The 144,179-nt window shown below is 49.0% G+C and overlaps 3 protein-coding genes across 3 annotated transcripts in view; 2 read left to right on the forward strand and 1 right to left on the reverse strand.

Annotated features, from left to right (window-relative positions):
* grhl3 (grainyhead-like transcription factor 3) overlaps positions 1-5,356 on the forward strand; it is a 9,104-nt gene extending 3,748 nt beyond the window's left edge. The window contains exons 6-15 of the mRNA XM_072458057.1: positions 1-28; positions 99-193; positions 733-891; positions 959-1,031; positions 1,166-1,284; positions 2,822-2,847; positions 2,939-3,024; positions 3,108-3,193; positions 3,334-3,398; positions 4,579-5,356. The exon at positions 1-28 is cut by the window's left edge and continues 84 nt beyond it. Of these exons, the coding sequence (XP_072314158.1) occupies positions 1-28; positions 99-193; positions 733-891; positions 959-1,031; positions 1,166-1,284; positions 2,822-2,847; positions 2,939-3,024; positions 3,108-3,193; positions 3,334-3,398; positions 4,579-4,693 (852 nt within the window). The 3' untranslated portion in view covers positions 4,694-5,356. The remainder of the gene's footprint in view (positions 29-98; positions 194-732; positions 892-958; positions 1,032-1,165; positions 1,285-2,821; positions 2,848-2,938; positions 3,025-3,107; positions 3,194-3,333; positions 3,399-4,578) is intronic.
* Positions 5,357-18,761: 13,405 nt separating this feature from the next.
* Positions 18,762-19,680, forward strand: cldn23l (claudin 23-like). Its single transcript, XM_072457755.1, has one exon. It carries the CDS (start codon positions 18,805-18,807, stop codon positions 19,528-19,530), a length of 726 nt encoding a protein of 241 aa, XP_072313856.1. The 5' UTR covers positions 18,762-18,804; the 3' UTR covers positions 19,531-19,680.
* A 1,002-nt stretch (positions 19,681-20,682) lies between these two features.
* Positions 20,683-102,197, reverse strand: cnksr1 (connector enhancer of kinase suppressor of Ras 1). Its single transcript, XM_072457868.1, has 21 exons — positions 102,123-102,197; positions 98,840-98,997; positions 95,981-96,183; positions 94,792-94,876; positions 86,884-86,925; positions 84,925-85,044; positions 83,916-83,975; positions 81,025-81,093; positions 80,073-80,207; positions 71,023-71,126; positions 62,846-63,057; positions 59,676-59,779; positions 59,453-59,486; positions 47,903-48,078; positions 39,766-39,839; positions 39,356-39,427; positions 34,116-34,186; positions 33,436-33,497; positions 33,261-33,351; positions 26,990-27,171; positions 20,683-21,155 (listed from the first exon to the last, which is right to left on the reverse strand). Exons 1-21 carry the CDS (start codon positions 102,172-102,174, stop codon positions 20,715-20,717), a joined length of 2,547 nt encoding a protein of 848 aa, XP_072313969.1. The 5' UTR covers positions 102,175-102,197; the 3' UTR covers positions 20,683-20,714.
* Between the last annotated feature and the right edge of the window lie 41,982 nt (positions 102,198-144,179).

Raw genomic sequence — 144,179 nt, forward strand, 5'->3', positions numbered from 1 at the left:
ACCATCAGACAAAGGGTCATTGACATAGGTAAGCAACTCAGTCAAATACAGAAAAAAAAGAAAACTTTTCAAACTATTTTTGTTTTTCTCATTAACAGCTGATTACAAAGAAGTTTTCAGCAGCATTAGCAATGTTGAAGAGGTGGCCTTCAATGCTCTCTCCTTTGTTTGGAACCCCAGTGAAGAAGCCAAGGTAAACTCGTTGTGCGTGTTTGTGAAGCCTTTTTGGGAAGTGCATGGCATGTAGGGAAGGTGTAAGAGAGGAGTGCCCAGAGACAAAGGGAGCGGAGGAATGCCAGATATGTATTAGGCCTTGGGGTTCCTGTCAACGCACCAGGCAATTGCTACAATAACAGGCCAGAGGTAATGCTGGCCAACGGCAATGCAAGGTGGAGCACACAAGCCAACAGGTGATGCATATCTTTGTGCTGGTGCCAAAGATAATAATGGTCATCACAGAATAAGAACTTAAACGCTGAAAAATACTTGAAGAACTGCAAGAACGGGAGATTAAATGGGATACAATTCCTTGAAAAAAGTGAATTTATCTTGATTTGAGTTAATTTTGCCTTGTCAAAGAGCTACGTTTCTGCCGGACCTGTTCAGTGGGTAAAAAAAAAAAAGATGAGAGAATTGAATATTAAATTAATCGAAAGTTGAGTAGCTATTCCTTGTTTGTAAAAGTACACTATTCATGTGCAGCCAGTCTCATTTCAAACATCTTTTCTGCAGGTGTACATAGGCATCAACTCCCTGAGCACTGACTTCTCCTCCCAGAAGGGTGTCAAAGGTCAGCCACTGAACCTGCAGATCGACACTTATGACTTCAGCTCAGGGACCAACCGCCTGATTCACCGAGCGGCCTGCCAAGTCAAAATCTTCTGTGACAAGGTAGGTGACCGATTAGGTCCCATTACCAAGCAGAGTGTTGTCTTATTCCAAAGATGGCTTTTTATAGGGTGCAGAAAGAAAGATGAGAGATGAGGAGCGCAAGAGGTCCAAAAGGAGGGGCAAAAGTGCTGATGCAAATGGTGAGTAGTATTCTGTAACTGTTTAGACTTTGGACAAACAGTGTCCAGATGAAAACGCCTGAAACTTTTTCATATAAACATATACATTTTCTATCATTTAATGTACACTCTCCAAATGGATGCATTCTTTACAGCAAACAAGACCCTAAGGAGCAGCTCTTCTACCGGCACCTTTCTCCAGAACGTTGAGGATCATGTCACGGTTCCAGTCCTCTTCATCCCAGAGACCCACCTCTCCAGCATGCGTGTATCAGTAAGTCTTTGACCTTTGCCCTGACCTGGGAGGGAGGCAGGGGCTGTGAGTCACTGATTTGGTGCATAGATGATGTATATTGGCTTTAATATCCCATGATCATTGTGATATTAAAACAGAATCTCACATTTGCATGTCAAAGGGGGTTCGGGGTCTCCCCAAGAGAAAAATAATGAGCTATTATTTCAGAATGACACAGTGGCGCAGTGGTTAGTACTCTTTCTTTACAGCAAGAGTGTCCTAGGGCCCTCTCAGGTCTCTGAAAGAGACATTCTAAATCTCATTGGGACTTTAGTAGTTAAATAAGGTTGAGGAAAAAAACTATTTATTTGAAAACTACAGACATCAGGACAAAAGCAGCACTTTAGCTCTAGGGCGGCGGTCGGGGGCGGCGCTCGCGGTCGGGGCGGCGCTCCCAGTAATTGGCCAAATACATCCTTGTTTTGAGCTACACACAAAGACGTGATGGTCCTTCTCAGCGGGGAAACATGCTGCCTTCATTTTCTTTGGATGCATTTTGCTGCCTCAATAAAACCCTCTGTTCAGTTACACATTTAAAACAGAAAAATACAAAATAATTAAAAACCTTAAAATAAATTCAAACTCAAACGGATCAGAAGATCTCATATTCTCATGAAGACAATATCTGTCTAAAACAGAAGTTTAGACATTTTAAGCGATAGACTTTTTCACTAGGCAGGACTTCGATCCGGCAGATCGTTTTTTTTTTTTTTTTCCAAACAAATATTTGAGGCAACTACTGTTGTGATTTTGGGCGTTACAAAAATACATTCAATTGATATTTAAGCTCCTATCTGCCTCCATTATGAGGCTGAGTTTGTTCTAATAAAAACTGAAGGCTGAGTTACTCTGGACTGGCGCTCGCTGCATGAAAGGGACAACTGATAATACACTTCTAACACACATTTATAGATACATGGGCACAGGTAAGGCAAACACACACAAAAGATAGAAAAGGGCACTTCACTTTCTCCCAATTACACATGCCTGCAAGTCAGGAAAAGTGAGTGTGGGAAAGTATGTGGGGAAAAGGGGAGACTCCAAGTCGAAACTGGGCACATGGAGTACAAGCCGCTACAGCTCCATGTGCTGGAGTTGTAGGGGCTTATAAAAGCACCTGCCACTCTCCCTGAGACTTTAGTGCTTAATGCTTGTGCAAACAGTTATGTTGAGGCAGGTCAGTTTTCCCACGATAGTCACAGTGGATGGACAAAACCGAGTGGATAGTTTTCCTTTGCTCTGCTGAAATCCATTTGGAATCATTCAATAATGCCAACTAACTTTATTTTTGAAACTTATCTGAAAGAACAGTGGGGCAATATCGCTAAATCGGATGTCCAAAATGGTAGACAAATGTGATAGGGGAGCATCATTCAACTATCCTTACGCTGTTGGCAGTAGTTCTGGGAAATGCACAAGAAGTCATGATAACATTGACAACAACCAGTGTTCTGATAATGCTGTTGCACAATGCTCTTGTTCCAGCTCTAATCTCACTTCTCATCTGTGTTTCCAGGCCGCTCCTTTGGATGAAAGTGAAAGGTAAGCATTGGAACTCTAGTACGTACACACACACACACAACAAATCCTCAAGAATGCCTTTGACCTAAAAGAACTTTCTGTCAAAATGTAGGGGAACTGTGAAGAGGCTGTATCCAGAGAGGGAAGAGTGCCCCTCTCCTCCAAGTAAGCTTGCCAGGCCGGATGACCCTCAACCAGGTGCAGTATTTTGAAGTCGAGATGATATAATTGCAGCCATTAAAACTATTCTCATAAAATCCTACCCAATTCTTTCACAATAGTTCTTCTCTACGTAAGAACAAGCTCTGAAGAAATCTTTGACGCGCTCATGTTGAGTACTCCAACCCTTGCTGGGCTCAAAGAAGCTGTAAGTACTGTTAAAAAAAGAAATATATATATATATATATATATAATATAATTTTTTAGCTCCACTTTACTTAACACACTTTATACATTGACTGTGTGTTTATAATGTTGCCTACATATCCATTTTGTCTTCCGTTTCAGCTTTCTCAGAAGTATGGCATGCAAGCAGACACCATTGGGAAAATCTTCAAGAAGTGCAAGCGGGGGTAAGTGTCTGGAGTACATCAGATCCTTCAGATTGTGGCGATAGCGTGCCAGCAGGTTTCTGCCTCTTTTAATCTTGCCTTAAGGAAACACAACTTGACAAACCGGGTTGATGGGTCCTCCTTCTACCCGCAGGAATGTGTTAATTGCAGTTTTATAACTGTAGACTAGATCGTGAAAAGATTTGTTTTATCTATTTGTTTAACTACTCATAGCTTATGTCAGGTTTAAAGTGTTGTTTGGAACTGGTGACGGGACAAAAGGAAGTTTGATCAGTGTTGCAAGGATGAGACGGGATGAAGGAACATTGAATAATTGAGACTCATTGTTTAGAAATGAGCAACGTACAAGGTAATTTTGGTTTGCCATGCTAGTTAAATATAAGCACCTAAAGTGTGGTTCTTTGTAAGAAACAAGTGTCCAATCACCTGACTTGTTCACACCATGACAGGGCTGAAAGGGCTCTTGGTGATTCTCCTTCTTGCCTGTAGCATGGAAGCTTAGTAAACAGGTTGGGCTACATTCTCTCCAGTTTGCTTGGTTTCCTCCCTGCGCCTCTGCTTAGCTCTTCAATCAAGCATGTCCCTGCAGGCGTTCAGTCATGAAAGGTTAAAACATCCAGGTCGGGGTGGGGAGGCGGAACAAATAGCCTGATTTATAACCAACGGCAGAAGCGTCTTTGCTTTTTTAACTGCCACATGTTTTGTGGTAAGTGTTCAGAATTCTTGGTGACATGTCTTTTAGGTCAGCTACATACTTAAGTATATGTCAGAATTTGATTTTAAAATGTATAGTTTATTCTGAAAAGGTAAGTCGGCCAGTAGAATATATGTGGTGGTTTAGTTTATTGCATATTTTTTATGTACGAAATGAATTGTTTCAGAAAGTATAAAGAAAATTCCACTTCCAAAAACACTCATTTTCAACCTTTTCAATGAATGAATGAATGCTCTCCGTAAGATCGCTTTAAGATTAATGCATTTAAAAAAAACAAAATCCCACCATTTCGAGCTTACTGCTCGAGTGGTCATTGAACAACTATTGCACACTAAAGTATTGCCAGTTTATAATGCATACATCATTCTGTGTTAATTACCATCTATTCAGAAAAACATGCTTTGACCTGTGACTAACGTCCATGAATCCTCTTGAGATTAAAATCTTTTCATCTGTTTGTTTCAGGATCTTTGTCAACATGGACAACACCATTGTTGAACACTACACCAACCAGTCGGCTTTCCTCATTGAAATGTCAGAAGCTGCTGGGAAGATCCAGATGACTCTAGTGGAAGTCTGAAAAGAATCCCTGCTTTCCCATTGGTTGCTGTGAAGAACCAACCAATCACTGCTTCCATGTGTAATAGCACTGTCCAATCAAAGACTCTCGACGCTGTGACCAGCTGGATACACATGATGGACTGAACAGCATGAGCAGTGTCACAATTTCTATTTTGGAGATTTTGTAAATACTCCCAAATTGTGTCTTGTGTATTTATGTAAATAGATTTAATATGAAAGTGTTATATGAGAATTCCTTAACCAACCATTCGCATTGTATGTATTTCAATATTTTTTTTTAACCATTTTTATTGTGTGTGTGCGCGCCGTATACACATTTTTAGGCTATTATTGTAATTGCTCCAATAAGATCCAGCGGTGTCTTTCAGCCCAAACAATGGTCCAATGTCAACATGGTCTTCTTCTGGTTCCTGGTAGTTTCATGAATAAATACACTTGTCACACATTTCTCTTCAAATCACCAAATCAGACATTTCTTCACCATGAGTAGAAACCACAACTTGGAAAAATAGGTCAGCTACAAACTTTCATCAGAATGTACCCATGTGTGCTCCAAATAATTGTATTGTTCTATGTATCATTTCAAAGCATATCCCTGTTATTTCACTCTAGGTTAGTTGTGTAAGTCATATCTTGCCTCTTTTGTAAGAAAATAAAAAAAATTGCATATATGATTGTATTTCTTTTATATATTACTCCTGATTGTAGTAATCTGGAACAAGCTAACTATGCTAACAATGCTAGTACATCTCCAGAGGGGCCGCTCAGCCAAGTCCAGTCTCAAGCGGGGATCCCCAGGGCCCGCACAAGATGGACAGGTGGTCCAATGTGGCCACAAAGCTTGATCATTATGTTTCTGAACCCTTGTGAGAAGGAGCGCATCACTGAAGGCTGCAAAGGTTAAAGGAGACCACCAGTACAAAGGAAAGGTTTTATTGCACAATCTGCAAGAAGTGAAAGCCGAGGTGGTTAAACTCCGGGTGGAGAGCAAAAATATAAAGACCAAGTTTCTGGTTTTGGAGTCCAGGTCCTGCAGGAATAATATCAGACTTGTGGGGGTCCCAAAAGACGAGGAAGGAGATGAGACAGAGGGTTTGTGCCAGAAGATAATTCCGGAGCTTATATCCAGTGCAGTTCCTTCCATCACTCTAGAAAGAGCAACAACAAGCAAAATTTCACCACGTCTGTGAGGAACAGTGGAAGAGAAAATTGAGATATGGCTTCTTACATCCAGCAACAATTATTGTGACTTTTGAAGGTAAAAATGGATGCTCCAAACACCAGAGGCAGAAAGTTACAAAACACAGTGAACTGGACAGCAACAAGAGATGGATCCATCAACATTATTGTGACTATTATTATTATCAGTAATTCCTCCTCTTATATTTTTGGAGGCTATAGCTATAATTTGTCCTCTCAAGACTGCTTTGGAAGCATCTCAAAGGAGGCGGAGACATTTCCCCAGTGTAATTTTATCCCAGATAAGTCTTAATGTTGTTGGACATTTTGTCCTTAAACAAAGGGTCATTAAGCAGCTGCATTGAACCTCCAGTGTGTTCTTTTGTCTTTCCTCCAAATTTACAGAAATGTAGAGCATGATCACTTAGGTCTATTGTGTCTATATCTTCTTCAGTCTTTTTACATCTGTCTTTATTGAGAACAAAAAAGTAATCTTTTCTGGAATAGATTGTTTGCGGATTCGGCATTTTTTTATACTAGTGTGCCCTAAGGTTCATTTCCCTCCATATGTCAATCAATCCTTTATTCTTCAATAAGATACAGAACTTCTTATTTCTTGTTCCTCCAGAGCTTCTTGAGCTCCACACGTCTAATGTAGCTGAATGTGAAGATTCTAAACACCACCACAGACGAGGGTTCCCTCAGAGTTGTTCACAATCAGTTCCATGACAGAAGGGAAGGAGCGACTGGACTGTGCCTCATTGAGACTATTTCTATTCTGAATGTGGACTATCGTTTATTCACCTCAATTATGTCCAAAAGAACGGAACAAATCCTCCCAAACTGAATCCACAAAGATCAGACAGGATTCATGACAAATGACAAACACAAGACAACATAAGACGATCTTTACACACAATGAGACAAACACAAACACAACTAAACCAAGATGTAATAAATAGTTTAGACCAGGGGTTTCAAACTCATTTTAGGTCACGGGACGTAAAAAAATACAACAATAACAAATGTGCAGCAGGTGAAAGACTGAGTCCATATGCATGCATCAGCAGGAACAGGAACATGGACTTGAGATATTATTTCTGATGTGAAATGAATATATCACAGACCTGTTGCTGCACACTCAAAAACTCTCTATTTTTATAGTTTAAGCTTATTTTAGTGACAAATGTTTCATGTAGTGAATTAAATGAGAGCTCATAGCAGCTTCACTCTGTCATGTTCAGACTTTATTACACTCTGACCTGGGTTTTTACCTGTGGCTCCTGATCTCTCCAGGTTTTGCACTGATTTGGATGTTTTCCTCACAGAGCATCATCACACAAAAAGATTCAGTTATATTCATCTCGACTCTTGAGTGTTGGATCTTACACAAACGACACGAGGCACAGCACAGAAAGAGCGAGGAATGCCAAATCAAGAAGTTTAACATTCTTTTGAACAAGAACAATTCCGGTAAGGACCAGCAGGGCAGAAGGACAGAGACAGACCTCATTGGATCACAGAAGTTAGTTTTCTTGTTGTTAGCTCCACATTAGCGCTGCTTTTAGCACAGCTCTAACAACCACAAAACTGTCTCCTTTCTCTATTCCGCGTGTTTCCCAAAAGCACACGTCTCTTTCCTCGCTCAGACCTCTGCTCAACTCTGTAAAGTGTTGTAAAGTGCACGACGCACGTCTGCACTTCTCAGCGCTCGCACTTGCGCCGGCTGCACATACAGCAGTGCAGAGTAGCACTGGGGCGGGGCCGCCTCTGCAAAAACAATAAAAACAGACTTAAATATCTATTGGAAATTGATAAATATAAACTAGAAATGTTCGGCGGGCCAGATTAAAATATTTTTTTGGGGCCCCCGGGCCGCATATTTGACACCCGTAGTTTGGACGCTGAGAAGACTTTATATTCTGTAGCTGGCCATATTAATTTACAGTGCTAAGCAAATTTAAAATCAATGATGCATTAATAAAAAATATTGGGGCTCTTTACGATGGTCCAACATCAGGAATTAAAATCATTGGTCATCTGACAGATTCACTGACTCTGGAAAGGAGGATGAGACAGGGCTGTGCCTGGTCTCTACTCCTGTTTGCTCCTATTTGGAACAATTGGTCCAATTTATTAGACAATCAAAAACAATTCACAGAGTTACAATTGATGGGACATAAAGTTGCTGCAGATGATGTTCTATTGTATTAGACCAAACCAGAAATGTCCAAACCCAGTGTCATGAATTTTATTCAAGAAATGTCAGGATACAAAATTAAAGTACAAAAAACTGAAATCATCGCGTTCTGGCCCTCTGATCTTTAGAAAGATTTACCCATTTAAATGGCAAATGGAATCTCTTAGATATTTAGCTGTGGTACTTCAAAGAGATCTATCAACACTTAAGTCAAAGGATTTAAACTATAAAAAATAATGTTTTGCCCAGATTTCTCTCTGTTCCAGGTTCTTCCAATTTCTATCCCCAACCGACTGTTTGATGAGTGGAATAAAACAATCTCATGATTTATATGGCAAGGGAAAAAAAACTTTACAACTATCAAAAGACAAAGGAGTCTTTACCTTGTTGGAAAAAATACATTATTTCAGCTCAAATCAGAGCGTTGCTGGTGTGACTCAGAATATGAAGCTCAATGGTCTCATATTGAGAGTAATGTGGTGCCGGTTCCTGTACAGGTCTTACTGGCAGATGACAGACGCTTGAGTCTGACGGAGGAGGTGGAGAAGCCTTGGGTGAAATCTGTTCTTACAACATGGAAGGTGATGATCAAAACATACAAATTAAACAAATATGCTTAAACTGGTTGGTTTATGGTACAAAACATTGGTATGTTTTGTACCAAATAGATCTGAGCTGAGATTCAAGGTCTGGAGGGCAAAAGGTATCAAGGTTTTTCACCAGATGTAAAACATCATCACATGAAAAGCTTCAATATTTTGAAATGATCTTTTGACTTGGAGAAACAGGACTTTTATAGGTTTTTATAAATAAGGAATTACTATACCAAGAAATTAGTATGATTATTTTTGCGTATGATTATTTTTTCTAATCAAGGCGTATAAATCAGAACTTTCAAGGAGGATAATATCTAAATTGTATCAATGCATTTCTAATCTGGACAAATACTAAATATATTAAAAACAAATGGGAAAGAGAGGTTTACCTTGTTTTGACAGATGAAGAGTGGGAACATGTGTGTACATCCTGTGGAAGAACAGGAAATCACATGTGAAGAGGGAGTTTATTTTGAAAAATGTGTCACGTTTCATTCTAAGCCCATGTCAAAGTGCCCATGACTCACAGGGAAATGCAGGCTGTTGGAGAGGATGTGGCAGCAGCAGGCAGACTGTTGGAGAGGATGTGGCAGCAGGAGGATTACTGTTGGAGAGGATGTGGCAGCAGGAAGCAGACTGTTGGAGAGGATGTGGCAGCAGGAGGCAGGCTGTTGGAGAGGATGTGGCAGCAGGAGGCAGACTGTTGGAGAGGATGTGGCAGCAGCAGGCAGACTGTTGGAGAGGATGTGGCAGCAGGAGACAGACTGTTGGAGAGGATGTGGCAGCAGGAGACACACCACTATCATGTGTTTTGTCCTGTTGTTCACAAACATTGGACTGAAATGAATAAACTGTAAACTTCTTTTGACATTTTCATCCCATTACATTTTAAAACGATGTACTTCGGCCTCCAAACTTTGTGATATACTCCTGGAAAAAGGAACAAAGGCCACCACAAAGAAATGGATGACAAAAACCTCACCAACAATCAAGAACCGGACTGACATAAGAACAAACATTAATGGAAAAAATTACATTCAGACTTAATTTGGAATTGGACAAATTTGACAAGCTATGGACTAAAAGGGACTTTGCTCTATTTTTGCTCTCTGGTCTTGTTCTGTTTGTTCTATGTTTTATGTAATAGTTTTCAAAAATATGACACTTACCCCTTTGCTTATAACAACTTTTAACTGGGCACTGGGCAAAAAACTCAAAAGCCACAATATGTCTAATACTTAAAGCAGGAAGAATCGACTCGAATGCGCCTCATAAAGAAACAGCTCGTCCTCAGTCCGTAGTGATTTCTGGTCCCTCCTGACAACAGTAGTCCATTTCTGGTGACAAACGGGGTCTTTGGGACGTTACAGGTGAGGAATCCTTTGGGTTCAGACTTTTTGTTGGCCCAACCCACATTGCAACATGCATCTTTTGTCCTCAAGATGGCAGTAGCAATGAGTGTGTGACCTCCAGCTTTACCTCCCCAGCCTTTTCCCTCTCTCTCTCCACCTGTCTCCATCTTCTCTCTCTCCTCTTCAAACGTGCTCCACTTTGCAGTCCACAGCCTCACACAGCATTAGCCAGAAAAAGCTCTCATCACTGTATCTAACTGGCTCTTTCAACAATACATCTCATATGCAATGCCAGAATTCTGTAACCTAGCAACAGATGGGTGAGCGTTGCATGTTTTCCTGTCCAGCCACAGCGCAGAGAAGACCGACGGCTGCTGCATTGCTCCTGTCGTGATGGGAATGAAAGGTAAGATTTTAACTATGTGTGTGTGTGTGTGTGTGTGTGTGTGTGTGTGGTGTGTGTGTGTGTGTGTGTGTGTGTGTGTGTGTGTGTGTGTGTGTGGTGGGTGTGGTGTGTGCGCGTGTGTGTGTTTGTGGTGTATGTGTGTGCGTGTGTGTGTCTGTGTTTGCGGTGTGTGTGTTTGTTGTGTGTGTGTGTGTTTGTTGTGTGTGTGTGTGTGTATGTGTGCGCGTGTTGTGTGTGTGTGAGTTTGTTATGTGTGTGTGTGGTGCGTGTGTGGTGTGTGTGTGTGTCTGTATGTGTGGTGTGTGTGTGTGTGTGTGTGTGTGTTTGTTATGTGTGTGTTTTTTGTGTGTGTGTGTGTGTGTGTGTCTGTGTGTTTGTGGTGTGTGTGTCTGTGTTTGCGGTGTGTGTTAGGTGTGTGTGTGTGTGGCGTGTGTTAGGTGTGTGTATGGGTGTGTGTGTGTGTTTGTTGTGTGTGTGTGTGTGTTTTTCGTGTGTGTGTGTTTGTGGTGTGTGTGTGTGTGTGTGTGTGGTGGGTGTGGTGTGTGCGCGTGTGTGTGTTTGTGGTGTATGTGTGTGCGTGTGTGTGTCTGTGTTTGCGGTGTGTGTGTTTGTTGTGTGTGTGTGTGTTTGTTGTGTGTGTGTGTGTGTATGTGTGCGCGTGTTGTGTGTGTGTGAGTTTGTTATGTGTGTGTGTGGTGCGTGTGTGGTGTGTGTGTGTGTCTGTATGTGTGGTGTGTGTGTGTGTGTGTGTGTGTGTGTGTTTGTTATGTGTGTGTTTTTTGTGTGTGTGTGTGTGTGTGTGTGTCTGTGTGTTTGTGGTGTGTGTGTCTGTGTTTGCGGTGTGTGTTAGGTGTGTGTGTGTGTGGCGTGTGTTAGGTGTGTGTATGGGTGTGTGTGTGTGTTTGTTGTGTGTGTGTGTGTGTTTTTCGTGTGTGTGTGTTTGTGGTGTGTGTGTGTGGTTTGTGTGTGTGTGTGTGTGTGTGGTGTGTGTGTGTTTGTTGTGTGTGTGTGTGTGTGTTTGTTGTGTGTGTTTGTGGGGTGTGTGTATGTGTGTGTTTGTTGTGTGTGTGGTGCGTGTGTGTGTGTGGTATGTGTGTGTGTTTGTTTGTGTGTGTGTTTGTTGTGTGGTGTGTGTGTTTGGTGTGTGTGTCTGTGTGTGTAGTGTGTGTGTGTGTTTGTTGTGTGTGTGTGTGTATGTGTGCGTGTGTGTGAGTTTGTTGTGTGTGTGTATTTGTGTGTGTGTGTTTGTTGTGTGTGTGTGTTGTGTGTGTGTGTGTGTTTGTTGTGTGTGTGTGTGTGTGTGTGTGTTTGTGGGGTGAGTGTGTGTTTGTTGTGTGTGTGTGTGTGTGTGTGTATGTTTGTGGGGTGTGTGTGTGTTTATTGTGTGTGTGTGTGTGTGTATGTTTGTGGTGTGTGTGTGGTGTGTGTGGTGTGTATGTTTGCGGGGTGTGTGTGTGTGTGTGTGTGCGTGTGTGTTTGTTTGTTGTGTGTGTGTGTGTGTGTGTGTGTGTGTATGTTTGTGGGGTGTGTGTGTGTGTTGTGTATGTTTGTGGGGTGTGTGTTTGTGTGTGTGGTGTGTATGTTTGTGGGAGGTGTGTGTGTGTGCTTGTGTGTTTGTTTGTTTGTTGTGTGTTTGTGTGTGTGTGTGTGTGTGTGTATGTTTGTGGGGTGTGTGTGTGTTTGTTGTATGTGTGTGTGTGTGTTTGTGTGTGGTGTGTATGTTTGTGGGGTGTGTGTGTGCGTGCGTGTGTGTGTGTTGTGTGTGTGTGTGTATGTTTGTGGGGTGTGTGTGTGTTCGTTGTGTGTGTGTGTATGTTTGTGGGGTGTGTATGTGTGGTGTGTATGTGTGGTGTGTTTGTGTGTGTGTGTGTAGTGCAGAAAGTGAACAGTGAGTGATAAATGATGATGAAAGTGACAGTGTCTAAGTGTGTTTGTTGTGTGTGTGTGTATGTTTGTGGGGTGTGTGTTTGTTGTGTGTGTGTGTATGTTTGTGGGGTGTGTATGTGTGTGGGGTGTGTGCGTGCGTGTGTGTGTGCGTGTGTGTGTGTGGTTTTGGTTGTTCTATTTTGTTGCTTTTATCTTTGGACTTTATTGGGAAATCATTTGTCACAAACACAGCTCACCTTCTAGTTTCTGCATATGTGCATATGACCACTGTCAGAGCAGAACACCCAGAGCGTAAAATCTAGTCGCCTCCTGCCGAAAAATCTAGGCTCTGACTGTCTTTACGCACGTGAATAGAGACGATTCTGTGTGAACTAAGAAGTTAGTTATTAGATAGAATAATGTGTCAATCAAAGTCTTCTAAGTCACCGCATGCTAGTGCTAAGTGGACGTAAACAAGATGGATGCAAGCGGCAGCTGTAAAAAACAAATGGTGGATGGTCTCATTCTGTAGCTAACAGTCTGAAGAAAAGATCGATGCCAAACACCGTCTTATAAGTCAAAGAGGTCATTTGTAATGGACGGAGAAATGCGCCAGACGAGCCTTCATGTGGATATTTTTACTGAAGAAAACTTTGTTTACTTGACAATATCTCGAAATCGGACGAAAAACGTTTCGTCCGTCATAAACAGCAAACAGGACATGCGTTTGTAAAAGTTGAGACTTTCTCACAAACTATGGGCAATTGCTTCTTGGGGCATATTATTCAATGTAAAACAATGACATATTCGTTTTGTTGAGAAAATAACCTTTAAAATGACATGTAACTTGCTGGTATTGACCACGCAAATAAAAGTGATGATGTAAGAGAACTTAATAATTAGTAATTTGGAAACTGCGCGCCGGCCACAGGTGGATGGTCAGGTTAAGTAAACCAAGGATTTTAGGATATTTCTTACAGTTTTAACAACCTGAGCCAGCAACATGTCTCGGAGAAGCAAACGTTTGTAGACGCTGTTTAAAATATATAATATATATAAGAAATTCATGAGCTACAAGGAAATATTTGCTTCAGAATCTGAAAAAAAGGCTCCAAGATACAATTCCAGTGTCATCCAGTGGTAAGAAGTCCACGGTTTTTACAAGTAAAACTACCGCTACTTTCAACGTAAAGTGACACTGTGTCCTTCACAAAACTGTCTAAAGACCAGAACAAAGAACAAAGTCGATGCAAAGCCTAATCAAAACAAAGCTGTAAAGTCACCTAAAATACAGCTTAAAAACACATTTGTATCACTATCAGAGACTGAAGTAAAAGAACAAAAAGAAAATGGGCGACATGATGTGGCCAAAAGGCAGTAGACAGAGGGAGAATCTGTGTCAAATGTGAAGGTCATACCAGATGTGAAGGTCATACCAGATAGATGTGAAGGTCATACCAGATGTGAAGGTCATACCAGATGTCAAGGTCATACCAGATAGGCTTCTGATTGGAGGCAGTGCTGGTCAGTGATGTGAACATGGAGGAATATCCAGTAGCTCCACCACCCTCAGCAAAAGGCTCGCCAGCAGAACTGTCATTACCCCTGTCGTTGCCCCTGGTCCCTGGGTCTTCCCTGCAACATCTCCTCCCACTACACAACCCTAACTCGCCTTTTATTTTTCATTAAAAAAAGAAAAAATAAGATTGAAGGTCCCATTTTATGCAAAATCGACTTTTCAGAGCTTTTAACCTTCTTACAGTGCTAATGGTCCCTCGTATATGTGCCCAAAGTGTTTTTTTGATTGATTCTTGCAGTTTTCAGCTAGTATCTGTATCCTTTCCCTCGGATGAGCAGACGAACAGGGGCTATGCAGCATATGCTGTTTCATCAATTTGAAATGTTTTTACCACTATAAATTAAAAAGGCCATAAGAAGAATCAAAAGCCTTCTCAGTGTCCAGACTTATTATTACTGCTTTGTTTTATTGTGTTTGTATTTGTCTCATTGTGTGTGAGGATCGTCTTATGTCGTCTTGTGTTTGTCATTTGTCATGAATCCTGTCTGATCTTTGTGCATTCAGTTTGGGAGGATTTGTTCCATTCTTTTGCACATAATTAAGATTTATTAACGATATTCCACATAAACTGTGTCTACACAGTCATCATGGGCACAATCCAATCGGTCCTTCCCTTCTTTTTGGTATTAAGGATATGACGGCTTCCTTCCAACTCCGAGGGATCTGAGCTTTTTTAAGGGCCAGTTAAAAGTTGTTAAAAAGCAAAGGAGTAGGTGTGTCTTTTAGAGCTTTATACCACTCTGAGGTGAATCCATCACTCCTGGAGATGTATTGTTTTTTACATCGTCCAGTTCCTCACTCAAAACATGTACTTGGTTTGTCAATTCTGCCTCTGGCTTTCAGGGCAGAGGCATTGTTTTTCAAATCAGAGACCTCCTCGGCTGCTGTTGCCCGGCGGTCCAGTTTGCCATTCTTAGATTTTAGAATCAGAACCAGAAACGGTTTATTGCCATTGCTAATGAACAGAATTCACACACATAGGAACTTGTCTTGGTGATTCGGTGCAACATAAAACAGTGAACAATGAAAAAGCAACCTATAAATAGTCAAAAAGAAAAAAAAAAACGATTTCAATCTGATATAGGATAAAAATGAATATAGGCTTACTATGTTCACAAAATGTACAATTGAATTTACAGATTAAGTGCAGAAAGTGAACAGTGATTAAATTAAGTGACAGTGTTTAAGAAGTGTTCATGAGTCCAACAGCAGAGGGAAAGAAACTGTTCTTGTCGAGGGAGGTTCTGGTCCTGATGGGAGTGGGCTCCTGCCTGAGGGGAGTGGCCTCCTGCCTGCGGGGTGTGGCTCAAATAGTCCGTGTCCAGGGTGAGAAAGGTCGGCGTGGAGTCAGTGCTCCCCCTGCAGGTGGAGTCAGCGCTCCACCTGCAGGTGGAGTCAGGCACGTTGAGCTGGGAGAGCTTGTCCTGGAGCAGAGCAGGTGGTGGTGTTGATGCAGAGCTGAAGTCCACAAACAGGATCCTGACGTAGGTTCCCGGGGAGTCCAGGTGCTGCAGGTGAAGTGGAGAGCCAGGTTGATGGTGTCATCCACAGACCTGTTGGCTCTGCAGGGGGTCCAGCAGGGGGTCCAGCAGGGGTGGGGGGGGAGGTGAGAGACTTGAGGTGGGGGAGGACCAGGCGCTCAAACGACTTCAGCGCCACAGGCCTCTAGTCATTAAGTCCAGTGATCCGGGCTTCTTGGGAACAGAGACAATGATGGACGACTTGAAGCAAGCTGGGCAGTTTTTCAGGGGTTGGATTTCCAAAATAGTCTGTTTACATCCTGTTCCTGAACTGAGAGAGTGGTGGGGGAGGTGGTTGGGGACCGGGGTTTGTTTGGCAGAGGTGATTTCAAATCACGCATTTCCGCCAGGGCCGTGTCTACCTTTGCATCTACTGCCTTTTTAATCTGCCATAATCATTGGATCTATCTTGCTCCTGGTGGCACCCGGCCCGGAGTGAGTGGAGCTGGGGGCCAGCCAGCCCAGATGAAGCATGGGCTGGTTGCTCTGTGAGACATGTTCATGAAATAGTGTCCAAGCCCACCACATGTCCACTCCCATGTAGAAACACAGAGTTTACCCAAGTGAACCCAAACATTAGACTCGACCGCGGCCTGACAGACAGAACCAAGCCAACATCCTGGAAGTCGAGGCATTGTTTAGCAAGGAGGACATGTGTGCGCTTTGAGGCCGTAACACAGTACGGAAGGATATTTGGCCCATCCAAAGGATTTACATTAGTTCCATTAGTTACATTTATTAGTTACCATAGTCTATTAGTTATTAGCTACCATTAGTTACATTAGTTACTTCTCTCGTGTTGCCCGCGGGGAGAGGCGGGGCTGGTGTAGGCTTATAGCCCCTCAGCCCAGTTGGAGTTGCGTCCCTTCGCCTTTGGGTGGGGGACAGGTCTCTCACTGTTCTTATTTATTTATTAATTTAAGGACATAGCATTTACATTGGACGAACCAGATGTAATGTTTTAAGTGTATGTAGCAGAATATGCAAATTTTCAACACCTGTCCATTGGGCCAATTTAGAGTTGCCAATTTTGCCTAACACATGCATGTCTTTGGACGGTGGGAGGAAACCGGAGAACCCACGGTAACACGGGGAGGATGCAGAACAGACTTTGGTCTGTTGGGAACGTCTTGCAGAGCCCTTTGTCAGTAGGGAATTCAACTCACACCTCCGGGAGAGCTTCTCCCACATCCCGTGGGAGGCTGGGGACATTGAGTCCGAGAGGACCATGTTCTCAACCTCCATTGTTGATGCGGCAGCTCTGAGCTGTGGTCGCAAGGTCTCCGGTGCCTGTCGTGGCGGCAACCCCCGAACCCGGTGGTGGACACCTACTGATAGGAGGCCTATCAGGCCACTCTGGCTTGTAGGTCTCCTGAGGTCATCGACGGCTGTCGCAGAGGCAAACACCCGGGCCTGGGAGGAGTTCGGGGAGGCCATGGAGGAGGACTATCAGTCGGCCCCAAAGAAATTCTGCCAAACCGTCCGGGGCCTCAGGAGGGGGAAGCAATTCTTCACCAACACCGTTTACGGTGCGGGTGGAGGCCTGCTGACCTCGACTAGGGATGTCGTCGGACAGTGGAAGGAATACTTTGAGGACCTTCTTAATCCCACCATCACGTCTTCCGAAGAGGAATGGGAAACCGGGGACTCAGAGGCTGGCTCGTCCATCACCCAAGCTAAAGTCACTGAGGTTGTTGGTAAACTCCTCAGTGGCTCCGGGAGTTCCGCCCTGAGTACCTAAATTCTCTGGATGTTGTAGGATGTCTTGGCTGACACGTCTCTACAACAGGGCGTGGCGGTCGGGGACAGTGTCCCGGCAGACCGGGGTGGTGGTCCCTCTGTTCAAGAAGGGGGACCGGAGGGTGTGCCTCTCTGGTAAGGATTAGAGAAGTGCAGTGACACAAAATTGAGAACGTTAATTTCCCTCACCAACACCTGAGTTGTTTAACTATCGACTAGTTGACTACCTTTTTAAGTAGTCGTTCTTGCAAGTCAACTAGTCGGCTAGTTGGTGAAACCCTATGCATTAGTATTGTTGTATTCAATTTATCTAAGAAAACAAGACAGGACGTGGTTGTTTAGTTAAGCGAGTTCATTCCCTGACATTACAGGCTAATACAAAATCCAGCAGCGCATTCTGTCCCTCACATTCATGTCCACCAGTCGTTCTGCGAGGCAAACTTTCCATTCTCAGAAACAGAATCAGAAACGGTTTATTGCCATTGAAAATGAACAGAATTCAAACTTGTCTTGGGGATTTGGTGCAGCATAAAACAATGAACAATGAATAAGTCAAGAGAAACCATTTAATAGGATGCTATAGGATGAAAATAACAATAAGCTATAAGATAAAAATAAGAATAAAAAATAAAAATTGTCTTTATATGTACACACATGAACAGTTGAATTTACATATGTAGTACAGAAAGTGAACAGTGAGTGATAAATGATGATGAAAGTGACAGTGTTTAAGGGTAACTGTTCTTATGGCTGATCCGGATGAACCGTAGCCTCCTGCCTGAGGGGAGTGGCCTCCTGCCTGAGGGGAGTGGCCTCCTGCCTGAGGGGAGTGGCCTCCTGCCTGAGAGGAGCGGCTCCAATAGTCCGTGTCCAGGGTGAGAAGGGTCGGCTGTGATCTGACCTGCTCGTCCCAGAGTCCTGGACAACAGTATCAATCAAAGTGTAAAACACAAAAAAATGGCTAAAATTAAAAACTTACAAAATTAGATCAATTATTAAATTTAAACATGTCAATAACAAGCATTTTATCCTATTAAACAGAAAAATTCACACTTCCCAGTTGCTCTCTGGAGATGTGCATCCATCCATTTTCTACCACTTGTTCCCTTTCGGGGTCGCGGGTGACTGGAGCCCATCCCAGTGCCTTTGGGCCTTAGGCGGGGTGCACCCTGGACAGGGGCCAACACAGAGACAGAGACACACAGATCCTCTCTCACATTCATTCATTTGGGCCAATTTAGAGTCACCACTTTAACTCACACATGCATGTGTTTGGACGGTGGGAGGAGCCAGAGAACTCTGAGAGAACCCACGGTAACACGAGGAGGACACGATCTCCTTCTTGGGAGGCGAGAGCGCTAACCACTCTGCCACCGTGCACCCACATCAGGGCAATTTATATTTAAACATTTTTGAATTAATGTTGGCATTTTACAGTAAAATACAGTGTAATACTCACCAAATGTGAGTGTGAGCCACATGAGTCTGTGACTGTCTCTGTCTCCAGATCAGTCTAAACCATGTCTGATGTTGGACACCCACAGTCTCTGCTATATTAGCTTCTTAGACTTATAAGAGTAAAATAAATGAATAAATAAATATTGTGTTATTTTTCTTTTTCCAGATTTATGAGGAAACAACCCCCACTGAAGCCTCCCGGGACGTGTCAGGATGCAGACCCCAGCCTCTATGGTGATGGGCATCGTGTTTGCCCCTCTGGGTCTTGTCCTGGTCTTCACTGCTGCGATCACCCCTCAGTGGAGAGAGGGACAGGCTCGCCTGGCTGTGTCCAGCCCCAGCCTCCTGCAGTCTGGGCTGAGGTCTCACGGGATGGGGGTCCGGCCCAGGACCTTGGAGGATCTGCTATTAGTGCGCTCCGATGGTTTATGGGAGAGTTGTCTACAGATGGCACCTCCAGAACTTAAGCATTGTTGGCCTGTGTCAGGGGCTTACCAGAAGGATCACCGGGTTCGGCTGGTACAAGGGTTAATGCTCACGTCTTTGTTCCTGTGTGGGACGGGCATCATTGTATCTTGCATAGGGGTGCGCTGTTGGAAAGACTTGCCTCTAAGGGGGGTCGCAGCTACTGGAGGTCTGCTGATGGTCTTGGCCAGTCTTCTGAGTGTGTCTGCTCTGTCGGTGTACTCTCACAACCTCAGCCGCCTTGGACTGCAGGACCACAGCTCCAACAAGCACCAGCTCCGCCTGCATCCGGCCGGATCACTGTACTTTGGCTGGCTGGGCTCCTGCTTACAGATGTTGGGGGGCGTGGCTCTCATGTTCAGCATCAAACGACCAAAATGCCCCACATGCCCTGCCTGTCCGGAGCTGTCCGCCTGCACCTGCCCCAAGAACAACCACAAGGCCAACATGGATGTCTATGAAGTCAGCTGTTAAACGGCTTTAGCTATGTTCTTACCTACAATATGACATATAATATACAATATGGAGTCAAGTACAAGAGATTATTCTGAATAATAAGGTGAATAAGTTAAGAAATTGTTACACAATTTAACCATCTACATTAATGAATACAAATGAATGACATTCCATGACAGACATTAAAGGCACTTTACCTGATTTTTAATGTCTCTAAAACATGACAAACAGAACTCTTAACAGCAGTTCATATTTCTCACTTTCCTCATTCTGAGCATTCTAATTATTCACTGTGATGAGTTTGTAAGTACTTTTCACAACTTTCAGAGCCCAGAGCAAGTTTTACCATCACGGTAAAGCTAACAAATATTAGCATTAACAGTACACTTCCTGTTTGAAGAATAAAAATCTGATGTAGGCAAATGTGAGGCACTGAATGGAGAACAGGCACAGATCAAGGTCATCCCACTCAACGTCACAGAACCCTTAGAGATGATGCTTGTGCTCCGATGACCACGGGCCTGTGCTCCGATGACCACGATGACCGCGGGCCTGTGCTCCGATGACCGCGGGCCTGTGCTCCGAGGACCACGATGACCGCGGGCCTGTGCTCCGATGACCACGATGGCCGCGGGCCTGTGCTCCGATGACCGCGGGCCTGTGCTCCGAGGACCACGATGACCGCGGGCCTGTGCTCCGATGACCACGATGACCGCGGGCCTGTGCTCCGATGACCACGATGACCCGCGGGCCTGTGCTCCGAGGACCACGATGACCGCGGGCCTGTGCTCCGATGACCACGATGACCGCGGGCCTGTGCTCCGATGACCACGATGACCGCGGGCCTGTGCTCCGATGACCGCGGGCCTGTGCTCCGAGGACCACGATGACCACGGGCCTGTGCTCCGATGACCACGCCTCTCTCTCTAAAGCTGCCTTCACACGACAGCGTCACATTCGCCTCTAGTTGGCTGTATCTTGAAGACAGACGTTTTTTTTAGTTTTAAAACATGAAATGCCAAACTAAAGGTCCTCAAGAGCACGTTTAAAGGTTAATAACAATACATACATTGCATATTTGTCCTTTACACAGGTCAAAATCTGCATGTACCATATCAGTCTGACCTGTCCTCCATTTCAATTTGAACAAGTTACAAAATGTATTAAATGTCCACACCAACTCTTGACGCTCTTTCCATGTCTTAGATGTAAAAGTAATGCTCTGTCTCTCCAGTTTCAGCCATCTCACTCAGCTCTTGGTTGATGGACTCTTGGAGCGAGCCCAAGTTCACTTCCAGTTTGGGACTTGTGTCCAGAGGGTCAGGAGAAGATCCACCAGAGCCCTCCGCCTCTGCATCCACTAACTGCTCTCCGGTGCTGAGCATCAGACGGGACGCTCCCCTCTCCTCCTCCTCCATCCACTCCTCTGTTTGCGCCGGTGCTGTCGCAGCCATTGTCTCCATGGCAACTTCTGTGCTGGATGTTGCTTTGTTTGGCACATCAGTGAAGTGTCTTTGTGCTGCGAGCTTCTGGATCTCCTTGAGCAGCTCCTCATTGTGTTGCTTCCACGAGCGATACTTGGCGACGCTGAAGTTTGACTCGTCTAATACTTTGTTCAGCTGTAGAAGCTCGGCTTCTTTGGCCTGGAATAAAAGCACAAATCAGGTGAAATAACAAATGAATAATGACTCTATGAATACTATGATACTATGAAAATCAAGTTAAATATGTTCATATTAAAAGGGATGTACAACTTTTTTTTATTTTGCAATTTGTATAAATCATTTCAAGCTTTCAGACTGAAACTCCTGTTCTTTAAACCGGCTCTTGTACTTTTTATTTATTCATTCAACCAGGTGAGAACCCATTGAAATTGCGACCTCTGTTTCAAGGGTGACCTTTGCTTTGGAATGTTCTGTTTTAGAATGTAAAATACAGTGTCTTGAAAAAGTATTCGTACCCATAGAACCCTCATGTCACGACCACCAGTGATAGTAAATGTATTCAGCTGGGACTTCCAGACTGATTTGTCCCGCTGCTTTGTGCTGCTGTTTATATTTACCTTCAAAATATCCTTTATAATATCCAGGAGCAAGACGCTGTAAGAGATGACCAAACCCGGAAAAGGCAAAGGAGGCGATGCTTTGGGAACTAAACAATTCAAACTAAAGGATTATAACCTCGGGGGAAAAACCACACCCCCACAAGCTAACAATGCTAAAGATAGTGCAGCACCAAGTGGGGGTCGCTTGAATTGCAGTGCAACGTTCTGTCATTGAAAGCTGAAGAGGTCAGAGCGGTGAACAGGCCCAGACTGGTGAAAATTGAGGTGGGGATATTGGAAGTGAAAGTGACGGGGGCGCGGCATGCCCCGCCCATCTCACATATTATAGATGAACATAAGAGAAAGCCGAGGTGGTTAAACTCTGGGTGGAAACAAAAATATGAAGACCAAGATTCTAGATTTGGAGTCTAGCACCCAAAGATCCAATATCAGACTTCCTCCAGAAGATAATTCCGGAACTCATATCCGGTGCTCGAGTTGCAGTCCCGTCCATCACAAGCACATCATCTGGGCCAACTAAGACAAGAAGCTCATAAACCACGGGGCCTGAGAATGAAGCTTCTGAACCTCTGTGAGAAGGAGCACGTCATGAAAGCTGCAGCAGTTTAAGGAGACCTCCAGTACAAAGGCAAGAAGGTTTTTACTGCACAAGACCTTCCATAGAAGATTTGTCAACAACAAGCAACGTTTCACCACCAAGAACCGAGGAAGAGAAAACTGAGATATGGCTTCATACATCCAGTGATTCTTCTGGTGACTTTTGAAGGTAATAAACAAATGCTGAAAACACCAGCAGCGGCAGAAGTGCTCCTCAGAAAAATACAGAACACAGAGAACTGGACAGCAACAGGAGATGATCCATCATCGAGGGGCCTGCGAGTTGAGGTCACACGGTGATACGCTCATGCTGTTTGAAGAGGGTTTTTGTGTGACATTTGTTTGACTGTCACAGTGAAGTTAATGTCGCCAAATTCAAAATGGTCTTTGCAAACATACTTACCTGCCTTATGCTTTTGAGACACTGAAGGCCATATTGTTCCCCCGAGGAAGCCTTACGGGGTCTTTTCCAGGGGGAGGTTCCACTGGAGGATGGACTGGGATGGGGCCAGTTCATATATGGTGATAGTGTTTGAACCAGTGACTGATAACTGTGGCATTCAACAGCGCCCCCTGTAAGAGATGTTTGTCATGGCTGCTGCCCCCGCGACCCGGCCCCGGATAAGTGGCAGAAATGGATGGATGGATGAAAATAAATCATGATGTCCTTTTGTTGGTCAGTTCTCACAGTGGTTCTTGACACATCAGCTCCTCCCCCAGCTCCTCCCCCTCTCCCGTCCATGCTCCACCTGTATCATTGCATCTAAATTCAGTTCCTTGTTTGACTCGTTTCTCTGTGAATATGTGACTGATTGTAAAAAAACATGAAGCGTTTTGGAGCTGTCACTGTCTCTTCTCTCCACACTCTGTGTGAGCTGGTTTATCTGCTTCTTGCACATCTGACCAATTAGAAAAAGTTTAGTTTTCTTCAGACATTTTGGGTGAATGTGATGTGACGGTGGGATCGCTCCTTCTGAGCTGAGCACATGAGTCTGCACGGTCTGGTCCAGACTGGGCAGGTCCAACGTGGCAGGTGGACGTGTCCAGCAAAGAGCTTTAAGGGCTGAGTGTGTAACGGTGCTGCATTGAGCGGGAGAAAAATGACCACAATTTTATTGTATTCATTTTCTATAACTTATCATTTGTGTTATTTATGCCCATGAAGGTTGTTTTATTATAATGATCTCGTCCATATGGGGGTCGAAAGTGCACTAGCTTAGACGTTTATTACTTACAATTCTGCTCATTCACAGAATGCACAAGACCACGCCCTCAAGTTGCTTTACTCCACCTCATATTTTGACACAATCACACCTCTTGTTTAGAACTCCACCCCCTGCGTTGTCATGAATTCCGCAGACAGCAAAGTGCCAGTTCTGCCACGCATGAACTGGACGGAAATAGTCCAACGCCAGGCGCACTGCCATCAGCTCTGGCACATGTATGTGCTTCACGTGTTCCTTGTGCCGTGCGGTCTATGGAAGTGAACCACTTGTTTGGAGATATTTCCTGCAACATCTCGGTGGTTTTCAATATGTGAAATGACAGGGTTTTTAAAAAAACACCTCGAAGGTCTAGAACTGGGCGTACATCGCCAGTCTTCTTTGGCACACGGAAATCCCAGGAGTAATATCTCCCTGGATCCTGCAGTGGGTCCACAGGTACTACTGCCCCATGTCCAGCAAAATAGATCTCTCCTGAGTCAGTGCCAGGGCTAGGGCCATGGCCAGGTCGTGGATTATGGTTCACTTAACGAGGCCTGGTACAGGAGGCCAACGGCGGAACTGAACGTGGTAACCCCGGGAGAGAGTGCACAACACCCAGACGTCTGTGGTGTGTGCAGCCCAGTATTCCAACTGGGAATAAAGTGTCCGACCATCGACTTATTCTATAACACAGGAGCTTGGGAGCTAAACGCTCTACCTCATGTACTGTGCTTTTAGAGACTCTTGGGACCACCAGAAGGCTCTACCTCCTACTGTGCTTTTAGAGACTCTTGGGACCACCAGAAGGGCAGCATTTTGAGAGTGAAGAGCTCTGTTTGGATGATATGGTTCTATAGCATCTTTGAGGTGGGAGGGGCCATGTCATTTATGGCTTTGTAAGTAAGGAATAGGAGTTTAAATGTGATTCTAAACTGGACAGGAGCCAGTGAAGAGACTCCAGCACCGGCGTAATGTGCTCTCTTCTTTTAGTTCCTGTTAGTAATCTTGTGGCTGCATTTTTAACCAGTTGAAAGCTTTTTATGGAGCTTTTAGGACCTGCTGTGAGCAGGGACAAATGAGAGCTCTTGGTCAAATAAGACTCTGAGGTTTCTTACAGTAGAACTGGAGGCTTCACTGACATTGTCCAGTGTGACTATCTGCTCAGATAAAGCATCTCGTACATGTTTAGGACCAGCACAATGACCTCGGTTTGTTCAGGGTTAAGAAGCAGGTAGTTAAGTGTCCTCCAGGTTTTTATCTCCTTCACACAAGCTCTAAGTCTGTCTACTTGATCGCTCTGATCAGGTTTCACTGATAAATACAGCTGAGTGTCATCTGCAGAGCAGTGGAAGTTAATGCCATGTGACCTGATCATGTTGCCTAACGGCAGCATATAAAGAGTAAACAGAGCAATATAAGAGCAAACGCATGCAGAGACGCATCAAGCATTCCATGTGTTGGTACCACATTTGACTTCTCCAGTGCAGTGGAAAGACCGAGCTACAGGTGTTAAAGGGAGTTCCCCATCCTACCCATTCATGCCCCCGCAATGTTTTATCACCGACGAATTGTCTTGTGTCGGGCATACGAATGCCCGACACAAGACAAAACATTGCGGATTCGGGCACCTCGAGTTAGCCCTAAGGCCCTCCTCCAGCGAGACAATAGCCGCCTCGACAGGCGGCATATGGCCTAGGCAAAACTGGGGGGATCTTGCGTGGATGCCAATGCCCTCCCATCTGAGGTCAAACGCTCTCGTGTCAGGCGTGCAGCTCCTTGACATACTCCTGAGGGTGGTATGGCAATAAAGTCATATTTCAAGGTAAACCCCAGCCTTCTTTTTCTTTTGATAATTGTAATTTCCACCCTCAGCGCCGCCATGTCATGCTGTATTTCACTTTAAATTTCATGCATCGTAACGGCCAGTCGGTGTAAGGTGATCTCCCCTCCACCTTTGAACACGGGCAAACCTGGAGACTCAAGTTTGGGGACAGAGCTTTGCTTATCAGCTGAAAGGGGACTGTTCATGTTCCATGTTCCCCGGAAATTAGTAGCTGAAATGAAGCCTGCGTAAATTCAGCCTGGAAGACCTAACTCCACCCATCTACGTCCACTGCTACGCCAGGGACGTAGCCCTGCTGCCCCTCCAGCTCAACCAACGCACCCAAGTCGGGCGTCTGTCTGTCCGTCTGTGGGAGTCGGGTCCCTCCTTCACTGTGGAACTCCTCCAGGTTTCTGCTTTCCCAAGGAGGTTTTTTGTAGTTTTTCCTGGCCGAGAAGGAGGGTCTAAGGACAAGGGACTCGCACCTGCTCCCCATCCTCAATCAACGCACCCAAGTCACGCCTCCTCGTGGCACAGCGCACCTCCTCTGCACCTCCTCTGCTCCAAATCAGCGCACAGCCGGTCCCATTCAAACCCCCAGGCAGATGGCTCGGCCGCTTCAGACCGTACTGCGACCCACCACCTGCTGGAGCCAGAGTCAGGACTAAACATGGACCGGCCTCCTGCTGGAGTCAGAGTCAGGACTAAACATGGACCGGCCTCCTGCTGGAGCCAGAGTCAGGACTAAACATGGACCGGCCTCCTGCTGGAGCCAGAGTCAGGACTAAACATGGACCGGCCTCCTGCTGGTACCAGAGTCAGGACTGAACATGGACCGGCCTCTATCAGTGACCTTGACACAGATCCTCCCTCTGTCGCCCTCTTTTGGCCACGTCATGTATTACATTTTTCCTTTGTTCATTTACTTCCGTCACTGAAAGTGGTAAAATCTGTTTGTGAGCTGTATTTTAGGTGACTTTACGTTATCTTGTGTTGTTTAGTCTTTGCACCGACTTTGTTCCAAGACACAGCCTGGTCTTTCTGCTCTTTAGACAGTTTTGGGAATGACACAGAGTCACTGCGGTTTAGATTGCAAGTCGCCGTTTTTCTTGTAAATAAAACCCCACAAAGTTTTCCCTTCTTCTCCCGGACATGTCGCTGGCGTCAGACATGTCGTTAAAACTCTTAAAATCCTTGGTTTAATAAAAAGTCATAACCAAAAATGTTTGGAAGACAAAAACTGATTAAAAAGCAAAATAAATAAAGAAAGCAGCAATAGAAGTCTGGCGCGAGCGAGAAAGCGTCTGCACTCTTCAGAAGCAGGAAGTACAACAAAGAAGGAGCAGAAAAGACTCGTACACAAGATAAACTTAATACAACTCGAGCTGTTATGAGGAGTAACAATGTTAACAGGGTTTAAAGGAGAGGAAAAGTCCTTCAAAGGAGAGTATTTCAGTAACAAAATAAAATGTAGAGAAGGAAAGGGTTTGAAAACAATTCCTCAATGGTTAAAATGTAATATATACATTTATTTAAATAAACAAATACATATGGCCTTAATAAAAAGATATATGGACAAGACAGACCTGACATTTGCCCCCAAAAGTATGCTTCATGTGTTCAATTAAAGGAGAAAGGCCAAGTGGATGGGTACAAATACACTACCTATAATTTGCAATTGTATTTGACATTTTGAACCACTGTTAAAGTTGAATTCTCAGTTTTTCTCGATACATGGACTGTGCTGTGTGAACTGGTTCTCCCCTGCACAGACATGAAGGTGATTACCTTGAGCGTGCTGTGCAGAGTCCGCAGCGTGTGCACCTTCTCGTTCATCACTGGGTTCTTGCAGCGTTTGATGAAGGACCTCCTGAAGTGGTCATGGGTGAAGGGCTGCTCCTGCCCCATCAGAGACACGCCCCCCTCCTTTATGTTGTTCAGCATCTGGCCCATCTCGTCCACAGGACCTGCTAACGCCACAGCAACGTGCAAACTGATTATGTACCGTAACATCCACAAATGTATAGTAGAAAAAGCTTCAGTTGTAGTCATCTGGACTCAGTTTGAAAAAATAGACGTTTCGACTCTCATTCAAGAGTCATTGTCAATAAAAGAATTTAGATCGAGAACTCCGATATTAATACTGTTCTGTGGTAAGACCCACCCATTGGGCGGAGCCTTCCTGAAGTAGAAAGAGTTGTTTGTTTCAACAGAAACTCCCCCCTTGTATCTACCGAGCTAGCCTATTCAGAATCTTAATGGGCTATTAGAATCCTCTTTGTCTTTGTGAGACCCTGGCTCAACCACCCTGAGTACCTGATTAGCATTCGAATGTCCTTGTCCTGGTCCTCTACCTTTCCAGGGGTTCAGTAACCCATTATAAATAACAGGAAGATTAAACCTTAGCCCTCCATTTCTGTTTAAAGAAGGTCTTTCTTTTTTAACAAAAATAGCTTCCTTGACTCCTCTTTCAAACCATCTTTTCTCCCTGCTTAAAACCTTCACCTCACCGTCTTCAAACGAGTGATTAGAGGCTTCAAGATGGAGATGCACGGCACTCTGAGGTCCTGAACTTGTATTTCTTCTGTGCTGATAAAGCCTCTTGTGTAGAGGCTGTTTTGTCTCACCTATGTACCGTTCTTTACAGCTTTCTTCACTGCATTGGATCGAATAAACTACATTGCTCTGTTTTTGAGTCGGCAACTTGTCCTTAGGATGAACCAGTTTTTGTCTTAAAGTGATTCCTGGTTTAAAATAAACAGGGACTTCGTGTTGTCTAAAAATTCTCTGCAGTTTTTCCGACAGGCCAGACACATAAGGGATAGAAACACCCTTCCTTCTCTGTTCAGTTTCCCTTTTGTCCTGCTATGTGTCTGGCCTGTCGGAAAAACAGCCTCTACACAAGAGGCTTTATCAGCACAGAAGAAATACAAGTTCAGGACCTCAGAGTGCCGTGCATCTCCATCTTGAAGCCTCTAATCACTCGTTTGAAGACGGTGAGGTGAAGGTTTTAAGCAGGGAGAAAAGATGGTTTGAAAGAGGAGTCAAGGAAGCTATTTTTGTTAAAAAAGAAAGACCTTCTTTAAACAGAAATGGAGGGCTAAGGTTTAATCTTCCTGTTATTTATAATGGGTTACTGAACCCCTGGAAAGGTAGAGGACCAGGACAAGGACATTCGGATGCTAATCAGGTACTCAGGGTGGTTGAGCCAGGGTCTCACAAAGACAAAGAGGATTCTAATAGCCCATTAAGATTCTGAATAGGCTAGCTCGGTAGATACAAGGGGGGAGTTTCTGTTGAAACAAACAACTCTTTCTACTTCAGGAAGGCTCCGCCCAATGGGTGGGTCTTACCACAGAACAGTATTAATATCGGAGTTCTCGATCTAAATTCTTTTATTGACAATGACTCTTGGATGAGAGTCGAAACGTCTATTTTTTCAAACTGAGTCCAGATGACTACAACTGAAGCTTTTTCTACTATGGAACACGCCTGGACGAATGAGGGATTACACCGACATCCACAAATGTAATCATTATTATAATAATAACTAAAGCCGCACGCGGCGATAAAGGCCCCGCCCCCTTGCGACCACAAGTTACGAGCCACTGTGAAGAGCAACCCTCTAATTCCCCGCCTACATCCCCATTGGCTTTTATGTTCAGTGTGACGTGGAGAATGAGTGTGCCACATTTTATCTGTGAATGACAAACATACAATTTTTCATCTCATTCAAAATGCCTGTAAACCAAAACGCAGGTCGATGGCAGTGTTTGTCAGGTTGCCGTGGTAACACACTTGCAGCCAGAGGAATGCAGTTGTTGGCTTTTTTGTTGTTGTTGAATGGCAAAAAATGAAGATAAGCTTGTAGTTTGTTTTGGAGCAGGACCACACCCCTTTCACGCTCCTTTCTGCGGCTACACTATTTAAGCATCCAGGTCACACACATCAGCGTTCGTGACTTTGTGCCCCTCCCTCCGACCCTCTTCTAATTATTATTATAAGTTATCTCCTAGGTGGGGGTATCGAGGCTTTGGAGCCTTCAGCCTTCATCGCCTGAAGCCCCAAAACTGCATCCACTTCTGTACATTCGTGTCATGTTTCTCATCGTAGCTGGGGGCGTGGTCCTTGCTAGTGAAGAATGTCTGTGTTAAAGTTAATTTGTCTACGTCAGAGTACATGTTAGTCTACGGCATTATTTTTAAGGTTGCCATGGTAACATGCTTGCAAAATTTTCAAAGTATCTTTTTTAAGGGGGCGCTGTGCAGCCTTTTGTAAAAAAATGCTATATATATTGTATATCATTACGTTCAACTCATCATTTTGCCCAAAACGTATATTTGTGCCGGGAAAGAGGACTTCTCATGCCAGAGAAACGCAAGTTTTAACACTTGAAAAATTGCATTTTTTTGCCACACCCACATTTGGAATTGTATCAAAAATGAAAAGAATGACATTGCACATGGGTGTAGTTCATTGTGACACATTTTCAAGCCTTTTGACTGAAAATCCAAGGTGGAAAAAAATAAAGTATGAGGTGTAAAATTTGGGGAAAACTCTCTCTGTGGGGTTTAGGGCGGGGTCATGATATAATTTTTTACTTGTCCTGACATGAGGTATGACATGAGGTACGTTCAGGGGTGGTTTGTGGGAGAAAATAATTACACAAAAATAAGCTAAACAGAGTCACATGAATTTGTCGCATTGTGTCCGGTCACAAATTGGCCTGTGATAATTTTTTTCAGTTCTCTAGGTCAAATAGATTGTCTTTTAGGAATTTTTAAATACCAAATTTGTAGAGGGCCCTTTAATTAGCTCGCCAATACATTTGGATTTCATTGCGTTCAGCTTTGAAATCCTGCTAGTGCCAGAGTCGGGACTAAACATGGACTGGCCTCCTGCTGGTGCCAGAATCGGGACTAAACATGGACCGGCCTCCTGCTGGTGCCAGAGTCAGGACTAAACATGGACCGGCCTCCTGCTGGTTCCAGAGTCAGGACTAAACATGGACCGGCCTCCTGCTGGTGCCAGAGTCTGGACTAAACATGGACCGGCCTCCTGCTGGTGCCAGAGTCGGGACTAAACATGGACCGGCCTCCTGCCGGTGCCAGAGTCGGGACTAAACATGGACCGGCCTCCTGCCGGTGCCAGAGTCAGGACTAAACATGGACCGGCCTCCTGCCGGTGCCAGAGTCAGGACTAAACATGGACCGGCCTCCTGCCGGTGCCAGAGTCAGGACTAAACATGGACCGGCCTCCTGCTGGTGCCAGAGTCAGGACTGAACATGGACCGGCCTCCTGCTGGTGCCCAGAGTCAGGACTAAACATGGGCCGGCCTCCTGCTGGTGTCAGAGTCAGGACTAAATATGGACCGGCCTCCTGCTGGTGCCAGAGTCAGGACTAAACATGGACCGGCCTCCTGCTGGTGCCAGAGTCAGGACTAAACATGGACCTGACTGAAAGGATTCTCTTTTCTGTTTCATGTCTTAATTGTTTTATGATTATAATACATTTCCTGTTGTAAATCGTATATATATATATATATATATATATATATATATATATATATATATATATATATATATATATATATATATATATATATATATATATATAATGAAGTAAAAATAAACTTTAAACATACTTAGTGGTACACAAAAATGTATAGATTGTGGTAAATAGTGCAGAATGTGAGCAGTGAGTGAATAGTACAGTATAATAGTAATAATAGTATTGTATAATAGTATTAATAGTATAGTATAATAGTAATAATAGTATTAATAATATAGTATAATAGTATTAATAGTATTGTATAATAGTATTAATAGTATAGTATTATAGTAATAATAGTATTGTATAATAGTATTAATTGTATAGTATAATAGTAATAATAGTATTGTATAATAGTATTAATAATATAGTATAATAGTATTAATAGTATTAATAGTATAGTATTATAGTAATAATAGTATTGTATAATAGTATTAATAGTATAGTATTATAGTAATAATAGTATTGTATAATAGTATTAATAGTATAGTATAATATTAATAATAGTATTGTATAATAGTATTAATAATATAGTATAATAGTATTAATAGTATAGTATAATAGTATTAATAGTATAGTATAATATTAATAATAGTATAATATAATAGTATAGTATAATATTAATAATAGTATAGTATAATAGTATTAATAATATAGTGTAATAGTATTAATAGTATAGTATAATAGTATTAATAATATAGTATAATAGTATTAATAGTATTGTATAATAGTAATAATAGTTTTGTATAATAATATAGTATAATAGTATAGTATAATAGTATTAATAGTATAGTCTAATAGTAATAATAGTATTGTATAATAGTATTAATAGTATAGTATTAATAGTATTGTATTATAGTATTAATAGTATAGTATTATAGTAATACCAGTATTGTATAATAGTATTAATAGTATAGTTAATAGTAATAATATAATTAATAATATAGTATAATAGTACTAATAGTATAGTATAATAGTATTAATAGTATAGTATAATAGTACTAATAGTATTGTATAATAGTATTAATAGTATAGTATAATAGTATCAATAGTATAGTATAATAGTATTAATAGTATAGTATAATAGTATTAATAGTATAGTATAATAGTATTAATAATATAGTGTAATAGTATTAATACTATAGTATAATAGTATTAATAATATAGTATAATAGTATTAATAGTATTGTATAATAGTAATAATAGTTTTGTATAATAATATAGTATAATAGACAATACTATAATAGTTTAATAGTATAGTCTAATAGTAATAATAGTATTGTATAATAGTATTAATAGTATAGTATTAATAGTATTGTATTATAGTACTAATAGTATAGTATAATAGTATTAATAGTATAGTATAATAGTACTAATAGTATAATAGTATTAATAGTATAGTATAATAGTATCAATAGTATAGTATAATAGTATTAATAGTATAGTATAATATTAATAATAGTATAATATAATAGTATTAATAGTATAGTATAATAGTAATAATAGTATTGTATAATAGTATTAATAGTATAGTATAATATTAATAATAGTATAGTATAATAGTATTAATAGTATAGTATAATAGTATTAACAGTATAGTTAATAGTAATAATATAATTAATAATATAGTATAATAGTACTAATAGTATAGTATAATAGTATTAATAGTATAGTATAATAGTACTAATAGTATTGTATAATAGTATTAATAGTATAGTATAATAGTATCAATAGTATAGTATAATAGTATTAATAGTATAGTATAATAGTATTAAGAGTATAGTATAATAGTATTAATAATATAGTGTAATAGTATTAATAGTATAGTATAATAGTATTAATAATATAGTATAATAGTATTAATAGTATTGTATAATAGTAATAATAGTTTTGTATAATAATATAGTATAATAGTATAGTATAATAGTATTACTAGTATAGTTAGTAGTAATAATAGTATTGTATAATAGTATAGTATAATATTAATAATAGTATAGTATAATAGTATTAATAGTATAGTATAATAGTAATAATAGTATAGTATAATAGTAATAATAGTATTGTGATCCCCTTCATTATTCTGTCATGTTTGACTTCTTTAGTTCCTCTTTGGTCCTGGTTTCGTTGTTTTGCCTGTGTATATTTCATAAGCTGGAGAAAGCAGAGCCCCCGGAGGAGGAAACCCTCCCACACGGAAACATGCACCCGTCAGATCCTGTTGAACCTTTCCCAGCTCAAGTCATTATTGTATTAGAGCACATTTTATATGACCTTTTATTTAAACGTTTGAGCAGCATCTCTATTTGTAATCTTCATTTAAAGTGGAAAAAAGTACAAACCCGTTCACTGCCTATAGTGATAACATATGTGTGAGGAAAGAACCGCAACAGTGATCAGACAGTTCAGTCTGAACACAAGACCAGTGTCATTCTATTCTGTGAAACATTGAAATGAATATATATCGGCTCCAGACTATTTCAAACTGAAAGTAGAAGTAAGAGTGGTGTACCTGTGCTTTTGCTGCCCCCTTCTGTTGGATTGGGTAATGGCATCTTCTGGGCCTTGTCCTTCTTACGAGGATAAGTGTTGTAATTTACTTTCTGTAGCAAACAAGAATGACATGATCACAACGCGTGTGGAAAATAGTAAGTGCAGTAAACAGTGTGACCTTTGACCTCCAGCACCTTGTTCCTCCGTCCAGGAGAGGGCGATCTCTCACTCTCCGACTCAGTCTCACTGTAACACTCTGTATGAGACAATGACAGTTAGTTCATTTCAATGTTTCTGTCTTTACATTTGTAATATTACAGTTATTAGGCCACACCCATTTTTAATGTATTCGCTCCGCTCCAAGTAACCATAGCAACAGCAAATACCTTCAATCACCCATAAGAGCAAATATAAAAGAGATTGTGTTTGTGTTGAATACATGGTGTACATAGACATGAGCTTTGTGGTTATTGGAAATTGTAATTGTTATTGTGGCTCTTCGGATACACAATGTTGTGGACTTTTCTCAGAGAAAAGCTTTAGCAGCCGCTTGTTTATGAAAGAAATGCCATTTGTAATTCTGTCATTCATAAATATGTTATATATTATATATATTTAAGGCCCAAACTGGAACAGGCTGCAGTCACCACGAGCCCGACGGGAACAAGCAAGTATCAACTAAACTATCTATGTCCTGAGCGAATCTTTCCGGTGCTTTTGACAGTGTCTTGTGTGTTTGCCGGGTTCATTCCCTGTGTCCATGTTACTATGGTCTCATTCTGTATAATTGGAGTTTACGTTTTATATTGAAAAGCAGATGAATCCCACAGGAAATGGAGAACATGAGACGGCTGTAAAAGTAAAAGTGCTTCACCTTCTTCACTGGCTGGTCCTGTCTGGAGCTTCTGGTGCTTGTGGATGGAACTGATGAGGCGGTTGATCCATCTACACAAACATGTCACACACATGTCACACATATGTCACAAACATGTCACGCACATGACACGCACATGTCACGCACATGACACGCACATGACACGCACATGTCACGCACATGACACGCACATGTCACGCACATGACACGCACATGTCACGCACATGACACGCACATGACACGCACATGTCACGCACATGACACGCACATGTCACGCACATGACACGCACATGTCACGCACATGTCACGCACATGACACGCACATGACACGCACATGTCACGCACATGACACGCACATGTCACGCACATGACACGCACATGACACGCACATGTCACGCACATGTCACGCACATGACACGCACATGTCACGCACGTGTCACGCACATGACACGCACATGACACGCACGTGTCACGCACATGACACGCACATGTCACGCACGTGTCACGCACATGTCACGCACGTGACACGCACATGTCACGCACGTGTCACGCACATGTCACGCACGTGTCACGCACATGACACGCACATGTCACGCACATGACACACACATGTCACACACATGTCACGCACATATAATTCCCCTGGGAATGATCATTAAAGAGTTTAGTGATGTGTCCTATCACCTGTTCGCTGATGATATTCAGCTATATTGCTCTTTTAAACCTTCTGAGATCCAGAAGCTGAACTCCTTAGTCAGTTGTTTAGTGCAAATAATACAATGGCTGTGTAAAAACTCTGCAGCTAAATGCTGACAAAACAGAAACTCTGATTATTGCCCCTGATGATGTCATTCCAGGGATAAACCAGTACTTGGGTGTTTTAGGCCAGACTGCTAAACCAAGTCTTAGAAACTTGGGTGTTGTCTTTGACAAAGACATGTCTTTAGAGCACCACTCCAAGCTGTTGACGAGGAACTGTTTCTTTCAGTTGAGGAAAATCTCTAAGCTCAGGAAAATGGTGTCTCAAAATGACCTGGAAGTTATAATCTTTGTGTCTTCACGCTTAGACTATTGTAACAGTTTGTTTTCCTGTCTTAACAAGAAGGAACTCTCTCGTCTGCAGCTGGTCCAGAACTCTGCAGCGAGGATCTTAACCCACACAAATAGAAGGGCCCACATTTCACCCATTCTTAAAGCCCTTCACTGGCTGCCGGTCTCCTACCGGATACAGTTTAAAATTCTTGTTTTAACTTTTAGAGCTTTAAATGGTCAGGTCCCATCGTACATCAGAGATCTGATTAATCCGTACGCTCCCTCTCGCTCACTAAGGTCCTTGGATCAGAAACTGTTGCTGGTGCCTCGCACCCGTTTTCGGACCAGAGGAGACAGATCTTTCCAAGCTGTTGCCCCCAGACTCTGGAACGGTCTTCCGTTCTCCCTACGGTCACTGGACTCAGTTACTGCTTTTAAGGGTCAGCTTAAAACTTTTTTTATTTAGTCAAGCCTTTTAAATGTACTTGTTTTACGGACTGATTTTACTGTATATTGTTGTATATGTATTGTTCACTGTAAGTTTTTTGTGTTTTTATTGTTTTATTCTGTGTTTTGTGAAGCACTTTGTGACCTCTGTCTGTGAAAGGTGCTATATAAATAAAATGTACTTACTTACTTACTTACTTACATGTCACGCACGTATGACACGCACATGTCACGCACGTATGACACACACATGTCACGCACATGACACACACATGTCACGCACATGTCACGCACATGACACGCACATGTCACGCACATGTCACGCACATGTCACGCACATGTCACTCACAAGTCCCGCACATGACACGCACATGACACGCACATATCACGCACATGTCACGCACATGTCACGCACATGTCACGCACATGTCACGCACAACGCAATGTCCAAACCAAACCATAACACTATGCACCAACATCTAAATGTTCTACTTAGATAATCATCTAAAATGATCTGCAAAGTACAAACAACATGGACATTTTTGGGATTAAATGCATCATTGCACAGACGTCCGAGCTCACACGCTCCTCACGTACTGGAGGCTGCCGGCAGGGGGCAGTCGCAGCCGGCAGGGGGCAGTCGCGGCTGGCGGCAGGGGTAGTCACTGCCGGCAGGGGGCAGTCACTGCCATCAGACGAGCACAGCACTCAGTCCAGGTCAAGATGGCAGTATATTTCCACTTCCCGTCAGTCAAAAGACCCAAGTGCATTTCTAATACCACCGACATTAAGACAATGGATTACAATACTATGTGTGAATGGGCAGCAGGGCAGCCCCACAGGGGTTTAGGGTAGCCCCACAGGGGTTTAGGGTAGCCCCAGAACACCACAGGGGTTTATGGACTGTGTCTCCCAGGATGATGGCTGCCTAGGTCAGACCTGTCTGTTGCTATGGGAGACCCTATTTGCAGGTGGGAGGAGCCACATAAGGAGCCTGGACACTTATTTCAGGAACATGTCTGAGGTTGGCAATGGTCCAGTTCCCGGCTGGACGTGGTGGTGGAGAGATCAAGATAAACCCGGTGATTATGGCGGCTTAACGGGAGATTACTGACAAGATTACAAAGACAGAGGATGCAAAGACAGAGGACGCAAAGACAGAGGACGCAAAGACAGAGGACACAAGGACAGAGGACGCAAAGACAGAGGACGCCAGACCTGCAATTTGATGAAAATGGTGTTGAGGAGTCGGCATCAAAAGCTAGCCAACTCATTTAGATATATTTTATGCTCTCTGTGCAGAGAAGCCGCAAACTGTAGATAGAATTTCAGAAATTTCTCAAATTTTAAATTTGCTGCCATTTGCAAATACAAATCCAATTGTGTCAAATTTTAATCAGTTTTAAAATCCTTTGCCCTAAACATACATCTCATTTATCGCGATAGCGCCCCCTACATTCATTTTTAAATGGCGAGGGGAAAAAAATAATTGCACCTAATTGTTTAGCAGTGTGTCATGTACCAGCTCAAGTTATTCGGGAGGGTCTGGTTTTATATCTCGACACTGGTACGCAACGTAACAACAACCTTATGTGTATCTACATGTATATAAATATATAAATGTGTATGTAATGCATTAGAGTACTCAAATACTTTTTTAGAGTAACGAGGAACGTAACGCGTCATGCAATCCAGTACTCCCCCAGTTCCTTTTTCAACTCAGTGACATGTTAGTTTAGGTCATGTGTCATGTCCTCAGCACAGTCCCAGAGATGGGCGTGTCCTCAGCACAGTCCCAGAGCTGGGCCTGGGTCCTCCTCCTTCTTTCTCAGCACTATTTAGTATGTGAGGAGTCAATGTAAGTAAACACATTGTGTGTACATAATGATTTAAATAAACTACAGTTAAACAAGTGTGTTGTGTTGTTGTGCGTCGCTGCTCATGTTGTTCACTGCTGGAGCACGAAACGTGTTTATTGATGACATTGTGTTGTTCTCATCTTCAACAGAAAAGAGAAATAAAGCTCATTAAATGCATTTACTTTGCTTATCTGATATTTTAATGATAATGTCACTGTGTTTGTCAGGCTCGCCCCCTGGTGTTATAGAACAGTAATGACAGCCTGGTGTTCGGAGGCTTACTCTTAAAATATGATTTCAAACATGACACACTTATGCAGTGTGTCATGTTTGAAATCTTGATTCAATTCTTTAAAATATAGCAACTTTGAATGTCTCCCTCTTTCATAGGTGGGAGGACATGAATAATACTACAGTACTTGTACAAGTAGAACTACTACAATGTTTATGGGGCCAACGTCGACGATAGGCCGCAGGAAACACACCTGTTACCTGGTGTTTAATGGGCCATACATTATTTCCTACAGTTCAGTGAGATCAGCTTCACAACTTTGCTTTCATTTGTCAGGCAAATTTGATTGATTGTTAATTGGAATTGGGGAAATAATTATTCTTTTAAGTTCTGTGCCAATTTTACTCTGCCTCCTTACGCATTTTTAAGCACTGTGTGCATAGGAAGAATTGGCCAATTTTTGACCCCCCCTCCCCTAGATGCGTACATACTAAATGGATGGAAGGCTTCTTCTTTGGGTTTGAGTTGAACCACTGACGGAGAGATAAGTTTGAAGAGATTTGTTTTCCAAATCTTTCTGGCCGTTGCTGTGGATGTGGCGTTTTACATCCCACCATCCCTGGTGCTTGGACCTGACGCGCCGATTGCAAACTATGCATCGAGAAGGATGTTTCTCTGCTTTCTCTGCGATGATACAAGGACTGTGTCCACTCTGTTTTAAATCATGACTTAGACCTGGCACCACTAAACTTGGTCTTTTTCAGCAGAACAGGTTCACAGATGATAACTCACGCGCTGAAACACGGCTTGTGATGGTTGTGACCTAGTTTCATGTCAGCAGTAGATCTACGGTGGCTTGTTGGAAGGGTTCACATTTCATGACAGTGACAGTGCTGGACGCAATCGGGAAGGGCATTTTTTAAATTTATTTACCGATTTGAAATTTATTTTGAATTTTTTTTGCGTGAGAAAAAGCCATCAGGACGTGAGAGCGTGAGGCAGGTCATACATGCATGAGAGTTGACAGGTATGAACTTCATTACTCTTTCAAATTCACGCAAGGACGCGGCGATATGGTTTGTGGTAATCCGCCTCCCTCCTTCTGACAGGTGCGAGCCTGGAGGCCCTGCGACAGGGACAGGGCTTTGTTTTCTGGTGTGGATCTGGCTGTCGGACCTGTTAGCCATGTTAGCCTCGTTAGCCATGTTAGCCTCGTTAGTCATGTTAGCCTCGTCAGCCATGTTAGCCATGTTAGCCTCGTTAGTCATGTTAGCCTCGTTAGTCATGTTAGCCTAGTTAGCCATGTTAGCCTCGTTAGTCATGTTAGCCTAGTTAGCCATGTTAGCCTCGTTAGCCTCATTAGTCATGTTAGCCTCGTTAGCCATGTTAGCCTTGTTAGTCATGTTAGCAATATTAGCCTGATTTGGTTGTGAGGCAGACTGTGAGACACAATGCCTCATCTCAACGATGTTATAGATGCTTTTTGGAGTCTTGAGAGTTTCAGTTTGGGAGCTCTTGACCCTGGACGTGCGAATGTGGGAATATGCAGCACACTGTACCACGGTCCTTCAGATCAGATGTATATATTCTTACAGTCTTTGGATTTCTGGCTTGCACAGAGCTGAACACATGGACATGAAGGGCACCCACAGTGAGGCTGTAGGACTTACTTGCTCATGTCATTGACGTGGTCTGCAGCAAAGAAGAAGTTCTGAAACCTTGAGTGGCACATTTTGAAGACACTGAGGAAAAGCAAAGGACAGACATTCAGGGGCTTGGAGCAGCAAATGTCCCTGACATATATGTCTCACTTATCAGTGCAGCTGGAGTGGATACAAAACATATTAAGCACATATTCTTTTGTGTATTGAATGGTTTTGGGTGTTTATTTGAACTGCTTTGGATACCTTAACCTTGGCATTTCTTGCAGTATAAATAATGTCTTGGTGTTTGGGACACGCCCCAAATTCATTCAAATGTTTTCTTGTTAAAAACACAAGCAAAGGGCACAAGGCGTCCAGCACTCGGCCATGACCCATGTGTCCTCTGATATGTACATGCTCTCATAAACGGGGCTTACTATTTCCTCTTGTGCTCCCCAGCACTCTCAATGCTGTAGCTGGAGACGTTTACGAAGCCTTCAGCCTTCTCATCCTAAAACCAGACGAAAGAGGACAAAAGAAGGAAAAACACAGTTATCCTCAACATTTGAAGCCATTTCAACTCACATTGTTACAGTTTGCAACGAAAGTAAAGACTGGCAAATAAAGCAGAGTTTTTATTGGCCCGGTTCACTATAAATGAAGATAAGTTTGTTATCTCAAGTTCGGAAGCAGGACCACACCCCTCTTACGCCCCTTCCTGCGGCTACATTAATTAAGCATCCAGGTCACACAGATCAGTGTTGTGACTTTGTGCCTCCCTCCCACCCTCTTTTAATTATTCTAATTCTTCCAATGTATATCCTAGATGGGGGTATCGAGGCCCCAAAAGCAGCATCAACTTCTGTACATTTGTGTTGTTCATGTTTCTCGTAGCTGGGGTTGTGGTCCTTGCTAGTGAATGTATAATATTAAACACAAGATCAAATAAACAATAGACTAAGATCAAATTCAGTCCACAAAATATCAAAATCAAATAAAATTAAGGCACACACAAACCAAATTAAATGTCCCATTTAGTCCTCAGTCTTTCAAATGTGCCCCTTTTCAAATCAAGTCTGAATGTAATATTTTCCATTGAATGTGAGGAATGGGCACTTTGACATGGTGTTATAGAAATAAACCAGACACACTTTTCCAACAGAATCCCCTCCAAACATGTGATCCTGTGGTCCTTCTTTTCCCCCTTTTACATCTGATATATATGGTTGAATTAATGTATCTATATATTTTAGATATCAGAATCAGAAAAGGTTTATTGTCAATGAACAAAATTGTATATTGACAAAACGGCCAGTGTATATCTGTACAGTTGTACAGATATACATTTGTAGTGCAGAAAGTGAACAGTGCAGTGAGTGATTAAATCATGGTCAAAGTGACAGTGTTTAGAGTCCAACTGCAGAGGAAAGAAACTGATCCTGTGGAGGGAGGTTCTGGTACGGATGGACCGGAGCCTCCTGTCTGAGGGGAGTGGCCTCCTGCCTGAGGGGAGTGGCCTCCTGCCTGAGGGGAGTGGCCTCCTGCCTGAGGGGAGTGGCTCAAATAGTCCATGTCCAGGGTGAGAAGGTTCCTGCAGAGATGGAAGTCTGCTGCCGATCACCTTCTCATCAGAGGGCTCTGTAGTCTCTGTTTGTCCCTGGCTGTGGCTCCAGCGTACCACACGGTGATGGAGGAGGTGAGGATGGACTCAATGATGGCCGTGTAGAACTGCACCATCATCGCCATCATATTATTCCTCTTGAAAATTCAGATTTATTAGCTTTAGTAAATATGTTGGTCAATGGGCTACAGTCAATTAGGCCATGACCCCAAAGCCACATTGTTCAAGCTCGGTCCGAAAAATTTGGCCACTAAAATCTGTTAAGATCACGTTCTTGGATATTACACAAAGAAAGCTCAGGAAAAAGTTCTCCATCAAAATCCTTGTCAATTTTGAGATAAAAGTGTTTATTTGCGGTGTTATATCTTTGCATGTGCACATCGGCCACGGGGTGTCAACGTCACGTGATGCCATTTGTACCAATGAGGTGATCGCCGGTTGTTGGTCAGTATTACTACGCGATGTAAACAACCTTTAGTATGCGGCATGTCAGTGGTGAATGAGGATAGCTCTGAAGACATAAGGAGAAGATCTCCCCATAAAAAGGGTGTCCGCCGGTGTATTGTACATACAGGTGTCAGGGCCGTAGCCAGGATTTCTGTGGGGGGGTTCTTTTTGTGTCATGGTAGACCTTTTTAGTATGATGAGGTAGATTACTTACATGTATACATATAATGTTTTATCACAAAAAAAATAAAAAAAATACACATATACAGTAATTTCACACAGAATCTGGGGTGTTTCCTTGCGAACACGTTCACCATTAAGAAATGTTTACCAGACCAATGTTGGGCATCTTTTTTTTCAGCATAACTTCACCTATATAGGTGAAGTTGCAGGATTACTATTGCAACAACATCAGTAGGGTAAAACTAACCTGTCTCACGACGGTCTAATCGATCAGTTAGTTAGTTTTTCACTAACATACTATTTCAACATAACTGGACCTAAACACACACAGAAAACACAAAGTCCGTAGAAAAAAATATGTTTTTTTCATTGTAAAACCCTCAAACATGCTCAACCAAGCGTTTGAAAAAGGTTCAAACTGAACCACAAGGTGCAAATATGAACATATAAAAGTATTCTTGTGATATATACAAGCAATAAACCACTATTTACAAAAAAAAGTAGTTAAATCCTCAGGCGTTTTTCTATTTGTGCTACTTCTCAAAACAGTTTCTGTCCAAAATGACAGAGAGCCACATCACAGGCCTTGTACTTCCATGTGAGTGATGTTCAGAAGGAACTCTAAACCAGGTCTAACCCAGGTCTAAACCAGGACTAAACCAGGTCTAAACCAGGACTAAACCAGGACTAAAACAGGTCTAAACCAGGACTAAACCAGGTCTAAACCAGGTCCAACCCAGGTCTAAACCAGGACTAAACCAGGTCCAACCCAGGTCTAAACCAGGACTAAACCAGGTCTAAACCAGGACTAAACCAGGACTAAAACAGGTCTAAACCAGGACTAAACCAGGTCTAAACCAGGTCCAACCCAGGTCTAAACCAGGACTAAACCAGGTCCAACCCAGGTCTAAACCAGGACTGAACCAGGACTAAACCAGGACTAACCCAGGACTCAACCAGGACTAAAGCAGGTCTAAACCAGGTCCAACCCAGGACTAAACCAGGACTAAACCAGGTCCAACCCAGGTCTAAACCAGGTCTAAACCAGGTCTAAACCAGGACTAAACCAGGACTAAACCAGGACTAACCCAGGACTAAACCAGGTCCAACCCAGGTCTAAACACGTCTAAACCAGGTCTAAACCAGGACTAAACCAGGACTAAACCAGGACTAAACCAGGACTAAACTTGATCAACATGAAGTGTGCCCCTCATTTTGCTTCACAACAACTATATTACTGACAATGAAATACTTGAAATCCTTTATTGTCCCACATGGGGAAATTTCATACTAAAACTCTCCAAAACTACTCAAAAACAACATGATTCCTCTCGTTTGTTCATCCTCTTTGACGTCGACGGCAGCCGTCACTTAGTTTTCATGATGCGCGGTCCTAAAGCCGACCATGTTTCAAAACGCACCGGTGCGGGCGTCGACCCCAAAGGGCTAATATCTGTGGTCCCTCAAGACGGACCTTTTCGGCCCAAATGGGCGGTTCGTTCGACCCCCCCGAACCCCCCTTGGCTACGGCCCTGGGTGTCGATACAGGAATTCCTTGTGAAGAACGGTGGGAAACCTTCCGCAAATGTGCGTAAACATTGGTCCGCAAATGTGCGTAAACAAATTTTGTCAGAGAGCGACATCTCTTGTGAATTTGGATTCCACTTGCTACAGACGGTTTATTGAGAAGAAAAGGATAACCGGTGCACAGAGACGATTTGAGAAAGAACAGACTGAAAGTGAAAGAAAGAGGAAGCATCGATTGCTGCATTGATCTCTCTAAAAAAGCTACGATCAAAATCTGCCAAACTTTCATCATCATCAGAGCCACACACTTCACAACAAGTTTTACCCAGACAAAGCACAGTCTGTTGTAAGGCTGAAAGATTCACCAAAGTCTACGGGAAGCATGGAAGAGACAGATCTCTACAGAAGGAAACAGAAAGTGCTGGTATGTGTTTTTTTAAATTATTACAATAAATTCATTAGAACCTAAAAATTAATCATTTTTTGCACATGTCTGCCTCTTTTTTTAAAGGTCTGCTCTACAAAGCTGCAGAGAAGAAATCTGATGAAAATATTCTATGTAATATTAGAGATAAGGACTGTGTTGCCATTGAAGTGCATTACCATAAGTCATGCTACAGAGAATACACAAGATTAAGACCAAACATCATGGCTCTCAAAGAGGAAGGTGCGTTTGACATCACCACGAAGCAACCTTTGTCTTGGAAATATATAAAAGGTGGTTTTATATTGAATGTGAGAAACTGTATAATTCTGTGTATGATTGTTACAATTAATCATTTAAATGACAATGCATCAACATACTGGTACTGTAATGGCAAAAAATTGAAAAGCAAAGGGCCAGATTATGTTTTTCCACCACAGTTCCAACTAATAATATACGATTGCTGAAAAAAATATAGATTTTTTTTTTCTCATAGAAATATTGTTATATAGATTTTAAGTGTCAGGGACAGATTCACACATGCCGTATTGTATTAAGTGTGTGATTTTTCTGTGCAGCAGTAGATGACAATTAGTTTTTTTTGGTAATTTGGAAATGTAATACAAACCTTAATCCATTTTCTTTTTAATTAATAGGCCATCAAGTGTCATCACAGACTTTGGCAGTGTGTATGAAGAATTCTGCAAGACGGTTATTGATGAACGAATAATTGTTGGTCAAGAATTCGGATGACAAAGTTGGTTCAGCTCTTCATCAAACTTGTTAAACGGAAAGAAGGACAAGACATCAGTGAATTCAGGTACGTTAATTAATAAGATAAGATAAGATGAGCCTTTATTAGGCCACACAATGGGGGACATGTGTGTCAGATACACAGTCCGGGGCTCTCACAAACTGATTAATAGTAGAGGTTAAGATTGATCAAATAAAAATCCCACAATGAAGGATAAAGTCCAAAGGGAGAAGTGAATATATACAGTTGAATTTATCTTCATCCTAAATTTTTGAACTTCTTCCCTCACTGTGGGAATTCTGAAAAGCTTGGAGCTGCTGATATCACCGTTGGTATGTCTCTGTGATCTGCATCATATGTCTGTAAACTGACCCATTTTTTTTTTTATTTCAGGACTGACAACCTCAAGTATCATCTACAAAACGATTACCCACAGCTGCATTTCCATAACCCTCACCGCCGGAACAACAGTGAGCTTGTGTTTGTGGGCACGCAGGTGATGTTGACACTTTACCATCTTCCTCTGGTACTGGTACTGGGACAGAATCAGATACAGATAGAGGAGATGATGACTCAACACCAGAGGAAAACTGCTCAACCACATGAAGGTCACGGCATTAGCTTGGAGAGAAAAAGAGTCTTGTACACTGCAGGGATTGATTATTTTTGTGTGTGATATAAATAAATCTTACATTTTTTACCATACATTCCTCTTATAAGTATCAAAGTGTAAGTGCTGAACAAGTTTAAGCTGTTTATCTTTGATATTAATACAAGTATAATGTACTGAAAGTGGCAAAATGCTAAAATTATCATTTCTGACATGCCCAACTTTCAGCAATTCTACACTGATGTTGAAAAAGATTAATATTTTGAGAAAGTTAATTGTGAGACGTGGCAAAAAACTGTTCAAAAGTTTTTAATAGCTGTTAGGGTTAGTGAAAATTTTATTTTGTGGCACTTTTCAGTTGTGTTTATGTCTAAAGTAATAAAGCTACATTGATGATTCTCTGGAATCCTTTTATTAGTAAGAATGTGTAAGTGCTGACCGAGTTTGAGATTTCCATCTATTTCAGTTATCTAGTAATAGTAACTTGAAAATGGCAAACATGCCAAAAAGTCACAAATCTGAGCATTTATCCAACTTCAGGCTCTTGTATCTCGCTATTGTGCAAGTTTCAGGCGGAGAACTTTTTACCCAGTAAAGAACATATATTTGAGAATACAAAAATGATAAAAATTAGTTAGTGCCCGATTTTTCGGCACGAAACTCTATTTCTGAGCATCTTTTGAGCTTGGGGTCACGGCCTAAATGCTGTTTTGTTTAAAGTTCTAATAACTCCTTAATTTAAAACACCTATAAAAGTCCTGTTTCTCTAAGCCAAAGGATTATTTCAACATATCAAAGCTTTTTGGAAATCATCCAACGCTTCAGGAGGGAGAAGCACTGCTTCTCCCTCCTGTTGTCATTGTTGACCTTGACTGGGGACGTCGTCGGACATCCTATGGAATACTATGAGGACCTCCTCAATCCTGCTTTCACATCTTCCAAAGAGGAAGCAGAGACTGGGGACTCTGAGGCTTACTCATCCATAACCCAAGCTCAAGTCACTGAGGTTGTTGGCAAACTCCTCGATGGCAGGGCTCTGGGGATATATTAGATCTGTCCTGAGTACCTTAAAGGTGGTATTGACGATTTTTTTTCAGAATTTTTTTTTTATCATATTTCCTCGTGGCGTGGATAAATCATTTGTCCTGCCACGTATCAATCATAAAACGCACCTATCGCTCACCTGCAGCCGCGTCAGGCTCATCCCCACGTTTCCGCGTGCCTAAGCGCATGGATCTATCATAATATAGTTCCCTCAGTGTACGGGGCAAAATGAAGACGAGAAAGACAGTTCAAGCTGACGCAGAAGTGGACAGAAATCTACGGGAGACGAGCGATGCGCTCCGTTGCGCTAATAAACAAACGCACGTGTGTGTTGTATCGGTCCGCACGGGGGAGTGCGCATGCGCACTTCCGTCTGCGTTCTCAAATCGCCGAAAAATCGTCCATACCGCCTTTAAGTCTATGTGTAATCCCTCATTTGTCACTACCACTGTTCTGTGGTAAGTCCCGCCCATTGGGCGGAGCCTTCCTAAGCCTTCCAGGAAGGCTCCGCCCAATGGGCGGGACTTACCACAGAACAGTATAAATATCGGAGTTCTCGATCTAAATTCTTTAATTGACAATGACTCTTGGATGAGAGTCGAAACGTCTATTTTTTCTAACTGAGTCCAGATGACTACAACTGAAGCTTTTTCTACTCAATGTGATCATCTCACAGTTTCGGTTGAATGGGATGTGCCTTAGAGCCCCTAGGGCCCCTAGGGCCCGTGGACCATGTGGGTTGAGTAAACAAACATGCGCTACAGGCATTGACATTATTTGGAGAGTTCATAACTTCTACATATAAACATACCAAAGGATGTTCAGGGATGTTCACTAGAGGTGAAGCTACTATCGTTTTATCAACGCGTAAAATTTTATGTGAAGCCAGAATTATTATTTTTTAAGTCTTTTGGGGGGGGGGGGGGGGGGGTCCAGAGAGAGACTAAAAATATTAAGTATTTTCAGCTTCAATCCATTTTGAGATGATCCCTTAGCTGGTAAAGCATTAAGAGTACTCAATTTACTTTTTTAGAGTAACGAAGAACCTAACGCATTAGTTTCGTGCACCCATGTAATCTAATACTCACCAAGTTATTTTTTAATCGTTTTAGTTAGGTCTCATCTCCTCATGACAATCTCCGAGCTCGGCATGTTGGGTGTCAGTGACTGGGAGTCTTATCTTCACGCCTTTCAGATTCCATCATTGTGATAGGACACATTTTCACAGCTTATCAACTGACCTAACGGTAGCATGTACAGGTTGAATTGAAGGGGTCCCAGGACTGACCCTTGGGGCACCCACAGGTCAGGGGCATGTGGTCTGAGACACAAAGTACTTCCTGTCTTCCAGAGAGGACCTTAACCAGTTTAGGGCGGGGCCAGTGATGCCCACCCAGTCCTCTAGTCTCTGTAAGAGGGTCCCATGATGGACAGTGTCTAAAGCAGCACTCAGATCTAACAGAATTAAGACTGAGGCTTTGCCCGTGTCAGTGTTCAGGCGGATGTCATTTGTCTATTAAGAGTGTGTTTTGAGACTGTCCTGTCGCATATAAATATTGGACATTAACAACGCACTGCAGACTGTTTTTGACATTGCCATCTCGCTCAATGTTAGATCTATGTACTTGGGCCTCAAAACAAAGAAATGGCTGACACAAACCTCACCAACAATCAAGGACTGGACTGGAAAAATATACATTTAGGGTTAATTTGGAAACAGACAAATTTGACAAACTTTGGACTTAGTGGGACCTTTATTTAAATGATCCATGATTTTGTTTATTTTGATTTTTAGTTGATGTCTATTAGTATTCTTATTATTTTCGCTATCTGGTCGCGTTGTGAAGGGAAAAAAAAGACCCAAGCTAATCATTGATCTATTGAAATGAGATGAATTGCTGAGCCCTACGTTCCCATTTCAAGCCTAAAGTCCTCTCATCTCCAGAGTGGGCAGGTGCTCTCACCTGCCGGTTGTTGTACCAGTACAGTGCTGGCCCTTTAAGGATGAACCAGAACCTCTGCCACTTCTGTGTGACGAACACTCCACTGTCCCTCCTCTTCTTCCACAGCCAGCCATCACAGTCAGGACGGCCCAGCTCACGACAGGAGACTCTGCGCCGGCTCATGGCTGTACTCATCCCTGTGGATAAAACACTTCAGTACTACAGTACTTCATTACTACAGTACTTCAGTACTACAGCCAGTGCTGAAAAGTAAAAAGTATACGCGCAGTTATCTGGGGTCTCATTTATTAACCGTACAACAATGTTATGTTTGTGACATGTTGACCTTACATGTGTCTTCTATAAAAAGACAATTTTACAAATACATTTGTGGTCTGGTCCAAAGATTCAACCCTCCTGTAACTGTGAGATTTTGAGGGAAAACATGAAAGTCAAGCATTAAACAATGATGAATATGCAAGCACATGGCATTGAAAATGAGAGCTAAATGAGCTCTAATTTGAGTGAAGACCCTAAGAATTTTTTTTTATGTCAGGACAAGTAAAAACATTTATTAGGACCCCGCCCTAAACCATACAGGAAGTTGGCCATATTGGATCAAAATCAATAATTTAAAAGTCAGACATAATCATCTTTTGATATCTCCTCCAACAGTTTTCATCCCAAAAACTTCACATTTTAAAATATACTATTGGGTGTGGCCATGGTGAATTTTCAACCAATGATTTGGGGGAGAGTAAAAAAACACACTATATTTTTTCTTTCTTTTTTAAAAAGTTTTTATTTTTAAGTTTTAGAACACATAAAGACAAACAGAGAAAGAAAACCACGAGCAGAAAGAGAGACACAAGACACAAATGAAAAACAATAAGTGATCAAATAAAATCATGGCCCTAAAAGAAAAATGTCCTTTTTAGTCCAGTCTGTTAAATTGATCAATTTTCAAGTCCGAATGTAATTTTTTTCTATATTACAAATGTCCATTAGACATGGGCTTAGAAAGAAACCAGACACACTTTTCCAACAGAACATGTGATCCTGTGGTTCTCCAGTGAGATGTACTTATACTTTACACTCTTCATCCTCCAGAACAAAGTGACCCTCTCTTTCCTATTGACCCTTCATTTCATCAGTAGAGCTGAACCTTAGAGCTGAACCTTAGAGCTGGACATTAGAGCCGAGCCTTAAAGCTGGACCTTAGAGCTGAACATTAGAGCTGAACCTTAGAGCTGGACATTAGAGCCGAGCCTTAAAGCTGGACCGTAGAGCTGAACATTAGAGCTGAACCTTAGAGCTGAACCTTTGAGCTGGACCTTAGAGCTGAACCTTTGAGCAGAACCTTAGAGCTGGACCTTAGAGCTGAACCTTAGAGCTGGACATTAGAGCTGAGCCTTAAAGCTGGACCTAAGAGCTGGACCTTTGAGCTAAACCTTAGAGCTGGACCTTAGAGCTGAACCTTAGAGCTGGACATTGGAGCTGAGCCTTAAAGCTGGACCTCAGAGCTGGACCTTTGAGCTATACCTTGGAGCTGGACCTTAGAGCTGAACCTTAAAGCTGGACCTCAGAGCTGGACTTTGAGCTAAACCTTAGAGCTGGACCTTAGGTTGACTTGCTGCTTCTGAAGAGTGCAGACGTTTTCTCGCTCGCCCCGCTTGCTATGGCTACAAGAAAAACAGCTACTTTCAACCTAAACTGGATTGACTCGGTGTCGTTCCCAAAACAAGACCAGAAAGACCAGGCTGTGTCTTGGAACAAACTTGGTGCAAAGCCTAAACGATACACAGATAACGTAAAGTCAAAAATGTTATACATGACGTGGACAAAATACAGCAGACAAAAGGAGGATCTGTGCCAAGTGTCAAGGTCACAGAGACATTGCTGATAGGAGACAGTCTGCATGTGCACAGAGCTGGACCTCAGAGCTGGACCTCAGAGCTGGACCTCAGAGCTGAATCTTAGAGCTGGACCTCAGAGATGGACCTCAGAGCTGAATCTTAGAGCTGAATGCATTGATATAATATTACCATAATCTAGAACTGAGTATTATGTGATCTGGATGAACTTTTTTCTACACGTTTTATTTCTAAAGAAGAATGACAATCTGACTTTAAGATGATTTGTGGCTCTTGTATGAGTTTGTTAAAGGAGAGTTTATCATCGATCCAGATACAAGTATTTGTAAGAGAATACTTGTTCAATCCTATTACCATCAAGCGTAAGAATATATATATATATTTTTTTTGGGTCACTAGAGTCTTTGGAGAACAACATACATTTAGTTTTATTTGAATTCATTAATGTTTTTAAATGATCACAGTTTTGTTGGAGTGAATATGTTGAATCACTTGTGCAGCAGGAGGTGCTCTAACACACAGAACTGCATCATCTGTATACAAGTATACAATACTGTGTTTTACATTATGCCCAATTGAGTTTATATAAATTGTAAATAAAAGTGATCCAAGGACGGAGCCTTGAGGAACTCCTTTATCAAGGTAAGAACATTCAGATTGAAAGCATCAGCAGAAACAGTTTGAGCTCTATTTGTGACGCCATCTGTTAAACATTTTTAAGAATTTGTATCAAACCCAAAAGCATCCAGACGATCACAAAGAATCCAGAGATCCAAGAGAATCCACTGATCACAGAGAATCCAGTGATCACAGAGAATCCAGTGATCCAAGAGAATCCAGAGATCCAAGATAATCCAGTGATCCAAGAGAATCCAGAGATCCAAGATAATCCAGAGATCCAAGATAATCCAGTGATCCAAGAGAATCCAGAGATCACAGAGAATCTAGTGAGCCAAGAGAATCCAAGATAACCCAGTGATCCAAGAGAATCCAGTGATCCAAGAGAATCCAGAGATCACAGAGAATTTAGTGATCCAAGAGAATCCAGTGATCCAAGAGAATCCAGAGATCCAAGAGAATCCAGTGATCCAAGAGAATCCAGAGATCCAAGAGAATCCAGTGATCCAAGAGATTTTAGAGATCACAGAGAATTCAGTGATCCAAGAGAATCCAGAGATCCAAGAGAATCCAGTGATCCAAGAGAATCCAGTGATCCAAGAGAATCCAGAGATCACAGAGAATCCAGTGATCCAAGAGAATCCAGTGATCCAAGAGAATCCAGTGATCCAAGAGAATCCAGTGATCCACTGGATCAAAGCCTTTGATAGATCAACAGAAACAGCAGCACATTCTTCATGATTGTCCAATGCAACAGCGATATCGTTTATAACTTTGGTAGCAGCTGTGATAGTACTATGTAGTACTATGTGATAGTGCTATGCCCTGGTCTAAATCCAGTAATCCACTGTAGATATTTAAAACTGAATATTTCTTTTTTACAGAGGAAATAAATTAAGCACCTGGTACTTATGAGCTTCTCCAAGAGTTTTTCTCGGCAGGAGAGTTTTGAGATTGGAAGGAAAGTTATTCCAATCATTTCATTTTTCTGGCCTCCTTTGTGCAAAGGGATAACAAAAGCAGTTTCTCATGTATTTGGGAAATAACAACAGATGAAGCAGCATCAAAGATATTTCCAGAGTCAAAGTGCTGATTAAACGCATCACAAATATCTTTTTTTGTTGATTGAATCTTTCATGATTTCGTTTGGCGAAGAGAAAGAGAGGGTAGAGTTTTGCTATAAGGATTTAACCCTTTGCCCACATGTTGCAAAATTGCCCTGTGACTGTGAAAGTTTTGACGTAGTAAGATGTATTGGCTTTAGGAATATTAAAAACATATTTCACTTAAGACAAAACTGCTGCCAATCTGCTGCTGGTTTGGTTGCCGTGGTTTCTGCTCAAGCTTTATCATGCTATCTAGATAAAGCAGCAATGTCTGGACAGAACCAGGATTATTCTGATTTTTGACCCTGACTCTTTTAAGAGGGGCGTGTCCATCAGTTATATATTATATCAGTGATATAAATGTGTTCATGATAAACGTCCAGTGCTGTGTTGGGTTCTGGAACACTAGAGGTAAAACTGTCACTTTGGAAACGATCATACACAAATGCTTTTTTTAAAAGTTTCACTTCATTTGGATTTAAAACATTTAGTGTTCCGCACACACTCAACAGGACAGTGGTCACTAAAGTCCAAAGGAAAGACACAGTGGTCACTAAAGTCCAGAGGAAAGACACAGTGGTCATTCTGAGGCGTGTTGCTTAAGATAATGTCAAGTAATGTTGCTTTAAGTGGCTCTTTAGGGTCCGGTCGGGTGGAGCAGTAATAAGTGTGAGGATTAATTAATAAGGCTGCCCCAAATAAATTGTCTGTTTGCTGTGATCCGACCCAACATTTTTCAAGTGGGTCGGTCGGTAAATTCTTATTTTTCTTTCTTTGAAGGCAAAAAAAAAAGATTAAAATCGTCGCCAGTGGTCAGGCTTCAACAGCCCAGGGGTCGGGCTTCAACAGTCCAAGGGTCAGGCTTCAACAGTCCAGAGGTCAGGCTTCAAGGGGTCAGGCTTCAACAGTCCAGGGGTCGGGCTTCAACAGTCCAGAGGTCAGGCATCAACAGTCCTGGGGTCAGGCTTCAACAGTCCAGGGGTCGGGCTTCAACAGTCCAAGGGTCAGGCTTCAACAGTCCAGAGGTCAGGCTTCAAGGGGTCAGGCTTCAACAGTCCAGGGGTCGGGCTTCAACAGTCCAGAGGTCAGGCATCAACAGTCCAGGGGTCGGGCTTCAACAGTTCAGGGGTCGGGCTTCAACAGTCCAGGGGTCGGGCTTCAACAGTCCAGGGGTCAGGCTTCAGCAGTCCAGGGGTCGGGCTTCAACAGTCCAGGGGTCAGGCTTCAGCAGTCCAGGGGTCAAGCTTCTACAGTCCAGGGGTCAGACTTCAACAGTCCAGGGGTCGGGATTCAACAGTCCAGAGGTCAGGCTTCAACAGTCCAGGAGTCAAGCTTCTACAGTCCAGGGGTCAGGCTACAACAGTCCAGGGGTCAGGCTTTCAAGGGGTCAGGCTTCAACAGTCCAGGGGTCGGGCTTCAACAGTCCAGGGGTCAGGCTTCAATAGTTCAGGGGTCAGGCTTCAACAGTCAGGGGTCAGGCTACAACAGTCCAGGGGTCAGGCTTCAACAGTCCAGGGGTCGGGCTTCAACAGTCCAGGGGTCAGACTTCAACAGTCCAGGGGTCAGGCTTCCACAGTCCAGGGGTCGGGCTTCAACAGTCCAGGGGTCAGGCTTCCACAGTCCAGGGGTCAGGCTTCAACAGTCCAGGGGTCAGGCTTCAACAGTCCAGGAGTCAGGCTTCCACAGTCAAGGGTTCGGGCTTCAACAGTCCAGGGGTCAGGCTTCAACAGTCCAGGGGTCGGGCTTCAACAGTTCAGGGGTCAGGCTTCGACAGTCCAGGGGTCAGGCTTCAACAGTCCAGGGGTCTGATGGGGGCAGACGGAGGACCATAAAACCCATTTTCACAGTATTATTTGACCCAAACCACCTCTAGAGCTTTGTATTCAAAACTTGACTTGGAGAATTTGTATTTTACAGTTGCAGTGAAACAAGATGTTATAAATATTGCTGCTCCGCCTCCTTTACTGGGTCCATCACAACAGAATATATTATAATTGTCCAATGATATGTCAGCGTCATATACAAATAATAATAGAAATATATCCGGATTTGCTGGTTTTGCCCACACTCTGAAGTCTATTTCTGATTGAAGATTTAGGCGATTTTGGGAATAATTCGAAGACCTTTTTTTGATTTAAATGTTGCTGTATTTAAGTGTTTAGAACATGATCAGATTGAGTATTTGATATGAGCTGGTTTATAGTAGGTTTAATGCAGATTAACTATGATTTGTAGTTTTTTCGGTCTGTTTTGACTCCATTCCATTTCTTATCCACTACACACTTGTCACGTGATTCCTTTCTCATTTGCATAGGAGCAATAGAGTGTTAGTATTATTCTCCTAGTGATCCTGACTGTCTCTGAAGACATGATTGTCTCACATCGACTGCTGAACATGCAAGAGTGAGGTCCACGTTAAAAGAGAGAAGACGAGGACCAAACGTATGTGGATGAAGTCCTGCAGAGGACATCAGGAGGACAGGAGGTGTTTATGTCCTGCAGAGGGCACCAGGCGGACAGGAGGTGTTTATGTCCAGCAGAGGGCACCAGGCGGACAGGAGGTGTTTATGTCCTGCAGAGGGCACCAGGACGACAGGAGGTGATTATGTCCAGCAGAGGGCACCAGGAGGACAGGAGGTATTTATGTCCTTCAGAGGGCACTAGGAGGACAGGAGGTGTTTATGTCCTGCAGAGGTGTTTATGTCCTGCAGAGGGCAGCAGGTGGACAGGAGGTGTTTATGTCCTGCAGAGGGCACCAGGAGGACAGGAGGTGTTTATGTCCTGCAGAGGGCACCAGGACGACAGGAGATGTCTATGTCCTGCAGAGGGCACCAGCAGGACAGGAGGTGTTTATGTCCTGCAGAGGACAGCAGGAGGACAGGAGGTGTTTATGTCCTGCAGAGGGCACCAGCAGGACAGGAGGTGTTTATGTCCTGCAGAGGACACCAGGAGGACAGGAGGTGTTTATGTCCTGCAGACGGCACCAGGAGGACAGGAGGTGATTATGTCCAGCAGAGGGCACCAGGAGGACAGGTGATTATGTCCTGCAGAGGACACCAGGAGGACAGGAGGTGTTTATGTCCTGCAGAGGGCACCAGGAGGACAGGAGGTGATTATGTCCTGCAGAGGGCACCAGGAGGACAGGAGGTGTTTATGTCATGCAGAGGGCACCAGGAGGACAGGAGGTGTTTATGTCCTACAGAGGACAGCAGGAGGACAGGAGGTGTTTATGTCCTGCAGAGGGCACCAGCAGGACAGGAGGTGTTTATGTCCTGCAGAGGACACCAGGAGGACAGGAGGTGTTTATGTCCTGCAGACGGCACCAGGAGGACAGGAGGTGATTATGTCCAGCAGAGGACGCCAGGAGGACAGGAGGTGGCACAAGGAGGAAAGGAGGTGTTTATGTCCTGCAGAGGGCACCAGGAGGACAGGAGGTGTTTATGTCCTGCAGAGGGCACCAAAAGGACAGGAGGTGTTTATGTCCACCAGAGGGCACCAGGAGGACAGGAGGTGATTATGTCCTGCAGAGGGCACGAGGAGGACAGGAGGTGTTTATGTCCTGCAGAGGGCACCAGGAGGAGAAAAGGTGTAGCCCTTTTGCACGCTCACGTCTCTCACCATGGATGATCCCAGGATGGGTACTTTGTGTTTCTGCATGGCTCCCTGCTGGAACCAGCGGGGCGCTTCTGAGTTCCTGCCGGGAGCTGATGAGGAGGGCCGGCGTGTCTCGGAGGCGTTGGTAGTGTAGCTCGCTGTGTACGCAAGCTGGGCACTGGTGGCGGTGTGGATATTGATCAAATTATTGTCACGTCTGTGTCCTATTTATCATGAGTCAAGACGATCTTGCTGCATATGGGTCACAATGAACTATTCTGTGTATTTTAACTATTCTGTGTATTTTCTGATTATCTGTGGACTAGTCTAAACAATCTTAAAGCGGACGTCATAGCGCAGGTCAGGCCATTTTTATCAGACCCAAGCAACAGCGATATAAAACACAGCTAAATCTTGTGGAGAGTCGAATCTCAGCTGCAAGACGAACAACACGCTACTGTTTTGCCTGTTTTTCCATGTTTTCATCAAATAAAGACTTTGAGAACGATCTTCGCCTCTCGCAGTCTGTATAGACTATACTTCGACAGAATTGGTGGAGGATGCGGGTCTCTCATCATGCTTGGAAAGGAAACATCTGAATTTTGCTCTAAACAATTCTCTTTTGGATGTCGGCTGACGACGCATAGCGTCCAGTAACGGTTCAGCTGGGAATGATGGGAGAACAAGGACACCGAGCCAAGAGAGAGACAAGAGGAGTCAATTGCCAGTTTATTTTTGACCTACCATTGTGACTGGGACCATTCAACAAAAGCAAGCCAGAAACCTCTTGTATTTATTACGAAAATCTGCACATTGAAAATGCTAAATTGTTAAAGTTTGCCAAAACTTTAACAATTTTCCACATTGCATACAAGTATGAATTTAGTGATAGTTTAGACAATCAGTTGGACTGATTTAAAGAGGAGTTGGACTCCAAAACACGTTGGGCATGTATAAAAGTACGTACAATCAGTTGGACTGATTTAAAAGGGAGTTGGACTCCGGGAAAAAAAATAAAAAATAAAACGTGGGACGTGTAGGTAACTAAAGGGAATAAGAAAGCTATTACTTGGCTTAAAGCATTCTACTGACAAGATTAACTACCCTCTGTGGCTAGGTGGAATTTTTATTTATTTAGTTAATTTCATTTCTTCAAGTTTGTATTCTATTTGAATTTCAAATTTCTTTAAAAAAAAAAAAAAGAAAAAATATATATATATTTTAAATCTTTAATTTAAAATTTTAATATCATTTTTTTCCCCTAAAAGCATTTTATTGTATTATTATTGTTATAATTATTGTTCACATTCATTCATTGAATCAATCAATTCATTCATGAATGTGAGCGTGAACTGTCTGTAATGTCTATGTCTCTGTGTTGGCCCTGCGACAAGTTGGCCACTGTCCAGGGTGTACCCCGCCTAAGGCCTGAAGTCACTGGGATAGGCTCCAGTCACCCGCGACCCCGAAAGGGAACAAGCGGTAGAAAATGGATGGATGGATGGATAATTATTGTTCAAATTATAATAATAATAGTTGTTATTATTATTATTTGTTTTATTCTTTTGTTTGTTTTCGAAAGACCACTGACTGCCACAGTTTTTTATTATTAAATAATAATACATTGAAATTAAGATATAGATAAATTGAATAAAATGAACCTTATTCCATTCAAAATTAATACATTTTTGAAGGATCTCGAAAATACAATCCGTGCAAATGAACAAAACCCAAAGGAAGCAAAAAAGCAAACTACACAAATGAAGAACCTCTTCCAAAAATATGCAGAGAAAAGATTGATTAATAGCCACAGTGATGTAGCAGTGGCTCCTCCCACAGAACAACAATGGAATTGTATTAATGAATATCATCAATCTAAGGTCCTGCATTACAAAACACATCAGATTTGGACAGTGAAAGGAAAAACTGTTGACAAAAAGAAACTGAAAGAACATGAAGAAACATTTTCATTTTCAGTGAAACTACATAAAATGGCAAAAGACATTTTAATCAGAAAAGAGAGACTATTTCTGGCCAATATTCAGGTGAAACCAGAAGAGCATCAAACAATCAGAAAAAACAAAATGAAACAGAAAAACAGAGCCGATAAGCGCATCCCTTTTGGAGCGAATAACAAAAACAAAGATGGAGGCTCTAGCACAGAAGAAGAGAGCGAGCAGACTGGGGTACAAGGTCGACGTCACAGCTATAGCGCCTCCCACCTCTGGCCAAAGGTGAACTGCAGTGCCCCTCCGCTGAAAACGACCATCATAGCACATATGCACAACTAGCGAAAGAACTGAAGAAAATTATGACAGAAACGGAACAAGAAAAACCAGCTCCCCACACTTCTACTCCAGCGGCTCCTCCCCTGCAGTGCTCTTCCATGGATTCAGCTCTGATAAAAGGTACAACCAGAACCATACAACAGCTGCCATCGAAACATGCTGTAGTCTCGGGTACTCTGACTATGGTCCCGTCAGAACCCACTCAAGAACAAAGACAGATGCAGGATTTGAAGGAACAGGTGTTAGCTCTGACAACATTGGTTTCCAGCCAAAATCACATCTCCAAATTCATGCTCGAGCAAACAGTGGCTCAAAAAGATCAACTTGCCACCAATGCATGGTCACCACCTGGATTGGCTTCGGACTCAGATGAAGAAAGAAGATTACAACAACTACTGGAAGGAAAGGAACGGGAAGTGGCGGCTGAGCTACGCAGGAAACAAGAAAAACAGCTTGGATGAAAGAGGGAACCAGTCACAGTCCTAGGAACTAGGCTAATAGAAGCTAAAAGTAAGAAGCAAGCACAGCAGAAACTCCACATTCAAGGAGGTGTGGAACAACAGAAGAAAACGGGTTCAGACCCATTTGTGTCAACACCAAATCAATATGTGGTGGGAGCATTCACAGGAATGGTGGATGAGCATGGGTACGACGACACTTTCCTGAGTGGAGAACTTCACCCGCTCCCCGTACACAAGGGTACCAAGGAAGAAGATGATGAGTTTTCTAGCAATGAAGAGGCTCCTCCTCTCATTGCACCTCTCCGAATGACTGCAAGTAACCAAGAAGTGTACCAACCATTCGCATTGAAAGATCTAGAAGGGCTTATGTTAAAACTGCCCTCCTCAGAGCATTGACCACGAATACTGCGGGAGAAACACTTTGCTGGGGAGATGTGTCTGCAATTCTTATAAGAGCAACAGATGAGAATACGGTGGCCAGGATCCGTTCTGAAGTATCCAAACAGATTCATGCTCCAGTTAGAGCATCCACATCATTTGCCACCATAAAGCCTCAGTTAACTCAGGTACTTAAAGGAATGTATCCCACCTGCCTTCCTGACGGTCTGTTGGCTCTGGAAATGAAAAATGATGAAGACTACTTTACATATAAGCAAAGAGCTAAAGCACAGTTCCATGATGCAACTGGAGAGCCCATACAACCTGGTACTGGCAACACTCTCATGTTCTATTCTACTCTGGTAAAAGGACTACCCAAATGTGTCCAGGATCATTTGGCTGATGTTGTTGGTCTTTACTCAAAGACAGAAAAAGAGTTCGATGCCAACTGCCAACATCACGTTGCTAAGTACCTGAAGGGAAAAAAAGGACGGAATGAGGATAGCGGCAGCGTGGGTCCCATCCAGGACCACTGCAGGATCATGGTCGTCCTGGACATCCAGACATCCAGTGGTTAAAAGTAGTTAATCCAAATAAAAAACTTAACTTTATAAAAACACTTAATATAAAAAGTATCCTTAAAAAGTATAAAATCGACAGTTTGGGGATCTCCGTCTTTCGAGCAACCGAGACGCAGATCGGAAGTTGAAAAGCCTTCATGAAGGAGCGGCAAAGGGGCAGGCCGCATGCGCGTGATGTGTGCGCGCGTGCGTGATGCGCGTGCGTGATGTGTGCATTAGTGGCAGAGTGAGGGGAACAGAGCTACGCTACCTGTCCTTGCTTATGACAGCAGCGTTTTAATGGCTGGACATTTGCTTTGGACAAACTTTATTATCACGTGCATGCTTTTTGAAATGACAAATATAAATCAAAAACACTTTTGTGATTCCCCATACAAGCAGCTGTGATTAAAGAAGAAATAGGTTGTTATTTTATATTTCTTGCAAATGTAGTATAAAGTAAAGGGATCTAAATACATTGCACACTAAACACAAACTTCCTCTAACTGGGTCTAATCTCTGAAAAATCTGTACACATGGTTCAGCGAGTGTGGACACAATCTCAGTCCCATGTAGAATTATCTTTTTATAATCCCCAAAGTTAATGTGGAACATCACGTATGTCACATTTTGTACGTATGCATGCTTTATGAATGAGACCCCAGATCATTTGAAACCCAGTAAAACGTTACCTTTAGTAGAACTCTTCTTTGGCTTCTCAATGCCCTGAAAGTCAATGTAAATCATGTTAGATTCTTCATGAACACGCCCTCTATTCTTAACAACTTATAAGTTAGTCAGGGAGTAACTATTTGGTAAAATGCTACATATTATCATTTGAATTACAATCGATGTAATGGGTTAAGCATTATAGTAAATTCATACTCGCTGTGATTCCTAACACATGTTATATACCGTATATCTCACCATATCTGAGCCAAAGCTGCCTTCGCCCTGACTCCCTCGTCTGGGGGACCTTCCACGGGGAGATAGAAAACCTTCTTGACCCTCAAAGTCACCTGGGAAACAAAGTGTCAACATTCACAGAACATGCACAGAATCAACACCACAGTCCTGATGTCTATCCACCCAGAACACCCAGACTTGACTCAAGACACAAACTCACACACTTTTTTTTAAATATAAAACACACAACAAAAATCTAAAGCTCAACCAGAGAGTCAAGAAATATGTCCAATTATTATGACAAGACCCCCCGCTTTAGGGTTTGATACAAAGTGTAAGGAAGTGTGCGTGGAGGAGCTCCTCCAGCTCACACTTCCTGCAGCTCTTCCACACACACTTCCTCCAGCTCTTTCACACACACTTCCTCCAGCTCTGCCACACACACTTCCTCCAGCTCTTCCACACACACTTCCTCCAGCTCTTCCACACACACTTCCTCCAGCTCTTCCACACACACTTCCTGCAGCTCTTCACATACACTTTCTCCAGCTCTTCTACACACACTTCCTCCAGCTCTTCCACACACACTTCCTGCAGCTCTTCCACACACACTTCCTCCAGCTCTTCACACATACACTTCCTGCAGCTCTTCCACACACACTTCCTTCAGCTCTTCACACACACTTCCTGCAGCTCTTCTACACGGTTTTCATAAAACCATGTCAAAGTGTCCATTACTCACAGGGAAATGCTAACTTTTGGAGAAAATGTGGCAGCAGGAGGCAAACCACTGTCATGTGTTTTGGGACTGTCTTGTTCCTCAAAAAATATTGGACCGAAATTAACAGTGCACTGCAGATTGCACTGCACTGCAATTTGACATTGCCATCACTCTCAATTTTAAAACTATGTATTAGGGGCTCAAAACTCCAGCCATGGCCACAATAAATGCATACCTTTGGAATGTACTTTTGGCAGCAGGAAAAAGAGAATTACACAAACCAATGATCAAGGACTGCACTGACATAGGAATAGACATCAGACAAATGAAAAAAAAAGAGCATTCATGCTTCATTTCAAAATGGGCACACGCACACGCACACACACACACACGCACGCACACATACACACACACACACACACAAACACATGCTTACGCTCCGTGGGGGGTCATATCCCCTTTTTCTAAGCTTGGGTCCTCCAGGGAGTTTAAGGGTTTTTCTGTATATTTGCTTTTCCTGCACGGGACTTTTCTGGACTGAGATGTCGGATGTTTTTCCAGGGATCTGTTGTAAGCTCTTTCACCTTCACCTTCCATGCTTTCTCCAGCTCTTCTCTAGCCCTAGGTATTTCGTGTTCCTTTTTCCTGATGTCGCCATCACTTGGTATTACCACGTCAACCACCACGGCTTTCCTCTGCTGTTTATCCACCACCACTATGTCCGGTTGGTTCTCCATTACCATTCGGTCCGTCTGTATCTGGAAGTCCCAGAAGACCTTGGCTCGGTCGTTCTCCACCACCTTTGGAGGTGTTTCCTAACCCTAACACCCACCTTGTCCTTGGGGTCTCCAGCCCGTACTCTGCACAGATGTTTCTGTACTCTATGTCATGGAGCTCCATGTGTGCTGTCCCTGCAGCATCTTGCACCCTGCAGTTATGTGCGGGATGGTCTCAGGGCCCCCTTTGCACAGCCTACACCTCGGGTCTTGTCTCAGGGCCCCCTTTGCACAGCCTACACCTTGGGTCTTGTCTCAGGGCCCCCTTTGCACAGCCTACACCTTGGGTCTTGTCTCAGGGCCCCGTTTGCACAGCCTACACCTTGGGTCTTGTCTGGTGTGGTAGATCTGGGCCTCTATTGATCTGGTGTTCAGGGCCTTCTCCTGTGCTGCCATGATCAGGTCCTCTGTCCTTCAGACCGGCTCTTTCAATCAATTGGTAGGATTTCGTGAGCCACTTCAATTATGTTCCGGTGGTACATCCCATGTAGGGGCGTGTCCTCCCATGTAGGGGCGTGTCCTCCCATGATGGTCCCTCCAGCACCTCATCCTCTGTTCCTCATTGTCTGAGACATTCACTGACAACCTCATCTGTAGCAGCCTTGTCCTTGATGTACTTATGGATCTTGGACGTTTCGTCCTGGATAGTGGCTTTCACGCTCACTAGTCCTCGGCCTCCTTCCTTACGGCTAGTGTCCAGTCTCAGGGTGCTGGATTTGGGATGAACCCTCCATGGTCAGGAGCTTTCGTGTCTTGAACATCTGTGGTCTGTATCTCCTCCTCTGGCCAACTGATAGTTCCTGCAGGGTATCGGATCACTTACAGGGTGCAGCTGTTTATTGCCCGGGACTTGTTCTTACCATTGAGCTGCTTCTGAGGACAAGCCTCACTCGTTGTAGGTATTTGACCGTAGCCGCTTTCCTTGTTTCCTCTTCAAGGTTGCCATTTGTCTGTGGGATTCCAGGGTCCTTGTAACTGTCCTCAATGTCTGCTATTGTTCCTTCTGGGACTGAGACCCCCTCTGTGTGGACCACCTTCCCTCTGTGTGGACCACCTTCCCTCTGTGTGGACCACCTTCCCTCTGTGTAGACCGCCTTCCCTCTCTAAGTCACTATCTGACCACATTTCTCTGACATTGTGATATCTGAGCTGTAGATCCTGGTGGAGTGGATCAGGGAGGGAATGTCCCGCTCGCTCTTAGCGTACAGCTTGAAGTCATCCATGTAGAGGAGGTGACTGATGCTAGCCCCATTCCAGAGTCGTATCCATAGCCAGTCTTGTTGATTATTTGGCTGAGGGGATTCAGACCTCACCAGGGGGTGCAGAACAGCATTGGGGGCAGTGGTGTACACACACAAAAATACATACATTTTGGGGGGTTTTGTGAGTGTGTGTGTGTGTGCGCGTGTGTGTGCGTGTACACACAAAAAATGTAATACATTTTTGGGAGGTTTTAATCAATTTTGTATTTTATAATTATTTGTTTTCTAAAACTTATTAGACAGGGTCTGCTAATGTTGTCACCATGGTAACTATAGAACTTTCCTCCATAGACATAAATGCAGCGTGATGTCACTGGCAATAAAAACTACTGGCTCCTGCACTCAATCTGAGATTTTGACCTCACCATAATAGAACATGACCCAAACCCATCCAAACACCTGATGGATAAGAGAGCTTACCCTCTGCAGACAGGGACTGGAGCCTTCTCTCTGAGGGCAGATCTGACTCCTCTTGACCCATGTGCTGCTGCTGCTGCTGCTGCTGCTGCTGCTGCCCCACCTCTGGACCCTGGATGGCTCTCCTGTCTCCCTCTGGACCCTGGATGGCTCTCCTTTCTCCCTCTGGACCCTGGATGGCTCTTCTGTCTCCCTCTGGACCCTGGATTGCTCTCCTGTCAGATTCAAATAAAATATGATAAGCACTGATATTTTTAGTGGTATAATTTCCAATTTTTAGGGCTAAATGATAACTTGGTTTAGTCCTTGCTCCAACCTGGACACATCTTCAGCTTCTTCATGTTTCTTTTTTGTTCTTCCCCCAAGCAGAAAAAAGGGGTTTGTCCTGACAGTGAGGATCTCTCCTTCACTGTGGGTCTCCCGGAGGTTTCTACTTTCTACAGAAGGGTTTTGTAGCTTTTCCTTGCTGAGAAGGAGGGTCTATGGCAGGGGATGTTGGGGCATTTGCTAATTTCCTATGAACAAAGAGGAATGTGTTTTTCACGGTCGCCCTTCGAGGCAACTGCTCTTACAAACATAAATTGAATTTTGAATTGATTGTTTGTCTTCACATCAGATCCTCCTATGGTTAGCATATATGTGGACATTATTTTTAGTTCAGAGTCAACAGATCTCAGATAAGCTTTATCACTATTAGCTTCATCTTTTGAGTTCCATGGACATTACCTCCAGAGAGTGATATTGATAATGCTATGGTTAAAGTTAAAGCACATTTTACTGTCCCATAGGTACATTTTTCCTCTGCATTAGACCCTTAGGCAAGGCAAAGCAAGTGTATTTGTAGAGCACATTTCATACACAAGGCAATTCAAAGTGCTTCTTACAACAGGAACAGGGCCCATACTTCAATGCGGCCGGTGCAAACTGTTAGAGGCAGTGAGCTGCTTTTGACATTGCCATTCCACTCAGTTTTGGAACTATGTACTTTGGCATAAAATCTCCTTCCATGAACAAAGTGAATGGATCCCTTTGGAATGTGCTTTTGGCAGCAGGAAGAAAAGCCATAGCAAAGAAATGGATGACGCAAAACCCCCGACAATCAACTGGACTGACATAATAACAGGAATTAGACTAATGGAGAAAAAACATTTTTGTGTTTTATTTTGAAAAAACGAAAAAAAAAAAAGTACAATTCTTGAGATGTACTTTGGTTCTAGGCCATGGAGAGACTTGTACACAAGCAGAGCTGCTTTAAAGTCTCTTCTCTGAGCCACAGGGGGCAGTGCAGAGACTTGAGAACAGGACTAATGTGATGGTACTTCCTGGTTCTGGTCAGGACCCGAGCAGCAGCGTTCTAGATGTACTGCAGCAGTTTTACAGCTCGTTTGGAGAGGCCAGTGAGCAGGCCGTTACAGTAGTCTAATTTACTGGAGACAAACGCATGGATAAGTCTCTCCAAGTCTGGTTCAGACACTAAATTTTTGATTTTGGCAATGTTTTTTAGATGGAAGAAAGCTACTGATGTTATTGGTTTGATGTGGCTGTCCTTGTTCAGATGTAAGTTTTGGTGGACGGCCATGTCTTGGTAGGTTTGTAGTTCATGTTCTTTCCATTTCCTTATGATGAATTCAACAGTGCTCCGTGAGAAGTTCCAACCTTTTTTTATGAGCTAACGCAGCTTTAAACATCTGCACATCTTTCTCCCTGACCTGTCAGCTGTGTTCCTTGGACTTCATGCTGTTTGCTCCCCAACATTCTCTTTACAAACTTTTGTGACCTTCACAGAACAGCTGCATTTATCCTGATGGAAATAATATTCATGGAAAACAGGCTGAATACTTTTAAGTGCTGCAGTTATAATATTTTTTTTAATAAAACATCTGGAAATATGTATAATTTTTCTTCCACTTCCCAATGTTGTGCTTCTTTGTGTTGCTCTTTCGCAAAAAATGACTGTACCACATGTGGAAAAGTTCCAGCAGTATGAACACTTTTGCAAACCACTGTTTACACTAGAAGGGCAAAGTTACAATCCATTTCACCCCTGGAGAGACTCAGACTAACACAGAAAGGACGCGCCGGAACCCGGAGGAAGACATCACAATCACGGGCGCTCCATAATCTATTTGTATTAGATGTCTCCCCCCGGGGCCTGGAGACTAGTGGTGGTAGATATGATTAGAGGGTAGAGAGGAGGATTAGGAGCAGAGGAGGAGGAGGGGAGGTGGTGGGTCGCAGTACGGTCTGAAGCGGCCGAGCCAACTGCCTGGGGGTTTGAATGGGACCGGCTGTGCGCTGATTGGGAGCAGAGGAGGTGCAGAGGAGGTGCGCTGTGCCACGGGGAGGCGTGACTTGGGTGCGTTGATTGAGGATGGGGAGCAGGTGCAAGTCCCTTGTCCTTAGACCCTCCTTCTCGGCCAGGAAAAACTACAAAAAACCTCCTTGGGAAAAGTAGAAACCTGGAGGAGTTCCACAGTGAAGGAGGGTCCCGACTCCCACAGACGGACAGGAGGACACCCGGCTTGGGTGCGTTGGTTGAGCTGGAGGGGCAGGCGGCCCTGGTGTAGCAGTAGACGTAGATGGGTGGAGTTAGGTCTTCCAGGCTGAATTTACGCAGGCTTCATTTACCACAGACACTAATCTCTTTCCTTGGATCACCTCTGACGCATTGACCACCGCAAACCCCACAAAAGCTGCATATTTGGGGATCCCTCTTTTGTCAAACAGGCTCAAATCTTTTTTCTTTTTCATCTTAGTCATTGTTTGTGTACAGATATCCTGTAAACACCTTCCCTATGTTAATTCTAGTGTTCTTCTCAACAAGGGTTGTCAAAAAAGCAATACCCAGACAGACAAAGTAACCAAAACTATATACCATATTTTGCGCACGAAAAGGCGCACCGGACTATAAAGCGCATTAAGCTAAACAGATAAGTCAGAGTCAGTTGAGCTTTATTAAACACGTTCAACTCATTCAGATCAACATTGTTCAACATCAAAACACACTCTGCTACCGCTAACAGACACGTTAGCATATGTGACTCACCACCCTAAAAACCGCCACGAGTCGGCCCCGACGAAACAGAGAAAAAGACAAATTAAGGTTTGTTTTTTTTCAAATGTGTGATTTTCGTTTTTTTGCATTATGTGAAAGTTGAAGTTATGAAGGAGCCCCTCCCCCTCCGTGCTCAACCAAGCATTTAAAAAGGTTCAAACTGAACCACAAGGTGCAAATATGAACATATAAAAGTATTCTTGTGATACATACAAGCAATAAAAAACTATTTTTATAAATAGTGTTTTATTGCTTGTATGTATCACAAGAATACTTTTTTGCACCTTGTGGTTCAGTTTGAACCTTTTTAAATGCTTGGTTGAGCATGTTTGAGGGTTTTACAATGAAAAAAACATAATTTTTCTAGACAGAATTTGTGTTTTCTGTGTGTGTTTATGTCCAGTATGTTGAAATAGTATGTCAAAGTGAAAAACTAACTAACAGATCATATAGGTGAGGTTGTGCTGAAAAAAAAGATGTCCAACATTGGTCTGGTAAACATTTCTTAATGTACTATATCAGGGCAAAATTGAAGGTACCCAAAAACTGCCAAAAAAGCTCCGGACCCCGAAGGGTTAATGTGTACTTTTAAGGTAACAAATACTGTTACCTGAAGCACGGAGGGGGAGGGGCTCCTTCATAACTTCAACTTTCACATAATGCAAAAAAACGAAAAAATCACACATTTGAAAAAAAACAAACCTTAATTTGTCTTTTTCTCTGTTTCGTCGGGGCCGACTCGTGGCGGTTTTTAGGGTGGTGAGTCACATATGCTAACGTGTCTGTTAGCGGTAGCAGAGTGTGTTTTGATGTTGAACAATGTTGATCTGAATGAGTTGAACGTGTTTAATAAAGCTCAACTGACTCTGACTTATCTGTTTAGCTTAATGCGCTTTATAGTCCGGTGCGCCTTTTTGTGCGCAAAATATGGTATGATATTGTTGAACAAATTAATCAACACAAAGTCAGATGGCCTTATTTACAACTTTCTTCCATATCATCATCAATCAGATGACTTTTTGCAGGAGTCTAATTTACATATTAATTGTCATTGCACTCGGAAAAAATAAAGGTTGCTGTGGTGTCCATCATGGTGTATTTTATGTGTTATTCAAATTGTACCGCTCAATTTGACGAGTATTTTGGCATGTGTATGATCTGCAAAGACTTTTGCGTTTAGGAGCTATTGACCTCAGAAGTCTGTATCTGTGACACTAACTTTACCGCACGTGGCTCCTCCCACTTTCAGACTCGATCTGAGACAGCAGCGGGACTCGTCATGTCAACACAGCGTCCCTACATGTCATGCCGTTATTGACGATCGATTGACGAGTGATCAGTACTTTTAGGCGCTTTGGTTATACAATGGAACACACATTTTTGTATCGCAAAAGCTGCGATACAAAAGCACTTTTTTCTGACGAATGCATCGCATGAGAGAAATTGCGTCGCATTTTGCAATGCGATACCGCTTATTCTGAACCCTGAAACCAGGACTAAACCAGGTCTAAACCAGGTCTGAATCAGGTCTAAACCAGGACTAAACCAGAACTAAACCAGAACTAAACCAGGACTAACCCAGGTCTAAACCAGGACTAACCCAGGTCTAAACCAGGACTAAACCAGGTCTATACTTTATCAACATGAAGTGTGCCCCTCATTTTGCTTCACAACAACTATACTACTGACAATGAAATACTTGAAATACTAAAACTCTCCAAAACTACTCAAAAACAGCATGATTCCTCTCGTTCGTTCTTCTTCTTTGACTATTTGTCATGTGACTAATGTTTACATTCCTCGTGTGCATCCTGAACATCCGGGTTAGCACAAGCTAACGTTTTTTTCGACAAAGTTATTATAAGAAATGTAACGCGCGCAGAAAAGAGCGCATATTTTTCCGCACATTTTTAATGGAATTGAAATGATCATAACTTTGTTTTTAATGGGTGGATTCACATAAAAAAAAACACTCGGACGTAGCTATGGGTCTCCACTTCCGTATGACGTCAACGTTGCTTGGTTTTCATGCTACAGGGTCCTAAAGCCGACCATGTTTCAAAACGCACCGCGGGCGTCGACCCCGAAGGGTTAAGCTGTTAAAGATGGGTAGTTTTCGGGTCTTTGCGTGCTCCGCTCGGGGGTGTCACTTATTTTTCCAGCAGCGCAATGTTGTTATTTTTTGACCAATCAGCTGGAAGCACATGGCAACTTATTCAGCAGCAGCTACGTATTCTCCTCGGGAGACATTTCAATCATCTCTCCAGACTTTCTCCAGAGCTTATGATTCTACAACAACTACATCCACCAAATGCTTAAGACGAAAGTGCCCCCAGTTCCCAGTGTTTGTTCCTGCGCTAGCCGCTGAGTTCGGTTTGTTATTCCACCGGAGCCAGACGGAGCTAAGCTAAGCGAAGCTAAAACCCTGCACTGTTAAGCGCTGTGAGATCTGCAGCACTGGACCCCTGCATTGCACTGCAATGGAACTGAGGTACTTTAACTCTAAGGATTGCTTTAACGCTGTGTTTTATGGTGGTTTGGTGTTAGTTTTCATGATTTTCGTCACTTTTGCCTCGGGCACCGGAGCAGACGGCGCTAAGCTAAGCTAAAACGCTGCTTCAGCGCACTGCTGTGCGATCTAGCAGTGTTATTGACTCTAAATCGCAGGTTGCCAAACGTGAAGTTAAACTGACGCCAAAGGGCTTTCTGATAAACTTGATAGACGGCAGACTAATAGAAAATCATTGATAAATAAGGCCTCTAATATTAAATGGACAATGCAGAGTTTTATTGAAAATGGTGAATATCTAATGGTTCTTGGTCTTAATGAACTGGTTTTAAGTTGTGGCAAAACAAGATGTGATTTGTTAACGTGAAAATAAAATTTCACTTAACTCTGTGTTTGTGTGGATTGTTACCTTTAGTGATTAGTGTGATAAACATTACTTAAATCTAAGGTTGTTCTGAATGCACCAAAAACAGTCAGTGTGAGGAGGGGAGGGCTTATCTCAATGAGATGCAAATGAGCCCCCCTGTGACTCTGGGCTCACTCGGGGCCGTTTTCTCAGTAAAAAACTTTCAGAGTGGTTTACATTCAAATGACCACAACTTACTCAAATCTTATCAGATGTACATGAGTGAGACATCATTGGATAGATTTGAAACTACACTTTCAGAATAATAACTCAAAATGTCTCTGGGCAGACTTGTTCCTGGTTTTCATACGGCTGGTCACATATTCACAACAACTCTCAGAAAAGATCACTTATAAACACGTAAAATACAACACAACACACTCACTTTTACAGTTCATCCCTTAAATTCTTCATCTTCAGTGTCTGAGTTGAACAGTTGTGCTGATGCTGTACATCCCACATCCCAGGATGCATCTGGAGTCACGCTGCAGTTCAGTGATGATTCCGGCCTTCGTGAAAACTCTGACCACAGTTGACTGAAACTTTAGCCTTGAGTTTAAAGTTTGCGTCGTAAGCGTGTCTCTTGCGATAATATAATAGATCCATGGTCTCTTGGCAGGAGCCGTCTTGGCCCAAGATTCTTGGGGTCCTTTCTTATTTAGGTGTCCGCGTTGTGCCTGACGTATAATGTAGTTTACATTTTAACAGAGCGCCGTGTGTAGCAGTAGACTACTGTTCCCAGAATGCTTTGCATACATGTTGTTGGGACTTCCGGTTCCGGGGTAACGTAAACGTGCTTCTAGACATTTTAATATTATGAATAAGTTACATGTTTAAACAACGTTTATAGAATTGTACTTTACTTTGTACTACTATAAATGACTGCAACAACAACCTAGAAAAGAACATCGTGGATAAGTAGCTTGTTCTGCACAAGCTTGTGATATAATGGTTAATTGGCTTGGTTGGCGGTTATAACAATTATACAAAATCAGAAATGATTGTCTCCTCCTTGAACGGCCACCTTAACGTGGTGGAGGAGTTTGAGTGCCCGAGTTGTAACCCTGATTTCTCTCCCTCTTGCTCGCTCGCACTCTCTCTCTTTCCGTTAGGTCATCACGTTGACGTAACGGACGTGCTGTGCGTCGTGCGTCAGTCCGACATGTGACGGTGCGCCGCCAATTGGCTGCATATAATCAGGAAGTTAGCTGCGGCTAATAACATGCCAGGTGGGGGAATTCGGGCTGTTGCTACAGGTGGGTTAAAATAGTATCTTCCTGTTTTGTTGTGTCTGTTCAATGTACTAAATGCATTTACTGTTCAAATCTTAGGAGCCGACTATCAGGCCCAGATCGTCTTAATTAGAGTGCGTTTTGCTAACCTTGAAACCGATGAGTGCTACACAGAGTGCTACATTGACTAGCTTAGCTTAGCTTAGCCGCGCCCATTGGTTTGAATGGGGTGGTTAGCATCATCTTTAATGTCTATTTCTTCAAATATCATATGATGTTATGAAGTGAAGGTGTCTTGCCCTCTCCAGGTGGGTGGGGAGTCCTTGCCCGCTCCAGGTGGGTGGGGAGTCCTTGCCCTCTCCAGGTGGGTGGGGAGTCCTTGCCCTCTCCAGGTGGGTGGGGAGTCCTTGCCTTCTCCAGGTGGGTGGGGAGTCCTTGCCCCAAGTGGAGGAGTTCAAGTATCTTGGGGTCTTGTTCACGAGTGAGGGAAGGATGAGATTGACAGTTGGATCGGTGCAGCAGCTGCAGTGATGCAGTCGCTGCATCGACTGTTGTGGTAAAGAAGGAGCTGAGTCGAAAGGCAAAGCTCTCGATTTACCGGTCGGTCTACGTTCTGCCCTCACCTATGGTCATGAACTTTGGGTAATAACCGAAAGGACAAGATCGCGGGTACAAGCGGTCGAAATGAGTTTCCTCCGCCGGGTGGCTGGGTTCTCCCTTAGAGATAAGGTGAGGAGCTCGGCCACACGGGGAAGTCTGGGAGTCCTTGTTTAGACTGCGGACGGCGCCACCCGGCCCCGGATAAGTGGAAGAAGACGGATGGATGGAAAAATTGCCAATCCTTTTTATTTTGCGAAAAACAACATTAACTTTTATTGTCCCATCCTTAAGACCACATGGCAACTGTTATTATTAAAGATTAAATTAAATTTTGATTAAATTAAATTAAATTTGAATATCAAAAAATACTATTCTCACCTGAAAGACAAAGACCTTACAGACGCTGCCACTCGTTCAAATATAGAATGCCTGGGGTTGTCTTCTTCTTCGTCAGACGGCTCAGACCTGGACTCCTCCTCCTCCTGTTGGAGCACATGTGTATTTATATATGAAGAGTAAATAGTATCAGATCAAGTGGTATAGCAATGTTCATGAACACTAATCAGAGATTAGAGATTTCATGTTGGGCTGCTGTGGCTTGGTTGTTCAGTTCCTGAGTCACACATGCCAGAGCCGCATCTCTTGTATCTTTGCGTCTGCTGCCTTTGTAATCCTTGCAAAGCCGCCATAGGCACTGGGTCTATCTCGCTCCTGGTCTCCTCCGGGGCGGTACCCAGCCCACACCGGGCAGGGCTGGTGCTGATTAGCCCACTTAGCTGTAGCTTGGCTAGCTTGGTTCTCAGTGGTGTTGTTCTTGTTCCGTTTCTTAGGCATGTTTCTGAAGTGAGGGTCAAAGCTTATTTTAAGTCTGGCGTCGCGTTTCCTTTGGCCCAATAAGAATCACTTCTTGACGTGGCTCTACTGAGTCGTCTTTCAATATTTTTTCTCTGGGTCTTCACTCCAAATTGGAGCTCACTGAGTTCTAATTTTCTATACCACACACAGGCATGGGCAGGCATTACAATACAGTAACAATGCATTCTGCCAATACAGTGCTTTTCTTGACACTCAACCACATTTCACATTGTATTATTCATTCAATCTACACTTCAAGAACGCGTAACGCGTTAGAGTACACAAACAAGGAACGTAACATGTTAGAGTACTCAAACAAGGAACGTAACGTGCAAGAGTACTCAAACAAGGAGCGTAACGCGCTAGAGTACTCAAACAAGGAACGTAACACACTAGAGTACTCAAACAAGGAACGTAACGTGTTAAGAGTACTCAAACAAGGAACGTAACGCGCTAGAGTACTCAAACAAGGAGCGTAATGCGCTAGAGTACTCAAACAAGGAACGTAACGCGTTAGAGTACACAAACAAGGAAAATAACGTGTTAAAGTACTCAAAAAAGGAACGTAACGTGTTAAGAGTACTCAAACAAGGAACGTAACGTGCAAGAGTACTCAAACAAGGAACGTAACGCGCTAGACTACTCAAACAAGGAACGTAACACGCTAGACTACTCAAACAAGGAACGTAACACGCTAGACTACTCAAACTAGGAACGTAACACGCTAGAGTACTCAAACAAGTAAGGTAACGTGTTAGAGTACTCACAAGGAACGTAACCCGCTAGAGTACTCAAACAAGGAACGTAACGCGTTAGAGTACTCAAACAAGGAACGTAACGCGTTAGAGTACTCAAACAAGAAACGTAATGTGTTAGAGTACTCAAACAAGGAACGTAACGTGCTAAGGTACTCAAACAAGGAACGTAACGTGTTAGAGTACTCAAACAAGGAACGTAACGCGTTAGAGTACTCAAACAAGGAACGTAACGCGCTAGAGTACTCAAACTAGGAACGTAACACGCTAGAGTACTCAAACAAGGAGCGTAATGCGCTAGAGTACTCAAACAAGGAACGTAACGCGCTAGACTACTCAAACAAGGAACGTAACGTGTTAAGAGTACTCAAACAAGGAACGTAACGTGCAAGAGTACTCAAACAAGGAACGTAACGCGCTAGACTACTCAAACAAGGAACGTAACACAATAGACTACTCAAACTAGGAACGTAACACGCTAGAGTACTCAAACAAGGAAGGTAACGTGTTAAGAGTACTCAAACAAGGAACGTAACGTGCAAGAGTACTCAAACAAGGAACGTAACGCGCTAGACTACTCAAACAAGGAACGTAACACGCTAGACTACTCAAACTAGGAACGTAACACGCTAGAGTACTCAAACAAGGAAGGTAACGTGTTAGAGTACTCACAAGGAACGTAACGCGTTAGAGTACTCAAACAAGGAACGTAACGCGTTAGAGTACTCAAACAAGGAACGTAACGCGTTAGAGTACTCAAACAAGGAACGTAACGTGTTAGAGTACTCAAACAAGGAACGTAACGTGCTAAGGTACTCAAACAAGGAACGTAACGCGTTAGAGTACTCAAACAAGAAACGTAACGCGTTAGAGTACTCAAACAAGGAAGGTAACGTGTTAGAGTACTCACAAGGAACGTAACCCGCTAGAGTACTCAAACAAGGAACGTAACGCGTTAGAGTACTCAAACAAGGAACGTAACGCCGCGTTAGAGTACTCAAACAAGGAACGTAACGCGTTAGAGTACTCAAACAAGGAACGTAACGCGCTAGAGTACTCAAACTAGGAACGTAACGCGCTAGAGTACTCAAACAAGGAGCGTAATGCGCTAGAGTACTCAAACAAGGAACGTAACGCGTTAGAGTACACAAACAAGGAACATAACGCGTTAGAGTACTCAAACAAGGAACGTAACGCGTTAGAGTACTCAAACAAGGAACGTAACGTGCAAGAGTACTCAAACAAGGAGCGTAACGCGCTAGAGTACTCAAACAAGGAACGTAACACGCTAGACTACTCAAACTAGGAACGTAACACGCTAGAGTACTCAAACAAGGAACGTAACACGCTAGACTACTCAAACTAGGAACGTAACACGCTAGAGTACTCAAACAAGGAACGTAACACGCTAGACTACTCAAACTAGGAACGTAACACGCTAGAGTACTCAAACAAGGAACGTAACGTGTTAGAGTACTCAAACAAGGAACGTAACGTGTTAGAGTACTCAAACTAGGAACGTAACACGCTAGAGTACTCAAACAAGGAGCGTAACGCGCTAGAGTACACAAACAAGGAACGTAACCTGTTAGAGTACTCAAACAAGGAACGTAACGCATTAGAGTACTCAAACAAGGAACGTAACGTGCTAGAGTACTCAAACTAGGAACGTAACACGCTTGAGTACTCAAACAAGGAACGTAACACGCTAGAATACTCAAACAAGGAACGTAACGTGTTAGAGTACTCAAACAAGGAACGTAACCCGCTAGAGTACTCAAACAAGGAACGTAACGCGTTAGAGTACTCAAACAAGGAACGTAACGCGTTAGAGTACTCAAACAAGGAACGTAACGTGTTAGAGTACTCAAACAAGGAACGTAACGCGTTAGAGTACTCAAACTAGGAACGTAACCCGCTAGAGTACTCAAACAAGGAGCGTAACGCGCTAGAGTACACAAACAAGGAACGTAACGTGTTAGAGTACTCAAACAAGGAACGTAACGCATTAGAGTACTCAAACAAGGAACGTAACGTGCTAGAGTACTCAAACAAGGAGCGTAACGCGCTAGAGTACTCAAACAAGGAACGTAACACGCTAGAGTACTCAAACTAGGAACGTAACACGTTAGAGTACTCAAACAAGGAACGTAACGCGCTAGAGTACTCAAACTAGGAACGTAACGCGCTAGAGTACTCAAACAAGGAACGTAACGTGCAAGAGTACACAAACAAGGAACATAACGCGCTAGAGTACTCAAACAAGGAACGTAACACGCTAGACTACTCAAACTAGGAACGTAACACGCTAGAGTACTCAAACAAGGAACGTAACGTGTTAGAGTACTCAAACAAGGAACGTAACCCGCTAGAGTACTCAAACAAGGAACGTAACACGCTAGACTACTCAAACTAGGAACGTAACACGCTAGAGTACTCAAACAAGGAACGTAACGTGTTAAGAGTACTCAAACTAGGAACGTAACACGCTAGAGTACTCAAACAAGGAGCGTAACGCGCTAGAGTACACAAACAAGGAACGTAACCTGTTAGAGTACTCAAACAAGGAACGTAACGCATTAGAGTACTCAAACAAGGAACGTAACACGCTAGAGTACTCAAACAAGGAACGTAACGTGTTAGAGTACTCAAACAAGGAACGTAACCCGCCAGAGTACTCAAACTAGGAACGTAACACGCTAGAGTACTCAAACAAGGAACGTAACGCGCTAGAGTACTCAAACTAGGAACGTAACACGCTAGAGTACTCAAACTAGGAACGTAACACGCTAGAGTACTCAAACAAGGAACGTAACGTGTTAGAGTACTCAAACAAGGAACGTAACCCGCCAGAGTACTCAAACTAGGAACGTAACACGCTAGAGTACTCAAACAAGGAACGTAACGCGCTAGAGTACTCAAACAAGGAACGTAACACGCTAGAGTACTCAAACTAGGAACGTAACACGCTAGAGTACTCAAACAAGGAACGTAACGTGTTAGAGTACTCAAACAAGGAACGTAACCCGCTAGAGTACTCAAACAAGGAACGTAACGTGTTAGAGTACTCAAACAAGGAACGTAACGTGCTAAGGTACTCAAACAAGGAACGTAACGCGTTAGAGTACTCAAACAAGAAACGTAACGCGTTAGAGTACTCAAACAAGGAAGGTAACGTGTTAGAGTACTCACAAGGAACGTAACCCGCTAGAGTACTCAAACAAGGAACGTAACGCGTTAGAGTACTCAAACAAGGAACGTAACGCGTTAGAGTACTCAAACAAGGAACGTAACGCGTTAGAGTACTCAAACAAGGAACGTAACGCGCTAGAGTACTCAAACTAGGAACGTAACGCGCTAGAGTACTCAAACAAGGAGCGTAATGCGCTAGAGTACTCAAACAAGGAACGTAACGCGTTAGAGTACACAAACAAGGAACATAACGCGTTAGAGTACTCAAACAAGGAACGTAACGCGTTAGAGTACTCAAACAAGGAACGTAACGTGCAAGAGTACTCAAACAAGGAGCGTAACGCGCTAGAGTACTCAAACTAGGAACGTAACACGCTAGAGTACTCAAACAAGGAACGTAACACGCTAGACTACTCAAACTAGGAACGTAACACGCTAGAGTACTCAAACAAGGAACGTAACACGCTAGACTACTCAAACTAGGAACGTAACACGCTAGAGTACTCAAACAAGGAACGTAACGTGTTAGAGTACTCAAACAAGGAACGTAACGTGTTAGAGTACTCAAACTAGGAACGTAACACGCTAGAGTACTCAAACAAGGAGCGTAACGCGCTAGAGTACACAAACAAGGAACGTAACCTGTTAGAGTACTCAAACAAGGAACGTAACGCATTAGAGTACTCAAACAAGGAACGTAACGTGCTAGAGTACTCAAACTAGGAACGTAACACGCTTGAGTACTCAAACAAGGAACGTAACACGCTAGAATACTCAAACAAGGAACGTAACGTGTTAGAGTACTCAAACAAGGAACGTAACCCGCTAGAGTACTCAAACAAGGAACGTAACGCGTTAGAGTACTCAAACAAGGAACGTAACGCGTTAGAGTACTCAAACAAGGAACGTAACGTGTTAGAGTACTCAAACAAGGAACGTAACGCGTTAGAGTACTCAAACTAGGAACGTAACCCGCTAGAGTACTCAAACAAGGAGCGTAACGCGCTAGAGTACACAAACAAGGAACGTAACGTGTTAGAGTACTCAAACAAGGAACGTAACGCATTAGAGTACTCAAACAAGGAACGTAACGTGCTAGAGTACTCAAACAAGGAGCGTAACGCGCTAGAGTACTCAAACAAGGAACGTAACACGCTAGAGTACTCAAACTAGGAACGTAACACGTTAGAGTACTCAAACAAGGAACGTAACGCGCTAGAGTACTCAAACTAGGAACGTAACGCGCTAGAGTACTAAAACAAGGAACGTAACGCGTTAGAGTACACAAACAAGGAACATAACGCGTTAGAGTACTCAAACAAGGAACGTAACGCGTTAGAGTACTCAAACAAGGAACGTAACGTGCAAGAGTACTCAAACAAGGAGCGTAACGCGCTAGAGTACTCAAACAAGGAACGTAACACGCTAGACTACTCAAACTAGGAACGTAACACGCTAGAGTACTCAAACAAGGAACGTAACGTGTTAGAGTACTCAAACAAGGAACGTAACCCGCTAGAGTACTCAAACAAGGAACGTAACACGCTAGACTACTCAAACTAGGAACGTAACACGCTAGAGTACTCAAACAAGGAACGTAACGTGTTAAGAGTACTCAAACTAGGAACGTAACACGCTAGAGTACTCAAACAAGGAGCGTAACGCGCTAGAGTACACAAACAAGGAACGTAACCTGTTAGAGTACTCAAACAAGGAACGTAACGCATTAGAGTACTCAAACAAGGAACGTAACACGCTAGAGTACTCAAACAAGGAACGTAACGTGTTAGAGTACTCAAACAAGGAACGTAACCCGCCAGAGTACTCAAACTAGGAACGTAACACGCTAGAGTACTCAAACAAGGAACGTAACGCGCTAGAGTACTCAAACTAGGAACGTAACACGCTAGAGTACTCAAACTAGGAACGTAACACGCTAGAGTACTCAAACAAGGAACGTAACGTGTTAGAGTACTCAAACAAGGAACGTAACCCGCCAGAGTACTCAAACTAGGAACGTAACACGCTAGAGTACTCAAACAAGGAACGTAACGCGCTAGAGTACTCAAACAAGGAACGTAACACGCTAGAGTACTCAAACTAGGAACGTAACACGCTAGAGTACTCAAACAAGGAACGTAACGTGTTAGAGTACTCAAACAAGGAACGTAACCCGCTAGAGTACTCAAACAAGGAACGTAACGTGTTAGAGTACTCAAACAAGGAACGTAACCCGCTAGAGTACTCAAACAAGGAACGTAACGCGTTAGAGTACTCAAACAAGGAACGTAACGCGTTAGAGTACTCAAACAAGGAACGTAACGTGTTAGAGTACTCAAACAAGGAACGTAACGCGTTAGAGTACTCAAACTAGGAACGTAACCCGCTAGAGTACTCAAACAAGGAGCGTAACGCGCTAGAGTACACAAACAAGGAACGTAACGTGTTAGAGTACTCAAACAAGGAACGTAACGCATTAGAGTACTCAAACAAGGAGCGTAACGCGCTAGAGTACTCAAACAAGGAGCGTAACGCGCTAGAGTACTCAAACAAGGAACGTAACACGCTAGAGTACTCAAACTAGGAACGTAACACGCTAGAGTACTCAAACAAGGAACGTAACGTGTTAGAGTACTCAAACAAGGAACGTAACCCGCCAGAGTACTCAAACAAGGAACGTAACGTCTTGTTGACACACTTAGCTGAGCATGTGACTGAAAGGATTTTATTTGCACTCTTCTTTTATGTCTTAAACTATGTTGTGATTTCTGTCATTTCTTTGTGATTTTAATGCCTTTTCCTGTTGTGAAGCACTTTGAATTGCCTTGTGTACGAAATGTGTTCTACAAATAAACCTGCCATTGGGTTGATTGTATTGATTGTACCGTTGATAACTCTTGAATCATTTCAATCTCTCTGTTTGAGAACAACAAACACACAAGAACCATAAGAACACAAAACCACTGAAAGGGTCAAAAAGGAAACAAAAGGGTTCATGCTGGAAACAGGCCTTGTAGAGGGAAGTCCAATCCGAATGAAGGGCCCCAAAAACTCCCCTGTCACTCCTGACACCAATCCTCAGAAAGAACTGGATATATAACCTCCCTGGCTCTCCACGCCCCCTGGCTCTCCACGCCCCCTGGCTCACCAGGCCCCCTGGCTCACCACGCCCCCCGCTGCACTCTGCAAGTATTTTCCAATCTCCCACATTTGGCACATGGATGTGTCGATGTATTTAGTCACAGAGTTTATGTCCTAAAGCAGACACCAACATGGAGCAGAAAGTCTGATGTGAAACACAAATACATCAAGTCATCAGTCTCTTCAAATGAACAGAAATGTATCACTATGGTGACCACAACCTGAACTCACATGCCCCACGCTGGAGGCTCCACCTCTGCTTCTCCTGGTGTTCTGAGCATGTGTTTTTTACCTTTAAATGTCACCAGAAGGGTCTCGGGAAAGAGTACCGTCTCATTTATCTCCTCCTGAGCTCGTCACAGATGTGATGGAATGTTTGTCGTTGTTGACAAACCTTGTATGAAATATATAAGAAGACACGCTTGTACTGGAGGTCTCCTTTAACCCTGGAGGTCTCCTTTAACCCTTGAGGTCTCCTTTAACCCTGGAGGTCTCCTTTAACCCTGGAGGTCTTCTTTAACCCTTGCAGCCTTCATGACACGTTCTTTCACACAATCTTTAAGAAACATCATTTTCAGGCCTCGTGGTTTATCAGCTGCTGGTCTTGGTTGTCATGGTGATGTGCTCTTTCTATTGTGACAGGAGAGACTTTAACTCCTGAGTCATCAAGGAGCTTAGGAATAATCTTCTCCAAAAAGCTTTCTTCTCCTTCTTCTCCTTCTTCTCCTCCTTCTTCTCCTTCTTCTCCTCCCACAAGCCTCAGGTTAGAACCACGTGATCTGGACTCCAAATCCAGGAGCTTATTTTTCACATTGTTGTTCTTCAACTCGAGTGTTGTCTCCCTGGCCCACAGCGCCTCCATCTGGCCCACAGCGCCTCCATGTGGCCCACAGCGCCTCCATCTGGGCCCACAGCGCCTCCATCTGGGCCCACAGCGCCTCCACCTGGCCCACAGAGCCTCCATCTGGCCCACAGCGCCTCCATCTGGCCCACAGCGCCTCCATCTGGCCCACAGCGCCTCCATCTGGGCCCACAGCGCCTCCACCTGGCCCACAGAGCCTCCATCTGGCCCACAGCGCCTCCATCTGGGCCCTTATTGTCTGCAGATCATCCGTATTATCTGAAACATACTGCTCGACTTTGTCCTTACGTGCTCCTCTTACTCCTGCTGCTTTCAGCTCAGCGGCTCCTGCAGCAGATACGACCCATAGCAGCGATCACCTCGGCTCAGAGAGACTCGATATCACGCTGCATTTCACATTTCTTTTGGACATCTTGAGCAATAACTGATTTTTAGTTATATTCTATCCCCCTTCCGATGCAAAGAAGTTGGGATAGTCTTAATCTGGGCCGGTGGGAGCCTGTTTGTCAAGCGGGGAAGGATTGCGATGCTCCGCCTCAGATTTGCTTGCCATTTTAACCTTGTTGGAAGCTGGAATATAATAACAGTAAAACTAAAGTGACGATTCTGTAGAGTGAACCAACCTGTGCTTTGGACACGCTCAGCTCAGGAGTTTTATTTTGACGTCTCTTTGACCCAGGAACCTTCTTCAGGACCAGTGTGACTCCATTTGGATTCTCTTTGAGCTTCTTCACCAGGTTTGCTCTGCTCCAGCCCACCTGTCAGCCACACATGCTATATGACATATACTATATTTATCCATCCTCAAGGGGGAATTTAAGCACAATCATTTTTAAAATACAAGAAACAAAGATCTCAGTAAGGCAGAGTCATCAGATCTTGTGTCATGAGGGGAGTAACATCCTTCAGGACTTAAGTGTAAGAGCTGAACTGTGGAGACACAAAGGAAAGCTTAGTCTTACCTAACGCTGACTTGCTTTGTTTTGAGGGATGATAAGACCGTTCACTTGTAATATTACCTCTGGAATGTCTCCTGCCACATTTGGTGCAAAAAGTCTGTCACATTTCAGAGAAGCATAAAGCCCATTATATAACTTTCACAGTTGTGAGAGATGCAGAAAGTTGAGGTTCACACGACTCGTCTGAAATCTGCGTGACAACAACTGTCTGTCCTGAGAGAGTACACACTTCACCATGATTTGAATAAAGACAATTTTACCCCACAATATACAATCGCTAATCTACAAAAACATTGTCATGGTCTTTTATAATCATAGAGCACAATTGATTACTTTATTTAGGCAGCCGTATTACCAAACTTTTTGTTGGTTAAACAGCATCATGTGGCTGGCTGACCAAATCCAGTTGTAGCACAGTGATGCTAACTCTCGAAGTCTCCCGACACCGCAGATGTCTGCTCCAGTTTTCAGGTCATTAGATAACATATACATCTGTGTGGTGTTTGTCAAAAATAAACAGGTGTAACAGGGAATCTACAAGTAACACAGGTTCAGAGCAGCACCAGCACTGGAGTCAGTGACTGTGAGGTGTTATTCATCATGCCGTGTGACTCACCACTATCTGGTCATTGACTTGAATCACTTCATCTCCAGCAAGAATCCTCAGACTGACATCAGCAGAGGGCTGAGGAGCAGAGATCAGGACAGGGCTGAGTTAACACAATGCAGAACAAGAAGAACGTGTGCTGTTGTGGGTTTAATCATGGACATTACATCTGGTTGTGCCCTTAGGCAAGACAGACATCTGAGCTTACCAATCTTTGTTAAATGTGGCTTTTTTTTTCTTAAGGGTCTCGGCCTGTAGCTCCACTGGAGTGGAAAGCGCAGCTTGAACTGACGTGTGTGACATGACGTGAGGTGACGCGACATGACGTGACATGACGTGAGGTGACGTAAGGTGACATGACGTGAGGTGACGTGACATGACGTGACATGACGTGAGGTGACATGACGTGAGGTGACGTGAGGTGACATGACGTGACGTGAGGTGACATGACGTGAGGTGACATGAGTTGACGTGAGTTGACGTGACATGAAAGTGAGGTGACATGAAGTGAGGTGACATGAAGTGAGGTGACATGACGTGAGGTGACATGACGTGAGGTGACATGACGTGAGGTGAGGTGAGGTGAGGTGAGGTGACGTGACGTGAGGTGACATGACGTGAGGTGACGTGAGGTGACATGACGTGAGGTGACGTGAGGTGACATGACGTGAGGTGACGTGACGTGAGGTGAAGTGACATGAGGTGAGGTGACATGACGTGACATGACGTGAGGTGACTTGAGGTGAGATGACGTGAGGTGACATGAGGTGACATGACGTGAGGTGACATGAGGTGACTCGAGGTGACGTGACATGACGTGAGGTGACGTGACATGACGTGAGGTGACGTGAAGTGACGTGACATGACGTGAGGTGACATGACGTGACGTGACATGACGTGAGGTGACGTGACATGACGTGAGGTGACGTGACATGACGTGAGGTGACATGACGTGAGGTGACGTGACGTGAGGTGAAGTGACGTGAGGTGAGGTGACATGACGTGACATGACGTGAGGTGACTTGAGGTGAGATGACGTGAGGTGACATGAGGTGACATGACGTGAGGTGACGTGAGGTGACATGAGGTGACTCGAGGTGACGTGACGTGAGGTGACGTGAGGTGACGTGAAGTGACATGATGTGAGGTGACATGACGTGAGGTGACATGACGTGAGGTGACGTGACATGACGTGAGGTGACGTGACATGACGTGAGGTGACATGACGTGAGGTTACGTGAAGTGATGTGACATGACGTGAGATGACGTGAGGTTACGTGAGGTGATGTGACATGACGTGAGGTGACGTGACATGATGTAAGGTGAGGTGACGTGACATGACGTGAGGTGACGTGAGGTTACGTGAGGTGATGTGACATGACGTGAGGTGACATGAGGTGATGTGACATGACGTGAGGTGACGTGAGGATACGTGAGGTGATGTGACATGACGTGAGCAGGGCCGTAGCCAGGATTTCTATGGGAGGATTTTTTTGTGTCAAGGTGGACCTTTTTTAGTATGATGAGGTAGATAACTTACATGTATACATATAATGTTTAATCACAAAAAAAACAAAAAAAAATACACATATACAGTAATTTCACACAGAAACTACAACAGTAGCCGGTTAAACAAATATCTGAACAAAGCTAACACTTCACGGATCATCCAACACTTTACTTCTGTTCTGGTCTGAGCAAGGACTCTTCCAGCTCCAGTCTCCTGGGGTGTTTCCTTGCGAACACGTTCACCATTAAGAAATGTTTACCAGACCAATGTTGGGCATCTTTTTTTCAGCACAACCTCACCTATATGATCAGTTAGTTAGTTTTTCACTTTGACATACTATTTCAACATAACTGGACCTAAACACACACAGAAAACACAAAGTCTGTCTGGAAAAATTATGTTTTTTTAATTGTAAAACCCTCAAACATGCTCAACCAAGCGTTTAAAAAGGTTCAAACTGAACCACAAGGTGTAAATATGAACATATAAAAGTATTCTTGTGATATATACAAGCAATAAACCACTATTTACAAAGAAAGTAGGTAAATTCTCAAGCTTTTTTCTATTTGTGCTACTTCTCAAAACAGTTTCTGTCCAAAATGACACAGAGAGCCACATCACAGGCCTTGCACTTCCATGTGAGTGATGTTCAGAAGGAACTCTAAACCAGGTCTAACCCAGGACTAAACCAGGACTAAAGCAGGTCCAAACCAGGACTAAACTTGATCAACATGAAGTGTGCCCCTCATTTTGCTTCACAACAACTATATTACTGACAATGAAATACTAAAACGCTCCAAAACTACTCAAAAACAGCATGATTCCTCTCGTTCGTTCTTCCTCTTTGACGTCGACAGCAGCCGTCTACGTCACTTAGTTTTCATGCTGCGCGGCCCTAAAGCCAACCATGTTTCAAAACGCACCGGTGCGGGCGTCGACCCAAATGGGCGGTTTGTTCGAACCCCCCGAACCCCCCTTGGCTACGGCCCTGGTGAGGTGACGTGACATGACGTGACATGACGTGAGGTAACGTGACATGAAGTGACGTGACATGACGTGAGGTGACGTGACGTAAGGTGACATGACATGACGTAAGGTGAGGTGAGGTGACGTGACGTGAGGTGACGTGACGTGACGTACACTGAGTGTAGCTGCAGGTGGGATCAATAGAGCACACATTGCATGATGGGCAGAGCATGAAGTGTTTAATAAAATGAGAAGTTTGTGTGGTGTAATTTTCTAGTTGTCACTTAGAATTGGCACTTGCTGAAATGTCTGCACGATCCTTGATGAGGCCCAGAACCGGCTCGTCTCATTGTCTCTACATTTGGGTCAAGGAGCAGAAATGTTCCACAGTAAAGCTTAGAGGATTCATGACATCACAGCTCACCTCCAGAGCAGTCCCGCTCACATAGTGGTTGGTGGAGTTGGTTGACGTGATCTCAATGCCCTGGAAAACCAAAGCACATGTTAGAACTGACTCATTTCTTTCTAATTACTGGAGTACAGTGTACTCACACTCTACAGTATACAACTGGCCATGTACAATGGCATTAATAATAAAATTGAAATGATTTACTAAACACCTTAGCACCATATGTGTTGCAATTAGGGCTGCAACGATTACTTGAGTAATTCGATAAGGAAAAAGCTTTGATTATATTTTTATTGCCTCAACGATTTGTTTAATTTACATATTTAATTAAAAACAGGTAAATCTGTGGTGCATGGAGCGCACAGGACGACTTGTGGTGCTTTTGTTTCACATGGAGCTTGTTCCGCTTGGACCTGCAGCAGCTAAAGCACAAAAGAGAGTGTGACTGGAAAGAGTGACACGGCGTCCTGAACTGCCACTCTAACCACCTCAACTAGCTCCGCCCCCGCGGACACCCCGTCCCCGAAACTGAGGCCAAAGTGAAGAGCACAAGAGCCACCGCTCATAACACCAGCATCACTGGTTCCACCAACAAAGTTTTACAAACAAGTTTCTTATTTTAATTGATGGGACAAGAACACAAATTAATTCATATTTACTGTAACTGCTGACAGTCAATTAGTCCTTTATATATATTCTTTACATACAAACAGAACAGTGAAATGTTGTGGTTTTGCAGTCAAACTTATGTTAAATTAAGAATAAAATGTGTTATTTTAAGCAGAAGCTCCTTGTTTGTTTATTACAATGAACTATAACATTTATTTAAACAATTATTTAATATGCTTTAAATGGTTTACGGAATGTACAAAAAAATAACTGATTAATCAATTAATTGAGGAAAAGAATCGATAGATTACTCGATGACTGAAATAATCGATCGCTGCATAATATTTCTATATCATCAAATCTTTCCACATTGATTCTGAAGGTTCTTGTAAGTGCGGTGTGCTGCAGAGGTTACCAGGGCGTCTCCTGGGGCGGCAGGGACAAGGTGGACACTCTCCAACTCAGCCGTGTGGGACAGGAGCCACTCTGAACTGGACTTTAGGATGTCATCACACACTGACACCAGCTGACGGCCCTGACAAGAAGGCACCACATAATATGTATATTATACACGTCAGACACGTCACGTCACGTCAGACACGTCAGACACGTCACGTCACGTCAGACACGTCACATCACGTCAGACACATCACGTCACGTCAAGACACATCACGTCAGACAGGTCACGTCACGTCAGACACGTCACGTCAGACACGTCCCGTCACGTCAGACACGTCACGTCAGACACGTCAGGAGCCATTCTGAACTGGACTTTAGGATGTCATCATACACTGACAACAGCTGACGGCCCTGACAAGAAGGCACCACATAATATGTATTATACACGTCAGACACGTCACGTCAGACACGTCACGTCAGACACGTCACGTCAGACACGTCACGTCAGACACGTCACGTCACGTCAGACACGTCACATCACGTCAGACACATCACGTCACGTCAAGACACATCACGTCAGACAGGTCACGTCACGTCAGACACGTCACGTCAGACACGTCACGTCACGTCAGACACGTCACATCACGTCAGACACATCACGTCACGTCAAGACACATCACGTCAGACAGGTCACGTCACGTCAGACACGTCACGTCAGACACGTCAGACACGTCACGTCACGTCACGTCAGACACGTCACGTCAGACACGTCAGGTGCCATTCTGAACTGGACTTTAGGATGTCATCATACACTGACAACAGCTGACGGCCCTGACAAGAAGGTACCACATAATATGTATTATACACGTCAGACACGTCACGTCAGACACGTCAAGTCAGACACGTCACGTCAGACACGTCACGTCAGACACGTCACGACAGACACGTCACGTCAGACACGTCACGTCAGACACGTCAGACACGTCAGACAAGTCAAACACGTCACGTCAGACAGGTCACGTCACATTAGACACGTCACGTCAGACACGTCACGCCAGACAGGTCACATAACGTCAGACAGGTCACGTCAGGCAGGTCACGTCAGACAGGTCACGTCAGTCACGTCACACACATCACGTCACGTCACACACGTCACGTCAGACACGTCACATCACGTCAGACACGTCACGTCAGACACGTCACATCACACACGTCACGTCAGACACGTCACGTCACACTGAAGATCTGTGAGGAACAATGACACACTGAAGATCTGTGTAAGGAACAATGACACGCTGAAGATCTGTGTGAGGAACAATGACACGCTGAAGATCTGTGTGAGGAACAATGACACACTGAAGATCTGTGTGAGGAACAATGACACGCTGAAGATCTGTGTGAGGAACAATGACACGCTGAAGATCTGTGTGAGGAACAATGACACGCTGAAGATCTGTGTGAGGAACAATGACACGCTGAAGATCTGTGTGAGGAACAATGACACGCTGAAGATCTGTGTGAGGAACAATGACACGCTGAAGATCTGTGTGAGGAACAATGACACGCTGAAGATCTGTGTGAGGAACAATGACACACTGAAGATCTGTGTGAGGAACAATGACACGCTGAAGATCTGTGTGAGGAATAATGACATACTGAAGATCTGTGTGAAGAACAATGGCACACTGAAGATCTGTGTGAGGAACAATGACAGACTGAAGATCTGTGTGAGGAACAATGACACGCTGAAGATCTGTGTAAGGAATAATGACACACTGAAGATCTGTGTGAAGAACAATGACACACTGAAGATCTGTGTGAGGAATAATGACACACTGAAGATCTGTGTGAGGAACAATGACACGCTGAAGATCTGTGTGAGGAACAATGACACACTGAAGATCTGTGTGAGGAACAATGACACACTGAAGATCTGTGTGAGGAACAATGACAGTGGCAGTGTATGTAGACTTACTACAGAAATGATGTCCTTCTCTTTCTCAAACACGGTGCTGTCCTAGGGAGACAAAAAGACAGATGTTACACTCAACACTCACAATTGCTGGATTTTTGTTGGACATGCTGTGAAATAGCTCAAATAAAACAGAAATCATCGAAACACAGAGAAAGTGTCAGCGTCACCTCCAGAGTCTCGCTCTAAAACCTACAAACCAAGTTATAAATCTGGGGGTAATAATGGACTCAGACTTGAACTTTAACACATCAAATCAATAACATCAGCAGCTTTTTACCATCTAAAAAACATTGGCAACATCAAAAGACTTGGGGTGAGTTAGTGAAGGTCTGACTCCTATTGTCCAGCCCCTCCCCATACGCAGAAAACACACACTTATTACAGCTCCATGAACGCAGCTCCATACAAGCAGCTCCATGAAGGCAGCTCCAGGAACAAAGCTCCATGAACGCAGCTCCATGAACGCAACTCCAACACATACACACACTCACACAGACACACACACACACACAAACACATGTAGACACACACTCACACACACATTCACACACACTCACACACACACTCACACACACACATACACACAAACAAACACATGTACACACACATACACACAGACAGACAGACACACACACACACATACACGCAGCTCCATGAACGCAGCTCCATCACACACACACACACACACACACACACAGACACACACAGACACACGCACACACAGACACGCAGCTCCATGCACACAACTCCAACACACACAGACTCAGACATACACACAGAAACACATGTACACAAACACACACACCAAACACACACACACACAGACACACACACACACACACACACACACACAGCCTCAGGCTGGTACACTCTGCACAAGCTTTTTCTCACAAGACCAAAGAAAGTCTTATAAAGCAGGGGTCCCCAACCTTTTTTGCACCACGGACCGGATTAATGTAGGTTTTAATTTCACGGACCGGTGTGCCAGTTTATGTCGCGGTCAGGTTAACTTGCGCGGAAGTGGGCGGGGCTTAGGCTTCCATTCGATTCAGAAGGCGCGTTTGTACATTATTAAGTGTACCATACCAAAAGATCTGAATTGGAGTAACATAACGTACAGTTGCATGTGTCCTCACTGTTCTTCTGACTGGTGGAAGCTCATCAGATAAATATGGCAAAAATAAGTGCATAAAAATTACAACTCACCACACGCTGAATCAATGGGAGCCCTGCGCGTGTTTTTGTGCAATGAGATGGTCCCATCAGGAGTGATGGGAGACAATGACACCCGCAGTGTGTTTAAGTCCAGTCTGCTCCGTAATTCTGTCTTGTTGCCGTCGAAGATGCTGTCACTCATAGATTATTTTGTGCGGCCCGGTAGCAAACGCGTTGCGGACCGGTACCGGTCCCCGGCCCGGTGGTTGGGGACCCCTGTTTTTAAAGGACTAAACACAAAGCTTTGCTCATGATGTGATATGTGAGAAATCCTGTTCCATTTGTGTGGCATCAATAATCTAAGCCTTAACTCTGCTCTGATCCAGCTAAAAGGTTGAATGGACGATTTTTTTGGCATAAATTTTAGTCTTATTTCCTCGTGGCGTGGACTGCCAATTAGTCCTGCCACGTATCAATCATAAAACGCACCTACCGCTCACCTGCAGCCGCGTCGGCTCGTCCCACATTTCCGCGTGTCTAAGCGCGTTGATCTATCATAACATAACCTAAGTGTACGGGGCAAAATGAAGACGGAGAAAGACTGTTCGAGTTGACTCAGAAGTAGACTGAAATCTACGGGAGACAAGAGATGCGATGTGATCCGTTGCGCTAATAAACAAACGCACGTGTGTGTTGTATCAGTCCGCACGGGGGAGTGCGCATGCGCACTTCCGCCTGCGTTCTCAAATCGCCGAAAAATTGTCCATTGCGCCTTTAAGTAAATAAATGTTAAAAAGTGCTTGACAAAAACACAGAATCAAATAATAAAAACACAACAAATACTTACAATGAGCAATACACATAAAACAATATACAGTCAAATGAGCCCCTAAAGCAGCTGTATTTAAAAGGCCTAATGAATCCAAAGGTTTGGAGCTGACGCTTAAAGTTAAGCTCTCTGTTACATGGCTTTCAATATGAATTATCCGAATATAAACGAATGTATTCTACCAAAGTCAGGACTCTGCTCCAGCCCATATGATTTGACACAACAAGCATATCATTGATCTGATTCTGAAATGATTGTTTCTCCATCTGGACTTTGCTTTGATTGCACGTCCCTAAGTTATGAAAGAATATACAGTACATCGGAAAATGATCACAGACATAAAATCACATGAAAGTTCATTTGACAGTATTTCATCTGTCATTGTGTTTGGCAGATCAAGTAGTTGGTTGTTCTCTCTGTCCGGCAGAATTCATGTGGAAGTAGTGAAGCTGTCAATGTCATTAAAGGAATTCGAGAAGATTTTTTGGTGCCAAATCTGAGTCTCATTTCCTCGTGGACATGGACAGCCGAGTGGTTCTCCCACATGTCAATCATCCCTGCGTCCTATTGCACACCTGCAGCCTCGTTCTGGCTCATTCCCTTCATAGCAGCTCATTTTCCCGGCTGCGCATGCGTGGTTGATATGCTTTATTTTCTTATGCCTATATCAAACCGAATATAGCTTTCAGAGCCATATCCTTGCTAAATAAGCTAAACGGAAGTGTTAACTTTTGATTGAAACCCAGATTAGCCAGCCCTGTAAGGCCAATCAAGTGTCACATACAGGTGCGTATTACTCAAGTCCCACCCTTGCTAATCCAACAGGTTAGATTATAGACTGTGTCTTGACACTATAGACAAACTGCCCATGAGTAGACGAGCACGGGGGTTAAGAGTTTGTATGGCGTTTTCCCAAACAGTTTGTGGAAAGAGCTGTGCGTAAAGAGGAGATAGCGTCTGGGCGTAAAACGTGCGTAAAGCTGGTCTTCTGCCACGTTTATATTGGACATTTTGCTATATTTTAAGACTAAAAACATGTCTAAAATGATCCAAAAGAAAACATACACCGTTCTGGAGGCTGCAGAGGTGTGTCCCGGACCAGAAAGGGACATTTCTGAATTTGAGGATTCGGAGACAACGGATGCTGACTCGGTTTAGGAAGAATATTTTTGATGGATGTTCTCCTTGATATATAAGTATCTTTTTATAATGCATTTGATAAAAAAAAAATATTGATTGGTATCCATTGTAGCTCTATGTTTTGTTCTCTTTGATGCTTATGGGCATAGTTTGTCATATTTTTTAAGAGGGGTAAACACTGTTATTTACTGAATTTATGCCTCAAGTGTGTAACATTCAAAAAGTGCATTTCATGACATTATTATCACATTTTATTTTTACAGGCAAACTTATGGAAGCTTATTGAAAAAAAAAATAGTGACTGACTGATCCACCCTCGCTGTGTGAAGGAAACGTTTCACAGGTCTTTCCTTCTGCTGCTGTCACACTCTACAACAAACACTGTCATACCCATGTGCAATACTGTCATACCCATGTGCAATACTGTCATTCGTATGTGCAATACTGTCATACTCATGTGCAATACTGACATACTCATGTGCAATACAGTCATACCCATGTGCAATACTGTCATACTCATGTGCAATACTGTCATACTCATGTGCAATACGTCATACTCATGTGCAATACTGTCATACTCATGTGCAATACTGTCATACTCATGTACAATACTGTCATGTGCAATACTGTCATGTGCAATACCGTCATACTCATGTGCAATACTGTCATACTCATGTGGAATACTGTCATAATCATGTGGAATACTGTCATAATCATGTACAATACTGTCATAATCATGAACAATACTGTCATAATCATGTGGAATGCTGTCATAATCATGTTGAATACTGTCATAATCATGTACAATACTGTCATAATCATGTGCAATATTGTCATAATCATGAGTAATACTGTCATGTGCAAAACTGTCATAATCATGTGCAATACTGTCATAATCCTGTGCAATATTGTCATAATCATGTGCAATACTGTCAGAATCCTGTGCAATATTGTCATAATCATGTGCAATACTGTCATGTGCAATACTGTCATAATCGTGTGCAATACTATCATGTGCAATACTGTCATAATCATGAGCAATATTGTCATAATCATGTGCAATACTGTCATAATCATGAGCAATATTGTCATAATCATGTGCAATACTGTCATGTGCAATACTGTCATAACCATGTGAAAATTGTCATAATCATGTACAATATTGTCATAATCATGTGCAATACTGTCATAATCATGTGCAATATTGTCATAATCATGTGCAATACTGTCATGTGCAAAACTGTCATAATCATGTGCAATATTGTCATAATCATGTGCAATACTGTCAGAATCATGTCCGATATTGTCATAATCATGTGCATTACTGTCATGTGCAATACTGTCATAATCATGTGCAATATTGTCATTATAATGTGCATTACTGTCATGTGAGGATGTAATACCATCTTCAATATGTGACATTCACTTCACTGTGACAGTCAATTCAATCACTCAAATAAGCAAAAGGAAAGACAATTATTCAAAGTAAGGTTTCTGTTCTATATCATCATAGCCACAATAACGCTTAAAGATGAAATGTAAAGGCAGATGCCAAAAACAAACATGTTACGCAAAAACGTAACTCAATTAATATGTGTAGAAGATGGTAACACAAAGAGACAAAAATATATCTAAATGGAGTAATTTTTTCTGCAATTGAAGTCTGCATTTACAATGAATGATACATTTAAATGGCACAACAGACAATAAAAGTAAGTTATTACAAGTGATAAAATAAGTAAAATATGATAAGAATTCAGTAGTTCAGGACTCATCAGGAGTCATCCTGTGCAATTCAAAGTGACAAAAACATGTTCCTCTGAATGTATTCACCAACATAAAATAACACACATAGTCTTATTCTGTATGAAACCTATTCTTTTACATCAGCACTTCATGTGTCAGTGTTCTCCTTCTGCTGACAAACTGTAAACTGAACTGAATCTTGGTTGACTTTTTGAAGTCTAATGTCAATCTAATTCCAGCATCACCCTGCTAAGAATAATCCAATCAGGAGGTGCAAATGGTACCTGTGGTTCCGGGCACAATCCAAGGCTGTTTCCAGGATCTCTTCTGTAAGCCTCCTTACTCCCTTTATGGCTCCTTACTCCCTTTATGCCTCCTTACTCCCTTTGTGGCTCCTTACTCCCTTTATGCCTCCTTACTCCCTTTATGTCCTCTTTATTTGATCACTCTCTTTACCTTATGCAGCTAACGTGGCAAATGCTACTAGCAGCAAACTTATCATCTCTCAGCAGTGTGAGAGCTCTCGAGTCAAAAGTGGCTAATCCGTGTCCTCATGGCCCTGCCCCTTTCCCACCCATGCACCGCCTCCTGCCTGAAGCGCCACAGCAGATTCAGGCCTGTCCTTAAAGTTCCACTTGGGAAGTAATCATCAACTTTCACACATTCTTCACACCTTTCCAATATCCACTGATTTTCAAGAAATAAATTCAAGTAACCCATGTACCCAGCTCTGACAGTTCTTAACCCCAGAATGTTCCAGACCACCTGAACTATGCCAGGAATGTTTGAGATAAAGAATGTGAGCTAAGCTGAGAAACAGGCCAGGGCGGCAGTAGCTCAGTGGTAGAGTGCTCGTCTTCTGATCCAAAGGTTGGCAGATCCACTGGCCCGCAGGTTGGCGGTGCGATCGCAGCTGCCTCATGTGAATAATGCCGTTGTGTCCTTGGGCAAGACACTTAACCCAACTAGGACAGGCCTGAATCTGCTGTGGCGCTTCAAGCAGGAGGCGGGGCATGGGTGGGAAAGGGGCAGGGCCATGAGGACACGGATTAGCCACTTTTGACTCGAGAGCTCTCACACTGCTGAGAGATGATAAGTTTGCTGCTAGTAGCATTTGCCACGTTAGCTGCATAAGGTAAAGAGAGTGATCAAATAAAGAGGACATAAAGGGAGTAAGGAGGCATAAAGGGAGTAAGGAGCCACAAAGGGAGTAAGCAGGCATAAAGGGAGTAAGGAGCCATAAAGGGAGTAAGGAGGCTTACAGAAGAGATCCTGGAAACAGCCTTGGATTGTGCCCGGAACCACAGGTACCATTTGCACCTCCTGATTGGATTATTCTTAGCAGGGTGATGCTGGAATTAGATTGACATTAGACTTCAAAAAGTCAACCAAGATTCAGTTCAGTTTACAGTTTGTCAGCAGAAGGAGAACACTGACACATGAAGTGCAGATGTAAAAGAATAGGTTTCATACAGAATAAGACTATGTGTGTTATTTTATGTTGGTGAATACATTCAGAGGAACATGTTTTTGTCACTTTGAATTGCACAGGATGACTCCTGATGAGTCCTGAACTACTGAATTCTTATCATATTTTACTTATTTTATCACTTGTAATAACTTACTTTTATTGTCTGTTGTGCCATTTAAATGTATCATTCATTGTAAATGCAGACTTCAATTGCAGAAAAAAATACTCCATTTAGATATATTTTTGTCTCTTTGTGTTACCATCTTCTACACATATTAATTGAGTTACGTTTTTGCGTAACATGTTTGTTTTTGGCATCTGCCTTTACATTTCATCTTTAAGCGTTATTGTGGCTATGATGATATAGAACAGAAACCTTACTTTGAATAATTGTCTTTCCTTTTGCTTATTTGAGTGATTGAATTGACTGTCACAGTGAAGTGAATGTCACATATTGAAGATGGTATTACATCCTCACATGACAGTAATGCACATGATTATGACAATATTGCACATGATTATGACAGTATTGCACATGACAGTAATGCACATGATTATGACAATATCGGACATGATTCTGACAGTATTGCACATGATTATGACAATATTGCACATGATTATGACACCCCAGTGTCTGCAAACATCTGGGGTGTGAATGGGTGACTGGTTCCTTGATGTAAAAGCGCTTTGAGTACCTTGACGGTAGAAAAGCGCTATATAAAAGTGACCATTTACCATTTACAGGCTTCTACTTTAGTGTGTAGAGCAGAACTCATGTTAAATCATTACTTCTTCCTGTTTTAGTCAGACAAAAGCTACATTGTGTTTTGTCTTGTTCCTCATTAATATTACAATGCAAAGTACAAATATTCAATTCAATTGAATTTATTTTTGTAACGCCCAAAATCACAACAACAGTTGCCTCTGAGGGCAAGGGTTATATTATATATACCCAGAAACATCTCAATTCAAAGACTAGTATTGAAAAACAAGCATTTAAAAAGATTGATATTAGAAATTGTTCAAGACCATGAAAAAGACAACATTCTGTTTTGGTTGTATTAATACTGTGTTATAACAATCATTATTGAGTATCCACTGTTAACACAGATCACCATCTTACCTTGTGCTGCTAATATATGTATATGTGATATATTCACATGATGATATATATACAGGGCCCCCTCCTTGCGGGCGGAGCCCTGTAACAAAGCCATAGCCTCGTAGTATGAACCGTAAAAAGGATTTGAATCATTTTTTAATAGTTCCCAGGAAGGATTCAAGATTATTCAAAGAGGCATGAATTACATTTAAACCCATTTCTGACATGTTTTTGCTTAGGAAAAAACATTATAACATTAGAATATTAATCATGTGTATCATTTATCTAAATGAGAAACTGGCCATTCTTTTGAAGATTTCTTCTGTCTGTGAAAAGGTGCTATAAAAATAAAATTTACTTACTTAAACCTTGACTTAAAACTAGCTGAACTATGTCTGTGGAGTCTGACTTACATGACTAAATACAAGTCATTTGTACAGTGTGTAGTATTTGGCAGTGACTTACATTGTTCACAATCTCCCCCAGTTGTCTGCAGCTTGTAAATATGTGCTTAGTGGAAGAATATTGGTTTAACTGGAAGAACTGGTATCTGGAAAAAAGATGATAGGTTTAAAACTGGGATTCAGACATATTTGATACATTTTGTGCCTTAGATTCATAGCCTTCTAGAAACATTTTAACAATACAATCGCTTTACAAAAGGTTCAAGAAAAAAATATATGATTAAGTTAATTTTGCTGGATTAAACTGTATAACTCAGGGGACCATTTGTAGCTAGGGATATCAATATCATGATTATTCTGTCAATATAATCATAACGCTGCCCCAAATAAATTGTCTGTTTGCTGTAACCCGACCCAACATTTTTCAGGCTTCAACAGTCCAGGGGTCAGGCTTCAACAGTCCAGGGGTCAGGCTTCAACAGTTCAGGGGTCAGAGGTCAGGCTTCAACCCGATCATGAGACTAAATCTCCAGATTTTAAGATATTTCAATCGACCTTTTGTACGCCGTTATCCTTTATTTTGGTAGCGAAGGCGAGCGGGTGGAACATGCGGGGGACACCATGTTTGTTGTGATTACGCTGCTGGGTGTGTTGCCCTCCCAGAATGCAAAGCGCAGGTCAAATTTAATATGAAGCGACACCATGATGCAGAACGACGTGAGCGGTGGCAACACCAGTGGCATATGACACGGCTAGTTCGGCTGTCGACTGCCATAAAACAATAACAACAGCAACAACAGTCTAAGGAATACAGTCTGGCGGTAATGCAACACTCGGATGCCAACCGCCATAAAACAACAACAACAACAACAACGGCTAGTTCTATACCGGGTCGGTCGGGTTACAGCAAACAGACATACCTAGTGTGTACTTTGCTTGAGCCCTAGCGTGTACTTTGCTTTAGCCCTAGCGTGTACTTTGCTTGAGCCGTAGCGTGTACTTTGCTTTAGCCCTAGCGTGCACTTTGCTTTAGCCCTAGCGTGTACTTTGCTTGAGCCGTAGCGTGTACTTTGCTTGAGCCCTAACGTGTACTTTGCTTTAGCCCTAGCGTGTACTTTGCTTGAGCCCTAGCGTGTACTTTCCTTGAGCCCTAGCGTGTACTTTGCTTGAGCCCTAGCGTGTACTTTGCATGAGCCCTAGCGTGTACTTTGCTTTAGCCCTAGCGTGTGGTGATGTGTGAGGTGACTGACCTGTTGAGCAGAGAGAAGAGTCCTTTGGCAGAGATGATCAGCTCCACCACCAGCTGCAGTACCCCCACACACAGCTTGGTGGTGCTGTGTCCATCGTAGCTGTTGAGCCTCCATCGGCCCTGGATGCCCTTCTGCAGAGTGTGGGCCAGAGCACGAAGCTTCTCTGCCAGGCCCCGCAGGCTCTCTCCACTCAGGCCGTATGTCTGTGGGACATCACGTGTGTATATATATATATATATTAGTAGAAAAAGCTTCAGTTGTAGTCATCTGGACTCAGTTTGAAAGAATCTTGATGGGCTATTAGAATCCTCTTTGTAGCCCATCAAGATTCTGAATAGGCTAGCTCGGTAGATACAAGGGGGGAATTTCTGTTGAAACAAACAACTCTTTCTACTTCAGGAAGGCTCCTCCCAATGGGCGGGTCTTACCACAGAACAGTATTAATATCGGAGTTCTCGATCTAAATTCTTTTATTGACAATGACTCTTGGATGAGAGTCGAAACGTCTATTTTTCAAACTGAGTCCAGATGACTACAACTGAAGCTTTTTCTACTATGGAACACGCCTGGACGAATGAGGGATTACACCGATATATATATATATATATATATCTCTATCTCTATCTCTATCTCTATCTCTATAGATATATCTATAGATATATCTATAGATATATCTATATCTATAGATATATCTATAGATATAGCTATATCTATAGATATATCTATAGATATATCTATAGATATAGATATAGATATAGATATAGATATAGATATAGATATATATAGATATAGATATATCTATCTATAGATATAGATATATCTATAGATATAGATATAGATATATCTATAGATATATCTATAGATATATCTATAGATATAGAGATAGAGATATATATATATATATATATATCTAGAGATATATATAGATATATATATAGATATCTCTATATATATATATATATATATATATATATATATATAGATATATCTATAGATATATCTATAGATATATCTATAGATATAGATATATATAGATATAGATATATATAGATATAGATCTATATATAGATATAGATCTATCTATCTATAGATATAGATATATCTATCTATAGATATAGATATATCTATATCTATATATATATAGATATATATATATCGATATATATATATATATATATAGATATATATATAGATATCTATATATATATATATATATATATAGATATAGATATAGATATAGATATATATATAGATATCTCTATATATATATATCTATATCTATATCTATATCTATAGATATAGATATAGATATAGATACATTTAAAGCAATTAAGCTTGCTACAATATTATAAATATTTTACGTATATATTTATGCTGATTTTATACACTTAATATTTTCGTTTCATTCAAGTTATAGTCCAGCATATCTGTCCCAATTTGTCCAAAGTCCTACAAATTTAGTCTGAATCGCCATCTTTGGAACATCCTTTATAATGTCCAGTCCTCCATAATTTTTTTGGTTTGTATTATCGATTTCTTGCTGATAGTTTTTTCCCTGCTGCCAGAAGAACGTTCCAGAGGAATTCATTGATTATGTCCAATGTGGGGTCTTGAGGCCTGGGAACATAGTTATGAATTTGAGTGGGTTGATAATGTCTAAAGAAGTCTGTAATGCCTTGATGTATTTGAGCTCCAGGACAGTCCCAGGACACATGATTGTGGTTTGTCTCCATCGTTCAGCATTTCCCTCTAATAAAGACGTGTGTGATGTTGTCCTCTGCTGAGACTTTCCCACTCTTCATCTGTCAAAACAAGATGACATTCTCTTTCCCATTTGTATTTCATATATTTAGTGGAGTAGTTATATCTGCCAGTAAGGCAGGGACCCCCGGCACAACCGTCGGGACAGAGGGGACTATAGGGACAGTAGGGACAGAGGGGACAGTATGAACAGAGGGGACAGTATGAACAGAGGGGACAGTAGGGACTGTAGGGAAAGAGGGGACAATAGGGACAGAGGGGACTGTAGGGACAGAGGGGACAGTATGAACAGAGGGGACTGTAGGGACAGAGGGGGCAGTATGGACAGAGGGGGCAGTATGGACAGAGGGGACTGTAGGGACAGAGGGGACTGTAGGGACAGAGGGGACTGTAGGGACAGAGGGGACAGTAAGGACAGAGGGGACAGTATGGACAGTAGGGACAGAGGGGACTGTAGGGACAGAGGGGCAGGGCCATCACATGAGTTCCCTGACCTGTAAGTGGACATAATGACTGAGGGCCATCACATGAGTTCTCTGACCTGTAAGTGGACATAATGACTGAGGGCCATCACATGAGTTCTCTGACCTGTAAGTGGACATCATGACTGAGGGCCATCACATGAGTTCCCTGACCTCTAAGTGGACATCATGACTGAGGGCCATCACATGAGTTCTCTGACCTGTAAGTGGACATCATGACTGAGGGCCATCACATAAGTTCTCTGACCTGTAAGTGGACATCATGACTGAGGGCCATCACATGAGTTCTCTGACCTGTAAGTGGACATTATGACTGAGGGCCATCACATAAGTTCTCTGACCTGTAAGTGGACATCATGACTGAGGGCCATCACATGAGTTCTCTGACCTTTACGTGGACATCATGACTGAGGGCCATCACATGAGTTCCCTGACCTGTAAGTGGACATCATGACTGAGGGCCATCACATGAGTTCCCTGACCTGTAAGTGGACATCATGACTGAGGGCCATCACATGAGTTCTCTGACCTGTAAGTGGACATCATGACTGAGGGCCATCACATGAGTTCTCTGACCTCTAAGTGGACATCATGACTGATACTGTCTCTTACTCACCAGCGAGCAGAGCTTCTCCACAGCGTCCAGCAGCAGCTCCTGATGACCCATCTTCTGGACGCCGAGCTTCTCCAGGTCAAGGGAGGTGATCTGCAGCAGGTCCACTCCGGTCAGCCTCCAATCAGACACAGGATACTGGTGCAGGGGCGCGTCCAGACCTGTCCCACAGATACACACCGGATATATAACAGATATACACCGGATATACACCAGATATACAACAGATACACACCGGATATATAACAGATGTACAACAGATACACACCGGATATATAACAGATACCAGGCTTTTAGACAGCCGTCCGTCTTCCCGTATTTTGAACGGGGGATTTTTACATGTGGACGGTCATTTTCAAGTGCAAGGACGGGGTCATTTTTATAAATACATTTTAGAAAAGGGAATATTATCATTAAATTGGGCCGGGAAGCGTTTGGCGATAGTCCGCCATGACAGTTTACTGTTTACAAGTGTAAATTTGGATGCTGCGCGCTGATTGGTTGACGAAATTTGGCTGCCGAGCCCTGGTCCGGAGAATTCTGAAGCTCCATGTTTTTCATCGAAACCTCATTAAATTGACGAAATCGCCGAAACTAGGTAAGAATCACATGGTTATTTTTATCTGTCAATTGACAATAACGTAGACGACTTCCATTCTGGTCCCAAATGTTTATTTGGCACCTGTTCACCAGATCACCTGTTCACTAGCTCACCTGTTCACCAGTTCACCAGTTCACCAGATCACCTGTTCACCAGATCACCTGTTAACCAGATCACCGTCCGTGCGAGCGCCGTAGTGTAACTCTTCTGCTCGCACAATATGATCACACTCCGCCACAAAAGGAGCGGCTTATGGCGTAGATTACGGGGCTCGTTTATGGCGCACGACATAACGTCAGACGCCGCTAAAAGCGCAGCTTTATTTAGTAAAAGCGTCGGAAAATACGGTGCGATGCGCCGCTCCTGTGGCGGAGTGTGATAATAGTTTTGGCATTCCGTATTCGCCAAAGGCGCGCACATATTATTAAAGATCTTTTAGCAAAATTATTTGAACGGGGTATTTTTAAATCCTATCTAAAAGCCTGACATATACACACCGGATATACAACAGATACATACCGGATATACACCAGATATACACCGGATATACACCAGATACACACCGGATATACAACAGATATACACCGGATATACACCAGATATACACCGGCTATACACCAGATACACACCGGATATACACCAGATATACAACAGATATACACCGGATATCAAGCCTCGAAATAACAGGCCGGACACGGTCAATGACCGGTGCAAAAATCTGTTTTGACCGACTCCAAACTCAAGGTTCCGGACACAATGACCGACGCAAATTTTTCGCCGTAATATATATTTTCAATAGGCAAAAACAGCGCGGTAAACATGCCCAAAGCGATTCCTATGCACAAACTCGGGCGCGCTATACTACAGACCACGATTATTGCTGTAGTTATACAGCAGAGGAAGGCAGCGGAGCGCATGTTCGTTTTAACACACATGCCACTTCGCAGTCTTCTCGCTTCTCATTGGCCGAGCGGTGTCCGTGATCTAATGTCGATGAAAGCGGGCATCTGATTGGCCGCTGCGTTCGGTTGCGTTCGGTTGTACTTGGAAATGCCCGGTCTAATTTTGCGCTACAAGTGATATCGAGGTTGGCGGGCGTCAATCTCCTCAGTTCGCAATTCAGTCTTTTTAAAGTTGTTTGCAACAAAAGCTGTAATTTTGCACATTAGGGACAATGTCAATGTGGAAGTATCCAAGGGCCCCAAGGGCCCCGCCCCCTTTGGAGTTGTTAGCATCGGGGCAATGTATATATGTTAGTTTATTTTGTAGGCTGTGATTTTATATATTCCACAAGATCTCCTTGTGTCAAATGCTGTAAACAGTATTTATTTTGTATCTAATAAACATTATTATATTAAATTAAACAGTATTAAAGATCATGATCTCTGGTTTATATGATTCAGTATTTGTGCTCTTCATATCAAATAACAGATAAAAGTACTAATTGTTTTACATGCTAATAACCAGGTTTAAAACAACACATTTATCATGTTCTTATGACGCCGCGCGTGCTTGTGGGCCCCTGAAATTGCTGGGGGGCCCCTAACTTTTTTAGGTAGGGGGCCCCCCTGGCCTCTAACTTTGAAAATCTATTTCTCAGCCTGTAAATGATAACGAGACATGTTAATAAAAGTTCATTTTTCATTAATTATGTTATTCTGTTTTCCTTTCCTTGTGACCGATTCAGAATTAGCCATGACAGGTACCAAATGATCGGTACCTGTCATGTTGACAGGGATGTAATAATAATTATTTCAAGGCTTGGGATATACACCAGATATACACCGGATATACACCAGATACACACCGGATATACACCAGATACACACCGGATATACACCAGATATACACCGGATATACAACAGATATACACCAGATATACACCGGATATACACCAGATATACACCGGATATACACCAGATACACACCGGATATACACCAGATACACACCGGATATACACCAGATACACACCGGATATACACCAGATATACACCGGATATACACCAGATATACACACAGACACACAGACACACACAAACACACACAGATACACACACAAACACACACACACACTCTCACACACACACACACACACACACACACACACACACAGATACACACATATACACACAGACACACACACTCTCTCACACACACACAGATACACACACACATACACACACCTGGTGCAGAGTGTCACAGGTCTGGACATGAACGTGCTCAGAGCAGGTTCAAGCTGCTGCATGAAAACAAGGCCCGCTTCAAACAGACTGACACTAACGTCCCATAATATACATGTAACATACGTGTTATACATGTAACATACATGTAACATACGTGTTATACATGTTTAAGCCATGAATAGAAAAGGTGCAGAGTTCTAGTTCAAACGTGTAGATAGTTTCAGACGTCACCTCGAGTCTCTGAGTGTAACAGACAAATCAAGTCTCTCCTAAAGTCGCATTTGACTCTGACAAACGCGACTTTGATTTGTTCACGTCTTTAACACACGCGGAAGCCGCGCGAGGCTCACGGCGTCACGTTCTGGACTCCAACTTTCAATCATCAAGTCACTAAACAAAGTCCAGACACTGTTGTTGCGCCTCTTCCTCATTCCGCACCTTTCACTTCTGTCCCCGTCCTGTCCCACACAAACACCCGAGACACATCACACCCACACTCACCGTGGAGCCACTGGAGGACTCGCTCCTCGCTCCAGGACGACACGGGTTCCATGCTCCGCTTCAGACGTGTGCGTCTCCGGGCGGACACAGGAGGAGGTGCGGCGGAGGAGCGGAGGAGGTGCGGCTGAGGAGGAGCGGAGGAGGAGCGGCGCAGGAACGGGGGAAGTGGCACTATTTCCCGCAGGCAGCGCAGGAGAGCGCCCCCGCCTGTGTCGCAGGTGGCGCAGGTAAGCGCCTATCCCGGTGTGTCAGCCAATAGCACAGAGCCCTCCCCTGTCACGTGACACGTCCCGTCGTAACGCACGCGGGGATAACGCAGATCCATGTGTCACACGTGAGCTCAGGACTAGTGCCCTCTGCCGGTGGAGTCATGAACACCAAACACCTGCCGCTTCAACTGTGATTCAAACCAACAACCCCTGCTCATTTATGCACTATTTTAACCACCTGTAAGTTGAGTATATATTCAGACTATTTTATTTTATTTGTAAATTCAAATTTGTATGTATGCCATTTTTGTTATATTTTGCTACTATTATTACTTAAACGAGTTCCTAGTTTGGGAATTCTGTTCATTGACAATGACAATAAACCCCTTTCCGATCCTGATCCTGATTCTGATTCCGATCCTGATTCTGATCCTGATCCCGATCCCGATTCCGATCCCGATCCTGATCCTGATTGTTGCACTGGTCAGCGCTTGTTATCATCATAGATGTCTCCGGTCATACATCACTTCCTATGTAACCAGAACGTCCCCTTTTGGGCGAAAACAAACAGTGTTAACAGATCGGCGGGAGATACAAATTGTTAAAATGTTATAGTTTTTCTCCAAAATACAAGAAAATATTGATACTGGGGACACATCAGCCATGGATTAAATCCCGAGAGATGAAGGTGTCAGGGAATTAGACATACACCAATGCTAGTCCTTAACACACAGAGAACACAATTCAACTTAGAATATGAAACGACACAGAAATATCAGACGTTTGTGTAGGATGCATGGGAGAAACCGCCTGGCTGGGTCACCCGGCTGATGTAAGCAGCCTGGCGACCCCCCTTCGTCTTACGACGTTTTTTCTCATGCAGGTTGGTTTTATTAGATATTATGGAATAGGCGGTTCACATTTCTCATTGGTCAGCTTCACATCAAGGCACTTGTCTTTTACAACAGTTGGTATTTTCCGTTAGAGATAAAGCCTTGGGTAAACATTACCCAAACTCCCCTGGGGTGTTACCCCCCCGGGGCAAACATTATTTGGCCCATCTTTACGACACCTTCACAAACAGAGTTTGTCACATGCCGTTTTTTTCTCTTAGACTAATGATGCAGATAATATATCACAGAAATATAATCATATATTTACATTTTATCACAGAAGGTGTATAGTGGCAAACAAATTACCTGGAGATTGAATTAGACTGTTGTAGATGTCGTTGTACGACACCTCCGCCCTGGTTGGTGGTAAGCTAAACAGACATCTCTTGACCATTGGCGGAGCGGGGGTGGAGGTGGTGGATTAAGGAGCTCAAGCATAGGATGTCTTATAAAAGGGGACTTTGGTCATTTCCTGGCATTTTCCACGGCAGTAAAAAACAATGAAAAATATAAGAAATAAATAGCTTTCTTACAGCTTAGTAATAGTTGTGGAGACTGTTGCACAAATGTGCAGCAGGTGAAAGACTGAGTCCATATTCATGCTGCAGTAGGAACAGGAACATGCACTTTTCATGTGATTTATGATATGAAATGTTCATATCACAGACATGTTTCTGCTCAAACTCAATATGAGCTCGCTATTTTCATAGTTTAAGTTGATCTTAGTGACAAATGATTCATGTAGTGACTCAAATGAGGTCATTGTGTTTGTGTTGTTCACAGTCACATTAGTGTGGACACAATCATGTTCATACTTTATTACACTCTGTCCTGTGTTTGGACCTGTGGCTCCTGATCTGTCCAGGTTTGTAGAGGTTTGGATGTTTTCCTCACAGAGCATCATCATAGAAGTTAGTTTTCTTGTTGTTAGCTCCACTTTTAGCACAGCTCTAACATCCACAAAACAGTCTTCTTTCTTTCTTCCACGTGTTTCATAAAGCCACAGGTCTCTGTCCTCGCTCAGACCTCTGCTCTGAGGTGCGTTAGTGCTGTAAAGTGCGCAAACGCGTGTCTTACTTCTCTCAGCACTTCTCCCTCCGCAGTACACACGGCAGTGAAGAGCCGCGTGGGGGAGGGGCGTCCACCAGCGGCATTGTGGGACGTGTAGTTTTAGCGCAAACAACGGTTACGGAAGTAACTACGGTTCTATGAACGAAAAAAAAATGAAATGTTAATTGAAAAAGTGTTCGGCTGGCCGGATTAAAACGTTTGGCGTGGCCGGATGTTTGACACTCCTGATCAAGAGGAATAGCAATGTCAAAAACTGTTTGATGTACAACCTTAATTTTACTCCAAAACTTTCAAGCAACAGGACAGTCCCATAATATGTGTTCGTGGTTTCAATCCTTAGACTAAGTCTGGGATGAGTTCCATTTTTGAAAGATTTATTTTTTTAGGGTGGGTTTTTCTCCCTCCATCCATCTTCTTCCTCTTATCCGGGGCCGGGTCGTAGGGGCAGCAGTCTAAGCAGGGACTCACAGACTTCCTCCTCCCCAGACACTTCCTCCAACTCCTCCGGGGGGATCCCGAAGCGTTCCCAGGCTAGCCGAGAGACATTGTCCCTCCAGCATGTCCTGGGTCTTCCCCGGGGCCTCTTCCCATTCCCGAAACACCTCCCCAGGGAGACGCCCAGGAGGCATCCGGAACAGATGCCCAAGCCACCTCAGCTGGAGGAGTAGCGGCTCTACTCCGAGCTTCCCCCATGTGGTCGAGCTCCTCAGCCTATCTCTAAGGGAGCACCCAGCCACCCGGCGGAGAAAACTCATTTCGACCGCTTGTATCCGCGATCTTGTCCTTTCGGTCATTACCCAAAGCTCATAGCCATAGGTGAGGTCAGAACGTAAACCGACCGGTAAATCGAGAGCTTTGCCTTTCGACTCAGCTCCTTCTTCACCACAACGGTCCGATGCAGCGACTGCATCACTGCAGCCGCTGCACCGATCCAACTGTCAATCTCATGCTCCATCCTTCATCACTCGTGAACAAGACCCCGAGATACTTGAACTGCTCCACTTGGCAAGGACTCCCCACCCACCTGGAGAGGGCAAGCCACCTTTTTCCAGTTGAGAACCATGGCCTCGGATTTGGAGGTGCTGATTCTCATCCCAGCCGCTTCACACTCGGCTCAGACCGTCCCAGTGCAGCTACAGGGCCGGGTTTGATGCAGCCATCAGGACAACATTGTCTGCAAACAGCGGAGATGAGATCCTGTGGTCCCCAAACAGGGGACCACACCCTCTGACCGCTGACTGCGCCTAGAAATTCTGTCCATAAAAACTATGAACAGAACCGGTGACAAAGGGCAGCCCTGGCGGAGTCCAACATGCACTGGGAACAGGTCTGACTTACTGCCGGCAATGAACACAACTCCTGCTCCTGTCATACAGGGGCCGGACAGCCCTGAGCAAAGGGACACCCCGAGGGACACGGTCGAAAGCCTTCTCCGGCACATGTGGACTGGTTGGGCAAACTCCCATGAACCCTCAAGCACCCGATGGAGAGTCTAGAGCTGGTCCAGTGTTCCACGACCAGGACCAAAACCTCCTGAATCCTCCTGAATCTGAGGTTCGACTATCGGTCGGATTCTCCTCTCCAGGACCCTGGAATAGACCTTACGGGAGGCTGAGGAGTGTGATCCCTCTGTAGTTGGAACACACTCTCCGGCCCCCCTTCTTGAACAGAGGGACCACCACCCCGGTCTGCCAGTCCAGAGGCTCTGTCCCCGACCGCCACGCAATGTTGCAGAGACGTGTCGGCCAAGACAGTCCTACAACATCCAGAGACTTTAGGTACTCAGGGATCTCATCCACCCCCGGAGCCACTGAGGAGCCAACAACCTCAGTGACTTCAGCTTGGGGGATGGGCGAACCAGCCCCTGAGTCTCCGGTCTCTGCTTCCTCTTTGGAAGACGTGACTGAGGGATTAAGGAGGTCCTCAAAGTATTCCTTCCACCGTCCGACGACATCCCCAGTCAAGGTCAGCAGGGCTCCACCCGCATCGTAAACGGTGTTGGTGAAGCACTGCTTCCCCCCGTGAGGCGCCGGACGGCTTGCTAGTATTTCTTTGATCCATCATCCTCTATGGCCTCCCCAAACTCCTCCCAGGCCCGGGTTTTTGCCTCTGCGACAGCAGAATCTGTGGCCCGCTTGGCCTGCCGATACCTGTCGATGACCTCAGGAGACCTACAAGCCAAAGTGGCCTGAAAGTGGCTTCCTTCTTCAGTCTTCAGGTTCGGGGGTTGCCGCCACGACAGACAGCAGAGACCTTGCGACCACAGCTCCGAGCAGCCGCATCAACAATGGAGGTGGAGAACATGGTTCACTCGGACTCAATGTCCCCAGCCTCCCCCGGGATATGGGAGAAGCTCTCCCGGAGGTGTGAGTTGAAGAGTCTACTGACAGAGGGCTCCGCAAGACGTTCCCAACAGGCCCTCACAATGCGCTTGGGTCTGCCAAGTCTGTCCGGCTTCCTCCTCCGCCAGCGGATCCAACTCACCACCAGGTGGTGATCGGTTGACAGCTCTGCCCCTCTCTTCACCCGAGTGTCCAAGACACGAGTGTCCAAGACATGCTGTCAGATGACACGACAACAAAGTTGATCATTGATCTCTGGCCTAGGGTGTCCTGGTGCCATGTGCACTGATGGACACCCTTGTGCTTGAACATGGTGTTTGTTCTGGACAATCCATGGCACAGAAGTCCAATAACTGAACACCGGGTTCAGGTCGGGGAAGCCGTTTTTCACGATCACCCCTCTCCAGGTGTCACTGTCATTGCCCACGTGGGCGTTGAAGTTCCCCGGTAGAACAACGGAGTCCCCGGTCGGTGCACTGTCCAGTACCCCTTCCAAGTACTCCAAGAAGGCCGGGTACACTGCTGTTCGGCCCGTAGGCCGCCACAACAGTGAGAGACCTGTCCCCCACCCGAAGGCGAAGGGACGCAACCCTCTCGTCCACCGGGATGAACTCCAACACGTGGCAGCTGAGCTGAGGGGCTATAAGCAAGCCCACACCATCCCCACCTCTCCCCGTGGACAACACCAGAGAAGTGGAGCGTCCAGCCCCTCTCGAGGAGCTGGTTCCAGAGCCCAAACTGTGCGTGGAGGTAAGGCCGACTATATCTAGTCGATACCGCTCAACTTCCCGCACAAGCTCAGGCTCTTTCCCCCCCAGCGAGGTGACATTCCATGTCCCCAGAGTTAGTCTCTGTGTCCGGAGATCTGGTCGTCGAGGCCCCAGCCGGGGATCCTCCTGCGGGTGGTGGGCCCACAGGAGGGCGGCCCCACGTCGCTCTTTCGGGCTGTGCCCATCCCAGGCCTGGCTCCAGGATGGGGCCCCGGTGACGCCAATCCGGGCGACGTAACTGGCCTTGATTTTCTTGTCATCATAAGGGACTTCTGAACCGCTCTTTGTCTGACCCGTCACCTAGGACCTGTTTGCCTTGGGAGACCCTATCAGGGGCATGAAGCCCCCGACAACATAGCTCCTGGGATCATTCGGACGCTCAAACCCAAAAGGACTATTTGAGCCACTCCCGAGGCCACTCCCCTCAGACAGGAGGCCACTCCCCTCAGGCAGGAGGCCACTCCCCTCAGACAGGAGGCCACTCCCCTCAGACAGGAGGCCACTCCCCTCAGGCAGGAGGCCACTCCCCTCAGGCAGGAGGCTCCGGTCCATCTGGACCAGAACCTCCCGTCACAAGTAGTTTCTTTCCCTCTGATGTTGGACTCATGAACATGAACACTGCCTAAGCACCTTGCACTCACTGCACTGTTCACTTCTACATCTATTTGCACTACATAACCTTATATTTATTATGTCCATATCATGCCATTTTTTGTATAAAGTGTTTGTATTTTGTATAGAGTGTTTGTCGTCTGTGTTGCACCGAACCACCAGGACAAATTCCTATGTCTGTGAATTTTATGTTTATTGACAAATGGCAATAAACCTTTTTCTGATTCTGATTCTGAAATACAAATCAAACAGGAGGAGAGACCAGGCACAACCCTGTCTCACTCCTCCTTCAAGAGTCAGTGGATTTGTCAGATGACCATTGATTTTAATTCTTGATGTTGGACCATCGTAAAGAGCCCCAATACTTTTTATAATTAGATCATCGATTAGAATTGTTTTATAGCACTTTAAATAATTAAGTCCTTTTAACAGAATCAAAAGCCCAGACTTATTATTACTGCTTTGTTTCGTTGTATTTGTCTCATTGTGTGTGAGGATCGTCTTATGTCGTCTTGTGTTTGTCGTTTGTCATGAATCCTGTCTGATCTTTGTGGATTCAGTTTGGGAGGATTTGTTCTGAGGTGTGCTTTATACCACTCTGAGGTGTGTGTTTAGAGCTTTATACCACTCTGAGGTGAACCCATCGCTCCTGGAGATTTATTGGTCTTCAATTTTTTTGATTGTGCCTTGTATTTCCAAAACTGTTAGTTCAGCTCCCAATTTTTTATTTTACTTTCTTTGACATAACAGGCAAATTGAGGATGTCCTGAAAGGAATTTATATCATCATTTTCGTTGTCTGGAATTTAAAAAAAAGTATTTTTATAGAAGGATTCAAATGTTGATAGAATTTGGTCTGGTTCATATTGTTCTTTCAGCTTGTTGTTTTATAAGTTTCCATGATATTAATTAAGAACATTTTGATCCACTCTCATAATATATTTGTTTGGTAAAGAGCATTTTATTTACTATTTCTAGTGAAGTCAGATCATTAAATTTCTCTTCTTATCTTTTTAATTTCTTGTAGCATTTTAGGACATCCATTTTAGGACATCCCTTTTTAGCATGGTTTTCCTGGGACGGTTTGCAGCCGAGTGTTAAGTGGCTAGGATGAGAATCAGTACCTTCAAATCCGAGGCCATGGTTCTCTCACTGCAGTGATGCAGTCACTGCATCGACTGTTCTGGTGAAGAAGGAGCTGAGTCGAAAGGCAAAGCTCTCGATTTACCGGTCACTCTATGTTCTGACCTCACCAATGGTCATGAGCTACAGGTGCAAAGTGAGTTAGCTCTAAGTGTCCAGGTGGTTTTAGGGTCATTTTTTTGCATTGTAGGATTTATAGCATTTTTAATGCCCTGAACTTTGTCATTAAAGAATAATGCAAACTTACACTTGGATGTGTTCTAACGGCAGCTGAGCTGGAGGGTTTGTTCATCTGTTACTCTGGCAAACAGGACACGCCAGTTGTTATTGCAGCTTCCAATTAATTCAGAAAAATGTGACTGACCGTGGATAAACACATTTTGAGTTATTCTGAAAGTGTGAATTCAAAGCTATCCAATGATGTCTCACTCATGCACATCTGATAATATTTGAGTAAGTTGTGGTCATTTGAATGTAAACAACTCTGAATTCCTCTTACTTAGAAAACTGCCTCTAAAGATTCTCACCTGAGTGAGATTCTCACAGGGGGGCTCATTTGCATCTCATTGAGATAAGCCCTCCCCCCTGTCACACTGACAGCACCTTCCCCCTACAGCTGTCACTAAAGACTCAAGAGGAGTGTTGTTTTATTGATGTAGTGTCAGGACTTGAACTGGACTTGAATCAGAATTAGAAGTAACTATATTAACATGGAAATACTTGGATTACAAAAGGCCCTGAATAGTATCAAAGAATCAGAATCAGAATCGGAATAGGGTTTATTGCCATTTGTCGATAAACAGAATTCACAGGTGATTCAGTGCAACACAAACAACAAAACATTGAACACTTGGCATGATATGTACATAATGAAATATAAGGTACAGTGTTCTCGCTGGGCTGAGGTTTGAGGATGGCAGTGGGACACCCAAACATTTTCGCCGCTCCGTGTTGCCCGCGCCATGAGCGTGGTGCCCTCCGTGCAAGCTGCGTCGCACCTTGCTGATCACGCGCGCGTTGCTCCGTGCTGACCCCGTGCGCGTCGCTCCGTGCAAACTGCGCGCTCGTCGCTCCGTGCTGACCCCGCGCGTCACTCCGTGCAAACTGCGCGCTCGTCGCTCCGTGCTGAACGCGCATCGCTCCGTGCTGACCCCGCGTGTCGCTCCGTGCAAACTGGTGGTTTCAAGAGACTACGTGATGTTAATTATTCAGCAAGTAGTCACATTAAATTCAAGCCAGTCTTTATTATGCAGAAGCCGAGGAAAAAAGAAAAACAGGCCGGTGCTGGCTTGGAATGTAGCGAGCTAAAGCGGCTAACGCGGCTAACAGTAAAAACACGAAGATACAGACATTACACCATCCAAAAACAGCTAGTTTCAAGAGACTACGTGATGTTAATTATTCTGAAAGTGGTCACATTAAATTCAAGCCCGTATTTATAATGCAGAGTGCACTGAAGCAGCGTGTTAGCTTAGCATTGCTCTGTCTCTGCAAAAGTGACGAGGCTAAAGAGACATCACGAGACCACCATAAAACACAGCGTTAAAGCAATACTTTTGAGTAAAAGTACCTCAGTTCCATTGCAATGTAGTCCAGGGAATCATAAGCTCTGGAGAAAGTCTGGAGAATGAATAATGTCTCTGAGGAGACGTGCAGGTGCTGCCGAATAAGTAGCCATGTGGTTCGCAGCTGATGAAGAAAAGATCAACATTGCGCTGCAGAAAAAAGGTAACGCCCCCGCGCGGAGCACGAAAAACTACCCATTTTGAACGGCTTAATGTGTACTTTTAAGGTAATGAATACTGTTATATGAAGCACGGAGGGGGAGGGGCTCCTTTATAACTTCATCTTTCACATAATGCAAAAAACAAAAATCACAAATTTGGGGAAAAAAAGCTAAAACCCTGTTTTTCTCTGTTTGGTCCGGGCCGACTTGTGGCGGTTTTTCCCGTGGTCGATCACACATATCTTTCCCTAGTTCTACATAAAATGAGGTTGTACATGTTCATCTTCTCTTTGTAAATCTCTTTTTGAACAAGTGAGCTCATATTTGATCTGAGGCCGCACAGCTTACTCAGGCCCTCATGCACAGCAGATGGTCCTCGCACGGACCAGTAGATTCAATAATCCTCCTTCAAGTCCAAAGTTTGAGCTGGTCGGAATTTTGTGGGAAAAAAGGCTATTTTGACCCCCTCATGAGTGGCCCTTACCCAACCCTGTGTCTCAGTGTTTTCAGATAAATGTGCTAATGGATTAGGCCTTCCTTCGTCAAAAGTAGGATTATGGCCGTCATATTAAATGTCATATCTATACTAAACCAAAATATTTTCATTGTATTTCCTTCATGTGCTTAATGGGCAGAACGCTGAAGAGCCTGTGATGGTGGCACCCCCTGCTGGCACTCACATGTGCACCTCCACACCTACGTTTGAATACTGTTACTACTACTACTACTACTACTGCCACTGCTACTGTTACTACTACTGTTACTACTGTTACTACTACTTTAATGAAATGTTTGACCATTTTTTTTAATAATTGGCTTTATGCACAGGGTTAGAGTGGGATGATAATGTCAAAAACAGTCTGTAGCACTTTATGGATCCCATGAGCAAACTACGGCCCACGGGCCATATACGGCCTGTTTGTCCCGTCAAACTTGTCTAAGTTATATTAAATTATAATAATAAATAGGCCTGAGTGCCACAAGCTGGCGAGAGGCCTATTAGTTCCGTAAGGCCGTGCGAAGCAGGCTGCGAAAGTGCGCACTTACGAAAATATTTAACATTTCTTTCTTTTGTGACATAATATATCCACCCCTTCTTTTGCTTCGGTCAGTCAGTCAGTTGTGTTTTACTATGTGGTTTAGTTGATGACCATATAGTTCGTTAGTGTTTTTATCTGCAAATCCATGGAAATACTAAAAAAGGCCCTGAATAGCATCAAAGATTCAGAATCAGAATCAGAAAAGGGTTTATTGCCATTTGTCGATAAACAGAATTCACAGGTGATTCAGTGCAACACAAACAACAAAACATTGAACACTTGGCATGATATGTACATAATGAAATATAAGGTAGAGTGTTCTCGCTGGGCTGAGGTTTGAGGATGGCAGTGGGACACCCAAATATTTTCGCCGCTCCGTGTTGCGAGGAGCGAGGAGAGAGCACGGGGGGAGGAGAGAGCACGGGGCGCAGAGCGAGGAGAGAGTACGGGACGAGGAGCGAGGAGAGAGCACGGGACGAGGAGAGAGCACGGGGCGAGGAGAGAGAACGGGGCGAGGAGCGAGGAGAGAGCACAGGGTGAGGAGCGAGCACGGGGCGAGGAGAGAGCACGGGGCGAGGAGAGAGCACGGGGCGAGGAGCGAGGGGAGAGCACGGGGCGAGGAGCGAGGGGAGAGCACGGAGTGAGGAGAGAGCACGGAGCGAGGAGCGGAGAGAGCACGGGGCGAGGAGCGGAAAGAGCACGGGGCAAGGAGAGAGCACGGGGCGAGGAACGTGGAGAGAGCATGGGGCGTGGAGCGAGGAGAGAGCACGGGGCGAGGAGCGGAGAGAGCACGGGAAGAGGTACGAGGACAGAGCACGGGGCGAGGAGCGAGGAGTGAGCACGAGGCGAGGAGCGAGGAGTGAGCACGAGGCGAGGAGCGAGGAGAGAGCAGAGAGCGAGGAGAGAGCACGGGGCGAGGAGAGAGTAGGGGGCGAGGAGCGGAGAGAGCATGGGAAGAGGTACGAGGAGAGAGCACAAGGCGAGGAGCGAGGAGAGAGCGTGGGGCGAGGAGCAGAGAGAGCACGTGGCGAGGAACGGAGAGATTACTTGGCGAGGAACGAGGAAAGAGTACGGAGCGAAGAGCGAGAGCTCGAGCGAGAGGCAAGGAGTGAGGAGAGAGCACGGGGCGAGGAGCGGAGAGAGCACGGGGCGAGGAACGGAGAGAGCACGGGGCGAGGAGAGAGCACGGGGTAAGGAGCGAGGAGAGAGCACGGGGCAATGAGCGAGGAGAGAGCACGGGGCGAGGAGCAAGGAAAGAGCACGGGGCGAGGAGCGAGGAGAGAGCACGGGGCGAGGAGCGGAGAGAGCACCGGGCGAGGAGCGAGGAGAGAGCATGGGGCGAGGAGCGAGCCCGGGGCGAGCAGAGAGCACGGGGCGAGGAGAGAGACACAGGGCGAGGAGCGAGGGGAGAGCACGGGGCGAGGAGAGATCACGGGGGGAGGAGCGGAGAGAGCACGGGGCAAGGAGCGAGGAGAGAGCGCGGGGCGAGGAGCGAGGAGAGAGCACGGGGCGAGGAGTGGATAGAGCATGGGAAGAGGTACGAGGAGAGAGCATGGGGCGAGGAGTGAGCACGGGGCGAGGAGCGAGGAGAGAACACGGGGCGAGGTGCTAGGAGAGAGCGCGGGGTGAGGGGCGGAGGGAGCACGGGGCGAGGAGCGAGGAGAGAGCACGGGGCGAGGAGAAAGCACCAGGCGAGGAGCGAGGAGAGAGCACGGGGCAAGGAGAGAGGAGAGAGCACGGGGCGAGGAGAGAGGAGAGAGCACGGGGCGAGGAGAGAGCACTGGGTGAGGAGCGAGGAGAGAGCACGGGGCGAGGAGCGGAGAGAGCAGGGGGCGAGGAGCGAGGAGAGAGCACGGGGCGAGGATGGAGGAGAGAGCACGGGGCGAGGAGAGAGCACGGGGTGAGGAGCGAGGGGAGAGCACAGGGCGAGGAGAGAGCACGGGGCGTGGAGCGAGGAGAGAGCACGGGGCGAGGAGCGAGGAGTGAGCACGGGGCGAGGAGCGAGGAGAGAGCATGAGGCGAGGAGCAAGGAGAGAGTACGGAGCGAGGGGAGAGCACGGGGCGAGGAGAGAGCAGGGGGCGAGGAGTGAGGAGAGAAGACGGGGCGAGGAGAGAGCACGGGGCGAGGAGCGAGGGGACAGCACGGGGCGAGGAGAGAGCACGGGGCGAGGGGAGAGCACGGGGCGAGGGGAGAGCACGGGGCGAGGAGAGAGCACGGGGCGAGGAGAGAGCAGGGGGCGAGGAGCGAGGAGAGAGCACGGGTCAAGGAGCGAGGAGAGAGTACGGAGCGAGGAGAGAGCACGGGGCGAGGAGAGAGCAGGGGGCGAGGAGGGAGGAGAGAACACGTGGCGAGGAACAGAGAGATCACGGGGCGAGGAACGAGGAAAGAGTACGGAGCGAGGAGCGAGAGCACGAGGCAAGGAGCGAGGAGAGAGCACGGGGCGAGGAGCGGAGAGAGCACGGGGCGTGGAACGGAGAGAGCACGGGGCGAGGAGAGAGCACGGGGTAAGGAGCGAGGAGAGAGCACGGGGCAAGGAGCGAGGAGAGAGCACGGGGCGAGGAGCAAGGAAAGAGCACGGGGCGAGGAGCAAAGAGAGAGCACGGAGCGAGGAGAGAGCACCGGGCGAGGAGAGAGCAGGGGGCGAGGAGGGAGGAGAGAACACGTGGCGAGGAACAGAGAGATCACGGGGCGAGGAACGAGGAAAGAGTACGGAGCGAGGAGCGAGAGCACGAGGCAAGGAGCGAGGAGAGAGCACGGGGCGAGGAGCGGAGAGAGCACGGGGCGTGGAACGGAGAGAGCACGGGGCGAGGAGAGAGCACGGGGTAAGGAGCGAGGAGAGAGCACGGGGCAAGGAGCGAGGAGAGAGCACGGGGCGAGGAGCAAGGAAAGAGCACGGGGCGAGGAGCAAAGAGAGAGCACGGAGCGAGGAGAGAGCACCGGGCGAGGAGCGAGGAGAGAGCATGGGGCGAGGAGAGAGCACGGGGCGAGGAGAGAGTACGGGGTGAGGAGCGGAGAGAGCACAGGGCGAGGAGCGAGGAGAGAGCACGGGGCGAGGATCGAGGAGAGAGCATGTGGCGAGGAGCGAGGAGAGAACATGTGGCGAGGAGCGAGGAGAGAGCACGGAGCGAGGAGCGAGGAAAGAGCAGGGGGCGAGGAGCGAGAAGAGAGCACGGGGCGAGGAGCGAGGAGAGAGCACAGGGCCAGGAGCGGAGAGAGCACAAGGCGAGGAGCGGGGAGAGCATGGGGCGAGGAGCGAAGAGAGAGCACGGGGTGAGGAGCGAGGAGAGAGCACGGGGCAAAGAGAGACTACGGGGCTAGGAGCGAGGAGGGAGCACGTTGCGAGGAGAGCAAGGGGCGAGGAGCGGAGAGAGTATGGGGCGAGGAACGGAGAGAGCACGGGGCGAGGAGAGAGCAAGGGGCAAGGAGCGAAGAGAGAGCATGGGGCGAGGAGAGAGCACGAGGCGAGGGGCGAGGAGAGAGCACGGAGCGAGGAGCGAGGAGAGAGCACGGGGCGAGGAGAGCGCACGGGGCGAGGAGAGAGCACGGGGCGAGGAGAGAGCACGGGGCGAGGAGAGAGCACGGGGCGAGGAGAGAGCACGGGCCAGGAGCGGAGAGGGCATGGGGCGAGGAGAGAGCACGGGGCCAGGAGAGAGCAGGGGGCGAGGAGCGAGGAGAGAGCAAGGGGCGAGGAGAGAGCACGGGGCGAGGGGAGAGCACGGGGCTAGGAGCGAGGAGAGAGCATGTTGCGAGGAGCGGAGAGAGCACGTAACGAGGAGCGAGGAGAGCAAGGGGCGAGGAGCGGAGAGAGTACGGGGCGAGGAACAGAGAGAGCACGGGGCGAGGAGAGAGCAAGGGGCAAGGAGCGAGGAAAGAGCAAGGGGCGAGGAGCGGAGAGAGCATGGGGCGAGGAGCGAGGGGAGAGCACGGGGCGAGGAGAGAGCAGGGGGCGAGGAACGAGGAGAGAGCACGGGGCGAGGAGCGAGGAGAGAGCACGGGGCGAGGAGCGAGCACGGGGCTAGGAGCGAGGAGAGAGCACGTGGCGAGGAGCGGAGAGAGCACGTGGCGAGGAGCGAGGAGAGCAAGGGGCGAGGAACGGAGCGAGCACGGGGCGAGGAGAGAGCAAGGTGCGAGGGGCGAGCAGAGAGCAGAGCGCACGGGGCGAGGAGAGAGCACAGGGCGAGGAGAGAGCACGAGGCGAGGAGCGAGGAGAGAGCACGGGGCGAGGAGCGAGGAGAGAGCACGGGGCGAGGAGCGGAGAGGGCATGGGGTGAGGAGAGAGCACAGGGCGAGGAGCGAGCACGGGGCGAGGAGAGAGCACGTGGCGAGGAGCGAGGAGAGAGCACGGAGCGAGGAGCGAGGAAAGAGCAGGGGGCGAGGAGCGAGAAGAGAGCACGGGGCGAGGAGCGAGGAGAGAGCACGGGGCCAGGAGCGGAGAGAGCACAAGGCGAGGAGCGGGGAGAGCATGGGGCGAGGAGCGAAGAGAGAGCACGGGGTGAGGAGCGAGGAGAGAGCACGGGGCAAAGAGAGACTACGGGGCTAGGAGCGAGGAGGGAGCACGTTGCGAGGAGAGCAAGGGGCGAGGAGCGGAGAGAGTATGGGGCGAGGAACGGAGAGAGCACGGGGCGAGGAGAGAGCAAGGGGCAAGGAGCGAAGAGAGAGCACGGGGCGAGGAGAGAGCACGAGGCGAGGGGCGAGGAGAGAGCACGGAGCGAGGAGAGAGCACGGGGCGACGAGCGAAGAGAGCACGGGGCGAGGAGCGAGGAGAGAGCACGGGGCGAGGAGAGCGCACGGGGCGAGGAGAGAGCACGGGGCAAGGAGAGAGCACGGGGCGAGGAGAGAGCACGGGGCGAGGAGAGAGCACGGGCAAGGAGCGGAGAGGGCATGGGGCGAGGAGAGAGCACGGGGCCAGGAGAGAGCAGGGGGCGAGGAGCGAGGAGAGAGCAAGGGGCGAGGAGAGAGCACGGGGCGAGGGGAGAGCACGGGGCTAGGAGCGAGGAGAGAGCATGTTGCGAGGAGCGGAGAGAGCACGTGACGAGGAGCGAGGAGAGCAAGGGGCGAGGAGCGGAGAGAGTACGGGGCGAGGAACAGAGAGAGCACGGGGCGAGGAGAGAGCAAGGGGCAAGGAGCGAGGAGAGAGCAAGGGGCGAGGAGCGGAGAGAGCATGGGGCGAGGAGCGAGGGGAGAGCACGGGGCGAGGAGAGAGCAGGGGGCGAGGAACGAGGAGAGAGCACGGGGCGAGGAGCGAGGAGAGAGCACGGGGCGAGGAGCGAGCACGGGGCTAGGAGCGAGGAGAGAGCACGTGGCGAGGAGCGGAGAGAGCACGTGGCGAGGAGCGAGGAGAGCAAGGGGCGAGGAACGGAGCGAGCACGGGGCGAGGAGAGAGCAAGGTGCGAGGGGCGAGCAGAGAGCAGAGGGCGAGGAGCGAGGAGAGAGCACAGGGCGAGGAGAGAGCACGAGGCGAGGAGCGAGGAGAGAGCACGGGGCGAGGAGCGAGGAGAGAGCACGGGGCGAGGAGCAGAGAGGGCATGGGGCGAGGAGAGAGCACAGGGCGAGGAGCGAGCACGGGGCGAGGAGAGAGCACGGGGCGAGGAGAGAGCACGGGGCGAGGCGAGAGCACGGGGCGAGGAGAGAGCACGGGGCGAGGAGAGAGGAGAGAGCACGGGGCGAGGAGCGGAGAGAGCATGGGGCGAGGAGCGAGGGGAGAGCACGGGGCGAGGAGAGAGCAGGGGGCGAGGAACGAGGAGAGAGCACGGGGCGAGGAGCGAGGAGAGAGCACGGGACGAGGAACGAGGAGAGAGCACGGGGCGAGGGGAGAGCACGGGGCTAGGAGCGAGGAGAGAGCACGTGGCGAGGAGCGGAGAGAGCACGTGGCGAGGAGCGAGGAGAGCACGGGGCGAGGAGCGGAGAGAGCAGGGGGCGAGGAGCGAGGAGAGAGCACGGGGCGAGGATGGAGGAGAGAGCACGGGGCGAGGAGAGAGCAAGGGGTGAGGAGAGAGCACGAGGCGAGGAGCGAGGAGACAGCACGGGGCGAGGAGCTAGGAAAGAGCACGGGGCGAGGAGAGAGCACGGGGCGAGGAGCGAGGAGAGAGAACGGGGCGAGGAGAGAGCACGGGGCGAGGAGAGAGCATTGGGCGAAGAGAGCGCACGGGGCGACGAGCGAAGAGAGCACGGGGCGAGGAGCGAGGAGAGAGCACGGGGCGAGGAGAGCGCACTAGGCGAGGAGAGAGCACGGGGCGAGGAGAGAGCACGAGGCGAGGAGAGAGCACGGGGCGAGGAGATAGCACGGGGCGAGGAGAGAGCACGGGGCAAGGAGCGAGGAGAGAGCACGGGGCGAGGAGCAAGGAAAGAGCACGGGGCGAGGAGCAAAGAGAGAGCACGGAGCGAGGAGAGAGCACCGGGCGAGGAGAGAGCAGGGGGCGAGGAGGGAGGAGAGAACACGTGGCGAGGAACAGAGAGATCACGGGGCGAGGAACGAGGAAAGAGTACGGAGCGAGGAGCGAGAGCACGAGGCAAGGAGCGAGGAGAGAGCACGGGGCGAGGAGCGGAGAGAGCACGGGGCGTGGAACGGAGAGAGCACGGGGCGAGGAGAGAGCACGGGGTAAGGAGCGAGGAGAGAGCACGGGGCAAGGAGCGAGGAGAGAGCACGGGGCGAGGAGCAAGGAAAGAGCACGGGGCGAGGAGCAAAGAGAGAGCACGGAGCGAGGAGAGAGCACCGGGCGAGGAGCGAGGAGAGAGCATGGGGCGAGGAGAGAGCACGGGGCGAGGAGAGAGTACGGGGTGAGGAGCGGAGAGAGCACAGGGCGAGGAGCGAGGAGAGAGCACGGGGCGAGGATCGAGGAGAGAGCATGTGGCGAGGAGCGAGGAGAGAACATGTGGCGAGGAGCGAGGAGAGAGCACGGAGCGAGGAGCGAGGAAAGAGCAGGGGGCGAGGAGCGAGAAGAGAGCACGGGGCGAGGAGCGAGGAGAGAGCACAGGGCCAGGAGCGGAGAGAGCACAAGGCGAGGAGCGGGGAGAGCATGGGGCGAGGAGCGAAGAGAGAGCACGGGGTGAGGAGCGAGGAGAGAGCACGGGGCAAAGAGAGACTACGGGGCTAGGAGCGAGGAGGGAGCACGTTGCGAGGAGAGCAAGGGGCGAGGAGCGGAGAGAGTATGGGGCGAGGAACGGAGAGAGCACGGGGCGAGGAGAGAGCAAGGGGCAAGGAGCGAAGAGAGAGCATGGGGCGAGGAGAGAGCACGAGGCGAGGGGCGAGGAGAGAGCACGGAGCGAGGAGCGAGGAGAGAGCACGGGGCGAGGAGAGCGCACGGGGCGAGGAGAGAGCACGGGGCGAGGAGAGAGCACGGGGCGAGGAGAGAGCACGGGGCGAGGAGAGAGCACGGGCCAGGAGCGGAGAGGGCATGGGGCGAGGAGAGAGCACGGGGCCAGGAGAGAGCAGGGGGCGAGGAGCGAGGAGAGAGCAAGGGGCGAGGAGAGAGCACGGGGCGAGGGGAGAGCACGGGGCTAGGAGCGAGGAGAGAGCATGTTGCGAGGAGCGGAGAGAGCACGTAACGAGGAGCGAGGAGAGCAAGGGGCGAGGAGCGGAGAGAGTACGGGGCGAGGAACAGAGAGAGCACGGGGCGAGGAGAGAGCAAGGGGCAAGGAGCGAGGAAAGAGCAAGGGGCGAGGAGCGGAGAGAGCATGGGGCGAGGAGCGAGGGGAGAGCACGGGGCGAGGAGAGAGCAGGGGGCGAGGAACGAGGAGAGAGCACGGGGCGAGGAGCGAGGAGAGAGCACGGGGCGAGGAGCGAGCACGGGGCTAGGAGCGAGGAGAGAGCACGTGGCGAGGAGCGGAGAGAGCACGTGGCGAGGAGCGAGGAGAGCAAGGGGCGAGGAACGGAGCGAGCACGGGGCGAGGAGAGAGCAAGGTGCGAGGGGCGAGCAGAGAGCAGAGCGCACGGGGCGAGGAGAGAGCACAGGGCGAGGAGAGAGCACGAGGCGAGGAGCGAGGAGAGAGCACGGGGCGAGGAGCGAGGAGAGAGCACGGGGCGAGGAGCGGAGAGGGCATGGGGTGAGGAGAGAGCACAGGGCGAGGAGCGAGCACGGGGCGAGGAGAGAGCACGTGGCGAGGAGCGAGGAGAGAGCACGGAGCGAGGAGCGAGGAAAGAGCAGGGGGCGAGGAGCGAGAAGAGAGCACGGGGCGAGGAGCGAGGAGAGAGCACGGGGCCAGGAGCGGAGAGAGCACAAGGCGAGGAGCGGGGAGAGCATGGGGCGAGGAGCGAAGAGAGAGCACGGGGTGAGGAGCGAGGAGAGAGCACGGGGCAAAGAGAGACTACGGGGCTAGGAGCGAGGAGGGAGCACGTTGCGAGGAGAGCAAGGGGCGAGGAGCGGAGAGAGTATGGGGCGAGGAACGGAGAGAGCACGGGGCGAGGAGAGAGCAAGGGGCAAGGAGCGAAGAGAGAGCACGGGGCGAGGAGAGAGCACGAGGCGAGGGGCGAGGAGAGAGCACGGAGCGAGGAGAGAGCACGGGGCGACGAGCGAAGAGAGCACGGGGCGAGGAGCGAGGAGAGAGCACGGGGCGAGGAGAGCGCACGGGGCGAGGAGAGAGCACGGGGCAAGGAGAGAGCACGGGGCGAGGAGAGAGCACGGGGCGAGGAGAGAGCACGGGCAAGGAGCGGAGAGGGCATGGGGCGAGGAGAGAGCACGGGGCCAGGAGAGAGCAGGGGGCGAGGAGCGAGGAGAGAGCAAGGGGCGAGGAGAGAGCACGGGGCGAGGGGAGAGCACGGGGCTAGGAGCGAGGAGAGAGCATGTTGCGAGGAGCGGAGAGAGCACGTGACGAGGAGCGAGGAGAGCAAGGGGCGAGGAGCGGAGAGAGTACGGGGCGAGGAACAGAGAGAGCACGGGGCGAGGAGAGAGCAAGGGGCAAGGAGCGAGGAGAGAGCAAGGGGCGAGGAGCGGAGAGAGCATGGGGCGAGGAGCGAGGGGAGAGCACGGGGCGAGGAGAGAGCAGGGGGCGAGGAACGAGGAGAGAGCACGGGGCGAGGAGCGAGGAGAGAGCACGGGGCGAGGAGCGAGCACGGGGCTAGGAGCGAGGAGAGAGCACGTGGCGAGGAGCGGAGAGAGCACGTGGCGAGGAGCGAGGAGAGCAAGGGGCGAGGAACGGAGCGAGCACGGGGCGAGGAGAGAGCAAGGTGCGAGGGGCGAGCAGAGAGCAGAGGGCGAGGAGCGAGGAGAGAGCACAGGGCGAGGAGAGAGCACGAGGCGAGGAGCGAGGAGAGAGCACGGGGCGAGGAGCGAGGAGAGAGCACGGGGCGAGGAGCAGAGAGGGCATGGGGCGAGGAGAGAGCACAGGGCGAGGAGCGAGCACGGGGCGAGGAGAGAGCACGGGGCGAGGAGAGAGCACGGGGCGAGGCGAGAGCACGGGGCGAGGAGAGAGCACGGGGCGAGGAGAGAGGAGAGAGCACGGGGCGAGGAGCGGAGAGAGCATGGGGCGAGGAGCGAGGGGAGAGCACGGGGCGAGGAGAGAGCAGGGGGCGAGGAACGAGGAGAGAGCACGGGGCGAGGAGCGAGGAGAGAGCACGGGACGAGGAACGAGGAGAGAGCACGGGGCGAGGGGAGAGCACGGGGCTAGGAGCGAGGAGAGAGCACGTGGCGAGGAGCGGAGAGAGCACGTGGCGAGGAGCGAGGAGAGCACGGGGCGAGGAGCGGAGAGAGCAGGGGGCGAGGAGCGAGGAGAGAGCACGGGGCGAGGATGGAGGAGAGAGCACGGGGCGAGGAGAGAGCAAGGGGTGAGGAGAGAGCACGAGGCGAGGAGCGAGGAGACAGCACGGGGCGAGGAGCTAGGAAAGAGCACGGGGCGAGGAGAGAGCACGGGGCGAGGAGCGAGGAGAGAGAACGGGGCGAGGAGAGAGCACGGGGCGAGGAGAGAGCATTGGGCGAAGAGAGCGCACGGGGCGACGAGCGAAGAGAGCACGGGGCGAGGAGCGAGGAGAGAGCACGGGGCGAGGAGAGCGCACTAGGCGAGGAGAGAGCACGGGGCGAGGAGAGAGCACGAGGCGAGGAGAGAGCACGGGGCGAGGAGATAGCACGGGGCGAGGAGAGAGCACGGGGCGAAGAGAGAGGAGACAGCACGGGGCGAGGAGCGGAGAGGGCATGGGGCGAGGAGAGAGCACGGGGCGAGGAGAGAGCAGGGGGCGAGGAGCGAGGAGAGAGCAAGGGGCGAGGAGAGAGCACGGGGCGAGGGGAGAGCACGGGGCTAGGAGCGAGGAGAGAGCATGTTGCGAGGAGCGGAGAGAGCACGTGACGAGGAGCGAGGAGAGCAAGGGGCGAGGAGAGGAGAGAGTACGGGGCGAGGAACAGAGAGAGCACGGGGTTAGGAGAGAGCAAGGGGCAAGGAGCGAGGAGAGAGCAAGGGGCGAGGAGCGGAGAGAGCATGGGGCGAGGAGCGAGGGGAGAGCACGGGGCGAGGAGAGAGCAGGGGGCGAGGAACGAGGAGAGAGCACGGGGCGAGGAGCGAGGAGAGAGCACGGGGCGAGGAGCGAGGAGAGAGCACGGGGCGAGGGGAGAGCACGGGGCTAGGAGCGAGGAGAGAGCACGTGGCGAGGAGCGAGGAGAGCAAGGGGCGAGGAACGGAGCGAGCACGGGGCGAGGAGAGAGCAAGGGGCGAGGGGCGAGCAGAGAGCAGAGGGCGAGGAGCGAGGAGAGAGCACAGGGCGAGGAGAGAGCACGAGGCGAGGAGCGAGGAGAGAGCACGGGGCGAGGAGCGAGGAGAGAGCACGGGGCGAGGAGCGGAGAGGGCATGGGGCGAGGAGAGGGCGAGGGGCGAGCACGGGGCGAGGAGAGAGCACGGGGCGAGGAGAGAGCACGGGGCGAGGCGAGAGCACGGGGCGAGGAGAGAGCACGGGGCGAGGAGAGAGGAGAGAGCACGGGGCGAGGAGCGGAGAGAGCATGGGGCGAGGAGCGAGGGGAGAGCACGGGGCGAGGAGAGAGCAGGGGGCGAGGAACGAGGAGAGAGCACGGGGCGAGGAGCGAGGAGAGAGCACGGGACGAGGGGAGAGCACGGGGCGAGGAGCGGAGAGAGCACGTGGCGAGGAGCGAGGAGAGCACGGGGCGAGGAGCGAGGAGAGAGCACGGGGCGAGGATGGAGGAGAGAGCACGGGGCGAGGAGAGAGCACGGGGTGAGGAGAGAGCACGAGGCGAGGAGCGAGGAGAGAGCACGGGGCGAGGAGCTAGGAGAGAGCACGGGGCGAGGAGAGACTACGGGGCTAGGAGCGAGGAGGGAGCACGTTGCGAGGAGAGCAAGGGGCGAGGAGCGGAGAGAGTATGGGGCGAGGAACGAAGAGAGCACGGGGCGAGGAGAGAGCAAGGGGCAAGGAGCAAAGAGAGAGCACGGGGCGAGGAGAGAGCACGAGGCGAGGGGCGAGGAGAGAGCACGGAGCGAGGAGAGAGCACGGGGCGACGAGCGAAGAGAGCACGGGGCGAGGAGCGAGGAGAGAGCACGGGGCGAGGAGAGCGCACGGGGCGAGGAGAGAGCACGGGGCGAGGAGAGAGCACGGGGCGAGGAGAGAGCACGGGGCGAGGAGAGAGCACGGGCGAGGAGCGGAGAGGGCATGGGGCGAGGAGAGAGCACGGGGCCAGGAGAGAGCAGGTGGCGAGGAGCGAGGAGAGAGCAAGGGGCGAGGAGAGAGCACGGGGCGAGGGGAGAGCACGGGGCTAGGAGCGAGGAGAGAGCATGTTGCGAGGAGCGGAGAGAGCACGTGACGAGGAGCGAGGAGAGCAAGGGGCGAGGAGCGGAGAGAGTACGGGGCGAGGAACAGAGAGAGCACGGGGCGAGGAGAGAGCAAGGGGCAAGGAGCGAGGAGAGAGCAAGGGGTGAGGAGCGGAGAGAGCATGGGGCGAGGAGCGAGGGGAGAGCACGGGGCGAGGAGAGAGCAGGGGGCGAGGAACGAGGAGAGAGCACGGGGCGAGGAGCGAGGAGAGAGCACGGGGCGAGGAGCGAGCACGGGGCTAGGAGCGAGGAGAGAGCACGTGGCGAGGAGCGGAGAGAGCACGTGGCGAGGAGCGAGGAGAGCAAGGGGCGAGGAACGGAGCGAGCACGGGGCGAGGAGAGAGCAAGGTGCGAGGGGCGAGCAGAGAGCAGAGGGCGAGGAGCGAGGAGAGAGCACAGGGCGAGGAGAGAGCACGAGGCGAGGAGCGAGGAGAGAGCACGGGGCGAGGAGCGAGGAGAGAGCACGGGGCGAGGAGCGGAGAGGGCATGGGGCGAGGAGAGAGCACAGGGCGAGGAGCGAGCACGGGGCGAGGAGAGAGCACGGGGCGAGGAGAGAGCACGGGGCGAGGCGAGAGCACGGGGCGAGGAGAGAGCACGGGGCGAGGAGAGAGGAGAGAGCACGGGGCGAGGAGCGGAGAGAGCATGGGGCGAGGAGCGAGGGGAGAGCACGGGGCGAGGAGAGAGCAGGGGGCGAGGAACGAGGAGAGAGCACGGGGCGAGGAGCGAGGAGAGAGCACGGGACGAGGAACGAGGAGAGAGCACGGGGCGAGGGGAGAGCACGGGGCTAGGAGCGAGGAGAGAGCACGTGGCGAGGAGCGGAGAGAGCACGTGGCGAGGAGCGAGGAGAGCACGGGGCGAGGAGCGGAGAGAGCAGGGGGCGAGGAGCGAGGAGAGAGCACGGGGCGAGGATGGAGGAGAGAGCACGGGGCGAGGAGAGAGCACGGGGTGAGGAGAGAGCACGAGGCGAGGAGCGAGGAGAGAGCACGGGGCGAGGAGCTAGGAAAGAGCACGGGGCGAGGAGAGAGCACGGGGCGAGGAGCGAGGAGAGAGAACGGGGCGAGGAGAGAGCACGGGGCGAGGAGAGAGCATTGGGCGAAGAGAGCGCACGGGGCGACGAGCGAAGAGAGCACGGGGCGAGGAGCGAGGAGAGAGCACGGGGCGAGGAGAGCGCACTGGGCGAGGAGAGAGCACGGGGCGAGGAGAGAGCACGAGGCGAGGAGAGAGCACGGGGCGAGGAGATAGCACGGGGCGAGGAGAGAGCACGGGGCGAAGAGAGAGGAGACAGCACGGGGCGAGGAGCGGAGAGGGCATGGGGCGAGGAGAGAGCACGGGGCGAGGAGAGAGCAGGGGGCGAGGAGCGAGGAGAGAGCAAGGGGCGAGGAGAGAGCACGGGGCGAGGGGAGAGCACGGGGCTAGGAGCGAGGAGAGAGCATGTTGCGAGGAGCGGAGAGAGCACGTGACGAGGAGCGAGGAGAGCAAGGGGCGAGGAGAGGAGAGAGTACGGGGCGAGGAACAGAGAGAGCACGGGGTTAGGAGAGAGCAAGGGGCAAGGAGCGAGGAGAGAGCAAGGGGCGAGGAGCGGAGAGAGCATGGGGCGAGGAGCGAGGGGAGAGCACGGGGCGAGGAGAGAGCAGGGGGCGAGGAACGAGGAGAGAGCACGGGGCGAGGAGCGAGGAGAGAGCACGGGGCGAGGAGCGAGGAGAGAGCACGGGGCGAGGGGAGAGCACGGGGCTAGGAGCGAGGAGAGAGCACGTGGCGAGGAGCGAGGAGAGCAAGGGGCGAGGAACGGAGCGAGCACGGGGCGAGGAGAGAGCAAGGGGCGAGGGGCGAGCAGAGAGCAGAGGGCGAGGAGCGAGGAGAGAGCACAGGGCGAGGAGAGAGCACGAGGCGAGGAGCGAGGAGAGAGCACGGGGCGAGGAGCGAGGAGAGAGCACGGGGCGAGGAGCGGAGAGGGCATGGGGCGAGGAGAGGGCGAGGGGCGAGCACGGGGCGAGGAGAGAGCACGGGGCGAGGAGAGAGCACGGGGCGAGGCGAGAGCACGGGGCGAGGAGAGAGCACGGGGCGAGGAGAGAGGAGAGAGCACGGGGCGAGGAGCGGAGAGAGCATGGGGCGAGGAGCGAGGGGAGAGCACGGGGCGAGGAGAGAGCAGGGGGCGAGGAACGAGGAGAGAGCACGGGGCGAGGAGCGAGGAGAGAGCACGGGACGAGGGGAGAGCACGGGGCGAGGAGCGGAGAGAGCACGTGGCGAGGAGCGAGGAGAGCACGGGGCGAGGAGCGAGGAGAGAGCACGGGGCGAGGATGGAGGAGAGAGCACGGGGCGAGGAGAGAGCACGGGGTGAGGAGAGAGCACGAGGCGAGGAGCGAGGAGAGAGCACGGGGCGAGGAGCTAGGAGAGAGCACGGGGCGAGGAGAGACTACGGGGCTAGGAGCGAGGAGGGAGCACGTTGCGAGGAGAGCAAGGGGCGAGGAGCGAAGAGAGTATGGGGGGAGGAACGGAGAGAGCACGGGGCGAGGAGAGAGCAAGGGGCAAGGAGCAAAGAGAGAGCACGGGGCGAGGAGAGAGCACGAGGCGAGGGGCGAGGAGAGAGCACGGAGCGAGGAGAGAGCACGGGGCGACGAGCGAAGAGAGCACGGGGCGAGGAGCGAGGAGAGAGCACGGGGCGAGGAGAGCGCACGGGGCGAGGAGAGAGCACGGGGCGAGGAGAGAGCACGGGGCGAGGAGAGAGCACGGGGCGAGGAGAGAGCACGGGCGAGGAGCGGAGAGGGCATGGGGCGAGGAGAGAGCACGGGGCGAGGAGAGAGCACGGGGCGAGGCGAGAGCACGGGGCGAGGAGAGAGCACGGGGCGAGGAGAGAGGAGAGAGCACGGGGCGAGGAGCGGAGAGAGCATGGGGCGAGGAGCGAGGGGAGAGCACGGGGCGAGGAGAGAGCAGGGGGCGAGGAACGAGGAGAGAGCACGGGGCGAGGAGCGAGGAGAGAGCACGGGGCGAGGGGAGAGCACGTGGCGAGGAGCGGAGAGAGCACGTGGCGAGGAGCGAGGAGAGCACGGGGCGAGGAGCGAGGAGAGAGCACGGGGCGAGGATGGAGGAGAGAGCACGGGGCGAGGAGAGAGCACGAGGCGAGGAGCGAGGAGAGAGCACGGGGCGAGGAGCTAGGAGAGAGCACGGGGCGAGGAGAGACAACGGGGCTAGGAGCGAGGAGGGAGCACGTTGCGAGGAGAGCAAGGGGCGAGGAGCGGAGAGAGTATGGGGCGAGGAACGGAGAGAGCACGGGGCGAGGAGAGAGCAAGGGGCAAGGAGCAAAGAGAGAGCACGGGGCGAGGAGAGAGCACGAGGCGAGGGGCGAGGAGAGAGCACGGAGCGAGGAGAGAGCACGGGGCGACGAGCGAAGAGAGCACGGGGCGAGGAGCGAGGAGCGAGCACGGGGCGAGGAGAGCGCACGGGGCGAGGAGAGAGCACGGGGCGAGGAGAGAGCACGGGGCGAGGAGAGAGCACGGGGCGAGGAGAGAGCACGGGCGAGGAGCGGAGAGGGCATGGGGCGAGGAGAGAGCACGGGGCCAGGAGAAAGCAGGGGGCGAGGAGCGAGGAGAGAGCAAGGGGCGAGGAGAGAGCACGGGGCTAGGAGCGAGGAGAGAGCATGTTGCGAGGAGCGGAGAGAGCACGTGACGAGGAGCGAGGAGAGCAAGGGGCGAGGAGCGGAGAGAGTACGGGGCGAGGAACAGAGAGAGCACGGGGCGAGGAGAGAGCAAGGGGCAAGGACCGAGGAGAGAGCAAGGGGCGAGGAGCGGAGAGAGCATGGGGCGAGGAGCGAGGGGAGAGCACGGGGCGAGGAGAGAGCAGGGGGCGAGGAACGAGGAGAGAGCACGGGGCGAGGAGCGAGGAGAGAGCACGGGGCGAGGAGCGAGCACGGGGCTAGGAGCGAGGAGAGAGCACGTGGCGAGGAGCGGAGAGAGCACGTGGCGAGGAGCGAGGAGAGCAAGGGGCGAGGAACGGAGCGAGCACGGGGCGAGGAGAGAGCAAGGTGCGAGGGGCGAGCAGAGAGCAGAGGGCGAGGAGCGAGGAGAGAGCACAGGGCGAGGAGAGAGCACGAGGCGAGGAGCGAGGAGAGAGCACGGGGCGAGGAGCGAGGAGAGAGCACGGGGCGAGGAGCGGAGAGGGCATGGGGCGAGGAGAGAGCACAGGGCGAGGAGCGAGCACGGGGCGAGGAGAGAGCACGGGGCGAGGAGAGAGCACGGGGCGAGGCGAGAGCACGGGGCGAGGAGAGAGCACGGGGCGAGGAGAGAGGAGAGAGCACGGGGCGAGGAGCGGAGAGAGCATGGGGCGAGGAGCGAGGGGAGAGCACGGGGCGAGGAGAGAGCAGGGGGCGAGGAACGAGGAGAGAGCACGGGGCGAGGAGCGAGGAGAGAGCACGGGACGAGGAACGAGGAGAGAGCACGGGGCGAGGGGAGAGCACGGGGCTAGGAGCGAGGAGAGAGCACGTGGCGAGGAGCGGAGAGAGCACGTGGCGAGGAGCGAGGAGAGCACGGGGCGAGGAGCGGAGAGAGCAGGGGGCGAGGAGCGAGGAGAGAGCACGGGGCGAGGATGGAGGAGAGAGCACGGGGCGAGGAGAGAGCACGGGGTGAGGAGAGAGCACGAGGCGAGGAGCGAGGAGAGAGCACGGGGCGAGGAGCTAGGAAAGAGCACGGGGCGAGGAGAGAGCACGGGGCGAGGAGCGAGGAGAGAGAACGGGGCGAGGAGAGAGCACGGGGCGAGGAGAGAGCATTGGGCGAAGAGAGCGCACGGGGCGAGGAGCGAAGAGAGCACGGGGCGAGGAGCGAGGAGAGAGCACGGGGCGAGGAGAGCGCACTGGGCGAGGAGAGAGCACGGGGCGAGGAGAGAGCACGAGGCGAGGAGAGAGCACGGGGCGAGGAGATAGCACGGGGCGAGGAGAGAGCACGGGGCGAAGAGAGAGGAGACAGCACGGGGCGAGGAGCGGAGAGGGCATGGGGCGAGGAGAGAGCACGGGGCGAGGAGAGAGCAGGGGGCGAGGAGCGAGCAGAGAGCAAGGGGCGAGGAGAGAGCACGGGGCGAGGGGAGAGCACGGGGCTAGGAGCGAGGAGAGAGCATGTTGCGAGGAGCGGAGAGAGCACGTGACGAGGAGCGAGGAGAGCAAGGGGCGAGGAGAGAGTACGGGGCGAGGAACAGAGAGAGCACGGGGTTAGGAGAGAGCAAGGGGCAATGAGCGAGGAGAGAGCAAGGGGCGAGGAGCGGAGAGAGCATGGGGCGAGGAGCGAGGGGAGAGCACGGGGCGAGGGGAGAGCACGGGGCTAGGAGCGAGGAGAGAGCACGGGGCGAGGGGAGAGCACGGGGCTAGGAGCGAGGAGAGAGCACGTGGCGAGGAGCGAGGAGAGCAAGGGGCGAGGAACGGAGCGAGCACGGGGCGAGGAGAGAGCAAGGGGCGAGGGGCGAGCAGAGAGCAGAGGGCGAGGAGCGAGGAGAGAGCACAGGGCGAGGAGAGAGCACGAGGCGAGGAGCGAGGAGAGAGCACGGGGCGAGGAGCGAGGAGAGAGCACGGGGCGAGGAGCGGAGAGGGCATGGGGCGAGGAGAGGGCGAGGGGCGAGCACGGGGCGAGGAGAGAGCACGGGGCGAGGAGAGAGCACGGGGCGAGGAGAGAGCACGGGGCGAGGAGAGAGGAGAGAGCACGGGGCGAGGAGCGGAGAGAGCATGGGGCGAGGAGCGAGGGGAGAGCACGGGGCGAGGAGAGAGCAGGGGGCGAGGAACGAGGAGAGAGCACGGGGCGAGGAGCGAGGAGAGAGCACGGGGCGAGGGGAGGGCACGCGGCTAGGAGCGAGGAGAGAGCACGTGGCGAGGAGCGGAGAGAGCACGTGGCGAGGAGCGAGGAGAGCACGGGGCGAGTAGCGAGGAGAGAGCACGGGGCGAGGATGGAGGAGAGAGCACGGGGCGAGGAGAGAGCACGGGGTGAGGAGAGAGCACGAGGCGAGGAGCGAGGAGAGAGCACGGGGCGAGGAGCTAGGAGAGAGCACGGGGCGAGGAGAGAGCACGGGGCGAGGAGCGAGGAGAGAGAACGGGGCGAGGAGAGAGCACGGGGCGAGGAGAGAGCATTGGGCGAAGAGAGAGCATGGGGCGAGGAGAGAGGAGAGAGCATGGGGCGAGGAGAGAGCAGGGGGCGAGGAGTGAGGAGAGAGCACGGGGCAAGGAGCGAGGAGAGAGCACAGGGCAAGGAGCGAGGAGAGAGCACGGGGCGAGGAGTGGAGAGAGCACGGGGCGAGGAACGAGGAGAGAGCACGGGGCGAGGGGAGAGCACGGGGCTAGGAGCGAGCACGTGGCGAGGAGCGGAGAGAGCACGTGGCGAGGAGCGAGGAGAGCAAGGGGCGAGGAGTGGAGCGAGCACGGGGCGAGGAGCGAGCACGGGGCGAGGAGAGAGCACGGGGCGAGGCGAGAGCACGGGGCGAGGAGCGGAGAGAGCATGGGGCGAGGAGCGAGGGGAGAGCACGCGGCGAGGAGAGAGCAGGGTGCGAGATACGAGGAGAGAGCACGGGGCGAGGAACGAGGAGAGAGCACGGGGCGAGGGGAGAGCACGGGGCGAGGAGCGAAGAGAGCATGGGGCGTGGAGCGAGGAGAGAGCACGGAGCGAGGAGAGAGCATGGGGCGAGAGCGCGGGTCGAGGAGCGCAAATAGCGCGGGGCGAGGAGAGAGCACAGGTCGAGGAGCGAGGAGAGAGCGTGGGGCGAGGAGAGACCACGGGGCTAGGAGCGAGGAGGGAGCACGTTGCGAGGAGAGCAAGGGGCGAGGAGCGGAGAGAGTATGGGGCGAGGAACGGAGAGAGCACAAGGCGAGGAGAGAGCAAGGGCCAAGGAGCGAAGAGAGCATGGGGCGTGGAGCGAGGAGAGAGCACGGAGCGAGGAGAGAGCATGGGGCGAGAGCGCGGGTCGAGGAGCTCAAATAGCGCGGGGCGAGGAGAGAGCACAGGTCGAGGAGCGAGGAGAGAGCGTGAGGCGAGGAGCAGGGAGAGCACGTAGCGAGGAACGGAGAGATTACGGGGCGAGGAACGAGGAAAGAGTACGGAGCGAGGAGCGAGAGCTCGAGCGAGAGCACGAGGCAAGGAGCGAGGAGAGAGCACGGGGCGAGGAGCGGAGAGAGCACGGGGCGTGGAACGGAGAGAGCACGGGGCGAGGAGAGAGCACGGGGTAAGGAGTGAGGAGAGAGCACGGGGCAAGGAGCGAGGAGAGAGCACAGGGCGAGAAGCAAGGAAAGAGCACGGGGTGAGGGGAAAGCACGAGGCGAGGAGCGAGGAGAGAGCACCGGGGCGAGGAGAGAGCACGGGGCGAGGCGAGAGCACGGGGCGAGGAGAGAGGAGAGAGCACGGGGCGAGGAGCGGAGAGAGCATGGGGCGAGGAGCGAGGGGAGAGCACGGGGCGAGGAGAGAGCAGGGGGCGAGGAACGAGGAGAGAGCACGGGGCGAGGAGCGAGGAGAGAGCACGGGGCGAGGAGCGAGGAGAGAGCACGGGGCGAGGCGAGAGCACGGGGCGAGGAGAGAGGAGAGAGCACGGGGCGAGGAGCGGAGAGAGCATGGGGCGAGGAACGAGGGGAGAGCACGGGGCGAGGAGAGAGCAGGGGGCGAGGAACGAGGAGAGAGCACGGGGCGAGGAGCGAGGAGAGAGCACGGGGCGAGGAGCGAGGAGAGAGCATGGGGCGAGGGGAGAGCACGGGGCTAGGAGCGAGGAGAGAGCACGTGGCGAGGAGCGGAGAGAGCACGTGGCGAGGAGCAGAGAGAGCACGTGGCGAGGAGCGAGGAGAGCACGGGGCGACGAGCGGAGAGAGCAGGGGGCGAGGAGCAAGGAGAGAGCACGGGGCGAGGATGGAGGAGAGAGCACGGGGCGAGGAGAGAGCACGGGGTGAGGAGAGAGCACGAGGCGAGGAGCGAGGAGAGAGCACGGGGCGAGGAGCGAGGAGAGAGCACGGGGCGAGGAGAGAGCACGGGGCGAGGAGCGAGGAGAGAGAACGGGGTGAGGAGAGAGCACGGGGCGAGGAGAGAGCATTGGGCGAAGAGAGAGCACGGGGCGAGGAGTGAGGAGAGAGCACGGGGCGATGAGAGAGCAGGGGGCGAGGAGCGAGGAGAGAGCACAGGGCAAGGAGCGAGAAGAGAGCACGGGGTCAGGAGCGGAGAGAGCAGGGGCGAGGGGCGAGGAGCGAAGAGAGAGCACGGGGTGAGGAGCGAGGAGAGAGCACGGGGCAAAGAGAGACCACGGGGCTAGGACCGAGGAGAGAGCACGGGGCGAGGAGCGGAGAGAGCATGGGGAGAGGAGCGAGGGGAGAGCACGGGGCGAGGAGAGAGCAGGGGGCGAGGAACGAGGAGAGAGCACGGGGCGAGGAGCGAGGAGAGAGCACGGGGCGAGGGGAGGGCACGCGGCTAGGAGCGAGGAGAGAGCACGTGGCGAGGAGCGGAGAGAGCACGTGGCGAGGAGCGAGGAGAGCACGGGGCGAGTAGCGAGGAGAGAGCACGGGGCGAGGATGGAGGAGAGAGCACGGGGCGAGGAGAGAGCACGGGGTGAGGAGAGAGCACGAGGCGAGGAGCGAGGAGAGAGCACGGGGCGAGGAGCTAGGAGAGAGCACGGGGCGAGGCGAGAGCAAGGGGCGAGGAGCGGAGAGAGCATGGGGCGAGGAGCGAGCAGGGGGCGAGGAGCGAGGAGAGAGCACAGGGCAAGGAGCGAGGAGAGAGCACGGGGTCAGGAGCGGAGAGAGCAGGGGCGAGGAGCGAAGAGAGAGCACGGGGTGAGGAGCGAGGAGAGAGCACGGGGCAAAGAGAGACCACGGGGCTAGGAGCGAGGAGAGAGCACGTTGCGAGGAGAGCAAGGGGCGAGGAGCGGAGAGAGTACTGGGCGAGGAACGGAGAGAGCACGGGTTGAGGAGAGAGCAAGGGGCAAGGAGCGAGGAGAGAGCACGGGGCGAGGGGCGGAGAGAGCATGGGGCGAGGAGCGAGGGGAGAGCACGGGGCGAGGAGAGAGCAGGGGGCGAGGAACGAGGAGAGAGCACGGGGCGAGGAGCGAGGAGAGAGCACGGGGCGAGGAGCGAGGAGAGAACACGGGGCGAGGCGAGAACACGGGGCGAGGAGAGAGGAGAGAGCACGGGGCGAGGAGCGGAGAGAGCATGGGGCGAGGAACGAGGGGAGAGCACGGGGCGAGGAGAGAGCAGGGGGCGAGGAACGAGGAGAGAGCACGGGGCGAGGAGCGAGGAGAGAGCACGGGGCGAGGAGCAAGGAGAGAGCACGGGGCCAGGAGCGGAGAGAGCACAGGGCGAGGAGCGGGGAGAGCAAAGGGCAAGGAGAGAGCACGAGGCGAGGAGCGAGGAGAGAGCACGGGGCGAGGAGCGAGGAGAGTAAGGGGCGAGGAGCGGAAAGAGCTAGGGGGCGAGGAGCGAGGAGAGAGCAAAGGGCAAGGATGGAGGAGAAAGCATGGGGCGAGGAGCGAGGAGAGAGCACGGGGCGAGGAGAGAACACGGGGCGAGGAGAGAGCAAGGGGCGAGGAGCGAGGAGAGAGCACGGGGCGAGGAGCAAGGAGAGAGCACGGGGCCAGGAGCGGAGAGAGCACAGGGCGAGGAGCTAGGAGAGCACGCTGGGGGAGGAGCGGAGAGAGCACTGGGCAAGGAGCGAGGCGAGAGCACGGGACGAGGAGAGAGCACGGGACGAGGAGAGAGCACGGGGCGAGGAGCGAGGAGAGTGCACGGGGCGAGGAGAGAGCACGTGGCTAGGAGCGAGGAGAGAGCACGTTGCGAGGAGCGGAGAGAGCAGGTGGTGAGGAGCGAGGGGAGAGCACGGGGCGAGGAGCGAGGAGAGAGCACAGGGCGAGAAGATAGTACGGGGCGAGGAGCGAGGAGATAGCACGGGGCGAGGAGCAATGAGAGAGCACGGGGCGAGGAGAGAGCACGGGTCGAGGAGCGAGGAGAGAGCACGGGGCGAGGAGCGAGGAGAGAGCACGGGGCGAGGAGAGAGCAGGGGGCGAGGAGCGAGGAGAGAGCACGGGGCGAGGAGAGAGCAGGGGGCGAGGAGCGAGGAGAGAGCACGGGGCGAGGAGCTAGGGGAGAGCACGGAGCGAGGAGAGAGGACGGGACGAGGAGAGAGCACGGGGCGAGGAGCGAGGAGAGAGCACAGGGTGAGGAGCGAGGAGAGAGCATGGGGCGAAAAAAGAGCACCGGGCGAGGAGCAAAGAGAGAGCACGTGGCGAGGGGAGAGCACGGGGTTAATAGCGAGGAGAGAACACGGGGCGAGGAGAGAGCACGGGGCGAGGGGCGGAGACAGCACAGGGCGAGGAGCGAGGAGAGAGCACGGGGCGAGGAGAGAGCACGAGGCGAGGAGCGAGGAGAGAGCACGGGGCGAGGAGCGAGGAGAGAGCATGGGGCGAGGAGAGAGCAGGGGGCGAGGAGCAAGGAGAGAGCACGGGGCGAGGAGCCAGGTGAGAGCACGGGGCGAGAAGAGAGCACGGGGCGAGGAGCGAGGAGAGAGCAGGGGGCGAGGAGAGAGCACGAGGCGAGGAGCGAGTAGAGAGCACGGGGCGAGGAGAGAGCACGGGGCGAGGAGAGAGCACGAGGCGAGGAGCGAGGAGAGAGCACGGGGCGAGGAGCGAGGAGAGAGCACGGGGTAAGGAGCGAGGAGAGAGCACGGGGCTGGGAGCGAGAGAGAGCACGGGGTGAAGAGCGAGGAGAGAGCACGGGGCGAAGAGAGAGCACGGGGCGAGGAGCAAGGAGAGAGCACGGGGCGAAGAGAGAGCACGGGGCGAGGAGCAAGGAGAGAGCACGGGGCGAGGAGCAATGAGAAAGCACGGGGCGAGGAGAGAGCACGGGGCGAGGAGCGAGGAGAGAGCACGGGGCAAAGAGAGAGGAGAGAGCACGGGGCTAGGAGCGGATAGAGCATGGGAAGAGGAGCGAGGAGAGAGCACGGGGTGCGGATGGAGGAGAGAGCGAGGAGCGAGGAGAGAGCACAGGGCGAGGAGAGAGCACGAGGCGAGAAGCGAGGAGAGAGCACGGGGCGAGGAGCGAGGAGAGAGCACAGGGTAAGGAGCGAGGAGAGAGCACGGGCCAGGAGCGGGGAGAGCACAGGGCGAGGAGAGAGCACAAGGCGAGGAGCGAGGAGAGAGCAGGGGGCGAGGAGAGAGTACGGGGCGAGGAGCGAGGAAAGAGCACTGGGCGAGAAGAGAGCACGGGGCGAGGAGCGAGGAGAGAGCACGGGGCGAGGAGCAAGGAGAGAGCACGGGGCGAGGATGGAGGAGAGAGCATGGGGCGAGGAGCGAGGAGAGAGCACGGGGCAAGGAGATAGCACGGGGCGAGGAGCGGAGAGAGCACCGGGCGAGGAGAGAACACGGGGTGAGGAGAGAGCACGGGGCGAGGAGAGAGGACGAGGCGAGAAGCGAGGAGAGAGCACGGGGCGAGGAGCGAGGAGAGAGCACGGGGTAAGGAGCGAGGACAGAGCACGGGCCAGGAGCGGGGAGAGCACAGGGCGAGGAGAGAGCACGAGGCGAGGAGCGAGGAGAGAGCAGGGGGCGAGGAGAGAGTACGGGGCGAGGAGCGAGGAAAGAGCACTGGGCGAGGAGAGAGCACGGGGCGAGGAGCGAGGAGAGAGCACGGGGCGAGGAGCGAGGAGAGAGCACGGGGCGAGGAGCGGAAAGATCTAGGGGGCGAGGAGCGAGGAGAGAGCAAAGGGCGAGGATGGAGGAGAGAGCATGGGGCGAGGAGCGAGGAGAGAGCACGGGGCCAGGAGAGAACACGGGGCGAGGAGAGAGCAGGGGGCGAGGAGCGAGGAGAGAGCACGGGGCGAGGAGCAAGGAGAGAGCACGGGGCCAGGAGCGGAGAGAGCACAGGGCGAGGAGCGGGGAGAGCAAAGGGCGAGGAGAGAGCACGAGGCGAGGAGCGAGGAGAGAGCACGGGGCGAGGAGCGAGGAGAGTAAGGGGCGAGGAGCGGAAAGAGCTAGGGGGCGAGGAGCGAGGAGAGAGCAAAGGGCAAGGATGGAGGAGAAAGCATGGGGCGAGGAGCGAGGAGAGAGCACGGGGCGAGGAGAGAACACGGGGCGAGGAGAGAGCAGGGGGCGAGGAGCGAGGAGAGAGCACGGGGCGAGGAGCAAGGAGAGAGCACGGGGCCAGGAGCGGAGAGAGCACAGGGCGAGGAGCTAGGAGAGCACGCTGGGGGAGGAGCGGAGAGAGCACTGGGCAAGGAGCGAGGCGAGAGCACGGGACGAGGAGAGAGCACGGGACGAGGAGAGAGCACGGGGCGAGGAGCGAGGAGAGTGCACGGGGCGAGGAGAGAGCACGGGGCTAGGAGCGAGGAGAGAGCACGTTGCGAGGAGCGGAGAGAGCAGGTGGTGAGGAGCGAGGGGAGAGCACGGGGCGAGGAGCGAGGAGAGAGCACAGGGCGAGAAGATAGTACGGGACGAGGAGCGAGGAGATAGCACGGGGCGAGGAGCAATGAGAGAGCACGGGGCGAGGAGAGAGCACGGGTCGAGGAGCGAGGAGAGAGCACGGGGCGAGGAGCGAGGAGAGAGCACGGGGCGAGGAGAGAGCAGGGGGCGAGGAGCGAGGACAGAGCACGGGGCGAGGAGCGAGGAGAGAGCACGGGGCGAGGAGAGAGCAGGGGGCGAGGAGCGAGGAGAGAGCACGGGGCGAGGAGCTAGGGGAGAGCACGGAGCGAGGAGAGAGGACGGGACGAGGAGAGAGCACGGGGCGAGGAGCGAGGAGAGAGCACAGGGTGAGGAGCGAGGAGAGAGCATGGGGCGAAAAAAGAGCACCGGGCGAGGAGCAAAGAGAGAGCACGTGGCGAGGGGAGAGCACGGGGTTAATAGCGAGGAGAGAACACGGGGCGAGGAGAGAGCACGGGGCGAGGGGCGGAGACAGCACAGGGCGAGGAGCGAGGAGAGAGCACGGGGCGAGGAGAAAGCACGAGGCGAGGAGCGAGGAGAGAGCACGGGGCGAGGAGCGAGGAGAGAGCATGGGGCGAGGAGAGAGCAGGGGGCGAGGAGCGAGGAGAGAGCACGGGGCGAGGAGCAAGGAGAGAGCACGGGGCCAGGAGCGGAGAGAGCACAGGGCGAGGAGCGGGGAGAGCAAAGGGCGAGGAGAGAGCACGAGGCGAGGAGCGAGGAGAGAGCACGGGGCGAGGAGCGAGGAGAGTAAGGGGCGAGGAGCGGAAAGAGCTAGGGGGCGAGGAGCGAGGAGAGAGCAAAGGGCAAGGATGGAGGAGAAAGCATGGGGCGAGGAGCGAGGAGAGAGCACGGGGCGAGGAGAGAACACGGGGCGAGGAGAGAGCAGGGGGCGAGGAGCGAGGAGAGAGCACGGGGCGAGGAGCAAGGAGAGAGCACGGGGCCAGGAGCGGAGAGAGCACAGGGCGAGGAGCTAGGAGAGCACGCTGGGGGAGGAGCGGAGAGAGCACTGGGCAAGGAGCGAGGCGAGAGCACGGGACGAGGAGAGAGCACGGGACGAGGAGAGAGCACGGGGCGAGGAGCGAGGAGAGTGCAGGGGGCGAGGAGAGAGTACGGGGCGAGGAGCGAGGAAAGAGCACTGGGCGAGGAGAGAGCACGGGGCGAGGAGCGAGGAGAGAGCACGGGGCGAGGAGCGAGGAGAGAGCACGGGGCGAGGAGCGGAAAGATCTAGGGGGCGAGGAGCGAGGAGAGAGCAAAGGGCGAGGATGGAGGAGAGAGCATGGGGCGAGGAGCGAGGAGAGAGCACGGGGCCAGGAGAGAACACGGGGCGAGGAGAGAGCAGGGGGCGAGGAGCGAGGAGAGAGCATGGGGCGAGGAGCAAGGAGAGAGCACGGGGCCAGGAGCGGAGAGAGCACAGGGCGAGGAGCGGGGAGAGCAAAGGGCGAGGAGAGAGCACGAGGCGAGGAGCGAGGAGAGAGCACGGGGCGAGGAGCGAGGAGAGTAAGGGGCGAGGAGCGGAAAGAGCTAGGGGGCGAGGAGCGAGGAGAGAGCAAAGGGCAAGGATGGAGGAGAAAGCATGGGGCGAGGAGCGAGGAGAGAGCACGGGGCGAGGAGAGAACACGGGGCGAGGAGAGAGCAGGGGGCGAGGAGCGAGGAGAGAGCACGGGGCGAGGAGCAAGGAGAGAGCACGGGGCCAGGAGCGGAGAGAGCACAGGGCGAGGAGCTAGGAGAGCACGCTGGGGGAGGAGCGGAGAGAGCACTGGGCAAGGAGCGAGGCGAGAGCACGGGACGAGGAGAGAGCACGGGACGAGGAGAGAGCACGGGGCGAGGAGCGAGGAGAGTGCACGGGGCGAGGAGAGAGCACGGGGCTAGGAGCGAGGAGAGAGCACGTTGCGAGGAGCGGAGAGAGCAGGTGGTGAGGAGCGAGGGGAGAGCACGGGGCGAGGAGCGAGGAGAGAGCACAGGGCGAGAAGATAGTACGGGACGAGGAGCGAGGAGATAGCACGGGGCGAGGAGCAATGAGAGAGCACGGGGCGAGGAGAGAGCACGGGTCGAGGAGCGAGGAGAGAGCACGGGGCGAGGAGCGAGGAGAGAGCACGGGGCGAGGAGAGAGCAGGGGGCGAGGAGCGAGGACAGAGCACGGGGCGAGGAGCGAGGAGAGAGCACGGGGCGAGGAGAGAGCAGGGGGCGAGGAGCGAGGAGAGAGCACGGGGCGAGGAGCTAGGGGAGAGCACGGAGCGAGGAGAGAGGACGGGACGAGGAGAGAGCACGGGGCGAGGAGCGAGGAGAGAGCACAGGGTGAGGAGCGAGGAGAGAGCATGGGGCGAAAAAAGAGCACCGGGCGAGGAGCAAAGAGAGAGCACGTGGCGAGGGGAGAGCACGGGGTTAATAGCGAGGAGAGAACACGGGGCGAGGAGAGAGCACGGGGCGAGGGGCGGAGACAGCACAGGGCGAGGAGCGAGGAGAGAGCACGGGGCGAGGAGAAAGCACGAGGCGAGGAGCGAGGAGAGAGCACGGGGCGAGGAGCGAGGAGAGAGCATGGGGCGAGGAGAGAGCAGGGGGCGAGGAGCGAGGAGAGAGCACGGGGCGAGGAGCAAGGAGAGAGCACGGGGCCAGGAGCGGAGAGAGCACAGGGCGAGGAGCGGGGAGAGCAAAGGGCGAGGAGAGAGCACGAGGCGAGGAGCGAGGAGAGAGCACGGGGCGAGGAGCGAGGAGAGTAAGGGGCGAGGAGCGGAAAGAGCTAGGGGGCGAGGAGCGAGGAGAGAGCAAAGGGCAAGGATGGAGGAGAAAGCATGGGGCGAGGAGCGAGGAGAGAGCACGGGGCGAGGAGAGAACACGGGGCGAGGAGAGAGCAGGGGGCGAGGAGCGAGGAGAGAGCACGGGGCGAGGAGCAAGGAGAGAGCACGGGGCCAGGAGCGGAGAGAGCACAGGGCGAGGAGCTAGGAGAGCACGCTGGGGGAGGAGCGGAGAGAGCACTGGGCAAGGAGCGAGGCGAGAGCACGGGACGAGGAGAGAGCACGGGACGAGGAGAGAGCACGGGGCGAGGAGCGAGGAGAGTGCACGGGGCGAGGAGAGAGCACGGGGCTAGGAGCGAGGAGAGAGCACGTTGCGAGGAGCGGAGAGAGCAGGTGGTGAGGAGCGAGGGGAGAGCACGGGGCGAGGAGCGAGAAGAGAGCACAGGGCGAGAAGATAGTACGGGACGAGGAGCGAGGAGATAGCACGGGGCGAGGAGCAATGAGAGAGCACGGGGCGAGGAGAGAGCACGGGTCGAGGAGCGAGGAGAGAGCACGGGGCGAGGAGCGAGGAGAGAGCACGGGGCGAGGAGAGAGCAGGGGGCGAGGAGCGAGGACAGAGCACGGGGCGAGGAGCGAGGAGAGAGCACGGGGCGAGGAGAGAGCAGGGGGCGAGGAGCGAGGAGAGAGCACGGGGCGAGGAGCTAGGGGAGAGCACGGAGCGAGGAGAGAGGACGGGACGAGGAGAGAGCACGGGGCGAGGAGCGAGGAGAGAGCACAGGGTGAGGAGCGAGGAGAGAGCATGGGGCGAAAAAAGAGCACCGGGCGAGGAGCAAAGAGAGAGCACGTGGCGAGGGGAGAGCACGGGGTTAATAGCGAGGAGAGAACACGGGGCGAGGAGAGAGCACGGGGCGAGGGGCGGAGACAGCACAGGGCGAGGAGCGAGGAGAGAGCACGGGGCGAGGAGAAAGCACGAGGCGAGGAGCGAGGAGAGAGCACGGGGCGAGGAGCGAGGAGAGAGCATGGGGCGAGGAGAGAGCAGGGGGCGAGGAGCAAGGAGAGAGCACGGGGCGAGGAGCCAGGTGAGAGCACGGGGCGAGAAGAGAGCACGGGGCGAGGAGCGAGGAGAGAGCAGGGGGCGAGGAGAGAGCACGAGGCGAGGAGCGAGTAGAGAGCACGGGGCGAGGAGAGAGCACGGGGCGAGGGGAGAGCACGGGGAGAGGAGCGAGGAGAGAGCACGGGGCAAGGAGATAGCACGGGGCGAGGAGCAATGAGAGAGCACGGGGCGAGGAGAGAGCACGGGGCGAGGAGCGAGGAGAGAGCACGGGGCAAGGAGAGAGGAGAGAGCACGGAGCGAGGAGCTGATAGAGCATGGGAAGAGGAGCGAGGAGAGAGCACAGGGCGAGGAGAGAGCAGGGGGCGAGGAGCGACGAGAGAGCACGGGGTGCGGATGGAGGAGAGAGCACGGGGCGAGGAGAGAGCACGGGGCGAGGAGAGAGCACGAGGCGAGGAGCGAGGAGAGAGCACGGGGCGAGGAGCGAGGAGAGAGCATGGGGTAAGGAGCGAGGAGAGAGCACGGGGCCAGGAGCGTAGAGAGCACGGCGCGAAGAGCGAGGAGAGAGCACGGGGGCAAGAAGAGAGCACGGGGCGAGGAGCGAGGAGAGAGCAGGGGGCGAGGAGCGAGGAGACAGAATGGGGCGAGGAGAGAGCACGAGGCGAGGAGCGAGGAGAGAGCACGGAGCGAGGAGAGAGCACGGGGCGAGAAGAGAGCACGGGGCGAGGAGCGAGGAGAGAGCAGGGGGCGAGGAGCGAGGAGAGAGAATGGGGCGAGGAGAGAGCACGAGGCGAGGAGCGAGGAGAGAGCACGGGGAGAGGAGCGAGGAGAGGGCACGGGGCAAGGAGATAGCGAGGAGAGAGGACGGGACGAGGAGAGAGCACGGGGCGAGGAGCGAGGAGAGAGCACAGGGTGAGGAGCGAGGAGAGAGCATGGGGCGAAAAAAGAGCACCGGGCGAGGAGCAAAGAGAGAGCACGTTGCGAGGGGAGAGCACGGGGTTAATAGCGAGGAGAGAACACGGGGCGAGGAGAGAGCACGGGGCGAGGGGCGGAGAGAGCACAGGGCGAGGAGCGAGGAGAGAGCACGGGGCGAGGAGAGAGCACGAGGCGAGGAGCGAGGAGAGAGCACGGGGCGAGGAGCGAGGAGAGAGCATGGGGCGAGGAGAGAGCAGGGGGCGAGGAGCAAGGAGAGAGCACGGGGCGAGGAGCCAGGTGAGAGCACGTGGCGAGAAGAGAGCACGGGGCGAGGAGCGAGGAGAGAGCAGGGGGCGAGGAGAGAGCACGAGGCGAGGAGCGAGTAGAGAGCACGGGGCGAGGAGAGAGCACGGGGCGAGGAGCAATGAGAGAGCACGGGGCAAGGAGAGAGGAGAGAGCACGGAGCGAGGAGCTGATAGAGCATGGGAAGAGGAGCGAGGAGAGAGCACAGGGCGAGGAGAGAGCAGGGGGCGAGGAGCGACGAGAGAGCACGGGGTGCGGATGGAGGAGAGAGCACGGGGCGAGGAGAGAGCACGGGGCGAGGAGAGAGCACGAGGCGAGGAGCGAGGAGAGAGCACGGGGCGAGGAGCGAGGAGAGAGCATGGGGTAAGGAGCGAGGAGAGAGCACGGGGCCAGGAGCGTAGAGAGCACGGCGCGAAGAGCGAGGAGAGAGCACGGGGGCAAGAAGAGAGCACGGGGCGAGGAGCGAGGAGAGAGCAGGGGGCGAGGAGCGAGGAGACAGAATGGGGCGAGGAGAGAGCACGAGGCGAGGAGCGAGGAGAGAGCACGGAGCGAGGAGAGAGCACGGGGCGAGAAGAGAGCACGGGGCGAGGAGCGAGGAGAGAGCAGGGGGCGAGGAGCGAGGAGAGAGAATGGGGCGAGGAGAGAGCACGAGGCGAGGAGCGAGGAGAGAGCACGGGGAGAGGAGCGAGGAGAGGGCACGGGGCAAGGAGATAGCGAGGAGAGAGGACGGGACGAGGAGAGAGCACGGGGCGAGGAGCGAGGAGAGAGCACAGGGTGAGGAGCGAGGAGAGAGCATGGGGCGAAAAAAGAGCACCGGGCGAGGAGCAAAGAGAGAGCACGTTGCGAGGGGAGAGCACGGGGTTAATAGCGAGGAGAGAACACGGGGCGAGGAGAGAGCACGGGGCGAGGGGCGGAGAGAGCACAGGGCGAGGAGCGAGGAGAGAGCACGGGGCGAGGAGAGAGCACGAGGCGAGGAGCGAGGAGAGAGCACGGGGCGAGGAGCGAGGAGAGAGCATGGGGCGAGGAGAGAGCAGGGGGCGAGGAGCAAGGAGAGAGCACGGGGCGAGGAGCCAGGTGAGAGCACGTGGCGAGAAGAGAGCACGGGGCGAGGAGCGAGGAGAGAGCAGGGGGCGAGGAGAGAGCACGAGGCGAGGAGCGAGTAGAGAGCACGGGGCGAGGAGAGAGCACGGGGCGAGGAGCAATGAGAGAGCACGGGGCAAGGAGAGAGGAGAGAGCACGGAGCGAGGAGCTGATAGAGCATGGGAAGAGGAGCGAGGAGAGAGCACAGGGCGAGGAGAGAGCAGGGGGCGAGGAGCGACGAGAGAGCACGGGGTGCGGATGGAGGAGAGAGCACGGGGCGAGGAGAGAGCACGGGGCGAGGAGAGAGCACGAGGCGAGGAGCGAGGAGAGAGCACGGGGCGAGGAGCGAGGAGAGAGCATGTGGTAAGGAGCGAGGAGAGAGCACGGGGCCAGGAGCGTAGAGAGCACGGCGCGAAGAGCGAGGAGAGAGCACGGGGCGAGGAGCGAGGAGAGAGCACGGGGGCGAGAAGAGAGCACGGGGCGAGGAGCGAGGAGAGAGCAGGGGGCGAGGAGCGAGGAGACAGAATGGGGAGAGGAGAGAGCACGAGGCGAGGAGCGAGGAGAGAGCACGGAGCGAGGAGAGAGCACGGGGCGAGAAGAGAGCACGGGGCGAGGAGCGAGGAGAGAGCAGGGGGCGAGGAGCGAGGAGAGAGAATGGGGCGAGGAGAGAGCACGAGGCGAGGAGCGAGGAGAGAGCACGGGGCGAGGAGCGAGGAGAGGGCACGGGGCAAGGAGATAGCACGGGGTGAGGAGCAATGAGAGAGCACGGGGAGAGGAGAGAGCACGAGGCGAGGAGCGAGGAGAGAGCACGGGGCAAGGAGAGAGGAGAGAGCACGGAGCGAGGAGCGGATAGAGCATGGGAAGAGGAGCGAGGAGAGAGCACAGGGCGAGGAGAGAGCAGGGGGCGAGGAGCGAGGAGACAGCACGGGGTGCGGATGGAGGAGAGCACGGGTCGAGGATCGAGGAGAGAGCACGGGGCGAGGAGAGAGCACGAGGCGAGGAGTGAGGAGAGAGCACGGGGCGAGGAGCGAGGAGAGAGCATGGGGTAAGGAGCGAGGAGAAAGCACGGGGCCAGGAGCGGAGAGAGCACGGCGCGAAGAGCGAGGAGAGAGCACGGGGCGAGGAGCGGATAGAGCATGGGAAGAGGAGCGAGTAGAGAGCACAGGGCGAGGAGAGAGCAGGGGGCGAGGAGAGAGCACGGGGTGCGGATGGAGGAGAGAGCACGGGGCGAGGAGCGAGGAGAGAGCACGGGGCGAGGAGAGAGCACGGGGCGAGGAGAGAGCACGAGGCGAGGAGCGAGGAGAGAGCACGGGGCGAGGAGCGAGGAGAGTGCACGGGGTAAGGAGCGAGGAGAGAGCACGGGGCTGGGAGCGAGAGAGAGCACGGGGTGAAGAGCGAGGAGAGAGCACGGGGCGAAGAGAGAGCACGGGGCGAGGAGCAAGGAGAGAGCACGGGGCGAAGAGAGAGCACGGGGCGAGGAGCAAGGAGAGAGCACGTGGCGAGGGGAGAGCACGGGGCTAGGAGCGAGGAGAGAGCACGTGGCGAGGGGAGAGCACCGGGCTAGGAGCGAGGAAAGAGCACGGGGCGAGGAGAGAGCAGGGGGCGAGGAGCGAGGAGAGAGCATGGGGCGAGGAACGAGGAAAGAGAACGGGGCGAGGAGCGAGGAGAGAGCACTGGAAGAGGAGCAAGAAGAGAGCACGGGGCGACGAGCAATGAGAAAGCACGGGGCGAGGAGAGAGCACGGGGCGAGGAGCGAGGAGAGAGCACGGGGCAAAGAGAGAGGAGAGAGCACGGGGCTAGGAGCGGATAGAGCATGGGAAGAGGAGCGAGGAGAGAGCACGGGGTGCGGATGGAGGAGAGAGCGAGGAGCGAGGAGAGAGCACAGGGCGAGGAGAGAGCACGAGGCGAGAAGCGAGGAGAGAGCACGGGGCGAGGAGCGAGGAGAGAGCACAGGGTAAGGAGCGAGGAGAGAGCACGGGCCAGGAGCGGGGAGAGCACAGGGCGAGGAGAGAGCACGAGGCGAGGAGAGAGC

Source organism: Eucyclogobius newberryi, unplaced genomic scaffold (genome assembly GCF_026437365.1).
Source record: "Eucyclogobius newberryi isolate DKJ021-1_F unplaced genomic scaffold, fEucNew1.0.hap1 SCAF_21, whole genome shotgun sequence".
Lineage (NCBI taxonomy): Eukaryota > Metazoa > Chordata > Actinopteri > Gobiiformes > Gobiidae > Eucyclogobius > Eucyclogobius newberryi.

Excerpts from the sequence above, each read along its gene's own strand:
- cldn23l (XM_072457755.1), top strand. The coding sequence starts at position 18,805 with ATGCAGACCCCAGCCTCTATGGTGATGGGCATCGTGTTTGCCCCTCTG.
- cnksr1 (XM_072457868.1), bottom strand. The coding sequence starts at position 102,174 with ATGGAACCCGTGTCGTCCTGGAGCGAGGAGCGAGTCCTCCAGTGGCTC. Across the intron at positions 86,926-94,791 it reads TGGGGGAGATTGTGAACAAT|GACAGCACCGTGTTTGAGAA; the intron begins GTAAGTCACTGC and ends TTGTCTCCCTAG. Across the intron at positions 59,487-59,675 it reads CAGATATGGTGAGATATACG|GGCATTGAGAAGCCAAAGAA; the intron begins GTATATAACATG and ends ATTGACTTTCAG.